Source organism: Falco rusticolus, chromosome 1 (genome assembly GCF_015220075.1).
Source record: "Falco rusticolus isolate bFalRus1 chromosome 1, bFalRus1.pri, whole genome shotgun sequence".
NCBI lineage: Eukaryota > Metazoa > Chordata > Aves > Falconiformes > Falconidae > Falco > Falco rusticolus.
The window spans coordinates 48,935,519-49,070,951 of record NC_051187.1 but is presented as its reverse complement, the minus strand read 5'-3'; the positions used below and the strand labels follow the sequence as shown (position 1 = coordinate 49,070,951).

The 135,433-nt window shown below is 40.0% G+C and overlaps 4 protein-coding genes across 10 annotated transcripts; 3 read left to right on the top strand and 1 right to left on the bottom strand.

Annotated features, from left to right (window-relative positions):
• Positions 1-3,473: 3,473 nt before the first annotated feature.
• On the bottom strand, positions 3,474-9,186 carry FGG (fibrinogen gamma chain). Its single transcript, XM_037378254.1, has 10 exons — positions 9,059-9,186; positions 8,923-8,967; positions 8,308-8,491; positions 8,110-8,203; positions 6,959-7,089; positions 6,132-6,265; positions 5,814-5,998; positions 4,805-5,082; positions 4,290-4,459; positions 3,474-3,770 (listed from the first exon to the last, which is right to left on the bottom strand). The coding sequence occupies exons 1-10, from the start codon at positions 9,131-9,133 to the stop codon at positions 3,756-3,758; spliced, it is 1,311 nt and encodes a 436-aa protein (XP_037234151.1). The 5' UTR covers positions 9,134-9,186; the 3' UTR covers positions 3,474-3,755.
• An 8,747-nt stretch (positions 9,187-17,933) lies between these two features.
• LOC119143680 lies at positions 17,934-83,522 on the top strand. Of its 7 annotated transcripts, none has more exons than XM_037378193.1 (20): positions 17,934-18,114; positions 18,379-18,479; positions 18,849-18,918; positions 19,717-19,847; positions 21,574-21,662; positions 24,290-24,389; positions 25,734-25,777; positions 26,932-27,009; positions 37,443-37,639; positions 39,852-39,916; positions 42,926-43,032; positions 46,278-46,389; positions 52,432-52,531; positions 64,409-64,448; positions 65,432-65,483; positions 68,640-68,751; positions 73,808-73,891; positions 75,426-75,549; positions 80,366-80,456; positions 81,543-83,522. In XM_037378193.1, exons 1-20 carry the CDS (start codon positions 17,949-17,951, stop codon positions 81,615-81,617), a joined length of 1,938 nt encoding a protein of 645 aa, XP_037234090.1. In that variant the 5' UTR covers positions 17,934-17,948; the 3' UTR covers positions 81,618-83,522. The 7 variants fall into 7 exon arrangements, with proteins under 7 accessions (XP_037234090.1, XP_037234083.1, XP_037234099.1 ...); XM_037378186.1 differs by having other exon boundaries at positions 52,429-52,531; XM_037378202.1 differs by lacking the exons at positions 80,366-80,456; positions 81,543-83,522 and adding an exon at positions 75,015-75,076 and having other exon boundaries at positions 52,429-52,531; positions 75,426-75,537.
• A 4,114-nt stretch (positions 83,523-87,636) lies between these two features.
• On the top strand, positions 87,637-92,041 carry LRAT (lecithin retinol acyltransferase). The gene is made up of 2 exons (XM_037378175.1): positions 87,637-88,192; positions 88,706-92,041. Exons 1-2 carry the CDS (start codon positions 87,653-87,655, stop codon positions 88,856-88,858), a joined length of 693 nt encoding a protein of 230 aa, XP_037234072.1. The 5' UTR covers positions 87,637-87,652; the 3' UTR covers positions 88,859-92,041.
• A 14,078-nt stretch (positions 92,042-106,119) lies between these two features.
• RBM46 (RNA binding motif protein 46) lies at positions 106,120-124,044 on the top strand. Its single transcript, XM_037378165.1, has 5 exons — positions 106,120-106,310; positions 107,069-107,230; positions 112,457-112,924; positions 114,330-115,112; positions 122,631-124,044. The coding sequence occupies exons 2-5, from the start codon at positions 107,080-107,082 to the stop codon at positions 122,654-122,656; spliced, it is 1,428 nt and encodes a 475-aa protein (XP_037234062.1). The 5' UTR covers positions 106,120-106,310; positions 107,069-107,079; the 3' UTR covers positions 122,657-124,044.
• Positions 124,045-135,433: the final 11,389 nt, after the last annotated feature.

Sequence of the window (135,433 nt, the reverse complement as noted above, 5' to 3'; positions counted from 1 at the left end):
CTTCATAATTCAGATGGGATGTACATGTCACCTTAGTTCTGGCTTTTCTCATTTTGTAAGCGCTTGATTTTGTGATCTTCAGTGATCTCTGAACATTATTTTTGCAATTCAATAGGCCTTAAAAATCAAGAGCACATCAGGCATTTTTTTTAAATTATTTTTTTATTTTTCTTCTTTTTCTGAAAAGACAGAATTTCTGTCTTTTCAGCCATGCTAACAAAGGGTGAGACAATTTGCTAGGTGATGTCCCAGGTACCGGCTGCCAGGGTAACACTGGACACGGCAGTAGCATGTGCCAGGCCTCCTCTGACCCCAGTGGAGAGCGCAGCTCTCTGGTGACCTTCAAACGCAGAAAATTTAAGCTCTGGTCCAACTAAACTCGGCCACCAAAGCTAGAAGGACTGGAAAAACCTGATAGCTGATCATAAACGCTAGTGAAGCTCCGGGGTTTCCAGCTTCATGCGAAGGGCGTCGCTGGGTGAAGCTGAGGTGAAGGAGGAGCTCCTCAGGCTTTCCAGTTGAGGACTGAATGTGGGGTCTGACCTTCAGCCTGTACCTTTGCTTTCATGTTGCAATCATACAGTCGCTTCTCCCTGTGTTTGTTTGAAAGGCTAAAGGCCAAGAGCTAGATAAACTTTGGATTTAACTTTAATTCATGATCGAAGGACAGAAGTGCAGTTCACTACTTCGGCTGCTCTGCTCTTGGCAGGTTGCCACAGTCATAGTCAGGGAGTCTGGGAATTATCTCTGGGTTGTGTGCCCTAGATGTGAGCCAGCACTGCCCCCGTCCCCTGTCCTACCACCTGTCTCCACAACCAGTTTCCAAGCAGTGCCTTGTCCTCCTCTTACCTGCTCATTCATGTCCCTCCTCTGGATACCTTCTCTTAGACCCCATTCTCCTTCAGATCCAGCTCTCAGCTCCACTTTCTCTTCATATACTCCTTGGACTACTCAACTCTTAAAAGAGTTCATTATGAGCCAGTCCCAGCATCTGGTGCCACATTTTCCCCATGCAATGTCCCAGGGACTGAGGGACCCAGCAAGGCCTCCATTCCGTCCACCTCGTTTGCCTTTTCCTACCTCTATCCCTTCCTTGTCCACATTTTCTGTTTGGGTTTGGGTGGGTTTTTTTCCTGCTTTGGGGTGAGCATGCAAAAGAAAAAAATATTGCTGTTCCCAAATCCTCTGTTCTGTGCTACAGGGGTCTTTGGAAGAGTGACTGCAAGCACAAGGTGTGGAAGAAACGCAAAACTCATTGCAGCCACCAAATCCTATAACAAAATTTTATAAACTCAGAAGGGGACAGGCTTGCCTAAATACAGACAACTTCCACTGTAGGCTGCGGTCTGACAGTCATGTACGATAAAGACTAACTCAGAAAAGAGAAATATGACCTCTCAGTATACAAAATAGGGGCATTAAGTCAAATCGCAATGTATTTGCTTGCAAAAAATACTACTGAGAGTATCATTCTCTCTCTATGAGTCAGGCAAAACAGGAGATCTTCTCAGGCCTCTTTCTGACAGTTAGAGGGTTGGAAACAGTAGAAAGGAGCTCTGAAAGGCATGAGTCTTGCCAGTCCTTCTTTCAGGGCCCAGGGCATGTAACTGCAGGCTGGGATCCTGCAGACTGCCTGATGAACTCTGGCACAGGGCTTCTTTGAAAAAATCAAGCTTCTTGGATTCAACAGCTGCGACCCTCCTGACCACCCAGAGCAAACGGTCCTCTTCAAAGAGGTTAAAATTATTTGTAAAAACTTAGGACACCAATGAAGAAACCGACCGGAAGAATAAGCCGGTCTTAGCTCTGGTGAGCAACACATAAAATGCCAGTTCCCACTAGTCGAACATGTGTATTTACACCAGACTGTCGTCAAAGAAATCATTGCAGCCAAAACCTAGACCAGGAGAAGCAAATGATAGTGCAGACCTAGCGAAGTGTGGATACAGAGGTCAAAGTGACAGAGGGGAAAGGAATACTTTTTTAATTCCATGTTGCAAACTTACAAATAGTAACAACCTTAAAGTCATGTCGTAGGTGGGATAAACTGAAAACAGAAAGTGGAAGGGACTTGGCCAATGCCACTCAAGTGGCTGCTTGCAGAACCAGGATCAGACTGAACTTGGCCAACCCTCAGCCCTCTCTAGAAATACTGCTTCAGCTACAAGGAACCACAGGACAGGCCTCATGACACAAAGCATTCAAGAAAACTGCTCTGCTCGGCAAGAAACGGGGTGTCAAGGCTGGTGGTGAGCCCCACAGCATGGCTGGTTGCATGGGTGCAACAGGGCCACGCGCATATGCTGGTTTAGTGGTGTGGAGGGGTTGTCCCTCAACTCAAAAGCTCGTTAACCCCATGCTGACCCTATGCTAATGAGGGCTCCTTCTTACCTACTCCTTCCTCTTAGATTTTGGCCCATGGGTAGAACTTGAACTAAGTCAAAGCAACTTCAGTAAAAAAGACAGGGGGACAGCAGCTTATCATGCTGTGGAGACTCAGATGCAGGCGAAAAGGCTGAGCAGCAGCGGCACTGGGGACCTGGGCACCAAAGCTGGAAAAGTGTTGAGGCGGCATAAACCACCCTTGAGATCTGTTTAATTAGTGTAATGTCTCCCTGTCCTTAAAACGAAGCATTCAAATGTGCTATTCAGATACCAGGTGAACTTCTGGCCTCTTGCTAGTAGAAATAAAGACCAGGATACACTTCATATTTCAGTTCTTAATATATCAAGTTGATATAGATATATAGATATCTATTGTAGCTCTGAGTGTATTTTTTTGTTGAGGAATTTATCCACAAATCTAATCTGATTTGCTAATGCACTCCTCAAATGCACTCATCAGATATTCTGGGTAAGTACATTCAAACAGTATCACAGACTTTGCTGTTCTTGATCTGTGCTGTGAGTTTTCTTATGTGGATCACTTAGAAAACTATTACCAGATCTAGAAAAAAGAAAACGCAAGTATAATACAATTAATTTCTGCTACAAATTTTAACGTCTTTGGTTGGATAATGGCACTAGATACATTAGATTAATTTTTAAATATTTATTAATAAAAAGGAGATATTCAAGAATAATGGCTGTACAGTGCAATACTACGTGCTACATAGCAAATTAAACTTTTATTTTGAGTAGTATTTGAAAAACTTGTTAATATACATGCTCTGGAGTAAAATATCTGTTCTTGGTCATTGACAGTATACTTCCTAATGCATTCTGATACAAAATGTATTCGTTACTTTTTGGTAAGTTCAGTTAAGTAGCCTTCAGCAGTAATCTAGGCCTCTTTCAAGTTGCTATGTATTTTGATCTATGTCACAAAGCAATTTCATCAGAAAACAAAATGAAACTTTTGGAAACAAGCCACATTCTATGGACAAATAGCTCCAACACTCGCCTCTAAATGAAGAGCAGAAACTACTGGCACGCAATTCAGGAATGACTGAATCAAAAAAGTTTGGTCAGAGTAACCTTCCAATCATCACAAAGTTTATTTTGCTTGGTTTGGCCAACAGCAGAGCACAGATAACAAGTTCAGAGTTTTTGTAATAATCAAAAATTTATTGGGAATTTGTACAGAAAAAAAACCAACCCATGTACAGAGGTAAGCACTGCTCAAGCTTGGGCATTTTACAGTCAACGGCATTTTATAGTCAAAACTGAACTGTGTAACCTTAGGTAAGTTTGGTGTCTTAAGAGATAAAAGATGTGTTTTCTCTGTTCAGACCAGTCTTTGTGAAATTCTCCCTCTACGAGTCTCCAACCTACAACAGAAAAAAAAGAAAGCATTACTAGCATAATGTACTTCTAAAGAAAGAAGAACATAAGGCTACGATGACATGTTGATAGTGTTCATACATAGTTATACTAGTTGGCAATTAAAAATGTAGCATTTAAAATACATGAGGGCAAGGGATTATTTCTGATCACGAGACTATCCATTTTTCTATCTGTTAAAAGAAACAGTAATGGGAAGGTATACTAAAATCAAAGTACAAATATTTCTTTTTTTTGTTGTTTTCTCTTTTTTTGTAATTTTTTACGATTTTTGTAATTACAATTTTATTTTTTGTAATTTAATTGTAATGTAAATTAAAAAAAAATACCCCCAAAAATTGTAATGTAAAAATTGTAATATTATGTACAAAATACAAATATGGTAGACAAAGTCAACTTCTCTAAGGTGCAATGGGCTGAACATTTCAGGTGTCCATGCTCAGTGTTTGAAACTGTAACTATGTTCTGTTGTCATTTTAAATATCTCCTTGGCCCTGTGGTCGAACCTGTTTGGCACTGCCTAAGTTGTGTTGCTGTCCATCCACTAACAGTCTGTTGAATGGGATGATTTTCATTGCAGTTTTCTTCATGGAGTACCACCGGTCACGCCAGGTTACCCAGGTGATGCCATTGTCATATCCAGCTGGACCAGCCTCTTTCGATGTGTACACACCACCTAAAAAATATCATTTGGAGCAAAACAGTTAGTTGCTTTCTACAACAGTTAACGTGCCCATAGATTTTTTTGGTAGTAACACCTCCATGGCATTCCTGGGCATACTAACAGGCCACATTCACTACTCTTCTTCCCTTAGGTTGCCTCTCTCAGGACCAGGACTGATTCTCCCAATTTGGGCTGGCGAGTGGCCACTAGTTCCTACTGCTGGTGTTAACAGTTATTGCAAAGAATGGGCTATGCCAGCTTTGAGAAATCCAGATGGCAAAACATAATGAAAGTGGCCCATTCCTCTTTGTCACTGAAACAGTGTCCTGGGTTATAGGTATTTAGAAGATACTTTACCTATATAGTATTTGCCATTGAGGTGGCCAGCATGACATCTATTCATCCACCATCCAGACCCATCTTCCTCAGCACAGTTGCCCTCAAACTTATCATTGTCATCATCATAGGTGCTGAACCGCATGCCGTTATGAGAGGTTAAAGATTTGTCACTTGCATCATCTCCAAAAGCAAAGCCATCAAAGGCATCCCCAGCTTCACCACCAATAAAGTAGGCATAAGTCAGTCGATACTTGTCTTCTTCACTTCCCACTTTGAATACGGCGTAGTCAGCAGTGCTGTTAACAAAGGAGAATGGTGAATGTGAGCATGCTGTATTCCCCGTACATGCATGAAATGAAAAATTCATAGGAGTTCAAACCGCAGAAAAGGCATTGATGGCATCCTAGCATTTGGAAAGGAATTGGTTTTGCAGGATTGTGCCTCAGTATATGACATATATCCAACCAACTTTTGTGCTCCGGTATCAGATGTGTTTTCTGACTACTGGTCTTCAGTGATGTAGGAAAGATCTATATTATATAAACACACACACACACACGTGTATCTCCCAGGTTCATAATGCTGAGGCTTATGTAGGTCATGAGGAAATCTTTCATGGGTGGGAGGAAGGAGTGGATGTCTCAAGAAATAGCAAGGATAGTAAGCCCTTCTGGAAAATGGAATACATAGAACAGGAAAGAATAGAATAGAATAGTTCAGTTGGAAGGGGCCTACAATAATCATCTAGTCCATAAGATGCATAAGATATGAAGAAACGTGAAGAGAAGAAACAGATTCCTTCTGCCAAATAAACTAGAGCTGCCAGCACGTGGCCTTCAGACACGCAAGTGCAACAAGTCACATACAGTCACTGCTGCCACAGCTGTGAGTTCAGGAGCCAAAGCAGTGTCCTGTGCATGCTAGCAGGTCTAAGGGCTCATCATTTTTTCAGATGATGTACAAACTGATGCAGCAGTGGGAGCAGAGGTTTTGAGCTGTCACTTTCAGAAGCATTATGAGCAAATACCCTTTTTTGCCACTCCAGTCCTCCAGTTCTATTCGTAAGGTGTATGGCAGAGTGGACTGCGTAGTTATCAAATGAATCTTCTCATTGCCCAGCCAGAATTCAGTGGTGTCATCAGGAGACAGATGCCCAAATCCTTCCTTGTACTGAACCCAATTTTTCTTGAAGTCCTCACTCCCATCCAGTCTCTGGGGAAAAAAAAAAGGGAAAAAACCCAAAATCAAAAACCTCAATCAAAAAGATAGGTATTTTATGGAGGTAAATAAAAACCAGTGCTGATGCAATAAGCTTGCTCATGGAAATAATACATAAGTGGCATACCCTCTGTAATACTGTCCAGCCGTTGCCATATGAGTCAATCTCACAGTAGACGAGGAATGACTCCTGGGCTCTTTGAGGCTTGATGAAGTAAAGACCACTTTTTCTGGCACCTTTATTTGCAATGTCTTGACAATCTGAAGTAAAGATATCCAAAGGATTATTTTATCCAGCTACAGTGCTATCCTCACATTTATTTGATATTGTAACTTTCTTAGTGCAAGAAACACAATTCATCTAAATGTCACTGTTGCAAAGTTAGCTATTTAGTCCGCACATCTTAATGTCATTGCTATAAAAAATACTACTGAAGGTCACAGGACTTGTGTAAGATGAGGAAGAATCTGTTCTCACATAGACTTTAAGCAAAAATGTAAAATATAGTTGTCGCATTGATTTCTACAGCAACAAAAAAGCACATTTGAAGCCAATGGGATAATTAAATTTTTTTTCAGATGACTTAGTAGAAATGTGATAATGAGTTATCTGCTGTTTGTGCTGAGTCTGTGGAAACTCATGTCCCTCGTGTTTATCATGCATTTTGGCCATAATAATATTTGGCTGTAACAATAATCATATTTTGGCCAAAAAGGCCAAAGGAGCAAGTGAGACTTCTGTTCCATCTGAATGCCTTGTTTGCAGAGCATTCTACCCGGTACTTACTGTGATCAAGGCACTGGTTTCATCTTGCAATTCATCAACTTGCAATCTACTATATTTTTGCAGGCGGCTACGGCCCGTAAGATTACAAACAACCCATTGCTGTGATGCCAGCTGGTGATACTTGTAACTGAATTAACCCTCCACCATACAAGAAGCACTTTTTGCACCTCTTCCAGTTGTCTCATGTATTTCAGCTGTGTCTCTGCATGGCTCCTGACAGTGTGACTCCAGCTGGGCAATCTTCTCTTTCAGCTGTGCGATCCTGTTGCTGTTCAATATATGTGTATCTGTCAGCTGTCTGGACAGAGAGACATAAAAATGGCTTGTTGTTCCAGCTGTTCCTGAATATGCATTTCCCTGCACACATGCCTCACCTCTGCAGCATGCTGCCACACACACCTCTGTAAAGGGCTGTGCCTCTATTAGCACTGATGTTTAAAGTTGAGGAAACTAGTCAAAATAGGAAAGCACACGCTTAACCTTATGCAAAACTTGACTAGCCAAATATGGAAGCACACCCTTATGCAAAACTTGACTTGACTCTAATCAGCAAAACTCAAACCAGTATGGATTTATCTCTATGGAAAGTTTTTCTTTGTTCTCTTAAAGTAAATGATAAATTACTCCTCTTTGATTATGGATGCACGTGTAAAACATAAATGCTGTAAATAAACTGCTGCAAGTGGCAGAATGCTTAAATTGTTTTTGATGTAATGTTACAGAAGTGGAATTTTTTCTACATTCAGGTCAAAAAACATACCCTTAAGATTTAGAAAGTTAACGATTTTCTAATGTTAACGATTAACTTTTCAATTTTATTTTCAACATCAATTTACAAAAAGCTACCAGTGAGTTTATAGTTACTTATATCAATGTAACTAAGCTGATTTTAAGGGATAGATGCAGCAAATTTAGTCAGGGTGGATGGCTGCACAAATATTCCACACATTGCCTTACAGCACAAATTCATATAAATAAAATCTCCAAAAGTCATGAAAAAAATTGTAGGAGTAACTGGCACAGGAAAAAAAAAAAAAAGAAAAAAAAAGAAGCATAAATAAAAATATTGCTAGGCTTCCTGACATTCTTGTCTTGCTCTTCCTGCACAGCTAATGGCTTATGCAGATGAGCAGAGAATGAATATCAGGCCCTCAGGATCCTTCTGTGTCTTGCTAGGCAGCTACTAATGACAGTGTGGGCACAACGGTCCACATGAGCACAAAAAACCTTTCTGAGGGAGCCTTAGCTGCACTTGATAAAAGCACAGAAAGAAAACAATTTGGACTGTCAAGTGATATAAAAGGTGGAAGATACCTACTGTATAGTACTTTCATGAGACAAAATAGTGTTTTCATATCTGATAATTTCTTCAATTATTTTCTTTGACTTTTGAGTGAAATCATCAATTGAATCTGTAAAACAGACAAAGGTATAAAATTATTGCAATTAGGCAAATTAAAAAACAGAACTACATAAATTATATTTGTCAGTTGTGTACTTGTTTTTATATTCTTACTTGGTAGTGTCTGCTTCTCTGGAGGATAGAGGCTTTGGATGTGTTGAATCAGATGTTCTACTGTTCCTGTGGAGTTAGTAACTTGCTGTAAAATTCTCTCCATTTCCTTCAGTTCATTATCCATAGTGAGATGGTATTTATTAAAGAAATCTGCAATGCCACAGGTTGTTGGGCAGTAGCTACCCTAAAGAGGAAAGAATAATAATCAGCAATTGTTTCACGAGCAAATAAAGACAAGCAGAATATTTGGTCAGGGAACTTTGAGGTGCCACTTCTATAAGCGATTGTGGATGAAAAAGGGCAGGCATCCACCGCTTCGTCTGTGTTCGAATTTCCAGAGGCAGTTTACTTTCACACTGTGTGCACACACAGCAAGAAAACAGTGCATGCTGTTACTCGGAACATCTTCTGTATATACGCTTTCATCAGCAGTGCAGTCTCCCATACGCTTTTACCAAGTGTATACCGCTATTAATAAATAACGGGTTGAAGGACAGGATATTTAGTCAGTATGGAAAGTAACAATGAGGATCAAGTGATACTGGTGGTTAATGATCAGCGTAGAAAAGCTTTAATTAGACTCTTAAGATAAAAGAAAATGGTTTAGGTACTTACAAATCGTTCATCTAATATGCAGCAGTTTTCTCTGGTAGCAATGTACTGAAGAGAAGAAAGAAGACCATTTTCAGTGAATTTTCTCTGATAGCACTTTCGGTGCCGACACGTTTTCTAACACTGTGTATTCACTCACCGCCATGCTGGTAGAAAAGAGGAGGGAGAGGAGAGGCCCCAGGGGAGCCCAGCTGCACCACCTCAGCACCATCATGCCTGTCCCAGCGGGTGCAGCTGTGCCCTCAGCAGCCGAAAATGTTGAGCCCAGCACTGGGCGGCTGCGGTTTAAGGCAAGAGGCTGAAACTGGGGGCGGGCACTGGGAGGTGGCGGGAAGAGGTGGGGTAAGGGGTTGAGGTGGATTCCCAGAATTTGCACACCTCTCTTCCCATTTTCAGAACCTGTTTCCCACTTAGCCGCTTGATCTCTGCTCCAGCCAGGAGGTCCTGGGAGGCAGGGGCGTGAGCAAAGGCATGGAGGTGCTGCTTCCAGCAGCACGAGTGTAAGGAAACTCACACACAGCTTTGGAACGGGGGCTGGCAGACATTTCACTCAAACAGCCCAAGGAAAAGCCACAATAGCTATATCTGAGTTATCTGTAACAACTACCAATACCCTAACAATAAATATTATTTTGCAGTTACGTAGCACTTTCCTGCCACAGATCTCAGTGTACTTTGCAAAAAGAACCATCATCATTTTCCCTAGTCTGCAGATGACAAAAGTAAGGCAGAGAAAAGTATGAAGTTATGTTGGGCAGTGGCATATCTGGAAAAGAAGCCTGTGGTATTGCTCACAGGCAATGAAAGCATGGATCTTCTCTAACCTTCAGCTCAAGGAGTCCATTTGAATGACTTTGGTCAAAGTTTCCTAGCTGGAGAACTAAGGCTGTCATATCTGCCTTATTCAATATGCCCACAAGATGAGTGACACGCTTCCTCTTCTGCTACCGGCTTTATCCCAGCCAAATTATTTTAGGTATGTGCTTCTGCTTGCTATCTGTATGTATAGCCTTAATAGCTTTCTACTCATGCCCTGCACCTGATCTTTAGGCTGTGGCTTCTCCAGAGAAAGCCCGATTTTTTGTCTGTGCGGTATCAGGTGTGGTGAGACACTGTTGAAGAAGCTTTTGACTTCAATACACGTTTGACCAAATGATAAAAAGAACAGAGGGGCCGAGGCTCATTGCTAGATCTGTCACTGGCTTTGTGATTTCAGGCAAACGACTTCACCTCCGTCCAGCAGGATCAGTGTTTCAAGTCTGCTTCATAGCAAAAGCACTCTGTAGGAGCTGGATTGTTACAAAATTAGATATATGGTTTCAAGTTGCACCAGAGGACATTTAGTTCGGGTATCAGGAAAAATTTCTTTATTGGAAGGGTGGTCAAGTACTGGAACTGGCTGCCCCTGGATGTGGTGGAATCACCGTCCCTGGAAGTGTTTGAAAAAAGCATAAATGTGATGCTTAGGGACATGGTTTAGCAGTGAACTTGGCAGTCCTGGGTTAACAGCTGGCCTTGATGACCTTAAAAGTCTTTCCCAACCTAAATGATTCTATGATTCTGTAATTATGCCATGAAACATGGAGAGTCCCTGACCTGTATATTCTCTTTTCATCTGGTCACATCTGGTCAACCAGATTCCCATCATGTCCGACGATGCAGCCACATATTGCCAGATGGAAGTCTGAGCATTTATGATGCTAAAAATCAAATTTATGGCATTATGTGAAGCTGAAGCACTGTTCATGGGAAAGCCAGCTTTCCAGTAACTGTACTGATGACCAGTGAGTTAGCTGCCAGGCTGCCAAAAGTCCTTTCCAAAGGATGTCAGGTGCTAGAAGTTTGCCCTTCCAAACCTGGTATTAATTACATTCAAGGATCATGTGCAGAATGTGCTTCTGTTGTCCTTACTGATATAAATAGAACATGGCTCCACCTTCTACATGGTTAGTTCTGTTTCCTAAAGAGTGAAAATAAAGTAAATAAAGCTCAGTAAAAGTCTACTTGCTCTTGTGTTTTCTGTTATTGCTTCATTAGCACTGTTAACATAGACTCAGGAAACTACCAGCGAATCTCCTTGCCACTGCGGCTCACACATGGAGCTTGCTTTGCTGCTTTGTTGGCTGCAGGTCATGACATGGGGTCCAGAGGATCCTGGAGGTACAATTGCAGTGGCTGTACACCACTAGGATTCCCTTAGATATGACAATATAGAATGAGTAGGTTGCTAGTATGAACTTTGTAAAACGACTGGCCCAGAATCAGCCACAGCTGTACACTAGAGTGCAGATGGGCACGTGATGTTCATGTCACAACAGGTGAATCATATAATGCAGTCCAGGTATCCCGCATTCTTTAACAGAGTAAAGAACATCCCCCTCCCTTTTGTCATTAATAGTAATACATATAGGCTTGAAACTCTTTCAGAAGAGTATTTGGTAACAAAATACAGAAAAATGCGTCTTGTGTTCCCATGCAAGAATGTAGTGGTTCAGAAAAGATGACAACAGCCAACACTGGCAGTAATAGCTTAGCTAACCCTGAGATAAAATGCCTAACATTTTAGAATTAAAACATAAGAATGGCTGTAATGAAATAATGTCTTTGTATAACTAGAGATTCATTGTTTTAGATAATTGGCTAGTTGGGTGGGTAAAACAAAAGGTCATTATGCCTGCAAATGGTTTAGGAATAGGAAAACTGAATTTTCAGTGAGGTGCTTGTGTTACACAAAATTATCACTGTATATATTTACATCCATGAAGGAACCTATTTTAAACATTGCCCTAATGATTACAAAATATCTGTACAATGCATTTGTAAGTGTTGCCTATTTGTATTTCTGGTTGCAACTGCTTGTACTTCTTAGCAGAAGATGTAAATATGCAAGCTTCAGGAAATTTTTGTTTGCTTTACTTGATTACATGGTCATGATTTAGCCTTCAATAATTAATGCTTTCATATATTTGCTTCCTTTACTTTTCTTCTATGGTTTCACCTTGCATGACTTAGAAATAACTTATTCCTGCTTTTCATTAAGTTGAAAACAACATGTATTCTTAGTGGAATGGCTATGTAATATTTTTCCTCCCTTATCACATACCATTTTGTCTTGGTTTGTCCTGGCTGCAAAACAGCTGACCCACTTACCAAACAAACGTGCCAGAGACCTCGTTGTACCTGAGATGTGTCCAACATAATTTGACTGTGTTGATTTAATGGCCATTTTTTTTCTTTCCAGGAAGTCTATTTGCTGATTTGGTAACAAATGAGGAACGATTCATGTAGCAGTCACAAAGAAGAGTTCTCAAAGTCAGTTTACTTTTTTCTTGCTATTTATTTTTGAGTAGATAGTAAAGATGAATCATTATTTGTTTAAAAGAGCTTTCTTCAACTCATTTTTATCAGCATTTTTGTCAAACAGCCACTGCGAGACTATCCAACATCTTCCCATTATTCCTAGTAAATCTTCCCTCAGAAATGCAAATCAGAGGAAATATGCTTGTATATGTAAATCAGTTCCTGGATATCTGAGTATTCTTATGGCTGTCTTGGACAAACAACTGTTTATGGCTTATACCTACATGCCTTAAGAATCTAACTTGAAAAATCAGTCTACAACATTTCAGAAATGCTTCAGTAATCTATTTTAACGTTTCTATTGGAGTAATATTATTTTTTTAACTGAAAGCGTTTGGTGGACATGACATAAACGGGCATTTTTTTCAGATGCTCCAGAAGTTAATTTTCATATGTGAAAATAAATACCAACAATAAATGTTGAAAAATCCCGAATAGTAATACTGAAAAAAATTGCCTACTTTGCAATCCATCACCAGTATGCATTACCCTGCTTGTACTACTAACAAGATACACAGCTTAGTGGGTAAAAGCTAGGTCAATCAATGAGTGATAATTAGGATGAGAAATAGAGATGACTAAAAAGCTGTCTACTATTGAAGTTAGGCCGCTGGTGTGTTACAAAACCAACTGCAGAAAAGTGAAAATGAAAAAAAAAACAACTTTTGTAACTCCTCTTTCTCTTTCAATACTCAAAACTTGGGCAAAAGGTAAATCACAACATTTTTGCCAACTGGGTAGTCCACTCTGTGCAACAGACTTCTTCACCTTTCCTGAAGTGAAATGCCTGGAGGATTCGTGAGTCAGCAAAAACCAGTTGCTGTGCATGGCAGAGGCTTGAATTTCTTCTCACTTATGACACCAGTGCAGATATCCACTATGCTTCGGTTCAAATACAGGCTGGAAACAGTCGCTGCTTTGAAAACTGAGTGAGGAAAAGAAAGAAATGTGTATATTTCACATCAGCCCGAGCTTTCCATTTTGGAAAGAGTTCATGAGCTGTTTTGCTGCATGCCTACCATGAATGCAGAAGAGATACTTTCACTCACCTGAGAGTGTATTCTTACATCATTATGGGATATTATATTTTCTTAAATCTAAGCATGGAAATCACACTGATGCATGACTGCTTTAAGTCATTTGGTTTTTTACTCACATACATTCTTGCAGTCATTTTTTCCAGCATTTTTGTACATAATATAGCAATGTAAAAGACCCATGGATTTCTGCAAAGAATAACCAAGGGGTTTTTTATATACCTAATGCATCATTGCTTTAATACATAGTTCTTATTTTTTGTCTTTGCTTATTATTACAGACGTATTTTCAAAAATATTTAACAATTAGAAAGGCCAAAAATCATGGCACCTCACCATTAAAGTACTTCTAAAAATACCTCATGTCCCTAAGCCAGATGTTTGATGGTTTGAGTGAGCTATTACCTTATTTTTGAAAAGTCCTATAGTGTTTCTGTTTCGTGCTTGCTTACTTTCGTATGTTAAGGGTTTTATTTAAACTTCATTCAAATCTTGAGGAATTAAAAGTGAACATATCTCTAGAAAACAATATGAATGTGATATAAAGGAACAAAATCAATATAGTTCAGAAGATTACATATTTTTGTGTTTTGTCATGGCTGAGGTTTTTCTGAGTCCCAGAGCATAGGTTGTTATACTTCAACATGCTAAAAATCTACTAAAATACTACAAACCCCCAAACCACGTGCTGGGATCAGTTAAACATCATTACTGAGCTTTGAGTTGTTTGTGCCTTATATAGGGGTGTTAGATGCAACATGGCAAATTCTCTCCCTTTACTGATTTACAGAGCTCATTTTCAACTGTTGATTCACTTTGAAAAGGTTGGTTTTCAGACTGTCTGCAAAAGAGAGATTGCAATGTATACTTTACCTTGAGGGCAAGAGCAGTGAACTCCATTTGTTAAACAAAGAGATGCACTAATTTGTGGGAATGAGATAAGTAATAAATTCAAATATTTGCTAAATATTTTGTAATTAGTTGAGAGGACAGAGCCTCAAGAAACTAAAATATTTGTCGGTATCTGCTGATGCTATTGCTGATACTATTTGTACAGGAACTTATTTACAGTGACATTAAAGGAAACACAACAAAAATGTAATATATTTCACAATAAAACCCTGGCTTGTGAAATACTTTGCTCCTTTAAGCAATCAGAGGAAGTTTGACTGTCAGAAAAATCCTAGAAAAATAATGGAAAGTGTATTTGCTTTGGGAAAATGTATGCTGCCTTGTCCTCCCTGGCTTCCAGGATTAGCTCTGAACCCCATTAATTCAGGACAGTGGTAGCAGAAGAATGCGTTTCACCTTTCTTTCACACATCATATGTACTCCATGCTGGTGCACAAGTCTGTTTACAGGGAGGGAAGCGCAGGCCTATGTTTGAAACATTAATGGCACTAGCATAATAAAAGTAAATCTAAGTATTTAGGGTCACTGAAGGGAACTGAATCTCAGACTGACCTACATTTGAACCATACACAGGAAAAATTTGTATTCTTTATTTTTTTTTAACTCTGTGGCCTTTTTCTTTCTCCAGCATAAAAATTAAAGACAGAAGATTTTTTCCCCCTTCCTTCTCACAACTTATGAGAGTAATTCAGAATCATGCTACCTCTTAAAAGCTGTACATTAAATAATGAATTCCTATCATGTGACAGAGTTATGGCATCTATTAATGTTGACTCTTATCCCCTACATAGGCCACAAAGACATTCACATTTTTTACTAGCAGCTCCGTGTATGAATTTCACATAGGCTTGTTACTGACTGTGGCTTCTTCTGGGTTTTACCGACAACCACACAGTGCCATCTGATGTCCTCAAAGAGCAATAAACTGTTTCTAAAATTGGTTAAATCACATAAAGCCCAAAATCTCAAAATTAAGACTTGACCATCACAGAACATTGCTTCCCAAGCCTACCTGGAAAAAAAGCCTCTAAATAATTTGCCTCTGTTTTTTTCAAAACCATCCTAACCTCATATATGAAATTACAAGCCCTGAGCTATTACTGTTCATGCTGGAATGATGATGATGATGATGATGATGAAAACTCACAGCCTTTATTTTAGGAAAATAATTAGTCTAGTCAAATGGAAGTAATAGAGTATGTGTATAAATTACTCTTGTCAATAAAATGGATGATTTTTTTGAAGCCTCAACAAGCTTATTAAATAGCCTACTTACTAACGGACAAGTCTAAATTGAGTAAGAAACAAGTTTGCTGGGGGAACCAACAGAATACAGGCAATTTGATCCCTTCATCTCTTCAACGCACTGTTGCAAATAACGGAAGCAATCCTAAATCTTTTCCTCATGTTTTTGGCAGATCAACTAATAGGTGTGCCTTCATCTTTTATACACATTGGATTTTAATTCTCTCACACACATGTAAACATCCATGTACAAATTTGCTAAAATTGTATTTAAGGCCCCATAAAGGTCTTAAAATGGTTTCTGACAAAGCAAGATCCAGCCCTTCACATAACCACGAGCACCTGCTGCCAAAATCCACGCTATGAATATATTTGAAAGAAGTTAAAAGAATAAAGTACCTTCTAGTTTCCAAGACATTTCTACCAATGTACACATGCGCATGTGAATATTTGCATCTCAATATAGAGAAAACTTATTTGTTCATCCAGGGCGAATTTTGCTTCTCTGTGTAGTGTAGACAGCACAGGGGATGCTGGTGGGAATAGACACCACTTTTGGGGGCCGGTGGTTGTTTTGCAGGTGAGGCAGGTGCGGATGGCGGTGAAACACAGCCATCTACCGGCCTCTGCTTTGCTTTGCTTGAGTGGCCTGCTCTCCTCTCACATCCAAAAATTCAGTTTTGCAGCACAAAATCTTGACCCAAGCCCTATCAGCATGAGTTTTACTTATATTCATGGGTCGTAAATGGTTGTTAAGTGATCGGCATTTATTCTGGGTATGTTTAAGCACAGAAGTGAGCGAGTATGCAATCAATGCAGCACTTTGATTACGGAATCTCAGACAAGGTAAACTGCATTTGAATTTTGCCACGGGATTTGAGACCGTTGCAAGACTTGCTGAGGATTAGCCATGCTTCCTGCTATGTTACAGTATATTGGAATGGTACCGCAATGTATTCCATATTGAAACACACGTGGAAAACACTTTAAAATTTCATTACAGAAAGCATTTGCCTCTATGGCTATACTAATTAGCTGTGTATTTTGTACCAGACAGTGGTCTTTCTGGTTCTTGTTTCAAAGTTTACTTTACGGAGCTACAATAAGTACATATTTAGGACAAAGCTAATCTGGAGTCAGCTATGAATATATAATGTGGTTTTCTTTCCCACTGTGATTATTTGGATGTTTACTAGTTTATAGGGACTTAAAACCTGCAAGCTTTCAATGCAATAATTAAATACTCCAACAATTTAATAATCCCAAGTTAAGTCCTCTCCATATGTAGGGAAACAGCTTTCCCTTCTCTGTGACCCCCTTGGTTCTGCCTGTTTAATAACTTAGGACAGTAATTGTTCATCACTTATTAGGCACTGAGGGGATGGTGCTTTATGGCCTTTTTGCAGTAGGAAAACATTGCACCTCCCTAAATAAAGCAGCAAAATCTAAGATCACAGCATGACTATTTTCTATCCTCTCTCAGCTGCAATATTTCTAACTGTAATTAGAAATTAGTCTAACTGGACACTTTCTCAATCATTTTCAAAAGTACTTACATATTTTGAACATGGCTACTTTTTACATCAGTAAAACCTCTCGTCATATGCTTACGTTGCACTGAACGTTGTGTTTCTCAGTGTGCTTGCAAATTGTAGCATTTCTTGATTTGCAAGAGAAAATTCAAACCCACTCAGAATCAAAGCGTACACGTGTTAAGGGAGCCCTGGCGGCTGCTGCATGGGATGCATACAAGACTGATTCAGTCACAGCCCTTGTCACATCAGGCGAAGGATGTGGATCTTCTGTAGGCAGCAGCTGGACGTGACCAGCACCCTGTGGAGACCTCCACGGACCTCCAACGCAGGCTGCAGGATTGTGAAATTTTGATTTTGCCACCTTACACACCAAGGAATTTGCCGGTGTGGCGACATTTACCTCAGCCGGGGACCTGAGAAACCCTCCCTGTCACAACCCAGACACCTACTCCCACAGCAGGCCTTGCTTTTTAATAAACACCTGTTTTATTTAGGGGAGGAGGAGGAGGAAACAGTTTCACCAAACTTTCAGAACCAGACCACCTCACACGCATTTGACGTCCCCACAGCCCTGAGCAGGGCTCCCACCTTTCAGGCGGCCCGGGGAGCCCGTGCCGGCCCCTCAGGGCCGCGGCAGCCGCACACCCGCGGCTGGGCCAGCACCAAGGCCGAACCCAGCCGGGCGCCCTGTGTCGGCACGTCCCGCCGCGGGGCCGTCACAGCCCTAGTGCCACTGCCCGGCACTACGTGCGGACCAAGGCGGGCCGGCCGGCCCCAGCGAGCCTCCCCCCGCCCCGGCCACCCGCGGCCATCTCCCCCCGCCAGCCCGCGCTTCCCAGCCCCCGCTCCCCGGCCCCCCGCAGCTGCCGCGGGCGGGGCGGGACGGGGCGGGCCCGGGCCTCAGCCAGGGGCGGCGCCCACGAGCCCGCCCGCCGCCACCATGAGCTGGGCCGCGCTGCTGGGGCTCCGGGGGCCGCGGCTGCTGGGGGCCGCCGCCCGCCCGGCCCGCCGGGGCCGGTGGCGCAGCACCGGTTGCGAGCCCCCGGCGGGCGCCGCGGTGCGCATCGGCTGCGCATCGGGCTTCTGGGGGGACACGGCCACCGCAGGTAGGCGTGCGGCGCGGGGCCGGCGGCGGCGGCTGCCCGTGGGGGCGGCGGGGAGACCCGGCCGGGCGGCGGGGGCGGTCGCTGGGGTATCGAGGCCTGGCGGGGCGGGCGGCGGCTGCTGCCGGCGCCGCGAACGGCTCCGTTGCGTAAGCGGCAATGGCAGGGGCGGGACGGCCCGGCTCGGCTCAGCCCTGCCCCGCGGCTGCGGCCGGGCCGGACGGGGGTGCCGCGGTACTAACGGCGCGGTCTTCCCTGCCCCGGCAGTGCCTCAGCTGCTGTACGGAGGGAAGCTGGATTTCCTCGTCTTCGATTATCTCTCCGAGATCACCATGTCATTGCTGACGGCTGCCAAAGCCCGGTCTCCCGTAAGTAGCCGTCGGCAGCCGAGGCCGGGCTGGGTGGGGGCGGGGCCGAGGCGGGCGGGGGCGGGGCCGAGGCGGGGCCGAGGCGGGGCGGCGGCCCCCAGCTCTCCCGCCCCCACCGTCTCTTCAGGACTCCTTAAGTCTCTCTCAGACGTGTCAGGCTGTGGGGGTGTTTTTGCATTTTTTTTTTACTCGCACGTATTTATTCGATTTTATATATTGTTTCCTCTAGTCAGACCCTTCACGTCCGTTTCTAATAGCGTTATCCAAACCCTTTGAGTGCTCCTTGTTCTTCCTTCGTCTTGGTTAACTAAGCAAGGGGGTAGCATTGACTGAAGTGTAACGAACGGTTACAGCTTTTAATTATTTCAGGGTTTGGGTTACACTCCGGATTTTGTCTCCGCTGCCATGGCTCCCTATATAAAAGATATTCACAGGAAAGGTATGCCAGTCTGCATGTGTTTGTGTGTTAATGAAGTTAGCTGCTCTGATATGTTTTGTGGGGCTTCTGTTACTGTAAACAGCTGCTTTTCCCCCAGCATCAGCACAAATCCCATTGTAATAGGTGTGAAGTGCAGCTCTGATGGTGACATTTAAATCAGGTTTTATGTATGTGTATCCCTGTGTATTTATTATTGTAGCTTGAATTTGTGAATGGAGCATCACTTTGCACATCTTTGTTAAAACATGAGAGCTAGACTTTTTCAAGGCAATCTGGAAGTTTTTCAACAATCCCATATAGCTTTAGAATATCGCTTATTTGATCGTTTTTCTGTTTACATTAACATAGCTTCACAGGTTTCTTATTTTGAGAGGTGAAAGGGAATTACTTCTAAGTACTCAATACTTTGCGGTCTGGAATCTATAGAGACAGATGCATATTTCTGCTGAAATCCAGTTGTTTGGAGAGCATGGATGCTTGAGTGACTGCTGTCAAATACTGTTCCTGTAGGAGTTGTCCTGATACAGTCTCTCTGCCTTATCATGTACGTCTGTTCGGTCCCTTTCTCCTTCCACATGTAAAAGAAAGATGAGAAGTATCTGTAACAATTCTTTTTCTGTAAACAATTTTGCTTTGGCTTATTCTGATCCTTTCACAGATTAAATGAGGTTCATATTTTAACATGAGTTTAGTACTTTACTTGATTAGATGTCTGACACCTTGCAAAGATGATACCTTTCTTATATATATATAAGTGATTGTTGCTGCTGCTGAACTTAATTTGTCTTTTTTGTTCAGGTGTTCGTGTCATCAGTAATGCTGGTGGAATTAATCCACTTGCTTGTGCAGCTGCCCTTGGGGAGGTGGCAAAGAAGGCAGATGTTGATTTGAAAATAGCTGTTGTTGCTGGAGATGACCTAATGAGTGAGGTATTTTACTTTGTCTTAAGGCTTAGTAGCATGGTGGAAATTATTTTAATCTATATAGCGTGAAGGTGGCATTTACTGTCCTACTGGTATAGGAACTTACTTTGTGTATTTTTATGCAGAAGCCTTCTGTTAGAAGCAACATTTTTAAGATGCTTTTCTTTCTTTCTTTTTTGATGCATGAAAACAATTCCTGGCATCTCTTGTGTTTGGTGTGTGATGGGACTGTGTTTTTTATAAGGCTGTAGATCTGCTGTTTATCTTTGCATTCACAGTTTGCTTCGAAATCTAAGGTCTGCTTGCTCTTCAGGATAAGCTAGGATGTGCTGTTACTTATTGTTTCTGTCTAAACTAAATAAACCTGAATTTTAAAAATCTTAAATTTAAATGTGGTGTAGTTGCCACGTGTTCAAATGTTCCTCTCTTCTAGCTGTTTTTAGTAGTTTACAGGCATTTCCTGTAATTTTGTTTACCAGTACTTGTTTTTCTGGTTTTATATGATTAGTTTATGGCCAGTAAGGTTATGTTAAGTAGGAGGTTCAAAGTTTTAATGTTAAAAAAAAAAAAGAGAAAGATGAGATACATGGCTTTTTTTAATTTAAAGGATGATGCTTTATGTACGAAGTCAGGTTCTGCAAAAAAGTGTTGGCTGTACCTGAAAAGATACTGTGAAAACAGTTTATATACTGGTAGTAGTTAGGAGGGGATGGGTTTGCGCTATGGTTAAATCTCTGCCTGTAACTTGGAAAATTATTTATCTGTGTAGGCTTTGTTACTCCTTGCATGCTATTGAATGTGGAAGATGGTCAAGTAAGATTCTTTATTTGCAAATTACGTGCAGTGCTTGGACTTCCTTTCGAGAAACTTTTGCCGTACTGAAATTACTTTAGCATCAGTGGTCCAGAATTTCATCACTGGTCCGACAGTGAAATAGTCATTGTTTAAGCTTGGCTTGGATGTTTCTGATCTGAAATAGATTATTTTCTATGCTGTTGTCAGTACGTAACTTCCAGGAATCAAAACCAGACAGCTTTTACAGAAAACTTTTACTGTTGATACCAAACATCATAAATAATGCTAGGATATGTTATTTGTGGTTTGGGGGATTACAATCCCTAACACAGAATATTAAATAAATTCAAAGTGGAAGATGTTGGGTTTTTTCCCCACACTATAGATCCCTGCCCTGTAGCTAGTACTAGACATTGAGTCTATGCAGTCACTAGCATCTGGATCCACTGGTTTCCCAAGCTGCTAATTAATGGTCAAAACCACCTTCCCACCCCCCACCCCCCTCACTGTATCTCGCTGGGAACACAAAGTATTTTAGATATCACCTGGAACCGCAGAATTATACTTATTTTCTGGCCACTCCACCACTGCCATTATGGCAGACACATTTCTCTCCGTAGGGTTTGATTTATCCAATCTTACAGCAATTAAAGACAGTTTAAAAGCCTAGGGAATATGTCAGTGCACTGTAGTTGATAGTCTGTGGCTGACCTAGCATTCTTTAAAGACTGACTAACTCTTTTGTGTGCTGGAAAACTATGGTTAAAAGTGTATGAAGGGCTTTTAGCCATTCAACTGGTTTGTATTGGTGCTAACTAATGATTCTACGTTGCTTAGAGTTGCTATGAGGTGTATCTATTGTTTGATACTAATAAAAGGCTTACAGTAGATACTACAAAATGCTTACAGATTTGGTGTTTTGTTTCTTTTCTAACAGAAAGAGAACCTCAAAGGAGCTGGTATCACTGATACAGAGAGTGGCAAACCATTTCCAGAGAGTGTTCATAGCATGAATGTGTATCTTGGGTGAGTTATTTGAGCAAGTTGGTTTTATTATGCAAAAAATAATTTTAACACATTGACAACATGAAATTGTTTTGTTTTGCAAGTAGAACCACCTGGTTTGTGAGATTCACCTTTGTGTAACTCGGGCAACCAGAAAAAAAATTTGTTTGTAACTTGTAAATAAACTTTCAATGTAGAACCTTGCCAGTTGTGACTCCTTAGCATTAAATCTTCTGTGAATCCTCAGGTTTTAGTTCAAGCCAAAATAGTTCTAGTTTAATTATAACAATAGTAAAAATACTTTTTCATATTTGGAGTATCCTGTTGCTGTGTGGAGCAGTTGTTTAGGGTGTTGTCACTAGAGGAGTGTACCTGAGTACTGGGACATGCTCTGCGCACTGTAGGAGGTTCCATTAGGCTGCACTGAATTGTGTGTCAGGCTGGCTTTCCAGGACAGATCACAGTTTTGAAAGATCTCCTTTATGATACCAAAAGCCTCCCATGAAATCTTTAAATGCAAGTGTTCTAGCGGCCTGTTTGTGAAGAGTCACATTTTCATTGTCACTATGAACTTCTGCAGATGAATCGATGTCAATCAGGTCGCTCAAAGGGGCAGGACTGAGAAATGGGAAAGTAGTCAGGTGTTACCAAAAGCCAGCATCTCTTTCAGTTGGTGATCCCAGTGATCCTGGTTTTGCTTTTCCTTTCTCAGTGTTGTACATACCATCCCTCCTGTATTCCTGTTCAGTGTTTCTCTAAAGCCCGTGAGCCCAGTTCCCCCCTTTCTTATACAAATCTTTATGGGAAAACTACTGTGCTCTCTCTTTTATCATTCTCATTGCACTTTCCAAAAATGCATCACTGACAGGTAGCAGGGTATGGCTGTACCTAACACAGCATGTCTTTTTTTTTTTTTTTTTTTTTTCATCTGTACAGTAAGAGCCTTTAATAAACGAGTCTTTTTAAATTCCTTTTTAGTGTTTTCTGTTGTTGCTGGATTTTCTGTTTGTTGAATTTTGACTTGCAACATTTGCAGACCATGAGTTTAACTGTAGATGAAATCTAAGAAATAACATTCAAGATTTGTAATTATGAGAAAGTGTTCATTGCCATTCTGGTGATTCATGAATTAAAGCAATGCATATCAAAGCAGAGAGGACAAAAGCAGCCTAGTATGAGACATTTTAAAAATCTGTTACATCTGTCTCAGCTTCATTAACAGATGCTAGAACAGCAGTCTCTTGGTTTTCTGATAAAAGTGGTATTTCTTTATGGGCCCCTTAATCTTAGTTGCATTGAAATGTGATGCTATTATCAATTTCTAAAATTAGTCATTTTTTGTGAGTTATTTGGCAACATCAGCAGTGGATGCTTATTTATGAAGCAAATGATAAATTGATATATACTTGTAAAACAAGTCAACATTGGAGTGTATTGGGTAAAATCTGCAAGTTCTGTAGACAGTTTACTTTTAATTCCCTAAATTGATGTTTGCAGTTTGATTCTTGCTTCAAAGGTGTAAACTCCATCTGAAAAATGTGCACTGGGGTATCAATACTGAATTTCTTCTGTCCTTCCTGATTTGGGCTGTTAGTTCTGTGGACTGAACTCATGTGTGTTTGCAAGTGCCAAATGACTTTACTGGTTTTTTAAAGGTCATTAAACAGTTTTTCTATCAGTGCCCTGTATGTATGCAGAAACCCCATTTATGCTTTTTACTCATCACTCTTGTTACTCGACGCTATGCGCAGAGGTGTAAAATATTTCTGTATATTTGCTTGTTGTTCTAGCTACTATCCTTTGGTTCATGTAGCACTGGGGGGGGGGGAACGACCCACATACGTATATTTTATGTTTACATTGCGAAGAGAACTTTGTGTCTTCTAACTTGCCTCGGACAAAAACAGGGCTAGGTCTATAGAAACTAGAAAACCACTGCTCTTGGTTTTGTTTTTCAAGACACGTTGTTTACATGGCTTGTGTTCTCACACTGCCTATTTCAAGAAGAATAAAAGGATCCAGCACACAGCATGGGTTTAGAAGCCGGGAGCCATGCCCTCTGGTCAGAGCTTGAGTGGTTCACCAGGGTGAATCTTTTCAAGCCGAACTAATTTGGACTGGGCAGACTCTTAAACTGACCAAATCTGAAAAATCTATTGCTTTGAAAATAATGACTGCACAGTGCTCCTCTTGAAGTTGGTTGATGCTGGAAGTTCTAAAACCACATAAATTGACCTGAAAGGTTTTAAATTGGAGGGCAGTGTCCCTAAGCTTTCTCTGTGAAGAATGTTGGTCTTTATACACTCATCTACAAACGAAACAAGAGTAATGAATCTCTGAAAAACACTTATTATTTTCTGTTACTGGTAACAGAAGTGACCCTCTGCGTATTGTGGCCAAGACGGTTTCTATGAGTATCAAGACAAGTGTTTCAATTATGTCATTTGGATACCCAAATATGAACGGGTGTTGTGATGATTGCTTTTTAAAATATTCTTGTTGTATATACAAAATGACAAACTGGTTGTTAAAGTTGATATTATTTCCTATGGGATTTTTAAGTGATTTTTATCCTGGGTGTAGCAAGAACTGATTTTTTTTTAATGATGCTGTGAAAAGTACTTACTGTTGTGTTTTGTGTTCTTCAGTGCAAGACCAATAAGCAGGGCTCTCGACCTTGGCGCCGATATTGTTGTGACGGGTAGATGTGTTGACAGTGGGATTGTATTAGGACCACTCATTCATTCTGTAAGTACAAGTTAATTTCCATATGATAATGAACCTATGTGAATGAATATTCGGTATTCATTGTCAGACAATTTTTGTTCCTTACAAAAATGTAGATACTACATAAAAAATAATGAGCATTTTTATTATTTTTGTCCTTGCATGCATGAAAAATTGCCAGCTTTCACTTCTCCTAAACGTATAGCAGGGATATTTACAAACTTGTGTATCATGAAGCTGGAAGGCGTTTTGGTGAAATTAAGGAAGCCTTACCATGTTTCGCCACTCCTTCCGCCCCCTACCTTTTTAAAATACAAGAAAATTTAAAATTTAAGAAACAGGTATATTTTTCTTTACCACAAGGTGGCGATAGTAGAGCTCCCTTTGGTTTTGCCGGGGGCGGGGGGGGGGGGGGATGCACATGAGGGGGTCTAAACCACTGGTCTTTTTCAATGGGTAAGCAGTTTTTCTTTGAGTTTCATTGCAACATTTCTCAAATTCCTTGATTTTCAACAAGGTGTACAAGCAGGATATGTGGTTTTCTGAAGTATTTTGAATAGGTTATACATTTTTGTGAATGACCACACACTGAAATATGTAAGCTTTCTTTTGGTGTGTATTTTTTTTTAAAAAAAAGAGGGTATGTGTTAGTGTCCAATTACGAACATCCTTTCTAAAACTTCATACTTTTCTGACTTCATGTATATTATAGTCTAATACAGAATTAAATTTTCCCATTTATAAGTGCCATTATGACTTGCTGTTTTATTCCTAGCTGTTTAAATTTTCAAAATAGTTGCCAGTATGTATGAATGACTGCAGAGAGGCTTTACTGAAAGGTTTTAGGGAGATTTGTGCTAAGTTCTAAATAAGAAACAACGAATATATTGCTTGCACTGTGTTGGACTTGGGGGGGAAAAATATGTTCTAGTTTAAACAGAAAGCATACTCCCAGATCTTAAGGATGACTGGTGGTACTCCAGGAACTGATAATTTTCAAAAGTTGGAAAAAGATAGCGGTTTGTTTACATGACACAAAATAGATGCTAGATTTTTATGCAAATTTTGGATAACATGGATATAGCACTTCCAGGTTTTTTGAAGAGGGGTGTGACTTGGAGAACTTATATTTGTTTGCGTGTATTGATAAGAGGAAAACTGAAATACATCAGAGCACTTTTACTAGTTTACTGTATAGCAACTCAAATCCACATACAGTGTCTGCCAGTAATTGTTCTTTAGATTTCTGCAGTTAAGGAAAAATATATCCAATGCGTTATTACTCAAAGCAGTGAACGTATAATGTGCACTTTTCTGTACTGTATGGAATTTTTATATATTTAACGTATTTGTATTTTCTTCTAGTTTGGCTGGAATAGGGATGAATTTGACTTGCTAGCTGCGGGAAGGTAAATGATATAAGAAGAAATGGGTAAATTTGTATTTCATATCATAATGTCAGGGTAACAGAACTCTTTAAGCATTTCGTGATTTTGCATTTTATTATTGAATTAATTTATTTGAATGTTTCTGTTAGGTTTTGGGTTCTTCTTTAAGGCTTGCTTAATACTCTCATTTGGAATTGAAATGATAGAAACTTCATTCTGGAACCAACTTGAAGTAACAAAATGAGGAAAGGAGTGTGAATGATTTTATTTAACAGCTTAACTTTCTCTTCCTGTCATTTTGTGTCACGAGGTGAAATCTTACAGTACAGACCGGGGATATGCAGCTCTTTCTGTTTGGCCATCACTGTTGATAGTTGAGATGGCAGCAGGTCTTACCCTCAAGGATGCACAGAAGGAGATTCAGTCAGAGGTCAGCATCCTTGTATGGTTTTGCAGAAGCGCAGTGTCAGTACTACCACGTGCAAACCCTAGTTGTAAGTCCTACGGTTAGGGATCTGATGCTGAAGGCATAGGGTAAGATTCTGTCACCTAATTTAACATTCTGCATCACCTGACTGCATTGAAGTCCATAAAAATGAATGCTTACTAGGGTGACCTGAGTACACCTAGTAGTAGTCTGCTTGGACCTCCTGTTGCTTGAGAATAAATGTGGAGATAAGGATCTACCCTGTAATTCTGTTGAGTGTTTTATGGGTTTTCACAATCAAAGACTTGAAAATCATAATACATAATCGTAACACATTCTGTCCTTCACATTGGAAGTGAGATGTTATATCTCTTGATTTTAAAAATGGGGTTTGCATATTCAGTTCCACACAGTGCAAACTGCTAAAATACTGCACTTAGGTCAAGACTTAATAAATGACCAATGAAACTTGGTTCATGGTGTTAGATAATCTCTCAGGTGTTCTCTTTTTTTCAGGAAATTAATTTGATTCTTCATGTAAAAGTTAGTTCTTTTAACTCTTATACTCATCTTTCAGAATCCCTTATTATGTTTAATGTGAAATTTACAAATACATTAGATGCCTATAGAGGAAAAATAGCATTTTCTGTTACATAGCTTTATTTCCATTGTACTTTTCTATTTTAAAGTTGGATATGTGAAACTTAATTTTACAGAATATTTAACTACTTGAATGCTATCTTCCCAGCCTTGCAGGTCATCTCATTGAATGTGGTGCTCAGTGTACAGGTGGAATATTCACTGACTGGCATGCGGTACCCGACTGGTAGGTAATTGTGACATCAGCATGTATGTTTACAGTGGGCCAAAGATGAAATTTCCTACCATCTGTGTTGTGAAAACTGCTTCTACTTTACTCTTTTGAGGGAGGCAGTATGGGCCTCTTGGTATTTTTCCACTGTAATGTTACTCTTCTGTGATCTGTTCTCCCTGTTGCAGTTTTCCTTTCTGGTCAGTTGGGGACTTGCTTTGTTAACTTGAGAAGCAGATGGTTTGAAAAAAATTTTGGCCTTTTTTTTTTTTCTTTTTAGATATTTTTTTCTGTTTCCTTTTTCATCATCTGCTTTTTGGAAAGATTTGCTGCTGGTTTTCATGTATGATTGTAATGGAAAAGACAATGTGCATATTTTGGATGCTGTTTCGTCAGTCTTAGTTAAATCAGAGTTACCTACTGTTCAGTCACAATTTTTTATTTTTTTTTTTTTGGTAGAATCGTGGTTTAACCCCAGCCGATAATTAGTGCCATGTAGCCACTCACTCACTCTCCCCTTACCCAGAGGCGTGGGGAGGAGAATTGGACAGGAATGTAAAACTTGAGGATTGAGATAATAACATTTTAATAAACGTCATAAAATAAAAGAACCATAATAAGAATAATAATAACAACAGTTACAATGAAAAGGAGGGAGAAGGGGAGAGAGGAATGCAATCCAAAGGGAGGGGAGAGAGGAATGCAATCCAATGGGAAGGGAGAGAGGAAGGCAGGGATGAATGTATGGCACAGTCCTTTCCTGCTCTATGATCTATCTCATAAATGCGTTGAGCTGGCAGTCCTTTCAAAAAGTTACATGTGTGTCTTGTGTTCAGACCTACTGAATAAGACTTTCACATAGGTAGATCCGTCTGCCTATCAAGGAAGGACTATTATAGCCGCCTTTTGACCAACTTACTTTTAAGGGTAGTTTAAAAGTAGTCAGGGAATGTGCTTTGCATAGGGTGGGCAATTCTGGCTGCAGTTGATTCCTATTTGCCTTGGGATGAGAGGAAGGAATCTTGTTCTGTGCTGTATCAGAAAGGTTAATCATAGCTTATGTCAATGTAACGTTATTTTGTCATCTGCGTTACGATCATCTGGCAAGAAGGCCTTCTAATTTGGGAATGAATATTCTCATATCTAGGAATCGTAAAATGTAATATGGCTTTTGATGCAGCAGGAGCACTAACACCCTCGTAAAAAAAAAACCAACTACTTATGTTTGAATTTGAACAGGGTATTACAATGATTTAAAGGGCACGAGTCAGAAGTATGCCAAAATTAGGGGCCTCCTATTGGTCTTAATCTTGTTCCCTTACCATTTTCAAAGATATATTAATAGCCTCAATTTTTAATTTGAATTTTCCTTTCCTGTAAGGTATCATTAAGTTGAAAGGTGCAAATGAATGACACTGGTAATTTGGTCTGCTTGAATGTTTGTGCCTAGTATCAGAGGGTCAGAGGTTTCCAAGTTGCTTCCCCATGTGGACATCAGTTACAGAGTAGATTGTGCCCTGTACCTCCAGGGGTGTGGAGAAGACAGTGCCCGTAAGTCACCTTAAACTTTCTAGGCTTTCTCTTTCTATGTTATTTCAGGGCTGGAACATCCCCCTATTACTTTTGTTGACTTTCTTTTGTGCATGTTTCAGGAGACAGCAACACACTTGCTGGTTACGGCCCCTTGGTGTGAGTGCGGGTCACAGGACGGGTCCCCGGTTTGCAGAATGAGGCCACCCATCATAAGCATGGGCATACAGAAGGGTTGGCTAATACTTTTCTGCAAAAGTTCCTTTATGTGATGAAGGGGAGGGCTGAAGAGTGGTGGGAGAGATGCAGGAGGGAAGGGTGGCTTCCATCAGCTGCGTTCCTGCTCCCAGGTTGACCCTGGCAAGGAGGCTGCTGGGGGCAGCCTGTGGTCCAGGTGGATGAGTCAGCAGGGCACTGTGCCCTGCATCCTGAGAGGTGCTCTCCAGACCTAGTTCCCGGGGCTGCCAAGCTTTTTTCTCCTCCTTGTAGTGACTGTGATCCGGAGTGTCATCCTGAAAGATGTATTCTGCTTCTCTGAGTTCCTGAAAACTGCTGATTTACAGGTGAAGGCACACAGGGCCTCGACAGAAACAGGGTCAGATGTTTCTTTTCACCTATTGGAAGGCTACTAGCCCTGAGCAAACTACATGTGTTCTTCACTGTTGTGTTCAATAGGAAGTCAGATGAGGGGTATATAGTAACAGGACACTGTTCAGTTTTGAAATTTATAACTGCTAATCTTACTCTTGATGTATCTCCTGTTGATTTTATTGTGCTGTATCATGAAAGTTCTTAGATTCTCCTGTAACTGTGACTCTGAAAGGCCTCGCTTTATAAAAGAGTGAAAGAAAAAACCAGAATATTACTTTTCTTACTAAAATGCTTGGTAATTATTTTTAAGGACTTTGCTGTGAGAAATGGCAGTCTGGTTTTAAAAAAAGGGAAGCTTGAGTGTGTTAAGCTATGAGCTACTGGAGTGAGAGTAGCTAATTTTACAGACAGATATACATACATTGCATATGTACATAGCTAATACTCATGTTTGTGTACATGTAAAAGTCATGTGACTTGTCTAAAATCATAGTCGTCTTGTGGCTTGGAAGGGACTGGTGCTGTCTTGAATTGCACCCAGTGCTGCTCTTCTGCCTTGTCCTCATACAGCCGCGTGCACAATTCTGAACCATGCATGGAGGTATTTGTGCTAATGTAAAGTAATTTGTTTACCTTTAGGTTAAGTCTATAAAGAATTAATCATAGACTAGTGGTTTTGTTTGCCAATTTGGAAAGTTTTAGGCATTTAATTGGTGAAATTATTGAACATATTACATGTCAGCTTGTATGATAAACTACTAAAAGTAGTCAAAACCAAAATAACATGTGAGCTTTAATTTTTCACGTAGAGAGGCAGAGTAAAAGACTGACTAAAGTGGACTTGTGGTCTAGCATACCCATTTAGGATACAGGGGGAAGAAAGGAAGGAGGGGAGGAGATTCTTAGAGAGCCTTGCAGGTGGTGTCCCCGCCCCCCGCCCCCTGATAGGTTTTTTACTATATTTAGTCCCAAATGCATGAGGGAGGAATATTACAAAAGCTTTTAGGCTGCAGAAAAATGCATGTTCTATTTGATAGCTTAGTAGTAAACTGACTCCTTAAGTTAAAGCAACTTGATGACATGAAGTTCTTGTATTTAGACAGTCTAAATCTGTTTTCAATTCATGCTGATGATGCATTGTATAATAATGCACAAAAATAATGTGATGATTCATTATTTCAGTAGCAACCAAAACATGCAATACCTGCTGCCACTAGCATTGCTTATATTGCCAATAGGTCAGCAGAGCTCTGGCAGAATTTACAGAGGTTAGTTGTCTATAGTGTATTAATGATTTCTTCCTAATTTAGGAAAAGCTATGTTTTCAGCTGTCTCCTGAAGATAAGTGTGTGTAACTTCAATCTCAGTAAATCATAGTGTCTGTGATCATCATGTTAAATCTAGACCAGGCCAGCAAAGGCAGTAAATGTGGGAGGAAGAAGCCAGGTCAAATCTCTGTGTTTGTCATTAAAGTGCCTTTCAGGTACGAATTTCCCACTGCCATGAGTGCGTTTCTGCAGCTGAGACCACTCACCATTCAGTTCTGCAAGCCTGTACTGGACCTTCAGGCTAGAGTTTACGGAAGCCTGTCGCAGCATTTATGCTGTCCCTGGTGACTAAACACTAGATGGCAATCTCTCTTTTCCTCGCATCTTATTGCAGAAGGTCGATTTGGTTATAATTAGACTTGGTTGTTGTTTTTTTTTTACTGTCTTTGAGGTGTTTTTCTCCCTAGGAACAGTAGTGTGGGTTGCCCTTCTGTCTGGCTGCTGAAAAGGGTGTAAGTGTACTGCTAAGAAGGACAAGGTTTTTTTGAACCTGTAAACAAAAAAAGAAGAATTTGCCAAGCTTTAGGCTTACACACCTTATCTGTCTATTGCTTATACATAATCAAAAATAATTAACCGTGTAAACGAGCACTTTTAAGTAAAGCCGGGCAAGTCAGAGTCAGATCTCACATTCCGTGCATATGTTGTTATGTGTCTGAGTACTGAGGTACTGGATTGGACCCACTTCATTCATCTCACATAGTTTTTTAGGTTGGTTTGGTTTTGGTTGTTTGGTTTTTAATTTTCTTGAGGTGCTTGATGCAGACCACTTCTAGGAGCTTGGTTCCCCTGCAAAAGAGTGCTTTAAGGCTCAGGAATGTTCATGTGTGTAGATTGTGGCTATTGAATGGTTAGCTGTTAAAGTCTAATCTATTCTTTCTTTGTCTTTGTTGTCTCGGTAAAGTAAGTTTTTAATGTAAAACAAGTAAAGTGCATGTTCCAACTCGTGACTCTCGAGTTACTTCAGTTGATAGAAGCTTGGCTTAGCTGATTTCTGTTGGCTGATCTAAGGCACCGGGATTTCTTTAATGGTGCTGGGTGTATCTCCTTAATGTATTTGACTTAAAGGTAGGAATCTTGAAGCTGTAAAGTTTTGTCCAGTTTTCATGAAAATGGGCAGACAGACGGGATAGATGCTGTTTACTTTCGCAGTAAGAGGAAGGCTGCTTGACTCACCTCTTGTGTGGACGCAGATGTTTAGCAGAGAAAATGCAAGAAACCACTAGTTCACGGTTTGTAGAAAACTAATGTGTGTTCTTAAATGACTGATTCTAAGTAAATAACATCAAAAAAGGCATTCACTACTTCTGTGTTATTTGTGTAGTAATACATGTCAGCAGATGGTCAGAGGAAGTGATAATACATCACTGCTCCCTATTCACTGTGTAGTGCACAGCACTCAATAGGAAATTCATGCAATGTTTGAAAATGAACTGTGATATCAGAACTGTATTGATAATGCACAGCTCTGTAGTTAATTTAACACCAGACATCGCTGTCTCTTACTGTTATTTAGTGCTAATGGGTGATTAGTACGTTGTTTTGTTTTGTTTTGAAATGCAGGAGAGAATAAACTAATGCTGATCAGTAGAGTAATCATTTTGAGGAGATGATAAACACTGACATTTTGCCCTAAGCCAAGAGTGTGCAATGGTTGAGACTGCATAATCCTCTGGCCTGGGATGACCAAAAGGGTAAGTCAATAGTTGTAGTCTCTTAAGGGCTGGATCCAGATTGCTTAATTTGGGACTTGGAACAGAATCCAGTATGCGAGTCCCAACCAGCATTGTGGAGTGCCTTTTTCTTCTGTAGCACCATCTATTCCAGGCAGCAAAAACCAGCAGGCAGCAAAAAACAGCAGGCAGCCTGTCTGATTAGCCTGAAATTGCCTAGGTCTTAAGAGTTCACATAAAATGCATACTCTGAAATGCCCTATAGTCCGAGGAGATAAGCAAAACATTAATTGCATCACTGAAATTGGAATTGCAGCAGAAGTTAGGAAATCTGTTGGTACCTACATGTAAAGATGCGTAAACCTTGCACGATCAGCACAAACTTACAGGTCTGACACATGTTAGGAGGGCTGAATTGGTTCTAAAAAGACTGTGGAAGTGGTAGCAGTTTCTGTGTTTTGCAATAGCATTGCAGTTGAGATACATGCCCAGGGAGTCGGGAAGCTTGGCTTGGAACTCTCCTCAGTGTGACACTCATGGGTCACATCCCAGGAAGCTGCGTTAGCTGTAAAGCTAAAAGTTCATACCACAGCCTACTTGGACCCGGGTTCACTTCCATGTCACATGCATTTCTGTGGCTTTTTTGGGGGTTGTTTTCTTTCTTGCAGCAGCTTTCCCTGCAAGTAAATGTACTATGCTAATTTTCCCATCTTTTGTTGTCAGTAGTCTCCTCAGTCTGCCAGTAGTGGCCAGAATGAGGTACTTGAGGAGTTTGGCACCTTAGGAGAGAAGAAATACCATTTTATCTCAGGCAGTGTCTTTCTCCCTGAGCCAAACAAGACCCAGTTCACAGGTTTTACTTTTTTTTTCTTTTTTTTTTTTAAATGCAAATGGCGTAAGATGTGTGGCAAAACAAGAAGGAAGGGTGTCTTCATAGCCACACAGAGGTTGACTAGTGCATTGTCCCAGAGCAGACGGAGAGGAGACCTCTGCTTAGACATTACCTGTGACATGCCCATAAACTGTACCATGTCTGAGAGCCAAAAACTGAAGAAGAACCAGCATTTTACGTGGTAAAAATTGATCTGCAGAAAACTGACAGGAGACTCAATTTCAGAGCCCTGGTTTCTGTCAGGGTAGGGGAGCAGCTGTAGGTGGCTGGTGAGAAGGTGGCTGCAGCAGCAAAACCAGTTTGGGAATTTCATTACCCCTGTGCTGTAGTCAGTGAGGACCTGCTTTAAATGGTAACTCCTCCCCTAGCCCCAACTTGGAGGCACTTTCTGAGATTTAATCTTGGATTTATTGGGATTTATTCAGTGCTCTGCTTTACTAATGCAAATAATTTGTTTAATTGTTAAATACCAAACATGCAACCAAAACCAGACATTTTGTATAAAAGAATAGTAGTTATCTCCTGTCACAAACTGATGTAGGTCTCTTCTGTGTTGTAATTCTGTGTTAAAAGAATTGCTTGAAATGTTTTAAAGTAGTATTTCATATTTATTTTCAGTATTGTATTCTATTAATTAAAAATAGTCATATAATTTAATTTCATTTCAGTAGTTTCCTTTCTGAATTGTTCACATTGCTTAATATTGCCCCATCCTACTAGGGGATTTTTATCGCTAAATCGATGCAATTCTTTTATTACTGAATGGTCCTACTTGGCCACTGTGCCGCATTGGATGCCGTGGCTGTAGTTGCTGCTGAAGTTCATAGTTCTGTGGTTTAACTCCCTTGCTGCACTGTACAAAGTTACTATTTGGCTGTGGATTATGGCCAGCATGAAGTTGGTGTGTTGCAGACCCGAGGTCGTTATGGTGGGCAGCCATGAATTGGGCAAATAGAAGTGCTGATCGGGGAGATGCTGTGTTCATCGTACCTGTGGTATGTACTAGAATATTGCATCCAGGTAGTTACTGCTACTAGTGAGCTCTAATACCCAGGTTAAGTAGCTGTCACTTGACTGAATAGTGCCACACGAGTGACTTAGTCCCAGTTTGTTTCCAAGCTGAAAATTAGTTTTAAGTAACAACTTCTAGCAATATAAAAAACAAATTTTTCTCTTAAGCATGCATATGTTAATGTAGGTTATTAACATATATATATCTGTTACGAGGTAGTATATAGGATGTATGTACTTTCGCAGTCAACCAGTTACAATACAGGTGGAATGCAGCAGCTTCTTGCTCAATTCCTTGCATATGTACAGTTGACCTTCATCTTAAAGGTCTTCCAATAGAAATTATTCTGAATTGATTTGAATTGTTAAAAAGTGAGGGAGGCTTTCAGAGCTGGCGTGACTTGGGAGAACACACATCTTATGCAACTAAGTGAGCATTCAGGAAGGTTCCTTGGGTGGTGGTGTACTTTGAGAAGGAAACAGCCCTCACGCTTATCTCGGATGAAGGCAAAAAGTCTTCCTTGATACCTTTGTTAACTGTTGAAACAGATGAGAAGTGAAAGAGATGACCAAAGAGTAAGTCACTGATGGTGGTGTTCTTTTCATCCAACTTCTTTCTGGGTTGTGGATCTCAGGATGGTTTAAACATGGCTAAAAAGTCTTGGCTTGCTAGGACATGCTAGTGTCTTCTTAGGAAGACTTTTGGCTTTCCCCTTTGTTCTTTGTTCAGTTTTGTGGTGGTTAGTGGGTTGGTTTTTTTTGGGGAGGGTGGGTGGGTAACAGGTGTTTGGGTTTTTTTGTGTTACATGTCTTCTTCATACAGTTTTCTTGCAAGCTTTGGGTCAATGCTTTGCTGCAAGTGGTACCAGCTGAGTGTCTTTTTTTATATAGCAAATATGCCTCGACCTTAAGAGGGTATTTAGAAGCTGTTCCAGAAAATGTATTTGTACCTGTATGGCCTCCTTCCAGCTACTTGGCAGTGTAAAAAATTGCACCATAAAGATCCTCTGACTTTAGCTTTAAGATAACAGGAAAATCAGTGTCTGTCCTTCCTTCTGCGTACTAAGGGACCTGAGTAAGTGTTGTTTATGCTGATACTGTTTATCCGCTGTCTTCCATAATTGGTCTAATTGTTGTTAGATTTTGGGTTTGAATGATTTGGGTCTTTTGAGAGTGGAGCTGGGCAAACAGGTTTAATCGATGTTAGCAGACTCAGTGGTGCGTAGTAGAAAGTTGAGTGTCTATGGTTTACCCCTTTGTCCTTCAAAACAAAGATCCCTGGGGCTGGGTGCAGGAACGTGGTGTCAGAGTTGCATGTGCTGCTGATGATCACAGTGGGCTGCAGCAAGGATGCCAGTTGTCCCTCCGGTGGGATAGGCTGCACTTCGTAGTCTGTCTTGATGTGAAGGTGATTTCACTTAGGGGTGGGTGATTGAATAAGCTGCAGTGAGCCTGCTAGCAATGCACATGGTGCTGTTGCCTTGGGACGAGACAGACGAGTGGGAGGGTCAGAGCACACAAACCCTGGCTCCGAAAAGTGGCACCAAAAGGGTAAAAGTTTCTTAATTTGTTCAGTCACTGGTCCTGCTGTGTGACGCTGGGCGGGTTGTGGTGTTTCCTTATCTGTAAAATTGGGATAATTGTTTGTGTTAGTCCGTTACCCTGCATTAATGTGCAAGACCAAGAATTGAAAAGGTTTTTTGGGTGGTGGTTTTTTTCCATGTCATGCTTTAATAAAATGTTGAATTACATACTTCTTACTGCCATCTTTTCTCCCTTCTCTTCCCCTCAAAAAAACCCCACGATAACTTCTATAAAAAATTGTTGATTCCATTCAATTCTATGTATTCACCAGGATAGGGTTTTTTGTTTCCTTTTATCTGTTTAGCAGTTTAAATGGTTTCAAGGACCAACTGGTATATTATGAAGTATAATCCTTACTGATTTGACATGGACTTTTCTAGGTGTCCTACAGCTACCGTACTTCTTAAGTTGTGTATGTTGTCAGTATTAGTTGCTGATCTCTGGTAACAGAGCTTGTCTCTTAATCCTTGTTTTAAATAACAGGGTTATGTTTGAAGCTCCCCAATGATAAGGAATCTGCTCAAACTCCCATGAACTTTTACAAATGTCACTTAAAAGTTCACTGGTTTCTTTGCTTACTTCCTTCGAAACTTTGTGGATTTATGTTACACAAACTATGCTCATCTAACCTTTGCTGATAACCAATTGAGTTGTATGTTCAGCACATTGTTGCCATTAGCACCCAAAATTAATTATTTTCAGGAATGGACTGATTTTAAGTATGTACAAAGGACCTGAAGGTCATTGACTTTAATTAGAATGGTGATGTTCACCACCTTTCATCATTAGGACCTTTTTAGAACAGTTTTGCTTTTGCAAGGGGCTGTGTCTCCTTAATTCATTCTGTGTCTCTGGGACACATTACTTGTACAAATTTCCATCTTCCTGTGAGAGCGGAGTGAGCCACGTAGCCTTTTAAGAAGAATATTAATGGTCTGCTGTAATTTTCAAGTACTTTCTGATTTTTTTTATTGTTATTACTTTTGCTCAAATTCTCTGTAAATAAAATAAAAGCGTTTTAGCTGGGAAAAGAGATCCAGTTTTTGTCCTTGTAACCTTGAAAATTCTGCCCTGCTACCGTAATGACCAGCATATGCCTCTCTCAATAAGAGGTACTTGGTCACTTTCTCTATGTAACTCTTGTGAGAATGTCAAATATTTTCATTTACAAACATGTCTATAATTTTCTGGTTTACTACTTTTCTTTTTTGCTATGCCTCATAGTTCTCTATTCATTTGGTCTTTTATTACTGTTCTGGCCTGGAAATCTTAACTTTCATGTATCTTTGTTTTCTGGTAAGGTCTGTCTATAGTTTGTTACTAGCATGTGAAATTGTCCTTAATAGGTGTGAACAGTCTGTTCTTCGTGCTTTGGCTATCTTTTTACAAATCCAGAGTGCAGGATGTATTTACATGTCTTCACCTTTTGTCTTGTGTGTGGTGTTGTAGCCCAACTAGAGTAGAATTAGCAATGATGGTTTTTCTTCTGAATTTACTTCTTTAGCCGTAGTCCTCTAATTCTTTTGGCTTCTTGTTATTTTAACCATTTCTGTTAGTGTCCTTCTCCATTCCTTTCCCCTTTTCTACCTGTTCGCTGTTGGTATCTATTGTTACATCTGCACTCCTTTGCCAGGCAAGAAAATGCATCCTCTTACTATTTTGATCCGTTTGTTCAGTGCTTTTTCTTGTGTTTCTGCAGAAACGACCAGATATGTTACAACTCTTGATCAGTTTTATTTAATTAGCCGTTACCATAAAATTCTGGTATGTTGTTACTCATTTTTCTTGTCACTTTCCCTATGTATTTATAGAGGTTTTTCAATGTTTTTTATATTCTAGGCACAACATAGGCTTTCCCATTGTAGAATGTTCCTCTGAAGGAGACTTTATTCTTTCCAAACCACCAGACACAGGGGGACTAGTATCGTTTGGCACTGTAGCTGAGCAGTTGGTGTATGAATTGGGCAATCCTCAGCACTATCTTTTACCAGATGTCACATGTGACTTTTCCGAAGTTTCCATCACTGAAATTCCAGGTTAGTCCCCTTACATGTCAGTGAACTGGTTTATCGAGCTAAAGCAGTTACTTTAATTTACATGTTTTCTCTGTGTATTTCTTGTTAAATCAGTTCCTTGGAGTATGATACTATACCAAACTGACTTTTTCGAGGACTTTTGCTAGAAATGCCTTTAGAAATTTTAACCATACTCTTATTTATCTTCCTGGCTGACTAACTCACATCTTTGATCGCTGCTCCTTTTGCTTTACTTCTAAATGAATGCCTTGCACCTACCAAGTCTTTAAACTATGTATTCTGTGTGAGCAACATTGAGACAGCTCCACTATGATCTCGGAATTTTTTAAACTGCAGGTCAGTTTCTTTGCTCAAAAAAAAGTATGTTTTGTACATGTTGTCTTATATGGCATTTGAAATGTTAGTAACAGTGGAAAGCTGTGTCTTTCAAAGCACTGCTTGGTAATGGTGTTTTTCTTAGACATTTGGGTGGATCAGCTTAATGGTAGAAGCATGCTTAGGTACTGGGTTTCCAACAGACCATCTCTGTTTGAAAAAGTCCATTTGCTAGCCTCAAAAATCTCAACAGCCAGTAGACTAAAGATGAGGATAATGTATGTTCTGGATTTAGTTTTGAAAGCAAAACAGACAAAAAGACTTAGGCTTAACAGATTTGAAGATCTGTAGGTTGGATAAGACTGCTTGAAAAAAAAAATCATTTGAACAACAGTCATTTGAAGTTTGGTTTTTACAGCATCCGTATTATATGTCCTTTTTCATTCTAATAGAACTTAGCTGTGACAGTATGACGAGTGTCTCTCTAAAACTTAAGACAATTGAAATCTCAAATTAAAAACTTACTGTGATAAAACTCAAAACACTGTAGTGTCAAAAATATTTTGCTTCAATAATAAAGGCACTGTAAAGTTGTGCAGTGAACCTTTTGCACATGCAACATAACCAAATGGCAGTCCGATAAGGCCAGCTTGCTGCTCTTAGCCACCAGTCTTTTTTTACAAAAAAAAAAAAAGACACTCTAACCTTCCTATGAACTTTTAGCTTGCAAATGACCCGATATGACATGTTTGAACTTAAAATGAACTTTCACATGAACTTTCAGTTAGCCTTCTTAGAAATACAACAGATGGAAAATGGGCAGATTTCTTAAATATTTTTAGTTTGAAGTGCTTTGACACGTACCCCAGTAAAAACAGGCAAGCTATCTATTTTTTTCTGTTTACATTGCTGATTTTATTGTCCTGCTGGATTACTTGCAGTGTTTGAACTGAGAGGTGCTTCTGTTTTCTTTTTGTCAATGAATACTATGCATTTTGTTTTGTGGGGGTTTTAGTTTGTGTTACTCCTTCACCTGGAACACGAAACTCTTCCAGATCTTCACCCTGACTGTAGGGATATTACTCTGTATCGAGAGAGTTACATTAACCTGATGCCAGTCTTGTGGAGAGAGGGATGTTATTTGAGTGATACGTAACATTTCTGCTAGTCACATTCACTTTTTCAGATACGTTCTGATTTGATCTCTTAGAGTATTTGTTTAAAGCTTTGAACTGCTTCCTAAATATTTGCAAGCAGAGGTTAGGTGCAGGTGAGCTCCAGTACTGCTGGCTGGCTGTCATAAGGTGCTGATCCTGCACTCTAATTTTCACCGCACCTATTGATTTTCTCCTGTTCAAGCCTGAATGTGATGCCATGACAGCAATTTTCTCCAGTTTCTTTTTGGCGTTAGTATTCCTAATACTGACAAGAAGGCTAAAGTGAAATTATCCCTTCACTTACTAAGCTACCAGCAAATAAGCTTTTGCTCTTTTCTCATCTGCCTTGTTTTGTTTCTTTACCAAGTGGACTGCAGTCTACAAAGGCAGCTGCAGTGAATTGTGTGCTCTGTGTGCGTGTGTGCAATAAATGGCTGTTAAGTGGGAAATAACTATTGGGTCTGAAGTCCTAAGGCTGCTTTCTGCCTTAAGATATATTTATTTTTTTTAAGTACAGGAATAAACATTTCAAGCATTCTGTTAAAAGGCTCATTTGCTGTTCGTGTTTCTAAGGCAGGGGAGGACTGTTGCATGAAGGGTTCTCTCTTCTGTGGCAGTATAGCTATCAATGCTTTGCTTTTTAATTAAGTGCATTTGATTAATATGTATCACAAAAGAATGTCTTTGAAGTTACGTTGAAGAAGCTTAAATACTGATATTTTTTTTTTTAATTACTACAGGTTTTGACGGTGGGGCAGTGAAAGTTCATGGAGCAAAAGGATCGCCTCCTTCAACGTTTTATAAGGTATTATCTCTTTCTGTGAAGTTGTAAGGTATTTTTGATTTCAAAAAAATCTTGTATTTTGGAGAAAATATTAAATAGTTTTTGCCAAAAACTGTTGTCACTGAAATTGTCATCCTCCCTTCTCCAGGAGTAAAAGAAGGTGGGGGAGACAAACTTTGATACATAAAACCATGTTAATTTGTATAACAGGCTTATCCACAAACCTCCAGAGAAGACTGGATGGAATTCATTTATAGTAATAATGATAATTTTTAGAACATGTTAGCCCAATAACACCTCTATACTTTTTGATTTTTATAAAGGTATGTTAATTTTGTTCTATTTCATTGTGAAATTTATCTGTGGCAAGTGGTTTTCAAAAGGGGAGTAATGAGTAATCACATCTGTCAAAGACAGCAGCTAAGAATGGGACAGGTGAAAGAAGCCTTTCTTGCATTTCTTGTAAAACTGTGAATTTTTTAATTTGTTACTGTGGTCTTCCAGTGATCTCCATTTCCTGAATGAATGCTAATACGGTTCTGTTGGAGTATCAGTGAGGCTGGATCCTTTTCTTGTTTAAACTAGTGGCAAAACTGACTTTTACAGAAGCAAGATCAAGATCAGAAACTAACTGCTTAGCAGAGCCGTATCAGAAGAGAGTTAACCTAAGCAGGGAATTGTGCTAGTATTTCTGTTTAAATAATATAACCTATGTCTGAATATCATTTTTCTGCAAAACTCTTTACTGCATTTTTGAAACATTTCTGATGCTTTTAATATATTCAGTTTTATATAAGATAGGGTTTCGGTATTTAACAGACAGGGTATTTCAGAGGTAGTTAATATCACCAAAGCAGGTTTGGGTTTGGTGGGTTGTGAAGTCAGAATAAAGAGCTCGCTAAAGGTTCCAGAGTTGAACCATACTGACAAAGCCTTTTTAGAATTCAGTGTACCACAGGTCACTTTGCTCATGCCCTTAGTTTTTCACTTCAGTCAGCCTACTTTCTAGTAATCACTTTTGAATCAGCTTTATGGAAGAGGGGTTGATATTTTGAAAGTATTGTGGGAGTGCAATCTGAACATGAGTTTTTTCTAAACTTTCCCCTATTATAACGAAGCACTAATTTATTTATTTATTTTTTGATAGGCAGCCTACAATTTCAGTACAATAATAGTCTTGCCAGCTTTTGCATTTCTTCAGGATTTTAATTACTAGTGCAATAATTTTAGTTACAGAAGCTGGAACAACAGATTTTCTTTCCATGAGTGATCTGTGTCTGCGTTATCTGCATCTTGAAATAACTGTCTTTTTAATCTGAAAATAAGTTTTTGTTGCATTTGAAATGGCAACAAAATAGCCTTAAAACAAATTAAAAGCACATTTTTTAAAGATGTTTAGTTTACAGTGTCACCGTATAACTGACAGAGAAGTGAATTTAGAAGTAATTCCTAAAAATGACATAGAATGAGGAGTATACTTCTGTACAAAACATCAGATTCCATCAGTCAGATGATAGCTATGCTGATGCTCTGCTGATGCTCTTACTCCTGTAATAAATCGTGGAATTTGATCCTGGCAAATATAGAAGGCAGTGAATATATGAAGCAGGAAATACTTTTTTTTTTTTTTTTTTTTTTTTTTTTCCCTTCTTCTTCCTTGGTCAGATTGTGCGGTTTGAAGCAGAATGTTTTGCTGCTTCTCAGCAACTTTTCTGTTCAGCAGCCTTGTCCTCCTGCAGTTTTTGTTCTTGACTTTACATTTCCATACTTCTGTATACCTAAGGGAAATAACTGAGACTTAAGATTTTCAGTTGATGAACCATGAAATGGAGTAAACAAGATAGTATGACAGTTTGTTTTTTACATAGCAGTAAAATTAAAAATAAAATTTAATTTCTTTATTATTATGTCTTAAGCAAGACATTTGAAATGTAAGTTTAGGAATATTTTTAAAATAAATCTTACATTTTGTGTATTAAACAGCGTAATGATACTCTAAAGTGTTAAGTTATACTTTCTGTGAATTATTTATATATATTTTAAAACTGTTTAGTTGGCTTTCAGTAATAAATGTCCATATGCTTTGCACCCCTTTTTTAGAAGTAATTTTTAGGAAATTAATATGTTCAACTTGGCTAGGAAGCGACTGAATAGGCATTATAACAAGGTAGAAGTATTTAAAGGGTGCGTTACATCTCTCGGTAACTGTAGAAGAAAATTATTTAATTGCAGCATTAAAGGTTAAGTTTAGTTAGTAAAACTGTGATAAGAGAAAGGGAGATACAAGGTAGATTTCCAGGATAATAATGAGAAATACATTACCTGTGAAATAGTTTCTCAAAAGTAATGGCTGAAACACCATTTTTTGCAGACATTTAGAAGTAGGCTGGGTAAAGTGTTTGAAAATCTACTGTAGATAAAGCATTTCTGGTTGTAGATATTTATGCTGAATATTTTACCAGGTTCTTCAATTTCTGCTCTTGTTTTTATGTTACCTAACAAATGCTGAAAATGCTCATTATGCTTAGTTTAGATACATCTATTAAAGCTTTTCTACCATTTATGGCCATGCATTATGGTAATCTCTTTCACCGTGCTAGAGCTCTGTTAAGCAGTTATAGTACTGGAAGTCTAGTAAAATGCTTATTAGTTAAATGTTTGCAATATATAGCATATTCTTTTTTGTGTGCGAATGTGAGTGTATGTGATATTTTTTTTTCCCATTCATTTTAATACTTCTGGGAAACTTACGTCTGATCTATTTCACTGTGATGGATATTCAGCTTTTCATCATCAGAATGTGTCCTATGTACTAAAATAGGTAAGTACAGGAGGATTTGAGGATGACAATGAGAAGTGATTCAGGGTTTGTTTTGCATATCTCAATATTCCAGTAGAATTTTGTATTTTGTGATGATAATGGTTTCTTGCTATTCTGCTTTTACTTCATGTATGGATAATGATTGTCAGAGAGCATTTATAGCATATTGGTATTGAATCCCATGTAATGTCATAATCCCTTATCCTTAGGTAAATGCCACTTACCTTGATGGCTTCAGAGCTACTGCTGTCTGTCCGGTGGGAGGTCCAAAGGCAGTAGAAAAAGGAAGACGCACTGCGGAAAGTATTCTGCAAAGGTTAGTATTGGAGTCTTAGAAGGGGGTTTCACGTTTTCTTCTCAGAGGTGATGAAAATTAAAGCTGTGACATACGATGGCAACTGTTTTAACCTTGTAAGAACTCTAGAAGATTAAAATCTTCCAATTGGGAGGACACCTCAAGACTTAAGTAGCCTGTTCAGGAAACCTGTTTTTAATGTGCAACTACACTTCAGCTACATTTGACAGAACAAGAAAGGTCTCAGATACTGTTGAAAATAGATAGCTGGGTAGTGGAGAGAAACTCAAATTAATGAGGGAAAAGCTGTGACTCAGGTTAAAATGTATTAGGTGCCAGAGAAACCCATGTGAAATACTTTTCGCTGACTTTCACAGAACATTTTAACCAAAAATCTTAGTACTATGAAATGTGGGCAGTTTACCAAGTTTGTGTGTTAAACAAAATCATCTTAGTACCTTGTAAAAGTTGGCTAATGATTTTGTTTGCTAGAACAATTTTACAATTGTAAGACAGACTGATAGACCTTTAGACATATTGTCATGCCAGTATATTTGGGTGAGGAGGGATTCCTCTTAAATACAATTCCAATGCACAGAAATATCAGAGCATTTACTCCTGATAACCCCAGTCTTTCTGGTTAGGAGATCTGTCTCTTTGTGCCACGCTTTATATAGAACTTCCCCCCATCCTATTATAGACCTGTGCAGCAAGTACAGCAGGATAGAAGTCTGTCAGAAATGCAAGCTTTTCTGGGGCTGAGAGTGACTCGCTGCTCGTGTGCCCACGTACAGCACTGGTGAAGGAGGAGCTGTGTGACTTCCCTCAAGAGATGTAGCAGATGAGAGCAGGCTGATACGGGATGTCTAATTAAGTTCTGGGATCCCTTTCTTCAGTCGTGTGAATGCTAAAAGTTTGCGTCCAAGAGCTACTGAGGAAAATCAAGAAAAAAAAACCTTCAAAAGCTGTAAAATACAAAGACTTGGAAGTCTCCAAAAAGCAGTCTTTCTGGAAGCTTGGTGATTATTTTGGAGAGAAAAAAGAAATGGTATATTTTCCCTTTCCTGTTCGCTCTTGGACATTATTTCAGACCAGACTACATGAATCTTTCATCTGATTGAAACAGCTTGTGGTGCTGCTGCCTCTGTGACCACCATAAAGTTAATTTGGGCTGCTTACTGTGCTGTCCTGAGTAATCCTTGGAAGAGGGCTGATAAAGGCAGCCAAAAGCTGGTTAACTGGCTTGATAAGTGGCCTCTAGCCCATGAAGCATGCTTGGAGCAGTTGTGGCTTGTTCTGTGGGTTAAAAATATTACCTATCAATATATTCTCCATTTCAAACAGTCTTAAACCAGCTTAATGTGTGGAATCATTTATTCAGCATGTTTGAAAGATTTCTCTGTCAGCCCAGATATAGAATAAGACATTAAGCTATTCTGATCACAGAGAATGCTCTAGCAGCAACTACATCTTTTTAGGAAGCTCCAGCTTCAGTATTTCCACCAGTTCCTGTTGCAGGAGAATGTCTAAGGACATGATCTTTCAGCAAGCCAGCCCCCAGTCCATTCTAGGTTAAATTCTGCCCGGTAGTGTAATGGCAACAAGTACAGAATAAAGTGCACAAATGTAAGGTGCTTCAGTGATACAGGTCAGATTAGCTGGTAGCCTAAGACATGAAGAGTTTTTGCAGCTAGTAATACAACTTTTCTTGCATGCTTCTGCTTTATTTAATTTTTGAAAGCAGGAGAGGTTTGGCAGTATGTGTGTGAAGAAGTCTCTTTGGAGTAGTCTTTGGTGTCCTTTTGTTTTTGATGGTTCTCTATTGCATTACCAATAGGTAATTCTGAAAAGGTTAAAAATCTGAAAGGGCTAAAAATTACCCACAGAATGTATTGTGAACTCCGGTATCTCAAACTGTAATGCTTGTAGATAAGTAACTTAAAATAACTTATTACAGACATAATTTGCAAATTTAGGTACCTTAAATCAAGTATCTATCTTTCTGTGGTCACCGAAATAAAGATGGCCTCATTTGTGGTACATGGACCACCTTCGTGGTTTTACAACAATTAGAAAATTGTATTTTATATTTCAGTCCTGTGTACTGCTTAATTTTTCAGGTACCTTGTTAATATTTACAACACTGATAATATATTAACAGTGTCTTCAAAATGTTCCACTGATGCAAAGTATTCTTCTCATCCTAATTCCAACGTTTCAATTGATACAGCTAGAAGGGTGCCAGAACAAGATTGTTGGGAATCCAGTTTAGCTGCTTCAGAATTTAACTTATTTTTCCAGTCTCCAACATGTTAACAAGTTGGACTTTTTAACAGTTGGATTCTTTTAAAACTTTTTTCTAACTTTTTTACTGTGTTTTCTTTTTTTATTTTATTTTGAACTTCATATGATTATTTTTTTAAAACTACAGCAATCATATTCAGTTTTAGTGGTTGAGATTTGGTCTCCTTTTTCTAAGAGCTGTTGCAAACAGTCTGTTTAATCTAAATTTAATGCTTGTCAAAAGCCAGTATTAATTCCTGGCTCACTTAAAGCAATGTGTCTTTTCATGGCGTATAAAAAGGTAATGTGCATCCCCGTTATTAATTATGGTTGGAGAAACTTGGCATTCTTGACACAATGTGCTTTGGTGCAAATGTCCTGACAGAAAGTTTGAGGGATTTCAGTGCTAGACTGGGAAGGCATGAGTAATGAAGAAACATTCTCTTTAAAAACTTCATCTACTTTTTGGCATTTGAGTTGCATGTTCATTAACCCCAAATAAATACCTTTAAGGTTTGAAAGAAGGTTCCCTCTTCAGTTTGCTTTTTCTTCATTGATGCCTGTGGTTTAATGAGTCAGTCTTATGTATTTGTTGGTAGTCCATAATGCCTTATAGCAGAAACAGAATTAAGAACTGGTTTACCAGTATGAAAACCAGGGAGATTGCATATACTGTAACTACATTTCAAGCTGTCTTTGTTTTAAAGTTGAAAGTCAGAGCTGGAAACTATTTTTGTCTTCCTGTCATCTTTCAAATAATTTGAATAAACGAAAGGCTCAGTTTGAAACCTAGGGATAAATTCAGAGGCATAACTTCCTTGTTAGTAATTGCTTGATCTGTAGTATTCAGATATATTTGTTTAGTGTAAAGTATTCATATTCCAGTTTACATGACAGAGCCTTAGCTCCTGTGGACCACACAGGGCTACTTCAGGTAATTATTTTGAGGCAGTTTACTAATAAAAAACAATCATTTGTTGCAGGACTCGTCTTATTTTCAGTCAGCTTGGGTATGAAGATTACAGTGCAGTTAACATACAGGTTTTAGGGTCCGAAGATACATATGGACCTCATGCTAGAAGGAGTATAGATGGTGTAAGTATTCAGTGGAGCGTTCTTAAACTTTTACTGACCTCTTTTAATCTCTCCATATTGTTATCTTTTCCACAACTTTAAAGGAAGTCACTGTCATCTTGGGAATTTCACCCCATCGTCTTGCAAAGAATTCAGTGTCGCTACTTAGTGTACAAAATTAAAACTGACTAGGTCTTTGCAGTATTGGGTCTTCCAGAAGCGATGATATGAAATACTACAAAAATGTTGGCTTTGTAGTGTGTGTTAATGTTGTTCATTTAAATAAATCTTCTTACAAAGAAGTTCTTGTGACATGGACTAAAATTGCATGAGATTTAACTAAATGACCACATTATAAAGACTGCAGTTAAGAGATGGCAGTGTTAGTGTTGCCTGTGCAACTTTAAAACTGTCTGTGAGTCCTTTGTGAAACAATCTTCAACTTCATAATTCTGTATCCTATTTTTTAACTTACAAAATTTTATATATATTACAAAATTATAAAATACACATAGTGAAGATTATGAATGATGGCCATAGCCACTGCAGTTGTGATATACTTGGTCTGTTTTCCTAATCTAGAATATGAAAGTCCTTCTTAAAGGAAAAAAGACTGTAAATCTTGTCCTCACTTACATGCACTTTAAATATTTAGACAGTTTAGTTTGTTCCAGAGCGGTAGCATTTAATTCTTCTTTGTCAATGGCAGTCTTACAAAACTCTTAAGGTACACGTGGCAAAACTCAGCTCTGAGTTTGATCTTAGGAGTGACAACACTTAAAACAGCTGACAGTTTGTATGTATAGGAAACAAGAATGTGATGTGGAGAAAGACAGCAAACTTTTTACTATAGAAATTAAGTATTTGTAGAAGTTGGGCAAGATTTATCTTGCAGCTGTTCATTTTAGTGCTTGAGCTTCAGTTTCCTTCTGCACAGCAGCAGAAGGTTCTTCCCCTGAGTAACAGGCTTTATAATGTGGTCTTTTTCCTCTTAGGACCATAAAACCTGTCGTGTTAGATGTGTGTTACTGAGATTGCAGGATCAAGATTTTGAAACATAGGAAGATGTTCCAGGTGTTAAACTTGTCTGTATTCTGTTCATACCGGCTGCTTATGGTTATGCATTGTAATACGTTAATTAAATTGTTACATAGGAAGCTTTTGGTCTCATTGTATAGAGCAAATATTTTTTTGAAAAAGAGCAGTTTCTTCTTCCTTATTGCTCAGTTTGCCTTGCTTACGGTACGTTAAATAAATTTTCCAAATTACGTTGAGTATTTGTAGTATTTTCCATATTTCCAGCCTCAACTCCCAGGTCCTATATTAAAAGTAAATAGAGCATTATCTGTATTGTATGTTCTTCCCCATACGTGCCTGAAATAAGATATGAGAGCTAAGGCTGAAATACTGGAAATGGCTCCATTGCCTCCTCCCTTCACTTGGTTCCTCCAGCACTTCAGAAGGAGCTAACCTGACAATTTTTCACCTGGAAAGCAGCTTAGTAGCTTAAGAAAAATGGGTGGGGAGTGAGGTTTGCTTTTCCATTTAAGATATAAAGTCATAGAATCCAAAGGAAAACGTCTGCTTGTTGGGGCTTCAGGTAGGAATAACGTAGTCTCTCAAACCCTCTTTCCTACCACATCTTTCCATACAAAATTAGACATGATTATTTGGGTTGCAAATAACAGTGCTCAAAACCAGAGCCATGTTGTGTTAGGCAGTATATTAACACACAAGGAAAACAGTTTCTGCTTTGAAGATTCTAGCATCTAAATTTAAAGTGGAGAAGCAAATGTATTTATGAATACCGAGACAGGTTAAGTTGCACAATATTTGGAGCTCAGTGAACATGTCTGATGTGCCTTGAATAATTCTCGCATATCCCAGGCTTACGGAGGCCTGTGTTCTGTAGCTGTTCTGACAACAGAAAGGATCCTTGAGAAATCAAGAAACACTTGCCTCCTTTTCTTTCTGTCTTCCCCAGCTGTTTACACGGGGGTTGCTTCCCACTATGATAGCTTGCTTTATCAGCAGCAGCCCAGCATGAGCAAGAATGGGACTTGAGTCAGCCCTGAGTAACCACAGCAGTATTTAATTTTTAATATTGCCTGCTCTTTGGGTTTCTGGTGGGGAGGAAGGTGGCATTTTGTCAGTCACATTGTGACTGTGTCACATTGTCGCTCAGCGCATGGTTTAGAAATACTGGATGTGTTTCATGTACTAATAGTACATCAGGTATTAGTTTGCTATATAAAAACTGTGTGCTGTCTGTAGTAGTTTTCTACTAACCCTTTGTTAACCAATTTACGGCACATTGTTAGGAAATTGTAACTTTGTTTTGCTGTTTTGGGGTTTAGTTACGATACAGTAAGATAAGTGACTCGAAAATAGTCTATATATCTAGTTTTAATACTGAGTGGGATTCACCCACTCAGAACAGGACTCAGCACATTGTCTTTGTAAACCATTGTATATATATGTGCATCTGTGGGCAAGGAAGTAAACCTCAAACCTAAATGGGATGTTGGAGCCATGGTACAGTTTAGAACCAGGAAGCGGTTGTGAATGCATACGTACGTTTTCTGCAAGAATATTTCTCATAAATATTTGTAGTAATTTAATGAATCTCGTGGTAGCTTTAGGAACATCGAATATTTCTTACAAAATGCATTTGAATTTGTGTCATGGCTGCGTATTTTCTGTGTAGAAACAGTTTTTTACAACAATCCAGTGAAGCTTTTTTTTAAACTGGAGAACTGATTGGTTTCGTATTTGTATTGCCTTGATCAGGATATCTGTTTCTGTATTCATAGAGGACTTCTATCCTTTCAGTGACACATGATCTGCTGGAAGAATAGAACCTCTCCTACCTTGGCTGTGCTAAACTTTTATTTTAGGGCTTGCCTACATGACTATGGAGATAAACTAATAAAAATGTGCATCAAGTTTGCATGATTTCCTACGTAATAGTATCGTGGCAGTATTTTCTGGTCTGGGGGTTTGGAGGCTGAGAAACAAGCTGTGTGTGTCTCCCTGTGAGTATGTCTATATGGGGGTACTTAAGAAAGATGAAAGCAATTATATTTATTGTTATGGTACCTCAGAGTACCTCTGTGTGGATGTGCCACTAGAATAGGAAGTAGAGAAAAATTATCTTTCAATATCATGAATATTAAGGACTTATGTTTAAACACACTAAAACAAGAAGACTTTTCCTGGGTTTTCGCTGACCACAGCTATAAAGTCAGGAACTTTTCCTCCCTTAGTGTAAGCTGGCATAAGTGAGCTTGTTCGTGTTGGGGTTTTGTCAGGTATTTTGGTTGGAATAGAGGATTTAGTTGTCTGTTAACATATCCAGTCTCTTTGGGATACACTTACAGTAGCCAGGACGCTTAGTGCAGCGTATTCCAACATTTATGATAAACACCATTTTGGCAGCTGTCACTAGGAAATACATCCATGTTCCTACATTGTTGAAGTTACTTAAATTCCTGAAATTGACTTGAGATTTTCGAATGTTGACATGTTCAACAGCATTGCTTTTGGGAAAAATGTACTGTATAGCCACAGGAAAACGATTCTAATGTACTAGATGTCAGGATTTCAAAAGGTAATACTCAATTTGCTGGTGTAGGTAACGTTTTTAATAACGCAGCTTCACAGAAATGTAGGCAATTAAGTAGCACTGGAGTTAAGAGATGTGGTAAAAAATGAGCAGTTTAGGACTTCAGATCCAGCATGTAGTTTCTCAGGTTATTTTGAAGAGAGAGATTTTTTTAAAGTTTAAAATGTTTAGTCAAGTCCTAAAAATTGGGGTGGGAAGACAATTTATTTTGTGATGATACTGTTAAAAGTTACTAAAGTTCTAATGAATAAGTTTATATTTTGTTAGGCATGTTAGTCTAGCATTTTTCACTGCCAGCTGTGTAAATTGACAATTGATTCAAGTAATTTTTACAATAGTTTTTGACACAACTTGTAGTTCTTGAAATCGGGAATACCCATTCAACTTTGGATAGTGAATAAACATCAAAACATCCAGCAACAAGGATGCAACATGATTTTCTCTGATGGCAATTTTAATTCAGTTCATCTAACAACTGCCTGCATATAGGAACAATTTCAAGGTGTTTATCTTTTCTCTCCTGTTCCTGTGTGTTAGAGGGAAGATGCTGTTAGTGTGAAGAAAGGTTCCTCTGTCTTTCTGTGCCAAGTCACGAAGGATTTGGTGCTGTGTAGGGTGATGCTGTTCCAGCCCAGAGGAGGAAGGACTCCTTTAAGGAGTCATGGCTCCATTCTTTTAATCTCGCCAAAAAAATGTCCCCTCTACTCCACACCTCAACCGCTGCATTTTGCAGTTGGGGCTGTTGAATTCTGGCAGCTTCTGTATCCTTCTTGTCTGCCAAGTTTTTATTCTCTGATGCTTTCAGAAATGTTACGGTTTCTGTATCTGAAAGAAATAGACTTTCTGCTAAAATCTGTTGTGTTATTTTAAAATACTCACGATTTTATGCGCAATTGGGAAGCTATTTAATGTTTCATAAATTATTATATGCAATGAGAGATGTTGGAATAAATTTTAAAATGGCTTATTTTGTCATGCATATTGATTTCCTGGTACAGCAGACGTCTGGCATAGATTCAGAAGGGCTTGGATCTTCCAAAATCCAGTTGTTCCTTGCTTCAGGAAAATGTCCTCTTCAATATCCTAAGTAGATATTTGTTCAACTTTCCTTTACTTTTCTACATTTTTAGAACAGCTACCAAATCTGCAAAAATCTGTAGATGGGGCATTTAGAGAGTTATGAAATGCTCTGAGATCTGTAGAATAACAACTCCCCTGCCCCAGGCAACCCCAGGCACTTTGGTACGTTATTCTTGCTTTCATGAAATACATCCTTTCCTGTTGATGTAAAAAAAAAAAAAAAGACATGAATACTACAAGAAGTCTCCTAGTATCTTGTAGTCAAACTCCTCCTTTTTGAATTTGATGTTAAGTAAGCCAAGAATTTCATGTAAGGTTATGAAAGAACTTCATAGAAAGAAGTTATAGAAAGAAGTTTAGAAACTTTCTTTGTGTTCATTAACAAAGAAATCTGACTTCCAGGGAGAAGAAACACCCTGCTGCAGGACTCCACGCCTGGAGTAGTGCGGTGTGAGAAACTCCTGACCAGTAGATTTTGATACCTTGTGCAGTCCCGTTTCATCTGTATGATGGAAGTGGTTGTGCTTGTGTTTTGGGACAAGACAAGACAGACTTCTGTTGTGAGCAGGCTTCACATTTTTAGAGATTCAAAGGTAGACCAAAAGTGGGTCTTCCTGGTGGATGCAAATTCTTGTATAATGAAGTCTTTGCCCTCAGTGAGACCTAATCTTCACTGTAAGGCTTTGACAGTGTATTGATTCAAATGATAGATCTTGCAGTGACAGAAAAGAGATTATTAGAGAGAGAGTGCTTATCTGCAAGAGCAGGTATGTTAGTTGACTATAGAGTAGGGAGCAGAGTGCTGGCTGGGTTTACCTTTAGAGGAGTATCTGCTCTTCTGTCTGGAAACATGATGGCTTTCACAGGTTCTGTTCTCCCATTTAACTCCCAAGGATTAAGTTTGAATTCTTTTCTGTGCACAGATCTGTTTGCTTCATGATGCTAAGAGAGGTAAACCTGGCTCTTAACTTGACCTCAAAGTATTCTTAGTGCACTTAAAATAAGAGGAAAGGTTGTTTGCCAGTTCCACTGAGAATGAAGTATTTAATTTCTTACAAAATTTCTGTTAGTTATGGTACTTGATTCTTTGAGAACGCTGGAGAAGCAGCACCGTTACCTAGCTTCCACCCAGCAGCAATTTCATGGTAGCAAAATAAAAAAGATAATGAAATTTTAACAGAAAATTATAGTGATGCTGGATGAAAAGTCACAGAATGAAAGCTGTAGTTTGTGGCAGTGAGCACTAAACATTTCCATTAGATTTAACTTGAATGCTGAGCTGCAATTATTTTTCAGTTTGGTAAATTTAACTGATGTTCTGCATCTAAGCTAACTAAATTTCTGCTTTTTTGAAGCAGGGTCCTCGGGAAGCTGTTATTTGGCTTGCTGTACACCATAAACAAAAAGAAGCTGTAGAGATCTTCTCCAGAGAAATTGCACCAGCTGGAACTGGCATGGGTAAATATTTACATCATCTTGTAATAATTTTACAGTGAATTTTTTTTTTTTTTGTCCCTGAGAATGACTAGCACCCAAAGACTTAGTCGTGTTCAGTTTCATTTCTGCTGTGCTTAGTGACATTATAATTGTTTTTAAAGGTATTTATTGGTGTAGAAATGGGACCTGCAGACATTAGCAAAATGATAAAATGAAAGTTCTGGAGGTTTACCTCTGTTCTTTTGAGACTCTTTATCCTTCTATTGCTGCTACTGTCCCTTCCTGCTTTTCCCCCCCCTTTCCTCGTTTGTCTTTTTCCTACCCATGGTTACACTGATGTGCAATAGCGTCTTACTCTGTTTTACCATGTTATTAAACCTCAGTGATGCTATTAGACTTCACTGGCAATAAACATTAAGAATGTTATTCAGCTGGCAAAATTTTACCACAGTGTCCAGCCGGTCTCTTCAGCACTTTATCATCTGATGTTACTGCAAAGGATTTTTATATATACTACTGTACTTCTGTTTAATGTGTAGCTGCTTTTGTAGGTAATTAAAACTTTCAGATATAAACCAAAACTTTTTAATACTGCAGTGATAATGCTAACAACCTGCATCTAATTTTTTATTCACAGGGTATCTTAACTACCAAACTTGAATTCTGATCCTGCACTATTAAGTCTTAACTTCAAACGAAGCTGTCTTTTTAACATTCGATTTTGTATAATTTTGTGATGTACTGCAACTATTGCAAGATGTTGGGGGTTTTTTGTAAGTGACTTGTGAGGTAAAGTGAAAATACTGGGATTTAACCAATTTGTCTTCGTATTGAGTGTGTATTTGAAGTATTTGCATAAGCATCACTTAGTGTGAAATAATCTATGCTGCTGTCATTTACCAAATGTTTGTTCCAAAAAAACCTTTACATTTGCTCTTTGTAGATGTCATTGGATTCTCTTCACTTTCTAGGATGAGTTACCATTCGGTTATTTTGCACAAACTTCTCTTCCCACCCTCCCTACTGCACGCCAGCCCCGTTTTTGTTCTCCTCCCAAGCCACCATTGTATCAGTCTCAGCTGTAGGTGGCACGTTCATATATTGTGATTTGCTGCTTATGCTATGGATACTTGTCCTACCTTTATTATCCATTTAAAATTGGGACACCTTATTTTGAGGACTAGAGCTCAGATACTTTGCAGTGGCTTCTATGTATCTTACTGAAGAATATATCCAGGATTTACATAGATCTTCAAAATCGAACTCCATGAGCTTAATCTGAATCTCTCAACTTCATAGCAAATCTAGAATCCTGATTAATGGAGGGGTGGGTAGGTGTTGCCTTGCAGTTGTGGAACTAATAAACATCTTATTTTCAGTGGATGCAAAATTGTATGGAAGTATGCACATTCTGTGTTGTGGTCTTTACAGTGGTAGCAGAGATACAGTTAATGCAAGGCAGACTTTTTTTTTTTTTAAAAAAAAGTTGTTTTTATAGAGGCAAGGTCAATGCATGGTCTTCCCCCCCCCAAGACAGAACCAAGACAGAATATGATCATGTAGAACTAATTGCAACTGTTCATTGAGATAATTTTAAAAGATTCTGCAGTTCTGAAGACTGGTTAGTAGGTCAGCATTTAGCATGGATGTAAGTTGCTTCTAAAGACTTTTTTCTCTAATGAATGAAAGTTGGACCAAACTGCCAGTTCTATAGTTAGTTAACGGTTCATAATTGAAGTAGTTTTTCCTTTTTCATTAACTCAAGTAGACTATGTAACATAACTGAAAGTAAAGATCTATAAGTATTTATTTTATATATGCATAGGAAATCCCCTAGAAAATATCTTTTTGAACAAAGGAAAGCTGGGTAGATTTTAAAATAACTACTTATTTGTAAGATCCAAAGCTAATGGACATGTCTCTCCAATTATTAATCTGTGCCCTTTTTTTTTTTTTTTTTTTTTTTTTTTACAGAGCGATTACTGTGTGTATAAGCCTTGCTTGAAGTCTGAAAGTGCTAGGTTTAATAAGATTTGGGTTTTTTTTTTCTTTCACCATGGTTCTTCACAGAATGAAAAGTTTTAAAAAAAATAAATCCGTGCTACCTGGGTTGGGTGGAGTACGTAGAGGACTGAAATTGAGTTAACATGATATGTGAAGATCTGTGTTTCAGGGTGGCTGGCAAGGGGTCCGTTCACACTATCAGGGCTTCTCACCATGGCAGATTCATTCCTGTGTAGAATCAGGTTAGGCAGTCTGCGTGGATGATGGGGGGGTGTTGGTTTTGTTTCCTAAAGGAACAGTTTAAGCTTTTTAGAACATCCTGTGGCAGCTATTATTAAAAAAAAAAAGATAATTATCCTTTTGAATTCATAGAATAGCTGCTAATGAGCAGTAATGGGAAAGAGCATATTTCTGGAATCATCTGGGGCATCTGGTGATAAATAGCACTTTTGCTTGCCAGGTACAGGACTGCATGCAAGAAGGTTGTTGGTGTGCCTGATATAAATTACTAGTGTCAGAAGGTATGAGAACTGTTTATTGGCATGCTTCAGAGTGCTTGAACAACTGCATAAATAGTTATTTTTTTAATTTGTTGAAGAGATATTGCTTCATGCAATCACTTTCATTTGCTGTCATGTGGTAGGTTTCCATTTTACCTGTACAGATAAATTCAGTGTGTGCAGAGAAGGGTCAGAATTGGGATCTAAATGCTCAGTAGGCTGGTTATTGATGTGGAATACTTTTAAGTTAGTGGTTCTGAAGAGTCTTTTTTTCTTTTCTTGTTTTCTTCAATGAGACTTAAGGGGAAAAAAAAAATTGTGCAACATTGCCAAACAATAATTAGCGGTGTACTAATAACTGAATCAGCTTAATGATGTTTAGTTTCTGACAGCGGGGTAGGCTGCCAGAACTTGCTGTGAAGAGCAGAACAAGGAGTACCTGCTGCTTAATTGCCTTAAAACAGGCAGCTCCATAGGCAACACTTGCATAAATGGGTGAGTGATCTTGGGAACAGAAGCCAGAACCAAGATTGTTGTTGTCCAGCGTGAATTCTCTAGTAACAGCACTTGATACTCCTTTCCGAGCCTCTTCTCCCTCGGCTTATTTGCCCTCTTTGTTTCACTAGGCCATTTTTGCAGATGGTTACAATTCTCCAAATTGTCACAGCATCGGCAAGAAACAGCGCATGCCCCGTGGCAGTTCGGTCAGTCTTTCAGGAGGGTGGGACTATCCACGGGCAGAGAAGAACCCAGAACTGGAACCTCCCATACCCCAAGTGCTCTGGGCAGTGAGCACCTGGGGTCCCCTTTAGTACAGTGCTGCACCACTTCTTGCCACGCAGCACTGAAGGAGCACAGCTGCGGCTGACGCGGCTGGCGTGGGTGGAGTGTGCCTGTAGATGTGGGTTTGCACAGCCCGCGTGGATCTGTGTGTGATGTAACCCCGTGTGGCTTCGTTCTGCCAGAAGGGTGGCAGTGGTGGGGATGCACACCACGTGAGGCTTTGAGCATGTGTAGCTTTTCCCAATGAAGACAGAAGCACCCTTTAAGCAACAAGTCCTGCATCCCAAGGATTGCCAGCCTGGTCATGTCCCCTCGCCAGCTCTCCTGTGTTAGCCCTCTTCCAGGAGGAGAGCTGGTAGACTATTCTCACAGTAGACTGAGAACGATAGCAAGTAACTCTTCTTTCTTATTTTGTATGTTTTCTTAATGAAAAACTGAGGAAAAGCAGGAACAAATTATAAGTCCTTTGTAATGAGCAGCAAGGAGGGAGGTGTTGACTTGCAGAGTGATGTCACCTGAACTGGAACACTTCATTATTTTTGGGGTATTTAACAGTGCCCTCCAAAAAATAAAGAACACTTATTCAGTCTGTACCAGACAAAAAGGTAAAAAGGATAAGTTTTGTTCTTCTGCTTGGACTATAGAGACTGTGGAGTATTGTTCTCAACTATATTCTTCTTTCATCCCAATAGCAGGTTGGTGTTTGTTACTCTGTGATGTGTGGACAGTTGTACAGATAATAGTTTTCAGATATATAGCACCTTTCATCCAAGAATTTTTAGCAAGCTATGTAAACGCCGTTGACTAAGCTTTCTAACATTTAGCAACATTGGGAAGTAATCTCTCTGCTGTACAAATGGTTTCCTGAGATAGTGGAAGGAAGCATAACCGCAAAAGAATTTGAATTAGAGTCCTTTTCTGCTTTTCCTTTAAGAAATGCTAGAGAGGAGCTCCACCAATATTTAAGGGGACCGGGCTAGCTAAAATTTAGGAACGGGAAGAATAAAGAGAGAGAGAGAGCGAGGGGAAGAATAAAGAGAGAGAGAGAGAGCGAGAGAAAGAAAGGAGACTTGATGATTCAGAATAAGGGTGAGGAGTCCTAAGAGCTCCTTCTCTGCTCCACAGGATTTTCTAGTACTCATACATCTGAGAGGGAAGCAGCACCCAGCCTAGGCTATTAGATTTACCTGTGTTTATCAGCTTCATCTTTTGAGATGGAATCGGGGAGCACTGTCACTCTGGGGGTTTTGTCAGGTTGTCTCAGCCTGCTAGTCACTACTTGTGGAGCCCTGAGCTGGGTTTGGTAGGCAGGGCTGGCAATACTGTCATCATATGAGAACTACAAGTTGTAGGTAAAAGAGGTATACATTTATTTAATAGCCAGTACTAAAAGCCGAGTTTTGAGGGCTTTTACTTAGGCTACACCCGCATCACTTGAATCAGAAGTTTTCTGAGCTATTTGCCTGATAAACTTCGGGAGGGAGTCCAGTTACAGTTTTTCAAATGTGTGGGGAACAACAGTAAGATGAAAAGAAATTATTTTTCTTCCTGTGATTAAAAAGCATATTACAATTTTGTTGAGGAATTGTCTTCCTGATGCTTCACAGCAGGACTTAAAACTTACAATGTTAGGTCTTGAGTGTCAGAGATGTACTTTTTAAATTCACTAGAAGAGCTAAAGTCTTAATGTCAGTATTTCTTAACTTTTGACTGATTTTGCAGCTTTGATTGTATCCAAAAATGTTTTGAAATAATACATATTTTGTGTATTTGTGTATGTAAAGGATAATAAAACTTGGGCCTCATAAAAGGAGAGTGCTCCATAACTTCTGATCAACTGGAGAGTGCCAGCTCCCCCCACCCCATTTGTGGTAGATCTTTCCTTCTGATAATCAGCAGAAAGACAACTGTCTCAAGGTGCCGTGCTGATTTGAAATTCCGGATTTCTTATGAAATCTCATCCTCTGTGCCAGAAAGAAAAGATAAAGGGATTCTACCTATATGTTGAAATGAGCTGAAGCAACCAAGTGTGTGGGCTCTGCCATACAGACCAGGAGTTGAGACCTGCGAGTCTGGGGAGGTGGCAGCTTTTTTAAAAAGCCTCCGTAATCAGGAGTGAAAGGCTGAGATTTTCATAGCTATTCCCTAACATTTTTTTTTCTAATGCTTTTTTAATTCCCGTTGTTTTTGTTTAAGATTAGTGAGGTACATGAGTGTACTTGCACAGAAGTTTTTCGAAGTATTATTAAAAACCACGGATGAGATTCTTAAGCCTGAAGAAGAATTTAAAGTTACTGTATATAGACATGCCATACGTTAGAGAGTGATTTGCTGTTTATTTTCTGTTTGGAATGGAAGGCTTTTACTGTAAACTTCTGTTGAGCATGGTATTTAGTTTGCCAGTTTGAACACTTAATCAGTTTTCATTTGGATTATGCTCTTCTGATGAGCTTAAAGGGATACAAGTTTTTTAAAAAAAGAATAAAGTCAAGGATACAAGCTATTAAAAAAAGTCACAAAACCTAATCCAATCTTCTGATTGTTTTACTGTTAACACCTGAGTTAAACTTTCAATTGGTAAAAGTATGCTTTCTGTTTATTTCACAGTACTTTGAACCTTGATAAGAGCCAATTTTTAACAGCAGCTGGCAAGCTTGCTTGGCTTTATGCACGTATGGTCTCCTGAAAAAAATAAAAACTTCAAATGTGTCTGTAAAATGTTCAGCCTTAATAGTGAACTCTTTGCACCTATTTTCCTGTTCCATAAAGTGAGCTTTTCTGTACTTGGCAGCGAAGAATCCTAGGCACGTAGATTCCGATTTTTACATCGGTGGTAGCCTGTGGGAGTTCAGCGAAGCTCTGCGTTTCCCAGTCTGTAGCAATTCACCCTCAATTCGTAAAAGCTAGCAATCACAGAGCAGGTTTGTACTGCTCTGTGCAAATGTCTTCGTCATGTACGGTCTGGTCAGCAATAGGATTAACATTTAAATAATTTGGATGTAGTGTATTTATTTTTTCAACTTTAATTCAGATGTTTTATTCTGAATAAAGTGCAGTGTGGAAGAGGCTCAAGAGGAGCCTTGCTGTGGGAAATTGGCATTTATAGTTTAATAGGGGTTCGGTAGCTAAGAAATGTTTTACTAATAGCTGAAATCATGTGCTGACCCTTATTTCACATCTAAATGACCGGAGTTTGACACTAAGATGACAGCTGGTTAGTACAACTTGAGATTTTAAAGTGCTTGAGTATATGTAAATATTATGATTGATCTCCTAAGCATGTTGGAAGATACTTCCAGAAATGTTCTCATTCTAACAGTTTAGCGCAGTCCTCAGTTTTTGAGACTAATACTGCAGAAGATAGTTTATCTGCTGTATTCGGAGGACGTAGATAGAATAATTAAGGACATATGATTGACCCCTGTAAAAAAGATTGGATGCATTTTGTACTTCTGCTCAACTATATTGTAGGAACTGTTGAATATAAACCCTGTGATTTTAGATTTGTCTAGTTCGATCATTTAAAAAGAAATGCTTGAAAAGTAGACTTCTTTTGATGTCTGTTTTTTGTATATAAATATATATATCATTCCTTAAAGTACGTAGTAAATAAATTAATGTTTTGGTTGAGCTCATTCATTCACCAGAAATATAAAGGACAAACCCTTTAGGGTTAAAATCTGTTAAGTTGGTAAGCAAGAGACATTGTATTTTGGATCTCTGTGAAGTTCCAAAGAAAGAAGTGTCACCTGTTAAATTTAAAGCATTTAAAGCTTTTCAGATTTCCACTAGTCAGAGCATTTTCATGCTTTTTTCACTCCAAAACATTTTATGAAAAGTTTGGTTCAGTGTAGTATCTTTGCTTCAGATACGGCATAATGTTTTATTCTGTTGAAAAATACACCGATTTCTATGGAAATATTTATTATTTTTTGGCAGAAGTAGGTTTAAAGAGCGAGAAGAATAAGCCAAAATTGGGTGTGGCCATTAAAGTAGGATTTGAGTAGGCTAAGAGGAACTATTGAGGAGGCAAAACATAAGGCTCTTCGCCATCAGAAGATCCAGTGGGGAGTTACGAGAGCTGGAAGGAATGAAGCTTGTTTTGCTGGGAATTTGCATCTCATAGATAGGTTGATTGCAGGTTCCGACTGGAGCTGCTCCTGCCGCAGGGCATTTTGCAGGGTGTCATACCTATGGCATAGATGGCAGTGTATTAGAATATGGTGGTTCTGCATATTGAAATAGGTGCTTGTTTGGGCTGATCTTGGGCATCTTTTTGCCAGGGCTGGTTTTCAGTGGATTCCACTCCCTGAAATGCTTGTATGAGCATTGGAGCTGGTGCAGGGGAGGAGAGAAGAATGAGACAAAGGATGAACCGAGAGCAACATTGGTTTTTCTAGCACTCTCTTGTTTGCCTGCTACCACTGTGCATGAAATTTATCAGAAACTTGCTGTCTTTTCCAGCATAGCATATATGATTTTTAAAAGTATTAGTACTTGCATGTCCATCCTCGGATGAGTTTTGTAGGGCGAGAGAATAAAGAAGATTTAAGGGGCAGCTGGATAAGGAAAACATCTATGGGGATTCAGAAACAATGGAACTGCTGTATCAAGGAGTATATCGAGTGGGCTTCATCTTGTATTATCCACATGCACAGCTGTCGCTACACTGCTGCCAGATCATAGGGTTGTGGTGATCATGGGGTGTTAATGTGCTTTGATGTTCTTGAGATTCCTCTCCATCCTTCAGATTTGGATGAAACATGCCATTGGACCCAAAATCTGGGGTCTTGCAGGTATGCTGGAAGAGTCATGGACACAGAGGGAAAAAAATGACAAATATAAACATACATACATACACGCGCAGAGGGTGATGGTTTGTTTTTCCTAAGGTAATTAGGCTGAGAATGGCTAAGATAAAGTAGGCTAGAGGGAGGAGTCATAAAATGAAAAGACAGGATGACACTGGTATGAAGAATTGCGCAGATTAACCAAAGAGCAGCACTTGCTAACGAATAATTGATTCTTTATTTTGTAGATTGAGACCTTTAAGCACAGAATCCTAAGAAAGGGTCCTATACCAGTGCTTAATCACCTAGAAAGAAGTAAATTTAATGGACTTAGTGTCTGACATTTCTCTTACCGTGCCATATACTTGGGAGTTAATGAAGGTGGTGGAACTGGAGTGGTGTAATACCCGGTACTGACTCACTGCTTTTAAGTGCCCAGCCACCCTGGGAATCGGTAGTTACCAGGCTAGATCCTAAACTACAGTGAGGGAAAACGTTCTCAGAAATGGTGGGGTCAAACACTTGAAGCAAAATAAATATCACGCTACTTAGTTTGATTACACCAGACAACTACTGTACCTACAGATGTACAGAATATAAACTGATCGAAAGGAAGGTCTCCAACTTAAATGCAGTCGGCCTATTTTGCAATACATCAGTTTTGTGCCGTTCTGAGGCACAGAAGCTGGCAGGTAGCAGTGGTGAGTTGTTCGTGAACTTGAAGTGAAGCAACTTGTTCAGGAGGGTGACTGGTATGACAGGAGGGCAGATGGGATGACACCGTGTTTAGGGATGCTTTTGTCTGCCTTGAGGAAGTAATAAATGGAGCTCTGCTAACTAAAAAGTGGTCTTGTAAAGTTTCTGGGAAGGGAGATCAACAGCTTCAGTTTAGCTGATAATCTTCCCAACTTTATATATAACCTTATCAACAGTACTGCAGCCTGATTGATACTTTCTACAAGTATGACCAATTGTTGGTGTCACTGTAGGTAAACATAGGTATTGCAGGAGGGAGGGAGGCAGAGCATCTACAGAGATACTTAAGCAAGCAATGCAAAGTAAAGTACAGCACGAGAAGATCTTGTTAAAGGAAGTGTCATGGGACAACAGTTGCTCTAAGGAGACGACAGTTAATTTGGCAGAAGTAGGTCTGGCCACAGCGACAAGGCTGCTGTTACCTGGTTGTGCTTCACCTTCCGTTCCTTCTTTCAGTTTAACTGGAGAGATGTAATGGAGATCTGAGCGCTGGGTTGAGGTGTGGTGGTGTGCTCCAGGGGTGTTTACACAAATAACAAATCACTGATTCTAAGCCATAATCAATTTAAGATTTGCTTCACCTTCTCTGCCTGAAGCCTAAAGGAGAACTGCATATAGATAAAATTAAATTGTACTTGCAAGTGCTCCCATCTTGCTTATGTTCGCATAAACAATGGATTGGATGATCCTAATAACGTTGCAACTGGAATATTGGTGTAGCTTTGCTCTGCGCTTGCGTTCATGTGCAGAGGTAGCTGTAGTATCTCCAGAGGCAGATGTGCTGTTACAGTAGCTTGTGCTGGAGAACTTTGGAAGACTAGCAGTAGCAAGCAGCAGGAGGAGGTTGTGGTAGCCTCAAGGTGTGAGCAGTGGTTGCTCTTGGATGGATTGTTTTCTTGTCAGTGTTTAGAGAACTGCTTTGTTGTAGGAGCCAAGTTCCGTTGTGTGAGAGCAGGCAAGTGAAGAGCTTTCTTCCAGAGCTTTCAGGAAGTTGAAATTATGTTGGAGTAAAATCTGGTACCCTTAATGAGCAGTACGGCTGCCTAGCAGGAAGCGAGCCTTGTGACAATCCGCAGATAATTTAAATTAACTAGCTTTATGAACTTACATTTTCAACCTGACCTTACCATACCCAGCCTCCTCCCCCAGCAACTTAAATAAACAAACTAGGCACATAATTCAGTAAAATAACTTCAGTTGGTTTTAATGTTGAATGGCAGATTTCTGCTTGAAGGAGTGCCCAGGTAATACGTATAGGGCTGACTCTTCACTGGATCACTGTAGGTTGTGTAACACTAATGTAAGGGATTCTTTCACATTCTGTCCGCTACCACATTTTTTTGCAGCAGAACTTATTAGGTAAGGAGGTGGTAGTTCATGGCATTTTTTTGGTTGAAGTAATTATTTTTTCCCTATACTAAAAAACATCTTATGTTTTGGGGGAAAGAGGGGAAGTTAGTGCTAACACACTTGATCCCTTCCCATTGTTCTCAACTGTAGCAGCTTGTAAAGGCTGCTAAAAGTAAAAGTCAGAATTTTGGGGTTGGTTTGGTTTTTCAGCCTCTGGCCCCGTGAATGAGTTAAAACATGCAAGTACTGCACTAGCACACTGGCCCAGGTGGCAGAGCATGATGGACTAGCCTCAGGCAAAAGACCTCTTCCGTACCTTTTAGGTTTATTCACTGTAGTTACCATCTCTGAATCATTCAGATGTGCACTGGATTTTAGTTTTGTTGATTCCAGATGTGTCTCCAGTTGGAGCAGTGTGATCAAGATACGTATCTCGATCGTACTACTGTGTAACCTCGAGTTAACAGCCTTCCTCTTCAAAAACTCCATTAAACCACCTTGCTAACCACTATTGCAGGGAGCTCACCTCCCGTGCGCATGAATGTGTCAAGAGTGTAATCTGTGCTCTGGTGTACCCTCTGTGCTGCCGCTGGTATGTGGCCACGGTAGCAAGGCACTGAATCCAAGTCAAAACAAAGTAGAGGTTATTAGTGTGAACTTGGTACTACAGCAGCACAGTTACATGGCTTTTAGTCTGTGTGGAGCACAGAGAGAATTCACACCTGGAGGAAGCATGAAGCCCATTTTAGCCGGGATTAATTTGGGTAAATACACCATACGGGCAGCTTTCCACAGCATTTGTGTTTAAAGGACTGCTTAACACACTTTGTTAATTCCTAGACTCATTTAATGTATGCGCTTTATGATTTCTTTCCCCTGAGGAACTCTGTGGAGCTGTGATGTATTGTGCATGCATGCTGTCCATGCCAGAAAGAAGGGTGAGAAGCTGTGCTCAGGATGAGGAGAGCAGAACTGTTTCTTTCAGAAGTACTGAGCTGGTAGATGGGTTTCATGGTAGCAAAGCCTGGCAACCTAATATATGTCTTTAGGTCATGTGTGTATTGCATTTGTCAGTTTTATGTATATAAGATACATGTATTAGGTCATATGGCAACCTAATACACAGGAGTCTAACTGCAGTGCTGACTTCTGCAAATCTGGTATGCTAGTGACTTAAGGCCCTAAATTACTTATGTATCAAAGAGAGAGAATGAGATCTGCAGTACCCAGCACCTTAAAAAAGCAAAGTTAGCCAGTGAAAATGCTGAAGAGGAAGATGCAAGTTAATCTGAAACAGTTAATCCAATAAGCAAAGTCATATTAAACAGGTATTAAACCATGGTTCAGGTCAGAATTGTTTCTCTGCTCTTTTTAAAAGTAAGTAAAAGAACAGCAGTAAAAAACCCCAAAGCTAAGTTCTTTTTCTATCAAGTGTATTGCCTGACTGGCATTGGAATACAAAACGTTTGGAAGAAGAACCTACGAATTTAGTTTATACTTCACACATTTTGAAACTAATTCATTTTTTGTCAGAAGTCACAGTGCCTTTTACATGTTTTGCCTTTTTAACTGCTGCATAAAATACTCAGTTTTATTCATTTATGAGAACATACGTAATTTCCTAGGGATTTCCCAGTATTTATTAAATGTGCATTATAGGAGCATTTCAAGACGGCTTTAACAGTAATTTTTGTGAATTTGATTTCCATTTGCAGCACCTGGCCTCACTGGCATTGTTGGAGGGCGCCCCAGAGTGTAAGTTAACTCCCCATCGTTACCTTGTTGTAATGTGTGATGGTAGCGTTCCTGCCACTCACCATCACAAGCTTCCCCACCTTGAAAGAGCAGCCACAGAAGCAACTGAAGTTTCCTGTTGCACGCTGTGCTTAATAACTAATGACAAGGTAATAGTGAGTGCTACAAGATATGTAGGCAGATAGTAACATTCTTTATTGAATTATTTAATATGAGTCATGTAAGTCTATGATCAACTCATAACAATGTCTTTGCTTAATGAGCTGTAGGAAGAACTTTAGATGTGACTTTATGGCAGGGCAGAAGCTCAAGCATGTGCAAGGACCTGCAGGTTGCTGGACCAGGTTTCTCTTGTACTGCTTAGTTTGGAATATGGGCACAGCAAATCTATGTTTGTGCCAACCCACTTACCCTAGAAATGTGAGGTCGAATGTCCCAGAACATCCCACAAAATGTTAACATGAACCCATTATGTGAGCGATCTGAACAGAATACTGTTGAGAATATTAAAAAAAAACTAGTTTGATTCAGTATTTTTCTAGATATGGCTAATATCTGCCATACTCGAGAGAGCGTCTAAAACTTTCCTGTCACTAAGCAAATACTTCAGTATTTGTCTGTCTTGCACGTGGAGGTGGGGGAAGAACCTGTAGATATCTTGCTAGTATCTCTCTGCAACTAGCCTACGTGTCAACATGGGGCTAATGCATTGTCAATTTTTTTTTTCATTTTAGCTACTCCCCCTGGTAAAATTTTCTTTTTTTTTTTAAACAAAATCTTACTTTCTTCATAATGAAATCAAAGGAATTTCTACACTTCTCAGGCTTTCTAAGATGTTTGGAAAACTATTGCTAATCGTGGCTAAATAGCTTTTAATTTCCGAAGTGTTTGTGTGGTGTATGGATATTCTAAAGATGTATGATCTGACATTTTCATTAATTTCTGGTTAAATGCATTTATCCTTGTTGGTTTTGTATGTCTAGGTCTCCAGTTTTGAAGCCATTTTTCTTCTATTATCCCAAAAGCAATGTTCAGGTAAGACTTACTGCTTAAAACCTGCTCTGTTCTCTTTGAAGTCGCTTGAAAAATCTGCTGACTCTGGCATTTTTCAGTGACTTTGAGTCCTAAAACTGCGAAGTATTCTGGTAACTTTGATTAAAAAATATTTTCTCGGACACTGGTGTTACTCCCGCAGCATGTTTTACAGCGGTTGAACTTGCCAACCTTGCATTTTAATTGCTGCAGATTTTGAAATATCTTGCATCAAAACTGAACTTCTCTTTTTCAGGTTCCTGGAACTGTAGGTTTGAATTACTTCTACTGCATCTGCAGAGTGGTTATGAAAATCATGTATTTTGAGAGTTAACGGTCCCTCTTTAAAGAGAAGGCAGTTGGGTGTTCAGAGTTGAACATCAATCTTGTGAACTTGGACAAGTCTTCTGACTTTTTGGGGCATCTATATTTTGTATATACTACTGTAAATAAGTATTAACATCAGTTAAATTTCCCCAGATGCACACAGGTTTTGGTCTTTTCCTTCCAAATACTCTGCCTATAAAAATAGGAATAGTAATTTCTGCTCTTGCCTATATTGCAAAAACTGTAGGATTATGAAAGCCTGTGCAACTGTTGTGATGAGTGTCCCGGAGGAGCCCATGAGTGAGATCTCTCTCTGTGGCCCTACTCGGTTGGTAACGATAGTTTCTTTCAGTCTGAGAAGTTACGGGTCAGGTGACGGGGTGGCCCTAGGTGGGAAATTACAGCGTAAGATGAAACATTGAGCTAGAGCCCTACTTTCCTGTTATGCGTGTATGTCTGTCTAGATCGAAGTCTTCAAGACAAACTTGAAGAAACTGGTTGTCCTGTGAACTAGAATGTTTGGATTTATAAATGTTGGTCTCTGTTTTCTGAATGGAGACTGCAGACAAAACTGCACACACGCCCTTCTTTTTGCAAGGCCTTCAACTGACTTGAAGCTATTGCAGGCATCTCGTGCCAAGGCATCCTAATGATGATGCTTCTCACTTAGTTAGAGCTTTCTCACTCATTCACCATCGAGGAAGCAGCCAAAGGCCAGAATGTTGGTCCGTGTTGGACCACAGGTGCTGTGACAGGGTTCTGCGTAGGGTAGTGGAGGGGAGCAGGAGGAGCACAGGCGGCAAGTGAAAAGATGGGGAGGAGCGAGGGGGATGGACACAAACAAAACCCAATTGATCTAAACCCCAATGTTGTAAAACTGTTATCAGCCAGCAATGTAAGTGTTCTAAGCATTTCAGAAAAGGACTATTTACTTTTTTCACATGCGTGCAGTGTTTGGCACAGGCAAGCCCACATGTTATACTTTTCTTTGAGTGATACTCTGCATTAATGGGAAATAATTTAAGATTGATTTTACAGAGGAGATGCTATTTAGTTATTAAAACTAAGTTTATAAACTGTGTGTAGAGGAAAAGCATTAGAAAAAACCCCTACCTTTCCTGTCATTTAAAGAAGTTCAGCTACTTATTTTTACAGTCAATTACATTTTGCTTTATGCAAATGGCTTTTCTTTGCCAAGTTCAATATGAAATTATTATCTTTATGGGAGTTTAGCCTCCCACTGTTTTGTAAACATGCTAATTAGCGCTGTGTTCCAGACTTCGTAAAATGCTGTTGAGATTAAATAGTAACCTAATTCAGCAGGGAAAACAAGCTGTGTCTCGTGTGCTCTTTTCAATACAGAAAATCAAACCCCTTGCTCTGTGTAACTAATCTAAGTGCGCTGATACACTATTAGCAACATGCCACGTGACCTATCACTGCTGGACTGCAGTAATACTAAAGGTTATGTAAAAGTGTGGTGGAAGTGATTCAAGTCCTTGATTCAGCATTTTGTCCATGTATTAACGACGGTGGTCTAGGTAGAGATTACAGAGTAAGTAAGGGATAAATTAACTGCTTTTCTGGGTTGGAAGTGCAGTTACAAAGAGTCTAGCTGCCCTAGTTCAGCATTTGACCTAAAACCAAAAAAACGCCGTAAGGAGATTTTCAGATATGTTAACATTGCCACAGTGGGTTCTTTTGTTTTGTGTTTGATAACACCTTTCTGGATGTCAGCTTGGGTCCAGTATTGCGTGCGTTGTTTCCACTGCTCTTATGCAATTGTCCTAGTTTATCATCTATCACCGGTGGTGTTAGTGCGGACAGTAGTTACTTTCCGTGTGTGCTTTTCCATGTTTAAAAACATGTTTTAAAAACCTAAAACTCTTCCCTAGGGAGAAAAATTCCAGCCAACGCTACTGAAGGCAAAAACAGGTTTTTCTGAAATACATATTTATTTTTTTTTAGTCTTCCCCTTGCATAAGCATTGGAGACCTGTGTCGCTGTTGGCTATGATCTAAGAACGATCTTAAGAAAGAGGGCTGAGTAGATTTACCTTGCGTTTGTTGACAGCTGGGCACTGATAACTGCTGCAGCTGAGTTGGTGTATATTGTTTTGTTGTGGCAGCGTGACCTGATTGTACGTCTGAGTCTTCAGTACTGGGAGTCCTCCAACGTAGATGAAATGGACGGAGTTAATTTTTCAGCGTGATTGTGCTGTATGATTTAATTGGAGAAACCTTTGCTTAATCTTAAGTGAACAGGCCAACCAGCTGATGAGTTGGCACACTTCACTATATCTATTTTTTCCGATTTCTTTGAGGGCAGGGGTAGGGAGAGCATATCATACAAGGTGAACAGCATGGCATTCTGCAATTTCATATTTTCATCTCAACATAGATGCAAAATATCCAGTATAATTTTATTTTGTTCTAAGTTGCTTTCACAAAATTTATTTGAAGATGACGACAGGATCCAAAGGGAGGTTTTTCATTAATATGGACAGGGACATTAAGAAGAAAAGAGGTTGGTTATATCATGGAAGAGCTGGAAGAGGAGATGGAAAGAGAGAGATTGGTCTTGCTTTGAAACAGACCCAACTAGATAGATCACTTATTTGATTTTTATGCTCTTTTCCCTACACAAAGATTTCTTTTAGATTTATAATAGATAATTATTGTGACTTTCTAAAAGGGAGTGACAGAACCTTATCCATAAAGCTATTACTGAAAATGTGCCAGGTCAGTACTTAATTAGAAATATATTTTATTTATTGACTTTGCACTGGATTTCTAATTTTACAGTTTGAAATTTGGTATCTTTTTCTTCCAGATCAACCTGTTTTTAAATGGTCAGCATGTGGAGACATTTGAGGAGGATCTCACATTTACGTCAGATGAGGTTGTTTCCTCTGATCCACCTAAGAGGAGCAGTGAATTGAAAGGTCTGTTCATCTTTTATTTGTGAATGCATCATTTGCTATCTATCAGCCTGGAAAATCATGTTAGATTTTGTCTGTGAAATATACTTTTGCCTCTTTTTATTTTTAAGTCTGTTGCAAAACACGTAAGCTACTTTTATTGGAAGGAAGGAGGTTAGCATCACACAGTATAAAACATGTTTTGAAACTAACAAGTATGTAAGTAAATTGTCCAGAAAGCTTAAGCCTTAGACACAAATGAAGACAGTTGAATGCTGCCTTGAAATGAAAATGTGGTTTTGACATTTACTGCAGTATATGTATATATAAAATATATTATATATATGATATGTATAATATATCACATATAATATATATATTATATATATTAAATATAATGTTAAGCCTGGAAATATTTGGGTTCTTACATTGAAATAGCTGTTGAGAATGGAGAACAGACTTACAGAATGCTTAGCTTTTAGGGAATTAAAATTTGGCCCTATTCTATACGATAGCCTCTACAAAGTGAACAAGAATGGGATCAACCCGGAACTGGTGACTTTTAAAGAAAACATACTGGGCTAATGAGATCCAACACGATAATTCCTGTGTTGCTGGTAGACTTGTCTAACCAAATTCTGTGCAGAAGGAAAAAAGAAAATTTGAGAAGGGCAAACCCATGAGCTGGGTAAAATGGGTCAGGATGCCTGCAACAGAAGGGAAGTGTTCAATCACAGCTGCCCTTACAAGTTCGGTCCTAGATTATGGATTATTCAAAGTGCTAGGCACTCAAAAATGTTTACATTTTTTTCTAATGGCAGAACTATATACAGTGTTTCTTAACATATAGCACACTTCATAATTCCCTTTTGGTCCAAACAGAATCTTTATTACCTTATTCCTGCTTACCAGAGAACTGAGAGAACTGATTTAAAGCTGTGAATAGGTAATTTCAAACCTAAATTGGGTAACTGTACCTAAAGATTACTTGTTAGAAATATTTCTAAAAGTAATACTAATGCTGAAAGCGTAATTCAGGTACTTAAGTCTGTGTATGCTCAAAAAATTAATGCTATGAAGGCACCAATATGTTAAGGTTTATTCTGGATTCCAGATACAGGCAAGTAGTATTTCTAAAAACTGGTAATAGAATAGTGTAACAACTAATTGTAAGTTTGTAGGGAATGTTCTGTATCATGTAGAGAAACACTGAAATACACGTAGACTGTGTTTAATGCCATTTGAAAGTCACCAACAGTGGATGCCTGATTGCCATGCCTGAGTTAATTTTCCCCATCTATTCAGACATCTCTTCAATGACATGATTTATGCGTCATGCAGAAACAACTTAAACTCTTAAATACGTTTGCAGCTCTTGTATCTGTTGCAAATCTAACATCACACCAGAACCTCTGTGATACCTGGGAGTTACCAGGAGGGCAGCAGGAGATTTGGACCATCAAACTGGGGGAGTTAATGAATAGGGAATCATTGTTCCATTTAATAAAAGGGTTAGCAAAGGTCCTGGTATATTATTTTTTTTCCCCAAGGTGACTACAGTGCTAACTATTGGAGAAACAAAAAGCTATTGGGACTCCCGATTGCCACCTTATAATTTGAGAAAACTTCGACGTGTCTGACGTGAGCATTTAAGTACTGAATTCTTCAGGCTTTATTCAGGCGAAACCCCACTTTTGAGGGACAGCAGAGCTCCTCTGGTTGTTTCCCCTGAGAAGCATCTCTTAAACTTTTGCCCTTAGTTGTAAATATAAATGTTTTCTGTATGTCACTAAATACTTCCCTACTTCTGTGGCTTAACCCACAGACAGCGTGGATGAGAAATAGATGAATAGGTTAGACTGTAAAAGAAGTAACTTCTGCTAAAAGACTTTCTGTCAGCATTTAGTAAGGAGGGAAGTATTTTTCTTAGTTTCATGGTTATCTCAAGTGTGAGGGACTGTTAGTTGTCTTTGAATAGATAAGAGAAATATGTGAAAATGGGTTTCAGAAATGCTGCTAGATGTGGTTCTGGGAGGGTGGAATTTGAATTTACCATTTGCCCTAGCAAAATTCTTCTGTAGATTTAAGTTGTTTATTAAATGAAACTAATTTCCTGATAAACAGATCGCGAAAGATAAATCAATGAGAGTAATAAGTAGAGAACACCAGAACACTGTCTTGAACTGGTTTTGTTTAAAGGAAAACTCTCAAAGACTGCCTGTGTAAAATGTCTGATGGAGAAGACTTCTACAGCTTATACAATTTTAACATAGTCATACTTCAGCCTTTGAAGAAGCACTACTTTTATTTTTCTTCTTGGAATTGTGTATTGAATGAAATTATTAAAAATAATGTGATTTCTGTGGCGCATGAAGTGCGGTAGTCTTACCCAGAATGAACAATGAGCTGGACTTTTTCAGATCCTTTCTCAATGGAGATGTTTAATCAAAAATAGTATTCCTAATAAATAGACCCTTCAGTATTTTCTGCCGAGTTTCATGGCACATTTCTGTTTGCATTTTTCATGGAACTGATCGTGGAAAAGACTGAGCATCAAGCTCAAAACAACTCCTTCACTGTGTGCTTCCACTGTTTCAGATATCATGCTATGGTGACTTAATACCAACGAATAACCCTTCTGCCAGACTAAACTGGAATCACTTGCAGTTCATTTTTGACAGTAACCCAACGTATGTTGTAAAACTTCAGTTAAAGCAGTTGTTTGTAGACGTTCCCTTTCTGATCCTGCTGTGCCATAGAAGAGGTTGGTGGGATGAGCCCCCAGCTGTTTTTTACTGTTTTCCCCATTATTGCCACTCAGATGTGCCAGCAGGTTAACTCCTGTAAGTGCTGCCAGATCTGTTTCAACCAAGTACGTGCCATACACTAAAATATATATCATACAAATTATGTGTGAAGTTGTAGCAAGGCATTTTTGTCATCCACAGTATCTCCCCCTCCATACTAAAATGAACTCTGGGGATCTGTCCAGCTACCGTAGACTGCCTCCCTTTCTGACAGGGACAGTGAAAATGGCAGCCAGTAGGATTTGGAAGTAGTTTCTTTCATACCCAGCTTTGCTAAAGCTTTTCAGGTCAGCCTGGCTCATGTCTGAGAAGTCAGCAGTTTTTTGTGGGCAGGAAGGAGTTAAAGGTAATGATGATTTAGCTGGGGCTGGGTTGACCTGATCACCTGATGCCGTTCACCAGTTGGTATCTACCCATGCCTTAATAGTTGGTGTACTTTAAATCATACTTGAACTTGCCACAGTGTTAACTTGGCTTTAAAGTGTAGTTCAAACATTCATGTGAACCTTGAGGGTGAATTTAGATCAGTATATTTACACTTCTTAATATAGCCTGCCTTTGGTCAGCATTTAGAACGTAGCATCTTTAGTATTGGATCTCTTATTCCCTAAAATAAATTTTAAAAAAAGGAAAACCAAAACAAAACCAGCACAATAGTTTGATATCCTCAGCAGAAGCAATAACAATACAAAAAAGATACTGATGCATTTTCAAATTGCATTGTCTTGCAGTGTGGTTTCTCCAGCATAATTGCTTGACAAGACCTTTTCTTCAATTCCTTTAAATTTGACAGTTTTTAACATGTTAGACTGAAATTTGCTGTGACAAGCATGTGCCTGGGACTGAACTGTTTGGTGTTTTGCAGAAGTGAAAAAAAAAAACCAAAACCAAAAAACAAAAAAAACCCAAACAGTGTTTTGGACGCGTTTCAGTTGCTTCCTGTGTGGCTGCCACCAGCAGCTGTGGCAGAAGGCAGGAGGGGCCGTTGCTTCCCTGCTCTGAATGTTCCCTCTGCTGGTGTCCGAGGAGCAGGGAGAGGGGGTGGCTGCCTCTCCTGTGCAGGGTGACAAAACAGCAGCAAGGGGAGAAGGGCGGCTGAGGGGTGACAAGTCTAGGTGAGTGAGGAGCATCAACGTGTCCGTTAGAGGTGCTGGGACTGAAAAGCCAGGGAGGCCAGGAGAGCTGATGTGGCTGTAGGGTTGGATCAGAAGCAAAACTGGCTGGAAACTCCTGGATTCTCACTGCCTAAAAACTGGGGTATAACCTGTGCTTCAAGTTCCAGTGTTGGGCTGCTGTCAGTGTCTAACTGAAACTCGGTGACAAGCGTGTGCTTCATCTCTTGCTTTGGGGAACAGAAACTATATGGTGATAGCTTACTACCCTTAGTAATCAAGGATTGCAAGATGTCTGTGCTGTGTAACTTAACCATCAAACCTAGTGGATAAACTGTGTGGATCCCACAAGACTGAGTTTTTGGATTTGGGCAGGAGTGGGTTTGTGGTTTTTTGATGTGCAAATGGGTAAAAATAGTAAGAACTTAGTTCAGTGAGTTTAGTTCCTAAACGCTTGGAAGTCCAGTACTCAGACATCAACAAGTAAAAAAAAAAATTGATTGGCTTCCTACTGAGCATGCATTTATGACCTTGTCTTATATAATGCTGAGATATTTACAAAATTTCTAATTTGAAAATGAAATCTCTGGTTTCTTCTATGTAGCTGAATAAATACCTGTTATAATGGCATATGAAAGTGAGAGGCACGTGTTGGCCTGAAATGGAATTTTAAATTGTGACTGTTTTCTACAAACATCATCAGAATAAACAGACATTACAGAATTATCAGGACAGTAGCAACTACATTTTTTTCCGCCTGCACTGGAAGCAGAGACTTGTGTGTGTTAAGGGGACAAAAGTTGTCAGCTAGTCAAGAAATGACAAGTAGCTGCTATGGCTTCTTCAGAGGTACCACATGGCGAAGACCAGGATGAATTTTTATATTCAAGGGTGGTGGAAGAGGGGATTCCTGGCACAGTATTTGGCTGTAAAAAGGTAAAAGGGATTTGTGAAACTGAGCAGGAAGGATCAGTTTTGTAATTTTGGTCCCCAGCCTTGCCTCTGTTCTGTGCGTGTTCCTGTGGGAAGAAAGCTTTGGAAGGTTTTCAGGAGTACTACAGAACAAGGCAGAGGGTATACACTTAAAATGACAGTTACTTCTTCAAAATGTACTATTAATTGTAGCTGTCATTAACATGTATTCATTTTTATGTTGTCTAGACCTGCCAAGCGGTCCACATACTTACCGCTTAGAAGATCTTGCCTATACTAGAAGTGGAGATAAAGGCAATTCTGCGAACATAGGTATCTTTCTTTTTCTTGCTTTCTGAAGTGATGCAAGATTTTTCACGTAAGATCTACGTATCAAGAGCTCTTAATGTTTTTTTTTTAGATGTCTCACATTACTTGGTTTTTATTTTTTTTAATTGTGGCTGTGCTAAAACAAGTATATTACTAGTGAAATATCTGTAGTTTTCTGTTTAGCAGCAGTCGAAATCTGACGTACTAAGAAAAAAAATTGCATGTCATACTGCAAAGAAAGGTCTTTGTTTAGGGTAGCAAAGTCAAGCTCCCCAAAGTTAAGAAATGCCTTTTTAAGGTTTCCTTTACATGTCAGTTGCTCCTCCTTCGTGTCTGTGTGTTATGTAATACAATCTTTTGCTTGTCTGATCATGTATAATATTCCCGTACATCTAATTTTAACATGCATATGGCTAAAACATTGACAGTGTTAGGAGATGCTGAAGTTGTTCTTGCATGTAAGAGGATGTTTTTATTATATTGTTAATCCAAATGGTGTATTTCACTGTGCAGTCTCTTTACATGGATTGTGCTGCTGCTTGCATTGTTTAATAATTCCTTCTATTCCTTACTTCTGCATGCAACAATTGGCTCTCTTACTTGTTGGAGGATTGAGAGCGTGTGGTGTTCAAAGCTCAGTATGAATTAAAGGTGCGTTTGGGATTTGATTTGCTATTAGCTGTCATGCTAAAATTGATTAATTCTGTTCATTTTATGTTTAGGGTTATCGTTTACTTGTCCTTGTTTGTGAAACTGTTTTTTGGGTTGAAGAATGAAAGAATGTTGATTTTTATTTATTTTTTATTATTATTTTTTTATTCTTTTTCTTTCCCCATGGATGACCACTGTTGCAATGTAGCATTGCCAAACCATCAGTGATGCATCACTGACAGACTTCCTCAGATACAGACACTACTGCTTTATTAAGGAACAATAACAAGAACAAACTTGACCTCTAAGATTAATTTGGCTTTGAAGTCCACAGATAGAAAGATCCCCGTGACACAAATCTGCTTTCCTGATTCTGCTGTGGAACCTCTCAACTTCAGGATAAAGTTACCTGAAGCTTGTGAAAGCATATTTACAGCAATAAAAATGTAATTGTGATTTCTCATGCTTACGTCAGGATCTCACGCAAGAAGTAGGGCAAGGACCGAACCTTCAGTCATTGATCATGCTGTGTTATCGGTAATTGCAATTACTTATCTAAGTCTTGGAAACCATTTAGGGGAAGACACGTGCCTGTGGGTTGTTTGTTGTGGTGGTGATGTTGTTCTTTAGGTGTCTTTCAGTGGCAAGGGACTGTTTGCAGCCAGAAAAATAATTAGTCTGGGAGCATTCTTTCATGTCATTCTCCACACTAAGTCTCTACTGACAGAAGGAAAGCTGTCATACTATTGGTTTTTATTCAGGAGCTCATTAAACAGGATCCATATACATGGTTTCAGTTAGGATCTCAAATCAGTTTTGAAAGGGTGAATACAGATCAGTTTTAACAGCTGCTGTTCCAACTAACACAAAGTTATACACCTAACAGGTGTGATAGCACGGCATCCCCTCTACTATCCGTACCTAAAGAAAACTTTAACAGCCGAAGCCCTGGAGAATTACTTCAAACACCTTTTAAAGCAAGAAGAACCTGTAAAAGAGCTGGTAACAAGGTGAGTCGCTTGCTGTTTGGTCCTCAGTTGTACAGTAGATACATGATGGTGTCGGAAGTTATCTTAAAGTATGTTAACATAAATATTACAAACCTGTGTGTATTGTTTTCAGTACATTTTTATGTATCTTTCTTTCCCTTTTTAAGTAACAGCTTGAGCAGTATTAATTGAAAAAGAATAATAACTTGGGCCTCTCCTGCAACTGGACAAAGGTAGTGAATCCATTTAGTGAAGGCACTTAAAATCCCAGAATTAGCACATTAGCGTTAGGGCTATTTCTTTGTTTTGTTCGGTACAGAATGTTTCTGCAAAATAGAAGTAACTTCTAATGTCCCTTGGGAAAAATATCTTCCCACTGTTCTTTGAACCATTTGGAGCCTCTTACCCACTTTTCTGACACATATACCAAGCCAGAATTGAAAGAAAAAAAACTCAGCTAATTTCCATTTTTAATATATTAAACGGAATACATCCTGAAGAGGACGCTTTTACCTGGTATTCATCTACAAAAGAATGTCCTCTGCCAGCGGATGGCTTTATGTAGTATTTTTGTTTTCATGGTGGTTTTGGCTGATGCTCGGGGTCCTTCCTGGGGACTGGCACATGAGACACCCACTGTTCCTGTAGCACGAGGTAATAGGGCTGATTCTCCTAAGGATGTCCAATAAAACAGTCAACAGAATTCAAACCTTTTTCTCTCTTCAAAAACAAACAAAAGCTTAATATTGCACAAACCATTGAGTCTTCTAAAACCTGCTTTCATACAACGTCAATTATTCTGCAGATCTGGAGATTCTGCCAAACCCATTATGTATTTCCATGAGTAATGGATAAACCCTTAAGTGTCTTTTTGCTTGTTGAAACAGCTTGAGTCAGAAAGGTGCAGCTCGAAGTTCAGAGAGAGCTTGGAGTTACTTTAACCCCTGATCTTTGAGTTGTAAGTGCCATTCTTTGTCTTCATAAGCGGCTCAGTGCAGGTCTCACCCACTGAGTTTCACAAGTGCTAACCAATCTATCTAATAAACTGATACCAAGAAATGTGATTGAGTTTCCTTTGAAACGTAAAGAAGGGAAGAAATGCAAAATGTCATGCCTCTTAATGGTACTTCTAGAAATTGATTCATTGTCGTCCCTTAATGCTGTTTATGTTCATAAAAAAAAAAAAAAAGCTAGAATTTGCTGTGTCTGGGTGAAGGCAATTTATTGTGGTTAATTAGATTATCTGTTTCTGGGTTTGGCTTTCTTTAATGATGTGATAATGGAGCTTTGTGAGTGAATTGAAAAGCTACTGGGGCAAAAGAATAAATCCTTTTGTGGAAATATTTAGGATTATAAGGAATAAAGAATTATAAGCTCATGTGCTTCAGATTGTATAGTTTGTTTTTACATTACTTGTTTATTTTTTCGTTGTAACTGTCATAAAAAGAGCTACCTTACTCTTTCATTTTCCTTAGTTTCCTTTATTTAAATTGCGAGTGGTTAAGAAACATGCCAGCCATGGCTCTGGCTCACTACAGAGCAGAGAAATTCAGCCAGTTGTCTTTCATTCTTTTTCATTAAAGCTATTAAATAGGTGTACTAAACAGGGAAAAGGTGGGATTATCCTGATGGAGAACACTGAAAATTTATAAACTTCCACATTTTCAGGTAACATAGTGACAAAAGGTGGTCTTTCAAACCCTGCGTCCCAAAACCCCAAACCTATGCCATTGCTTCTTCCCCTTATGTAGAGTACATTCTTAATAGATCTGATAATCGTAAGATATGGAATAACAGACTTCTAATTTAGTGGTATTAGGTCAGTCATTTAAGAAGGATAGTCAGATTATCCTGTGAGAATTTGCTGGCTTCATCTTCTGAAATATGGTTGTTACCTTTGTATTATGAGAGCATCCCAGTGCTCAAAAATAAAAAAAAAAATAACACCTGATTTCTCCTTCTGGGGTATTTTTACTGAGAGCTGAAGAACACAGAGTGTGCGTCCTGATGATTCTAGATTGCTTTTTTTGTAGGTACATTTGTTATGGGGGGTGGGGTGGCTGGAATACTTCTCTATAGTATAGCTCATATGTAAATGCCTCTTTTAGCCTATGGACTCGGTTCTTGATTTCCTCTGATGTGAGGAATCCTATCTCTTCCTTGATTTAAATGCATTAGATAATTTCTGTTACCATTATTAGTTCCATGCATTTTAACAGGAAATTCAGAGGGAAACCTGCCTTTGAGCCAGCATGGGCAGCACTGGGAGGGAAGTAGTTAGGCAGGCACCCCATTGTGCGTAAGCATAGCAGTTCAGCTACAACAGTGAATTTTCCTTGTTTTACTGGTTTCTGTCACAGACTTAATATTCTTGGAAGGATTTATTTGTTCTCTGTGCTTTTTAAAAGCAGCTCTTAAAACTTTTGATTGATTTGTACAATTAGGTAACATTTTCTTCCTTTAGATCTCAGTTAATTAAACTTAAATGGTTTAATTATGCTGGATAAAAGCATGCCAGCATTTTGGTTAGTGTGTTGTTGCTGCTTAAGACTATTACGATGGTTGTAGTGGTTTTTCTTTTTTTATTGTGGGAGTGTATTTTTTTGTGCGGAAATATATTGGATGCTCAAATGCTTCAAACTTCAAACAGACTTTAAAATATTGAACATGCTGACCTTTGTGTATTATATTGTAAACCTAGTTTTAGCTAGAGTATCTCACTGTAAATATTTCCTCAAAGTACTTGAAGGGAATTCACCATTCTGTAACGTTCCAAATTAAGATCTGTTGCTAGTATTACATACTCCCTCTGCCAGAATTACTGCAGAAAGTAAAACTAAATTCTTCCACTGCTTTTACTGTTTGCTTCTGCTTTTATAAGCTCTTCAGTTTCTTTCCTGATTTGTCTACGCGACTGATTTTCATGAAACGTTTTTTCAGACCTGGGATATTAGCTCCTGGAATACATATCCCATTAGTCTAGTCCTTGCGGAGAGATCGGCCAGTTGTGAAATTGCTTGATGCCTGGAAGTCTTTGCCAGTTCTTCAGAGTAACATTTGCAGTGTAGTGTTTTGGTAGACCTCTAGCTTTCATGGTATATTCTTATTGGAAATAAGTCTTGAGTTTTTTAGTTGAAAATTTTGTGGGGTCCTCTGATCCTGCTATGTAGTGGATTATGCTATTAGATTTACTAAATTAGGTAGATGACTTACTGTGGAAATGGCTTTATTCTTCGTATTCCTGTTGTCTAGTAGAGCACTGTTGAATTAATTGAACTTTCCTGCCTTCCCAATGGATTTGCCTTTGAGCATGATAATGTTGCCTGGCAACAAGTTTTCAAGGGAGGTCAACGGAATGCTAACGCCAGGGTTTTTCCTAATAACAACTAATAACGTTAATACTGAAGCAGAGTGTGGCAATGAAAGGGTAGAAGCAACAGTGAAAAGCCCTCGCCTGGCACACAGGCACAGAGACTCCGTGACTACTGCTTGCAAGAGCATAACAAGAACCGAAGTGTTTGCCAGGCTGCTCAGCAGGCTCATCTCCTTCCGTGAAAGGTTTGCATCCTATGCCCAAGATACAGGGGCATATACAGAGCTGGGAACAGCAGCAATGACTGCAGTTTTCAAAATGCTAAAAAGGAGCTGAAAAAGATAAACCTCACAGTGACAAAGTCAGCAGTGTAAGAGCACTGCAAGAAATTCCAGCTACTTAAGGGGACAGATTTGAAGAATCTGCCCCAAACAGATGAAGATCAGGTAGGTGGGTAAAGAAAAATAGGTGGTGTTGGAGGAAACGTGATTTAAGTTGCAGCAGTAAAACATCTGGAGGCAGAGCAAGAATTGGATACCATCTTTCTTTGCTATTCCTCATCTTGCTGATGTTCTGATTAAATCCTTTCTTATATAAAAAAGGAAAGCTATTGAGTCCTTAGACAAAGAAAATATTGGAGAAAAGCAAAAGCAAAGAAAAGCAAGACTAGAAGAAAGGTGACAAAATGCTGAAAAATTGTGCAAGGAGAAGCAAATGGAAATACGCTGTAGACCTATTTATGGAATTTGAAACAACTTTGTTAGGAAACCACAGAGCCATTTGCCAAACTTCCACAAAAGTTTCCAGATTGGAACTGCACCAGTCAAAAGCAAGGATGGAAAAATCCTTACAGTGGCAATGGAACAGAAAAATAGGTCTGTCACAGTAAAATGAAATTTCATCTGAACAAAGTACGTGGCTCCAAGAAAGCATTGAAATGTAGCTCTACTTTCCACTTGTTATAAAATTATCTGTAGTTGGTCGTAGGAGTTTAATCTAGTGACTCGTAGTTGTATCTCAGTAATAAGGAGGATGCCTTCCCAGTTAGCTGGTAGCCTTTGTTAGCAACAGTGAATTCCAGGAATTAAGCGACGGTATTTTTCAGTATTAGAACTAGGAAGTATTAAAATTACTTCCCTCTGCCCACTGTGTTCTCAGAGTTCATATTAGATCTTGAACTTCTTGTCTACAGAGCCTTCTGTATGGGCTTTAACTCTTAGGGGGAAAAAAAAAAAAGTAGAAAACAACCTCATTAGAAATGAATGAGTCATGAAGTTGAATAGGAGAATGATTACTTTATGATCCTACTTTAAAACTGTTAAGGGCTGTTGATTTGGGGTAAGGCAAAGGAACAAGAAGGTAGGGAAGGCCATGGGTTAATCTTCAGTTAACTTTTAGGCTTGACTCAGCAGTGGTATGCCATCACAAGCGTGGAATTTTTGCATGCTGTCTTTTGCTTGACGTTCTGTACAAGCCTTTTGTACAAATTCTCCTGAGAAATAATGTTCAGATTTTACCTTGCAGATACGAGTTGCCAGGAATCCATGGATTAAACTTTGTTCTGAAGAATTCCCTTGGTGGTGGTGGCATAGCATCCCTAAGAAGTGACCCACAGGCATGTATCGAAGCATGTGTTTTAATGCAAATCCTTTATAACTCTGTATTACACAGTCTCCTTATAACCAGCTTTGGGGCTGGAACTGTAAGCTTTTAGTTTTGACTCTTCGGTTCCTTTTACTTTCCTGTTAATATACATTATCTACCTAATTGTTTTAAGTTTTAAGATTTGTAAACAACACAGGGAGGTAGAAGGTTTATTTAGAGTATTGGGTGAAAAAGATATGTACAAGGAACTACTAAGAGAGTCTTCCAATCAGTTGCACTCATTATGATGCGCTACCTGTGGTTTTAGATGCACCAACAAAATTAGCATCTCAAAAATTTTTGGAGTTGTACTAGACAATTCTGATCGTTTCCTAGTACGTACAGGAACTGTTAACTGTATAACAGCTCCTCTAGCTTAGCCTATGACTCCTACAGCTAAAATGTTAATAATATAAATCTCAAAGTGCAAACTAGATGGACAGAAGACCTTTTGTGTTGACGTTATGTGAATCTGAAACTAACTTTTTTAAAAATTTGAAACATCTAAACCTGAAGATGAGATCCCATAATGTGGCAATGCTGTGGCTACGGCAGAGCACAGTTCTGCCAGCATAGGGTGACAAATGCTTATGTGTACAAATAATCTCAGCGTGGTCAGGAGGACTGTTCACAAAACAAGGTCATGCTATGTATGAATCGGCTAGCAGAACTGACCCCAAATAAATTGATTTTAGCACTAGGTAAGAAGTAAATTGAAGAAACTATTCAATCTGTTCAGGTTGAGATGCTTGAAAACTAAACTGTACATTGTTTTCCTACGTCATTACATTTATTCACAAGTGAGGAAGCCAAATAAATGAACAGGGTAAATATAACTCTGGATAACTTACAATCCAGGGCTTGATATAAAATTCACCCAAAATGTGTCTATGTAAGTATATGTTGAGATAAATACTCATAAAACTTAAAAAACACACTGCATTCTTACACTGATTATAGGAAAAATGCCTTATGAACCCATTTATAAAACTTATTTTACAAAGGTGGTATATTTAGATGGCAAACTGTAATGTTGATTTGGGTGTTTTTCTTACAGGGCAAAGCACTTGGACAGATGCTGTTGGATTTCCAGATTAAAAATGTTCCCGATTTAAAATCCCTGATAGAGTAACAGGTGTTTAATACATATGCTTTTAACACTGAGTGGTATAAAAACACGTTATAAACAAGAACGGGCTTCTTGAGTGAGATATATTTTAGTGTGGGGTTGGTTGTTGGGGGTTTTTTTAAGTCAAAGAGTAGCAATTAGTGACAGTTATCTCTCAGAGGCTTAGCTATATGGCACAGATTAGAAAATGTTTTGAGTAATACCAGACTAATGGCTTTGTCTGTGACTGATAACATTTCCTGTGTGGATAATACATTGGATGAAGAATTAATTTATTTCCTGTAAAATAGAATTAATCACATTGCAACATAACATTTAATTATGAGACGAGATAATCTTTGGTCCAAGATGGAAATTGTCTCCTGTTCAGTCCGTCTCGCTTTCCCTTCTCTCAATCTTTATTGGAAAATTAAATGGACCAGCGTCGTTGAGCTCGTGGCAGCTGCGTTTGTCCTGCACGCAGAGTGTGTCTGGGCAACCTGCTGTGCATCGTGGCGGAGTCAGCACCGTCTGGTACTGGGTGACAGCCTTCCCCAGCGGGCAGTAAGGAAAAGTTGGCGTTGTTACTGTTCCAGAGTGACTGGTAGTAAATGCTGACCTTTGGTGGTAATCCACCGAGCTTCTAGCACTTTGCCCAATTAAAGGCAGGCTTTATTATTACAGCTCCTAACATCTCTTACTGATTAATCTATCAGTTTCAATTTACAACTTTCAACTGATAGATTAATCAGTAAGAGATTGCAGATCTCTGTGGGAATAAATCTGGAGAGGAGGAGAGTGCAGTGAGCTAGTCCGCCTGCTCGTGCTCTCTCGTGGTGGTGCATTCCTGGCAGGGAGGCGGTGCGCCTGGTGGTGGAGGGATACCTCGTTTTGTTTCAGGGCTGTTAAGTCCTCGTTTGCTGCAGCAGAGTTCCACCTGGATTGAATTCTGGACTGTCATTTGCATTGCCCTTCCCACAGAAGGGTCCACAAACTTTCCACAGAAAGGTCTGTCTCCTGCTGCAAAGGAATACCCTGTTTGAACGCAGCGTGCTCCATCCCTTTCCGGATTGCGCCATCACCTCCCCGGCTCCCCTCCTGCACAACATGACTGGCATGTTCAAATTCGGGTACTCCTGAACCTCTTGACCTGATTAGGCAGAAACTTAAAAATCTGTATCATACCTCCTGGGACAACATTGTGGTGGAAATTCTGGCCCAATGACTAACTGTATTTCTTCTGCAGAAGCCGTAGAAATATTACTCCACAGGTTCAGGCATTTTATATTCCCAAGCTAATATTTTCATTTATTTTGGGGGGACTGTATTAATTGTTTAGTGCTGACAAAATGAGACTACTCATATCAGATAAAATCAGGAAAATGAGTATTTTTTTGTCACCAAAATTGTTAGTTGTTCCTAAATCTCAATCTGTGCTATCACTACTATTAATTTGCTAGTCTCTTGCTTGCTAATGAGGACTATAAAGTTAATTGTTCCCACCTTTTCTGTGGTTTTGCTCATTTGAATGGAAGGTATCGTAAGTGAACACTTTACCCATCTAAGTATATTACTCTCTTAGCGAGTCCTAAGTGCTGTGTATACAGCATGATTCAGTCTAGTTGTAAAAAATGAGTCATTACTTCATTGCAGAAAAATAACTTAACTTCAAAGGGAAAATGGCATGCTGGCTTTATTATGTTTACAGTTATTGATTGTTAGAAAACTCTTGTTAATAACTTGGAAGCCTGTTAGTTTAGCAAGACACAGAGGTATTGAAAGGAAACAAAGTGGGAGACCCAAGTAGCAAACCTACAAGGATAAAAAGGCTACAGTAAATATTTGCAGTTCACTCGATAAGCTGTTTAAGTGACTGTAACTGTGTATACAATTATTTTTGAATAAAAGTGAACATTTATGAAGTATAAATTTGCTTTAGTCATTGATGTTGTTTCTTTGACTGGAGGAGAGCAATACTTAGTTCAAAGGTTCTTTGATTTGGGGTTGTTTCACTTGCCTGCAGTTTCATGCATTGTCTTGCTGGTCCCCTTCTTCCTTCAGATTTTGTCTGTTCAGTCCCCAGTCTTTGTTAAATACAAAAACTGAAGAAGTAAATGATACTATTTTCTAGAGAGCTGGTCATTTACAGCTCTACAAAGGAAGCTGTAATTTGCTGAGAAGAATGGTACAGTGTTCAGATGGATTGGGTATGGCAATACAAAGGCGTTATTTCTCTCTGGAGTTGCCCTTTTGGATGCTGTGAAACCATCCTTCAAACAGGCTTTCTGTCCATTATGCGGTTCAGCGTACCAGCTGAAACCAAGTGGTACTGCTTTTCAGATACTTTTCTCACAAATTACAGCCTGTAAAAATCCCTATCCAAAGATTTTATTCTCCTTGACCTCCTTAACAGGTTTTGAATTCATGAACCTGTACTGCTGGAAGCGGTCGCAGCTGACCTGAAAGCTTGGTAAAGCTGCATTTGTTTCTTAATGTACAGTAGAGGTTGAGTAATTGAGAGAGCTTTGGTAAAACATAAATTGTACTTGAAGGTGAGCGTGTATGCAGTCAGCGCTGGTTTAACTTCAATTTAAAAAAAAAAAAAAAAAGGCATTTTGGCATTTTGCCTGCTTGTTAAACCAGGGCTGTTCCTCCTGCGGGCAAGAATTTAAGCTTCCAGTTGCCTTTCTTTCCCCGATTTGTGTTAGCTGTGTGGGCAGGATGGAAGTAGTAGTGCCTAGTGTAAGAAATAAGGTTCCATCTAATATACAAGTTTCGGTGTAATGGAAACTGGCTCACACCTCTTGCCTGGGAAGTTTTTGTGCTTGTGGCTCATCTGCATTGCAAAACAAGGGCTGCGTTCTCTTACCTGTCACAGCCTCCTTGCCACAGCTCACCTAACTCTCAAAAACAAATAGTTTTATCATTAAATTATTCTATAGCAGCTAGAAGTCCAAAAAAAATACTTTGTCAGTGTTTGTTGTTTAATATTTCAAAGTAATTTTCCCACTGAAATTTGTGTGTTAAAGGTACAAAAGTTATTATGCAGAAGCGATCCAAGATAAAGGATGTGCCAGAGTGCTCGAGGCATAGAGCATATTCTCAGTTTAGCCATCTTCCATGAAGCCATTTTTCCACTAAAATACAGGGGTGATTTTCCCCTTTAGAGGAGAGGAAAAATAATTGTAAGTATACCTTTTAAATTTTGTTTTGCATCATGGCCCTTTGAAAGTTAAATAGGAGTGCTGCCCTTAACATGTTAAAAGCAGGAAATGCCGGGTGCAGGTTGTCTTTCTAGAATATGGAAGGCTTCATGCAGCAATTACTTTGCTATGTTGTGTGAAGTGTTCTGCAGACAGCAGCGCTTGCAACAGTTGCAAGGTGGTGGCTGAGCATTACCTGGGTGGATTTCACCTGCTGCAGCCGGGTGCCTGTTTTGGCTGGGGGCGCAAAGCAGTTTCCCAGACCTGCCTGCTGTGTAATGCAGTTGGGGTTGTTCCGTTGGGGAGGGAGGGGGGAGGCTCGTGGGTGCCTCAGGTACGAGGAAATTGCACTGCAGAAATGTCGCACCTCTGCCCTGACTTCTTTGAAACCCTCCCATGGAGTAAGACTTCGTGACTATTCATCTTCAGTTTCATCCTGGTTTCCTTTTCGGATTTACCTGAAATGGACCCTGGTGATTTTGGGATTAAAGCTAACTAGCATTAAGGAAGCAAACAAAGGATGCCTCCAAGTAAACCATTCTGCTGGGAAATGGCTGTTTCTACCAGGGCGTTCGGCTGAGTTCCTCAGCCTTCCTTCGGGCAGGAGAGAGAAACCTGCACTGTGGGACATGAAGCGTCTCTAACACCTATTTCAACAGGGACCATCCAGACGCTCCCTTGGCAGCTTTGGGAAGGGTCTGGGGGTGGGGGGTGGGGGTGGGGTGGGGGGAAGCTCTGAAGATGGCAGCACAGGGCAGAACCAGGGCTTGCCCTTGCAGGAGGGAGATGGAAACCTTACTGTGCCAGGACTCAGTGGAGTCTTTGGTAACCTCCCAGCAGTGACACAATGCTCCAGCTCTGGACCAGGTGCTGTGGCTGTCACCAGACAGGTGAGACCCTTTATCCCGAGGAGGGAGTTTAATATTTTTTCCCCCCCCGTCCATTAAAAATAACGTACTAGTTAAAAATGAGAAAAGCTCCCCCTCCTCTCCCTGTTTTTATTTACTAGTAGCAAAAGCTTCAAACCTTCTAAATCCATTTAAATGTGGATTTGAAAATATGCTGGTTTAATTATGTAATTGCGTGGGGGTGGTGGCTAATTCACAGGTTCGTACCAGCATCACAAACCACATCTATAAGGTATTTTCTCTTTTGTAAGTGATCCCATTTGAAGGGGGGTGGGGGGGGGGGTGGGAAAGCTTGAGAGGACTAAGCCTCTGTTGCATAAAAATTTGGCTGAGACTCTCCAAAGAAAATCCCAAATGCCTGATCGCTCTGGTCAGAAGTGTGTGATCTGACCACACGAGGTTATGGTATGGCCCTCTGTGCAGATGAAGCAAGGTGAGGATAATCTTCAGTTCCCCAGGAAGCTGGGCTGTGCTCCAGCAGGAGGAAGCAGGAGGGCAACGCCAGCCATCACTTTTTGCTGGCAAGCAGTGAGGTTACCCACTTGCCTGAAATATTTTCTTCACTGAGGAGTGGAAAACTGGCTTAGGGTCATTGATAAGCCTCATCTTTCCTGTGCAGAAGATCCTGCCTGGGCCTTGGTTCTGTATCCGTGGCGGTAGGAGGCTCTCACCTGCTGGATCATTCACATCCCCTTTGCCTTTCTATTCATACTAGAGCTGTTTCCCTGCTGGAAAGAAAAGGGATGGGGAATCTTTTTGCTTTTTTGCTCGTGTGACTAAAGAGGTTCTGCAGCTCGAGGACGGTCTAGGGATTTCATTCTTGACCCACAGGCTCTCAGGTTTAAAGTGACTAAGGAGAGGGGAAAAAACCTCGGTGTTCCAACACGGTTTGCCTGTGGAGAGGCGCCAAGCAGTTGCACGCCAGCGCTGCTCTCCCTGCTTTCCGGGTTTGTACCTGGCGCCGTGTTACAGTGAGCAGCCACAGCCTGCAGGAGGATGGCTGAGGCGAGCCGGCAGCTCCGGAGCCGGGGCTGGGGGAAGATGCTCTGACAAACTCACTCATCCCCCCGCGCACCCCGAGTCTCACCGAGGGCAGCGCTTGCCCCGCAGCTGGAGCCGGGGCCGGGCGGCGGGGGCTGGGGAAGGGATGTAGGCTCGGGGGGCGGCCGGGCCGCCCCTCCCGGGGCCCTGTCACCTCCCAGGTAAGATGAATGTCCCATCCATCATCCCGCAGTCCCCGAGGGGGCGGGAATTTGCTGGGCTACTGCAATTTAACTGGCCTCAGCCGGAGCGGCTTTGTTGAGCCGAGCGGGCTGCGCTGCTGCGGGCTCCGTTGCCAGGACCTGTCATTTACATACGGGATGAGCAGGGACAACTGCCTCGGGGATGCCTCCCGGCTTCTCCCGCTCTTTCTTTTCGGGCGAGTTACATTATAAAGGGGATCGCTGCCCCCCTCGGATGCCCGTTTTCCTCTGAGCCCCAGTGACACGGCTGCGCTCCCCTCTCCCACCGCCGGGCGACACCGCGGCAGCCCCCTGCCCTGCCTCCGAGCCTGTGTCCCTCCGTGTGTCCCCGTCCTGCCCCGTCCCCGCCCGCGGGCGCCCGCGGCCCCGCAGGTCCCATCGCCGGGAGAAGGAGGACGAATGGCCGCGGCGCCGGGAGCCGGTCGCACGAAGGGCTCCGGACGCGCTTTTTCCTGCCATCCCACCCGGGCAGCGCAGGGGGAGGCGGAGGGCAGCTGGCGGGGCCGGCCGGCCCCTGGGTGCGGGCTGCTCGGCCCGGGCCGCCGGCCGCCCCGCCATAAATCGCGGCGCTGCCCGGGGCGGGCGCTGCCGCTCGCCGCAGCCGGTGGGCTGGCCCGGGCCGCCCCGCCCCGCCCCGCAGCCTAGAAAAGCGGGGCCGGGCGGCGGGCGCTGCTCGGCGGCAGCGAGGGCTCCCCCCGCCGACCATGAAGAACCCGGTGCCGCAGGCGGCCTCGCTGCTGCTGGAGAAGCTGCTGCTCCTCGTCCACGTCCGCCCGCTGCCGGCGGGCTCCGGCGGAGAACCGCCGCCGGCCCCCAGCTACTACGACACCAGCTGCTTCAAGCGGGGCGACCTGCTGGAGGTGCCCCGCACCCTCTTCGTCCACTTCGGCATCTACCTGGGCGAGAACCGCGTCGCCCACCTGATGCCCGACATCCTGCCCGTCCTCACCGGCGACCGGCGGCAGATCCAGCAGGTGGTGACCAACAAGCGGCTCATCCTGGGCGTCATCGCCAGGACGGCCAGCATCCGCGTGGACACGGTGGAGGACTTCGCCTACGGCGGCAGCATCCTGGTCAACCACATGGACCGGCTCTTCGAGGACCAGGTGCTGGCCAGCGAGGAGGCGGCGCGCCGGGCCGAGAAGCTGGTGGGCGCCACGGCCTACAGCTTGCTCTGGAACAACTGCGAGCACTTCGTCACCTACTGCCGCTACGGAGCCCCGGTCAGCTTCCAGACGGACAAGGTACGGCGCCGGGGAGCCCGGGAGCCGCTCCGCCGGGGGGGCGCGGGGCTGCCGGGAGGGGCGGTGGGCGGTGCCGGGGGCGGGGCTGCCCTTCCCGGGGGGCCCCGCTCCGCTCCCCGAAACGGGGTCAGCCGGCACCGCGCCCCCGGGGCCGCCGCCCGCCGGAGCTGACGGGCCCCCTGCCCGCAGCGGTGCGGAGCCGCTCGGGAGGGCGGGTGACCTGGCCTCCGCTGGCTTCCAGCGGCGAGAAGAGCGACGCTGAATTCGCGGGACGATTAACAGGCGCTTAAAAAGCAGCTCCGGAGCTACCGGAGCCCGCTGGAGCCGCGGCCGGTACCGGGGCCAAGCGGGGCCGTGAGCCAGCCCCACTCGCCCTGTGCTGCGCACTGGGGAGCCCGCTGAGGGCTGGGGTGCTCTGGAACGGAGGGACTGGGCAGCTCCAGCTTGCCCCGTTAGAGCTTTCCTCTTTAATCCTGATCTTTTGCTTTTTTTTTTTTTTCTTCCCCCCTCCAGTTCTGTGAGACTGTGAAGATGATTATTCGGGACCAGAGGAGTGTACTTGCTTCGGTGCTTGTGGGACTAGCATCAATAGTCTGCCTGGGTTTGGCACCCTCCACCACGCTCCCCACTATCTTCATTCCCTTCATTCTGTGGATGGCTGGCTAACGGCCTGCTCGGAAGCTCGCAGCCACTGTCTGTATATAGGATGTATGCTACTGTATTTATGAAAGCATCAGTGTCACGTAAAGTTTCTTAACCTTGTGTGCTGTTTTTAAATACAGCTTTGTCTAGAACGCAGTGCACAAGGCATAGCTTACTGTGTAAGCCGAATAATAGATTTCCTGAATCTCTGTTGGTACATTTTAACACACCTTGAAATCATGAAAAAGTAGGGTTGCGATGCAGTTCTGCTCCTTGCCATTAGCCATAAGTGATTCTGGTAATGCTTTCACATTCTTCAGTTTCTTGGTTGCATATCCAGGGGCCATAACTATTAATAAAAATGGATGGTGGTGTTCCACAAAGTGAAGGATGTGGAGAACAAACTACTTGCCTTTTCCTTAGATACAGCGTATATTCAGAAGTCACTGTCTTCATTCACTAGAATATCCATTAGTGGAGATACAAGTAAGTAAACTGCCTCGATTTGATAGCAAAGAAGAAAAAACAGCTCTAGGCTGGGTGCTGCGGGAACACATCTGGCCGGATCAGCTGTAGTCATTTCCCTTCTGGGAAGTTTTCACAAATCTCTCATTTGTATGACTTGTATAAACACTTGCTATGGTGTTGAACAACTTTTTAACTGGATTAGTGGTAAGGAAAGACAGCAATTCCTCAGCGTTTTCCTTGCTACTGGTAGTGGTTAGTATGGCTAATACAAATGGCTACAGAGGGGTTTTTTGAGATGCAGGAAGAAACAAGCTTGCTGTATGACAACTAGTGACATACAAATGTTGGAAGTTTCCAGCGTGCCAGGGCACATGGCAGGGAGGTGGAGGACAGATGCTCATTCTAGTTCCTGCCTTCCCTCAGCGCTGGGACCGATGTGGATGCCATAAAGCATCAGGGATCACTGGAGCAGTTTCTGTGCTGGCTGTATTGTCATTTTGGATATTGCCTTAAAACAACATGCTGTCACGTGAAAGATGACGTGTCTTTCTGCACTCGTCCCTTGTGAATAAGTATTCACTCGCCAGCAGTTGGTGCTAAAAACGTTTTCGTCTTCTGTTGAGGCCTTTCCATTTATCAATAACTTGTAAAGTTGGACTTGAAATCAAGTTCATCTAGCCAATTGTTTGAGCGCTAAAAACCTTTGCTATTTTTTTTCTTAGCAATGTCTTGATGTATGCAGAGAAATTGTTCAGCAGCTGGAATGCCTTGCCTGCGATACACGCACTTACACATTCACGCGCTATGCTTGCCTTCCTTTCTGGTCAGAGGCAAATACGGTGGTGTCTTCAGCGAGGACTTCTGTGAGTGGTGTTCAGTATCCCGTCATCAGCACTGCTACTGAAGCGGCCACTTTCCCTGGTTTTAGATTCGTTTAACCATGCTGTATAAACCCATCCTCCTTGCCCTAGACCTTACAGCTGCTTGAAGATTGGATTCTTGAACTGTCAGTCTATCTGGCCACTCTCTAATCATCTTCTTCTGGCTGCTCCACTCTAACCGACGAAGAATGTAAAGACTGGGGTGAAATTCCAGGCTGTTAGGAGACGGCAGCATGACTGCTGCTGCCATCAACCAAGGGAGGATTTCAGCCCAGCTTTCAGTACGCATTCAATCTGCAGCCCAGCTCCAAGCAGCTGGATATCAATTACTGCTGGATCCTTGCAAACAACTTCTGTTCCGCTTTCAAAGATTGCCATGTGTAGTGTAACTGTTTCTGGTAAACTTTTCAAATTAAGGTGTTTTTTAATTAACATGAATTGCTTTTTCATCGTGTATGTGTTAGTAATATTGACATAAATACTAGTGTGTTTTTTTTACTTGCTGTGTGTAAGGTATGAACTGTAGTCATTACTGTAATTATATAAATAGAATTTATTCATTTAAAAATGTCTACCGGTCTCTTGAAATGGAGTGTAATGCTATAGCATTACTCTTAACGTACCCCAGTAGGGCACTGAACAGTCCATTAACATGCAGTTACATGGTGTCTGATTACAGGTAGGCTTTTCTTTTCCCCTTTATTTACTTGGGATTTATAAGCATTCCAGTAATTCTTACAATTCACTTATGCAATAAACAACGGGGTCATGACCAGTATCCAAATCATAAGTGGGATTGTTGGAAGGCAGGGAAATGTTCCTGCTCCAGCTTCACTATCAAAGGACCAGTGCTCCTGCTTTGCTAATGCTATTGAGCAAGAAGAATCCAGATTAGACTGGGGGGGCTAAAGAGGGATTTTCATGGGTGTCCATGAAAGAAATGAAAGCAGTTCCTTGCAGACTTCCACCTCTATTAGTAGAATTTCCTTCAAAGAAAAAGTAAAGTTTTAACATTATGAAATACTATGAAATGGTCTAGAATGTCTCCTTGTATCCTTTCATCAAACAGAAGTAATAATATGGGCATAGGAACAGAAATTCAGCTGTGTGTTTGGGAGCTTTTTCCTACCAGCTCTAATTCTAGCAGAGATCTGGAAATTGTGTTAGAAGTCAGGCATGAGTCAAATTCGTCATACTCTGGGAGGAAAAACAAGGCTAGCAGGCATGAATTCTCATGTTCAGCTCAGCCGGTGGTGTTTGTGCTCTGAAATATTTTGGTCAATGTCAGCGTCAACTTTTTTTCTGTAATTACTTGAGTAAAAATAAGCACATGCCCTAGGTGGAGCATTGCATTTCAGACTTGAGCTCAACTGTGATGCTGTTGAAGTGAAGGAGCTAGTTATAATAAGAAAAACACAGAAAACTGTGGAGCGGTTCAGCTGTTTGGAAATGTGTGTGCTTAGAAGTGAAATTGTTCATTGGTAACTAAGTGATGGTGACGGGGAGTGTAAATCTAGAGTTGCAGCTCATTTTAGTAGTGGGGCTGTTTTGAAAAGCTGTGTGGTTAAACCAGAAGATGTAATGGAGGAGTATAACCATCACCCCTGTGCCACTGGGAAAGGCAAGTAGTGAAGACATCAAGTCAAAAAGATAGATGTTGCACTTCAGGCTTTCCAAAGAAAACAAAAATAAAATGATCATTCACAAGGCTTGAAATGTTTTTACAAACCCTGCATTTAAAAGGAAAAAAAAAAAGTTGCTAAATGAAGGCATTAGAACAGTGAGCTTTCTGTTTGTATTTATTTTAGCTCGGAACATAAATGATTACTCATTTTGTGGTGAACAGTCATCTGCTGCTTGATTTCACCTTTGGGTCCTCCTGTGCTGAAAGAGAATGCTACATATAAATACCATTGAGGCTTTTAATGAAAACAAAATCATAGCAATACTTGTTGAAAGTCTGAGGGGGTGGGGAAGAGCGCATTAAACTTGTGTGTGACTTGACATCGTCCAGACAGGTTTTAGAAAGCAAGCTGCAGCAACAAGAAATATTAGAACTGTGATCTCTAGAAATGATACGGGTTTGTATTATTTATTGCATGCTCTCACATTAAAGCAGCACATACCACTAAATGATACAGGCCTGTGTTAGACAGTCATTAGTTAGCATCTCCTTTATACGTGGAAACAAAAAAAGAAAATGTCTCAGGTGAGACTTCGGAGCCATTTGCTCCTTATGCTTTGTAATAGCTTAGGACCCAATTCCTCTGAGTGCTGAACTGTCATGAACGGGCTTACTGACGGGAGATGAAGATACAAAAGCTTAGCTTTGAGGCTCTGGTGTAGTGCATTGCACTGCTGTAAGCGTTGCAGAAATCCTTCTAAACACTGCGCTGGTAAAATAAAACTATCTCCTCTGCTGTAGGAACAGATCACTAAAAGGGTTTGAGGGATGTTTTTGGCATAATTTCTTACAAATCAATTGTGTGCTGTGTTTTGTGGCTTAGCTTTGCTTCCAAAGTCAAGGGAACATTTAGGATATGGTCCTGAGCACTCAGACTAGGGAGGAGCGGGGTGATCTTTAGGAGACTTAAATTAGAATTATGTTGATTGCAGTACTGCAGTTGTGTCTGTGACAAAACTGCTGGTTTGGTTACTGTTTCTGTGTCTCAGGGTAAAAAGCTTTCTGTAAGATGTTCTGTAGCTTTTTAATGTTTTCCCTGTTTTTATTAGGGAACTTTAGCCCTGTGGCCTTGTTTTAGTAGTTGCCTCTTCTCTATAGCATATCTGTGAATTGGAAAACAGTCGGCAGCTCTGTGAATGAACAATTTGAGGCTAATCAGCTGCATAGTCCCCTGCAACTACATCACGACACCTACAACTAGGTGCTTGGTCTGAACAAGGCCATGAAAGCGCAGGAGGCAGGTAATGTAGGTTTATTTTATTTGTGAGGGCAGGTCATACTGAGTGTGCTGAAGCACCAGTCAATGAAGGCAGAGGCGTGTGCCTGTGAAGACTCACGCTGCTTAGCTGGGCACGCTGGGAACAGTGATGTCTCTGCTGTCCTGTCCCCAGCTGGAATTTAGTGGGATTGAGATGGGGTTGTATGTTAGGGCTGAGATTAAATGGATTAACTTGCCTTCCCTTAAATTGAGAGGTATGCCATCAATGCCACAGACTTTAATCTAATCTAGCAAAGAAAATGGGCTGTGGTCCATCTTCTGACTACACGGTGGTACACTGTGACTCAGATCCATATAGCTAACCTCCCTCACCACTACAGTGTAGCTTCACTTCTAGTAACTATAGGTAGTGCTCCCTGATCTGCCTTGTCCCAAGGCACACTCCAAGAGTGCACTAGTTACCAGGGGCTGCAACTGGCATCATGCAAAGAGCATCCATGCAAACATAGATGTGACCTTGTTTAGCTGATTAACCTGCCCAGAATTTTAAGGTAGACATCCCCATTTGTTACCTAAAACCTTGAGTCCCTTCCTGATCGAGCAGCACTTTGAATGGAAACAGCAATGCCGTTTTATAAAGAGTGCAAAAATGTGATGGTTACAGCATTTGTGGGGATCTGGGGGACCTGTTCCTAGGACCTTCTCAGTCCATCCTGCAGGAGACTTGCCAGACTTTGGACAAGGCTATGAGGTAGTTACCATTCACCTTTTCTAGTTTTATCTCATGGTTAGGACAGTGTTTACTGTTTTGTTTGGGATTTTTAAAATCAAGTTAGGCAACACCTTTGGCTTTGAATTAGAAAGAGAAAGTGGCTCTCCAGCCACTCGGTGTTGGAACAGGCTCTGTTCGGGCTCTGTGTATTTGCCCCCTCTAAGAGGGGTGTTGCTTCTTATGATCTATGGACCCCAGTGAGGTTTTGAGTGGGAACCAGATCCCTAGATACAGCCAGGAACTAAAAGTGCTGACTGGGACATTTCTGACTCTGACACAACAAAACCCGCAGCCATTCAGAGAACTTTCAGGTAAAAATAAGTGAGAAACTATCAGGTTAAATCAAAAGTTTGCTGCTTTGCTGCAGCATTGCTTTAGTTAAAGCACTTTTAGTTAAAGCAGCTACCTGCCATAACTGTTTCCTTTGGTTTCTTTCTTAAAATTCTTCCCTATTTCTGTAACTGGAACAGTAATTCGCTCTCTCTTTTCTGGCCAGCTGCAAGACTTGGTTAATATCTCCATAAGGTTGTGGGTTCCTTGCATTGGATGTATTTATTCATCAAATAAATGAAATCCATGGTTCCTTACCAGAAGGCAATTTCCCTGCCTGTGAAACCAGTTTTCTGTGAGGCTAAGGAGGTATGCTATTTAATATAATTAAGAATACACGCAAATGAAGGGTTATGCTCTGCTAAACTTGCCAAGCCACCTTATCTTCTGCTTCTGCATAGTTTAAGACCCGACTCAGATTTGCACCTGTGTTCCTTGCAGTTTCGCAGAAAATACCTGCACATTTCCAATTAGCACCGCACACAAACACGGGGAGGGGTGGGTCTGCTACTGCCCCACAGTAGGCAGAAGGTTAGTAACTAAATCTAACCAAAAGCGAAGAAATGGGGCGGTGAAGATAATGAGAGCCCTCCTGCACTCCTGGTGGAAAGATCAGAATTAGCTATTAAACGGAGTAACTTTTGCTATTTCTGTTTGTAGACGGGATCGGACATAGCTCCAAGTGGATGCTCAGGAGGAGGGAGGCACCTGGTTTCAACCATATTCATTTTGAGTCTGTCCAGACGATGCGGTAGTGCACTGTGTAAGCAGGCTGGAGCCAGCGATGACTCGGTTGCCTCCAGAACCAGCATAGCTGTGCAAACACAGAAGTGCGTTTAGCCCTCGGGGAAGAAGGCTGTTTGATTCAGCATCACACCATCCCAGCTCTGTCACGTTTGGGGCCTGAACAGGTAGCACCTCACGATCCTGTCCCGTTTTGCAGTCATACCAACCCGCCTGAAACAAGACCTCTAAATCATGCAGTTATGCCCCAGACAGTTTAAATTCCATCTCAAGCCTTGTTTTATTAATGGGTTACTTTACACAGGTTTCAGCTCTGTCAATTCCCGCGAAGTCTTTCTCGAAGTATCTAACCCTTCCCAAGCTTTGGAAGAGGAGCCTGAAGGCCTTGCTCAGGACTGAGAATTACCTCAGATGGGCAAGTATGTAAGGCTGCAATGCCTAAAGTATGTGTGAAGATGTAGCCTGTGATATCCAGTCATGTTGCCATGTCCCATTCCCCAGTCTTTCATCAAGCTCAGGACATGCACAAAACCCAGCTTCTCTGGAAATTCAAATGTGTAATGACATGTAATGTGACATGTCCTGGACAAAGAGGTGAAAGTTAACATCTCTTCATCCAGTATATCTGCCATTTAGCACTGACAATGGCATGGTAAAGACAGCTTTTTATTTTCCTTTAGGTAGTACTCCCAGTTTCTGACAGCAAGTAGGTTTGGTCATATTGTAGGTAAGAAAGAACAACTCTGTTGTACAAGTAACTATTTTAGAATGACGATTAGATCATATATTGACAGACAGGGTATAGACTGGGAATAACGTCTTTTCAAAAACTTGCCTGGAGAAAGCAGTAATTCTGCTTGGCCAGTGAACTGAAATTCCAGTGAGGAACGGAGCGTTTCTATTTCTGATGTCTTTGAGCAATTCCAGTAACTCTAGTAGTTAAAGCACTGAGAATTGCACAGGCAGTAGACCTGATGTATAGTCATGAAATTTGTTTCAAAATTATAATGAGGTTTTTATGACTTGCAAAGAGGTTTTTTTTTAACAAGCGAACTGAAAACCCAAGACAGTTACAGAAATTACTTTTCCTCTGTAACTTTCTAGTTTGCATTTTTCAGTTTGGGGAATGTTTGTATTAAAAGCTCTCTAACAGATAGTACTCAGTCCTGCAATTAAATACAAATTTGTGCTTGCAACAACAAGTCTCTTCTTATGGGAAGGACGCTGGATTTGTGACATTAATTGTGAGCTCACTGTATAATTAAGCAGGAAGGGAACATGGGATGTGAGCAAGACATCTGTTTATATAAAGACCATTTGATCCTAAGAAAAAGAATAGTAAGAGAAGTTACTTTAAAATAAAAAAAAAAATCACTTTACTAGCACTGTGTATTTTAAAATTACCCCATTAGGACAGGTTGTCAGTGATTCACTAGGTCTGCCACTACATAGTACATAGTGCTCCAGGCTCCTTTATTACAACAGCATCACTGAGTATGTTTCTTCCAGCTAAAATCATCAGGAGCTTTGTCCTTGTCTTCACAGAGAGCAAGATTAAGTATGAAGTTTTCCTACCCATTCCCTGACCTCCCCAAAATCTTGTACCTGTGGAAATTTAATAACGATGTTCAGAAATGAACCCCCAGTGACTATGAACTTCACACTGAATTACGATCTGAAGAATCTTACAGGTCATAAACTGTGCAGGTTTTTTTGTTGTAGTTTTTCAAATCTATTCAGACAGCTGCCTATGGTTGCTTTTGTGCTGCCACTAGTGTTTCTGCCTAGTTTTTTTTACTGGTCTAGGCAATGTACTCTTCAGCTGGCTTCTGAGGTATTTTTCTGTGAGCACAACTAGTGCCATTAATCTTTAGGAAAACTGGACTCTCAATCCAGAGCTGCAGCAAGACAACCAGACACCGTTAACAATTTAACTACCTCTGAGATCCTTGAGCTTATAGATGAGGGCCAAATTTTTCAGCATCACAGGGACACAGGAATGAACTTGGCAATATCTGAAGGTCAGTTTAGCCCTGTATCATTCTCCACTGGTGAGCAACAGTGAGTGCTTGTGGACAGGCTATGGGTGCAGACAGTCTTGATACTGTCTCAAAAATTTCCGTAAGCAACAATTCACAAACTTCCAGCTTTAAAGCTTGCATTCATTTCATCATGTTTAATACTCTTATGCTCTGTGAACTTGCTTACTCCTTTTTTAGTTTATCTGTCTGGTCTCCAAAAGGTTTTATGGCAAGATTAATTACAACATATGAAGAAGCACTTTATTTTAAATTGGCTGCCTGATGACTACCTTAGCTGTTCCTCCCCTTCTTGTACTACAGGGAACAATGATTATTTTGTATTCATTTTTTTCCACTTACAGTCTTACAACTCAGATATTCCTGATGTGGAAGTCAAAGTCTTTGCCGTTTCCATAAATGTGTATTCAAATTCTTTAGAAAGCAGCTCATTTGGCACCATCCTTCTAGGACCATGGCTGTCTTCAGAAATTTATTACACATTACACCTCTCAGTCCAATAATGCCATCCTGGAGTTTCTTTAGACTTGAATACACCCAGCCTTGTTAATCTGTTACTTTGATTTTACTCATCTGTCCTAAAATGCCTTTTATTGATCCCTCAGTTTAGTACTAATATGAAGCTCTATTACCTGTAAAAAAGAACCAGCTTACTCTGAAAACTTCTCTATCACTTTTGTGTTGAGTATCACTACAAAAAACTGTTTTTTTTCCTATAGCCTAATTCTTCAAAAGGCCCATTCTATATCATCTGCCAGTTCTCCCTCTGCCAAACGCCGGGCTTCTGAAATACTTTACTAAGTTGTTTGTTGTTTGCTTTTTTTTAATTATTAGCTTTTATGTTAGCAACGTGATCCACTGATTCTGTTTTAGCCTGGTTCCTTGGGCTTTCTACGTAACTAGCTTATGCAGAGCGCTTGTACTCCTTGTTAGGGTAAGAGATCTGCTTTTTGAAGGGTGACACTTCTGCTGAGCCTTTGCCGTTGCTTGCCCCAGCTCGACTCCTGCTGGGCTGAAGGAGGAGCAAGGCAAGCAGCATCTCCCCAGTGCGCAGTGTGGCCACCAGCGTTGAAAAATCCCAACTCGACCACCAGCTGGCCAGGGTGTGGGCAGTGCTGCAGCACCTCGCGGAGTTGGCAATCCTTGTTTTAAGAGGACATACTCCCACCTAGTGGCTTTCTTACGTTCAGGAAAATGCACTGGCTGCAGCAAAACGGGAGGTTAGCTAAACTTGCATTTAAAGAACAGCTAGGTCAGCAGCTCTTTATTAAAGTCGACGTAACTGCTCAGTAGGTTTAGAAATGCTGATCTTTAATTTCTGTTTCACTGTTGTAACATCTAACCAGAAATCACAAAGGAACAGTTAATCTGTGTTACACCAATTTTGTTTCTAGTTGCCCACAATGTAGTGGTTCTTGGTTTAGTTTTTCATTGCGGTTTTGGTTGTGTCACTAGGTTTTGTAGGAAAGACAAGAGCTAGATACAGAAAAGCATTTAAAAATCTTTCAGTTAAAACCGTCAAAGGTAAGTCATGGGATTCTATGTGTGTACAAGATACAAATATATATAAATATGTGTATATATATGTAAGTGAAAGAAATCCACAGAAACACCTTATATAGCTTCAGACTTAAATAGTGTCTCCAAGCATAGCACTATATGCTTAAAGCCTGAGGAAAAATGTAAAGTAAAATCACACAGAAGCATCTTAAGTTGTTTAACTATAATTGGCATTGACAGTCCAGAGTTTCCTGACTTAAAAGCTAGTTAGCAGCTCACAGCAGCTGGATTATAAATTAAAAGGATGTGAGCTTGAAAATCAATGTCTTTTAGGTTTCTCAGAATAAGCTGGAATTCAAAGCCAAGTATGCACAGCCTGAAGAAAGAGGGGCTTCTTTCCACTTTTCAAACTACAGTTAAGGTATTTTAAATATTTGAATTTAGGAAAAGTAAAAATCTTGTTCTCCACTGTTGCACTCAATGTAATTTGTTTCCAGAATAATTAAATATTCAGAAGGTAATGTGATATAAAAATTTTATAGTCTCCCTGGTAAACTTCCAGTTAATGCCTAGATCAGATCAGGTATGACCAGAGACTTTGCAGTTTGATGTCTGATGCCTGTTTGGTTCCATTGCTGAAACACGCTCTAAGATTTTCACAGAAGCTACCATAAATTCAAGTATTTTCTGACAATATTTGCAGAGAAAAAAAAACCCAAAACTTTACAGTGACTGAGAGGGGACTGTCTCCAATCTTTCTGAGCCCTCAGATGAGGACTGAGACACTAGCGGTGCGACGAAAAGGTGCTTCACATTCTTGTGGAAAGAAAACTTTGGTTTCAAGGTTGTTGGGGCTGTAGCCACTTTCAGAAGCACTAAAAATACCAAACCTCTTTAACTGGTGCTGTACAGCCATGTGGAGGATATACTACCATTTTAGAATTCATTTAAGTTGCCTGCCTAAAAAGCAGATGAGAAAGCATTCTGTAATGGTGGAGCATCAAAAGGCTGCAGGGCAGGATTCTCCATCTCCCTCGGCCCTTCCATCCTTCCCTCCATCTCCCTCGGCCCTTCCATCCTTCCCTCCCTCCTATTTCCTGACATTTACCTCTTCTTCCCCTTGCAGCGTTACTGTTTTCATCAGTTCCCATCTGCTCCTTCCCTCTGGGGGTTAGCTGTATTGCCAGAAACCAGCCGGTTTGTTCAGCGATTAAAGGTATGGCTTTGTCACACAGGGTCCAGGTTTAGAGTGAGATGGCGGGCTGGAGCATCTCTGCTACGAAGATGAAGACGGGCTGAGAGAGCTGGGGGGGTCAGCCTGGAGGAGAAGGCTCCAGGGAGACCTTCTAGCAGCTGCCAGTGCCTGAAGGGGCTACAGGAAAGCTGGGGAGGGACGTTGTACAGGGGCCTGCAGTGATGGGACAAGGGGGAGCGGCTTTAAACTGAAAGAGAGGAGATTTAGGTTAGATATTAGGAAAAAATTCTTTCTGTGAGGGTGGTGAGGCACTGGCACAGGTTGCCCAGAGCAGCTGTGGCTGCCCCATCCCTGGCAGTGCTCAAGGCCAGGCTGGATGGGGCTGGGAGCAACCTGGTCTGGTGGAAGGTGTCCCTGCCCATGGCGGGGGGGGGGTGGGTGGGTGGAACTAGATGTTCTTTAGGGTTCTTTCCAGTTCAAACCATTCCACAATTCCATGAGATACGGAGGAAGAGCAGCAAACAATAGTTCTGGAAGTAGTAAGAGGAAAAACAAAGAGATTTTATACATTTTATGTGCATTTTACATCACTCTGCAGTCAACGCCATTGGCTTAAAGTTTATTTAATTCAATTTACATCAGTGAAATTGTTGATGCCCATGTTAGTGAAGGCAGAACATGCTTCAGTATCCATTTTTTCATATTCATTGCATATCTGCATGTTAAAATCATGTGGCATGTGTGTCTTGAAGTGGTTTACAAAAAAGGGAAAACAATTCTATATTATGTTTTCTCTAAAATTAATATTCTGTTCCCCCAAATGCTTGTTCCAGCAATATCAGATTTTGTAATTTTATAATTAAAAAACATTCCAAGTCTTTTAGGGCAGAAAGCTGAATGATGAGAAACAGCACCTTTCAAGAAAAAAGACCCTTTAGGCACTAGGGTGCCTTGTCAGGAGGATCCTACTTAACAGCCATTGCAGCTACTTGATAAAATGAAACCCAAAATGAAGTCTTTCTAGACAGCTTACTATAGTTAGATTTACAATCATATTATGTCTAGGTTTTCTACAGAGACCTTTGTCTAAACTTCAAAGAATGTCTGCTTCCTTTTAAAGTATTTCCACCACCTACATATCAAACCTGTCAGAGTGGAGAAATACTACATACCCTCTTTTCCTGCTCCAGGCCATAGTAAAATTTACACTGATAAAAAAAAAGTTTATGCTTCTATTAAAGCATATTACAACTGCAGTAATAGCCCACTCCAGGAATATATATGCTGGGGCTTGCTAGCATTCCAATGAAACAGAAGTTAAAAAACATCAAGGACTTCTGTGTTACAGCTACCTAAAATAACTTGAAAGGAAAAGAAAAGCAACTGTCTGGTGCAGTCCTATAAAATAAAATGTGCAAGAAAAAGACCTCTTTCACATCTTCAAATTTAGCCAAAGGAATAAATGTCATAATCTTGGCAGGACTCTGCCCTCATTCCTCATCCATCAGAGCTGGGACAGTTTCAAAAAGACATTCGTGAGGAAACTAACTTAGTGTTAATAGGAACAGTATAAAGCTTCAGGGCAAATAGCATATTATTTGCAATTTAAAGTAATTTTCTAATCAGAATTTGTGCCAAGTGCTTTTTGTAAAGCATGCTGTAATGCTTGTAAAATAATCCTGAAATAAGTTTCTGTTCATTGGGGTTAAAAGTTAAACATCAATGTACTAAGGTACTGATTCAATAAAGCAGTAAAAAACTAAACACTCTGATAAATAACAAACATTGTTCTGGGCCTGGCCTTTCTTCCCATCCTTTTGTTTATCTTCAGTAAAAAATCAGCAAATTAAAATATGGCATAAATTTGGATAAGTGGTACTCATACATGTATGGAGAAAGAGAAATTACAACTGTGAGAAACTGTCCCTTTGCTGTGAATGGCTGTCACTCTTAGAAAAGGGAATTAAAATGTTAATTGTCCTTCTCCTGCCTTCTCCAACTGATGGCTACTGATAAATGGGCCAGACGCGTCTTTTGAATGCACAATGCAATCAAGTACTGTGTGGGCAAAAGGGAAAGAAATTAAAATAAGGTGGAATTCCCTGGGGGCAGCGCCTATCTGGAGGATGAGAGAGACAGTTTATTCCCTACAACTGTTTTCTGATTTGACAGAATTACACACTGTTAAAAGTAACTAAACCTAACTTTTTACAATAGGAGATTGACTGAAGGGCTTGCTTGGTGAGGATTCTGCTCCTAATACGAAGAAAAGCAGCACTTCAGGGTGCTGGAGTAAATAACTTGTTTGATTTAGCCGTGAGCTTTCAGGTGTGCAAACTCTTTTTTGAAGACCTTAAGTTATCAGATATACTGCTTGATTTAACAAAAACATGGTACTCCCATGTAAATTTTGTCTTAGAAAATAAATAAAAATATTCCATGCAGATTTCATCGTTGAGTCACAGCAAAATCCAAAACAAATACAGGTCAGAAACAGTTGTTCTTACGAAAAACTAATTATACTGAACAATCAGACTGTCAGAGAGAAAAAAAACAGCTAGTACCTGTGGGCAAGGGGGTAGTGAGAACTCTGATACCCAATTAGCATGTGGGGAACAAGGGGAAAAAAAGGATCACTAATTTCTTTTAGAGAGGCAGGTGTCAGCAAGAAAGTCTTTAGTCCCTATGACTTTGATGTTTGATAAGAGATTATAATGTAGACATTGAATACTTTTAGGTTATTTTGCTTTTCTCTTTGATTCATGTCATAAACTGAAAAACGTGGTGGCAATTTTGTAGGTTTTCCTTGAGACGTTCTGCTGTGAAGTGCTGGAACAGGTCAACATTTCCAGCTGCCCAGCTCCTCTGTCCTAGAACAGCAGTTGTCGTACTCCAGCGGTAAGTAAGTGGTAACCCATGCAGTAAGATGTCACTTAGATGAAATACAAAGAAAATGCTGAGGAGTTGCGGGGTCGGTGGGGTTTTTTTTGGTTTTGGGGTGGTTTTTTTGTTTGTTTGGGGTTTTTTTCTTTCTTTTTTTTTCCTCCCCGTTTTCATTCAGAAGAGGTTGTCTGCATTCTTTCATTACTTCCCACCAACAATAACAACTGAGACATACAGAGTTTTCTGCCAGGGACCGAGCAGTCTCCAAGGTAACAGGGACACTAAGCTGCAGTCAAAGTGCCCCAAACTTTATTTAACTTAATATACCCCAAATTCGTTCCTATTAGAGGTTTTGTGGCCCATTTAAATGTGGTCAAAAAACAAGCAGACACCTGAAATCTTGAAGGCAATAGCTTTGGTACATCAGCTGTTCAGAACTTTTAAATGGAGGCACATCATTTGTAAAATATGATTAGTGTATCGCGCCATTATTAGTAAGAGGATAATAAGCTTTATCTTTGAAAAATAAGCAGACTCAAATAGGTAAATGGGTAATATGATGTAACAAATTTATGGCAGTATGTATTTAAAACTAGATTGGCAAAAGCTCTGGAACATACTCATAATGAAGATGAATTTGCATGTCCCGAAGTTAAAATTCCTGGGGTCCTCTGCCTTATTAATAGTTAAGCATTTAAATGTTAGGAAAGGGGAGGGGGAAGGAGTCGTTAGTGAAATTATTTTGGCTTTGGGAGACTTTCATTTGCTAGATGAAGAAAACATGCCAGAGGTTCCTAAGAACAAATTGAAGAACTCACAAACAAACTCATACTCTTTATTGACCTGGGTGTATCCGATGTGTGCCCATCAGTGCCACAGTGTGCCTGCACAGCTGTGACCCCTGAGGAGTTTTAATGGGGAGTTCAAGAGCAGCACTGAACCTGCAAGGCCTCCAGCCCCACTGGCTTGAGAAGTGTCGGTAGCCCTTAAGCTAATTAGCTTTGTTTGCAAGAGACCGAAGTATTAATTAAAAAAAATAGGGATTGAAACCAGACTTATTTCACTTCAGTATTACTGGTCGACATGGACCTGCACAACACTAAATGCCTCCTAAAGCACAAGGGCACACCAGCACCCAAACACACCTTTTAAAAGCAGGTTTAAACCAAAAGAGACACCGGGTAACAGCCAAGTTAACCAAGGCTGAACAACTCCCCTCTCGGGATGGAGGGAGGGAGGGGTGAGGCGGCTCCCCTCACGCCGGGGCTCCCCTCAGGCGGCTGACCCGCCTTCAGGCGGTCACGCGACGCCCAACCGTCTTCCGCGGGCGCCGGCCGCACCCTCCTCGTTTAACGGTCGCCTGTTTTAAAAGAGCTCGCGTGCCGGGCATCGCCCTTTGCCTTGTTTTGATTGGCTGCTGTCGCCTCTCAATTATACCCGTGCCCACCCTGGCTGCCTGCTGATTGGCTAGGCGGGCGCAGAGCGAGGGAAAGCCGTGGCGGCGGGGCAGCGGGTGAGGTGCCTGGCGGCGGCGGCGGCGGCGGGGGGGCGGGGGGGCAGGCTGTGTCCTGCCGCGCGCTCGGCCGGTGAGGCGTGGGGCTCGCAGCGGGGCGGCGGGTGTCGTGCCGCGGCCTCGCCTCCTTGGGGACAGCGGCGGCTTCGGGCTCTCGCTGTGCTGTGGGGAAGGGTGGCGGCGGCGTGAGGGACGAGGGTGTGTGGAGAAGGGGCCGCCGGCGGCCGCCCTCTACGTGCAAGTCGGCGAGAGGAGCGCAGGGTATTTCTGGGGCAGCTGGTTTTCCCTCTCTGTCCATGTCCCCCATGCCCTCCTCCTGCCTCAAGTGCTGGTTTCGTCCTCGGGCCCCCTCCGTGGACCCCTTGTTTCCTCCTTTGGTCTTTTATCTGAATTCTTAACTGCCTCCTCACCTCTGTGGGAGCGCTGTGGACATTTTTATTAATTCCCGTTATCTTAATCTGGTGTCCCCTTGCTGCTCTTAGGGATAGCGTTCTTTCTGGCTGCACATTTGAACTAACTGAGATGAAGGGAAAATTAGTCTACCTTTCCCTCGCCCCACCTTTGTTGTCTTTTTTTCTGTACCTTGCTAGGCCTGAAACTGCTGAGAGACTCCCTGATGATGGAATCTCCATGCAGATTGTAGGCTGTGAAACACAGTAAATGTAATTAACTTGCTGGAAGGACGTGGGACACCAAACGGGAGCTGTGGTGTTACATGCCTGCAACGTGCTGGTGCCTGTCGGGGGATTTTTTATGCTCTACCCTCCTTTTCTGGAATCTCATTTTGATGAAGCCATGAGCTTGGGGTTTGGCTTTTATAATGGCTGGTGGTGGGTGTCAGAAACTTCTCCAGAGTGGTTGCTTACATGGATACCTGCCCCAAAATTAATACCAGCTTGGTAGAAAAAAAAAAATACCACAAAAAGTTGTCTTTTTTCTGGGATGGAAAAAAATAGCAGTTGTGTTTTTTCTGTCGCCATTCTTGTTAAGGAAAGTGTAGAATCTCTTACAATGTCATACGAAGGCAGTTGTGGAAAGAATGCATTGAAGAATGGTTTCATTATTACTTTGATTCAAAGCACATTTGAAATGACTTAAGCCTTGGGGGAGGTGGAGAGGGGGGAAGTCCACCTCTGGACAATAATATTGCATAACATGCATAAGTGTGGCAGTGGAAGGGGCTTGATCATTCCATAAATACAAGGTACAATCTTTTAAAAAACTTAAATTTATGCAAAATGATTTTAATTTGAGGTAATGGGGTAGTTTTCAGTGGAATCTTTTAAGAATAAAAAGACTAGCAGCCATGGGTATGGTTAATCTTTTGAGTATGGAGGCAACTGCTTGCGTAGGGTGAGAGCAATCATTTGAAAACCTTTATGTGTAAAGATGTGTGGGGTAACATTTGGGACGTTAGCAAATATATACGGCTTTATTGTTACTAATTCGAGTTACATAGCTGTTAGGTAATCTGTGTAGACAGTGCTGCTCATTTGGATAATCAACTTAAAAGTAATGGTTTAGTTAGTACAGAAACACCAGAAGTGATAAGCTGAAGAGAAGAAGGTGGCTTGAGCTTCAGACTGTAGAAAAAGGATGCAGTTGTAACCGTTCTGAACCCTTCTTCCCTCCCTTTTGAAGTGTTAGTTCAGTGACACAACTTTCCAGTTCACTGCAGTGCTTGCAGTAACTGGTTTCTTGGGGCCTTAAGTAGTGGAAGCGTAATGAAGAGATAGGCACGTGAATGCTTGTGTGCTCTTCACTGCCCTTGATTTAGTTGCCTTTATTCTCTGTTTTCCAGATACTTTGTTAATCGAGGCCTTAATTAGGAAGCCTTGTTGTTCATCAGACAATAGTGGGTTGACAGGAAACGTTTATGTGAAATTTAAGCTGGTTTTGACTTTTTCTTTTAAAAAAAATCAACTGCTGATGTGTCGGGACATGATTTATTTGTGTCTGATCCTAGAGACAAAGCAAGCTGAAAATACAAGGGAAGTTAAATGACAAACAGAAGTTGTAGCTTATTTTTTTGGTGGTGTTTTTTTTTGGCAGCATTTGTTTTGGAGAATGAGTGGCATAGCACTTGGATATACCATTTACACAAAGGATTGAAGTGGTGAAGAAGATTGCTTGTCCAAGTATTGCAGACCTTAACGCAGAAAATCTTGGGAAAAGAAGAGATCAGTTGGGGAAAAAAAAATATCTGACTTGAAAGTTAATTTTTTTTGGAGGCTTGACTAGCAAAGTTGTAAGTACCAAACAGGTTCCTTGGTGTCATTGTTTCCTGTCACCTGGATGACAGAAACATAAAGCAGCCGAACTAGATCATGGCATGCCAGAGAAATAGTGGATACAACAGCAACAACTATATTGATAAACTTTTTTAGTTCTGGAAATAGTGAAAATGAATAAAGTAATGAAAACAAGAATCCCAGAGGTGGGTTTAATTAAGCCCCTTAGTTTTACCAGACAGTTCTGCCTGGTTTTGTTGTGTATTGGTTTAAATTAAATTATTTTGTTCATTCTTTGAATTCTTTGTATTAAATAGGCATGGACTTAATGTATTTCTTAAGTATTTTTGTACTAAAATAGTTGAAAAATCATTGGTTTTTCTATAAAATACAGCAATAAAAAAGTGGAACTTGTCACATTGAGTAGCATATAGGTCGCTACGCAACTGTAATAATGTGATGTATGAAAGAGTTCGTTATTCTACTTGAAGGGCAGCATACTTAGAAAATAGTTGTGATACCACTTAACAAAAGTTAGCATATAGACTATGTAGTTGCTGGTTAAGGTTCAAGATTATCATAGCTACAGAACAATGTTTTGAAAGCATTATATAGATGATAGTAGTTGGATATAGGACTGAAGCCTTATGCTAAACAAAGTCACAGTAAACAGGCAAGTATAGCGTAAGTTGTTTTCCTGTGTTTTGGTAGCTTCTCTGTACATCTAACAATTCAGAATTATCTGAACTGAAATAGTGGAAATGTTCTGTTGAAGCTATTGCAGATATGCATGAGGAAAGTAAAGCTGCAGCAAATGGATGTGGCAAAATCCGAAGTGGCACTCAGAATGAGGCTGCTTTACTTGCCCTGATGGAGAAGACTGGATACAGCATGGTTCAGGAAAATGGGCAAAGAAAATTCGGTGGTCCTCCACCAGGTAGGTGTTTCTTTTCAGATTACAAAGTTGAAGTTCATTTTTTTCCAGTGAGAGCTATACTTAATCAGGCTGAAAAGTTGCATAGCCCTGTATCTTGACAGTGACCACTAGTAGGTGCTTATGGGAGGAGTGTAAGAAACACAAGGTGCTCAGCGTCTTGATGTGCTTTACAGTTTCTAGCAGTTTTGAGATCTCTTGTCCTAGACTATGTTGAACATTTGCTCTCGTTGGATTTAAGAAGTCACCGATTTAAGAACAGCTAAAATTGACAGGTAGCAAAAGGAATGTGGAGCTGAAAATACTGAGTGTGTTCCATATTACTGAGAACATGCTTGAAAATACTTAGACGCACAGAAGGGGAAAAACAAGTTGATGAAACCAAGCATAACCTACTTTTATTTATTGTCTTTCCACTTGCACTGGCCAAAGCATTTGTGTGTGTGTGTGTATATATATATATGTATATATTTGTTGTTAACAAACTCTGAAGTGGTACCAGTGAATATAATATAACTCATTTTGTTTTCAGAGTTGACTAATCTGTTCTCCATATCTAACATAACTACCCCCACACCCCTTCATTCTGAGAAGAAAAATTGATAGCTGAACTTCTGGAGCTTTTATCTTTCGTTGGATGTGTTTTTAACAATGAAGTACAACAGTTTATTATTCCTGTGTTACTGTTCTTTCACTTAATACAATGGAAGACAGAAATTGTTGAGTATGTATCCATATGTAAAAAGAAAATAACAGTTGATAAAAATCTCAGAGGATAACAGAGATTGTTATAAAAACTACAGTCCTCTTGGTGAGTGTATGGTGATTTGGGATTTATTGTCATGATGCAGAAAGGAGACCTACATGCTTGAACTGGGAAGTTACTGCTGCAGTGAAAACAAACTTTTCCACTGAATTGTTTTTGTGTATGCCCAATTATATTTCCAGTAAAGTCAGTGGAAAAAAAAAGAAGAATTAAATCCTGCACTATATGGAATGTGTATATTGCAATTTTGAAACAGTGGCTATTTGATTTAGTAAACATTTCAGGATGTTACTGTGTTGGAAGACTTGATTTTTTTCTTGTATATTAAATGCTGTTTTAAAAACATGTCTGATACTGTGATTAAGTAACTTGGCAATAATAAATCTCTTGAAATAGCCCTATTCCCTGCTAAAATACTTTTGCTGAAAACTGCTGCGGCAGATTTAATTTACAGAAAGCAAGTAATGCTCACAGGTAGTGCAAGGAAAAGCTTTTGTTTAGTTTTAAGTAGGACTGTTAAAGGGTGTTTTTGTTTGAAGATGTTGCAGGATCATTCAGCTTTAATCCGTGCTTATACGAATGCTGGAAACTAGTGGGTTTATCTCGTGATGCAAAGGCTGAAAGTTTGTTAAATAAATTAATAAAACCCAAATGATTGAATTTATTATTGTTTTGAATGAAGGCACTTGAACAGCGGAGGAGGAATATTTCAGTAGATACATTTTGGGGTTTTTTTTCATTTTGTTTTTTTTATTTTTTTGTTCTTCTGTTCAAGCGTTTAAATTTATGTTTGGTTTTTTTCCCTACCAAAATGTCATTTTTTCCGTTTCAGGAATACGTTAAGAAATTAAGTTGCTTCTATATCATTTAGTCTGAACTTCTATATGTCTTACACATTTACTTTCTGCAGTTGTTACGGTGCTGAGCCTGATGACTATTTTTGGCTAAGACACATGTTCAGATTAGTATCTAGCTTTGGTTTTGAGAGCTCTGAAAGGTGGGATTATCTCCTCCTACACTTACCTTGTTAAAATGGTTAGTGTCATTGCTGCTGAATTTGGGCTTTATTTCTAGTCTGAGATAGTTTTTTTGAAATTTCCTTATGAAATACTTAGTACCTGTAATTCTGTGTAATAATACTGTGTCATTTCCCTTTATCTTAACATTGCTTGTTATTCTGATGAAATATGTCAAATGCCTTAAATCTTTATGAAGCATTTTTTCTATTTTGAATAGTTTTCCTAGTTGTTGACATCAACTGTGTAGAAGAATTTTGCCATTAGTCTTGGTTGTATCCCATGGAGCACAGTAACGCATCTTTTTGAGTCAGATTATGCACTTACACAAGCAGAAAGAAGGAAAATTCTTTGTACTGCTGTTTCAGTTAGTTCTCAGTTGTGGCCTGTAATCCATTATCTTTGTAAGTCATGCTTGTAAGCATGAACTGTATTGCTCATTGCTATACGTAGTTTAAGATAACAGCTGCATCAAAATTATTTTTTTCTGGAAGTTGGGAAGTTTTTTCCAAGTCTAAAAGTATGTACATACTTTTACTAGGCTATATAAAATAGCCAAAGGAAGCCTTGTGAAATTATTTTGCAAATGGCACTGGAAAAAGAACTGCAGGGAATCACCGACTACTTTGAGGTCTCAGCCTGTTCTTAAATTATGTAATACATTTGTTACATTATCAATATGATTTTTAATTAGAACATTAGGCAGTATTAAGCATATGTGTTTGGCAAATTTAATTGAATTTCTGTAACTAGATGCGTTTGACAAGGTATATTTTTGTTGCAACTGTTCATTGACATTAATTATATACCTCTCCTTTAAATTTTCGTGAGTTTTTATACTTCCTTAGGCTGAGAATTACCCCAAGTTACTATAAATGGTTTTCCAGGCAGATGAGTCTTGAATGTTTGAGATGGCTTGTAATAAGTTTACAGTAACTGTAAATGAAGAGTTTCACTGTGAATTTTGCTTGTGTAAGATGTGATTTCTATAAACTTGTGTTGCTCTCAAAGGAGATGGTCTCACTGTCAGCTCTGTTTTGCTGTTATCATGTTATTTATGTGACTGGCACATTACCCAGAGCAAGCAACTCTTCTGGCTTAAAATTGCCCTAAAAAATACTATTTCCCCCCCACACACACTTCAATTGGCAGCAGCACAGTTCTTGTTCAGTTTATGCCACGTGTGGAAAATGTACCTGTAGAGTGAGGAAAACCAAATCTTTAAGATTGTGAATTTTCATTGCTTTGTTTGAGTCCTCTGCTTAGATTGTTGCAGGTATAATGCCATTAGGTATGTAAGTCATTAGAATTACATGGAAGAAAAGTTGAGATTACATGGATCTCACTAACAGTGGGAGGATTATTACTATAATGTTCACTGAAGTTTGATCATTTGAACCGCTGCAAAGAAAGGAATCCCATAATGTATCATCTGTGAATGAATCAAATACCCAGTCAAGGAAATGGTCTGGTCAGTTGGGAACTACTTGAGGAACGGTGCTTTTGGGTAGTTCTTTCCATGCTTGCTTTAACTATATGTTGCTCGTTGGCAAATGTGGCACAGACCATGTTTTAAGTCAGGAGTCATAACTTACTCCCAGTTGACCATAATGTGCTGGAATGCTAAGTTAGTATGCAGCTCTAAAATAAGAAGGGTGTCTTTTTGAATGGTAGATGGCTTTTTACTTACTGAAAACTGATGTTTAATCAGTTACCAGGCTGAAGATGATTGTAAAAGTTTGTCTAGTTAGTAAATGAACATTGTTACTGAATTACATTACTTTCCTACACAGCCAAGCGTAGCCTTCTCTTTTCCTCATGAAGGTGTGCAGTTGCTTTTGTCTTTGGAGCTCCTAAATGTACTGTTAGTTTGTGCTTTTTAGGTGGGCAACTGACTGGCATGATGTGAGTGATGGCAGTACTAACTTGCAAACTGGATTACCTGCCATGTCCTGTCAGACCTCAGCTGAAGTGGTCATAAATGTTTATAAAGCTGAACATGATAAAGATGTTGAATGCTGCATGGAACAGGGCCAGACTTTCTCCTGGATAAGCCGTGGCAGCGTGGCTCCAAATGCATATCAGTTCTGATGCCTTGGTAGCTTCCCCGTGTACTATGTAGTTCCTAGTCTACAGTTTATAGATGAAAATTTATTCTGTGAGAAGGCAAAAATTTCTCAATTCTGTTAAAATTTTTTTCACGAGTAAATTATGTGCCCTTTGCTGATACTAATATGAAGGAAAAAGTTTTAAGTTAATTAGAAAATCATCTAAATACAATTTATCCTGAGCTTCAAGCCAAAGTATTTAATTACCTTCTTGTTTTAACTTGTCAACAGTAATTTTTCAATAATTTTTTTCACTTTACCTCCTTATACTTTGTCATTTCATACTAGTACTTAACAAATTTTGTATGAATTGTTTCTGCCAATTTTGTACTTGTTTTCTGTCATGCAGAGAACCTTTCTTGTCAGAGCTTCAGAAAAAGCTGTTAGCTATGGTTTGACTATTTGTCTGCCTTTGAAACTTCTGTTTCGTCTAATTTGTTACAAAAAACTCAAGCTTTTTTTTTTTTTTTGAAATGTGTATTTTGGGAAAGTGGAGTGCCATATTTGCAGACTATAACTCCATGTTTTTAAATGTACCTATGCAGAGATATAAAAGAGTGTATTAAAGTCCTTGGCTTAAGGACAGAGGCATGGATGTTCTTGTAACTTTCAGATGTGAACTAGGGACTGGCTTGTTCTGTGGATTTTTTTTCTTTTCTTTTTTTTTTCCTTTTTCCTACATCCAGCTCCAGCCTGTGAAAAGCATGGTCTGTTTTTAGAGGAAAAGTGTTCAGCCTTTTGGCTGTTGAAGAAAGGATGGCTCTGTATCCTGCCTTCCTTAGGGAGTCCTGTTTTAGTGGATGAATGGAGGAGGTGGAGGCAAAATATTTGGTCCTTCTGAATGATGTCAAGGAAGAAAAAAAATAAATACTGCACTGGGGACCCTGACCAAAATTTCGTAAAATATGGGAAGAAGTACAGAGAAACATTTGCAACTTCTGAATGTTAGAGTAGAAAAAAGAACTTAAGTTGTTTCTCAGTTATCACCTGTTGATTGTATTAATAAACTGACATATAATTCTATAGGACAAAAAATAATTGAAACGTGGACTCTTATAGCAAACCTATCAGTGTTTTAATAATGCTAGGTTCAGTGGGTTGGCATAGAGATTTCAGTGAAAAAAGCAGAAGATGGAATTAGAAGAAATACAGATCATGGGCTTATAGCATTTTTTTATTTAAACATAGCAAAAATAAGAATTAAATAATGGATGAGAACATGCTAGTTCTAAATTGAGACTAAAAATAAGTAAATAACTTCCAATTGCAAATTACGGGGATGAGAAGTGTGCTTATCTGGCGTTTGTACTAAGATTGTTGTTGGATGATTTATTTCAAGGTTGGGAAGGTCCTCCACCACCTCGTGGATGTGAAGTTTTTGTGGGTAAAATTCCTCGTGATATGTATGAAGATGAATTAGTTCCTGTTTTTGAGAAAGCTGGGAAAATCTATGAGTTCAGACTGATGATGGAATTTAGTGGTGAGAATCGAGGCTATGCTTTTGTGATGTATACTACTAAAGAGGACGCCCAGCTAGCCATCAGGATTCTAAATAATTACGAAATTCGTCCAGGGAAATTTATTGGTGTCTGCGTAAGCTTGGATAACTGCCGACTGTTCATTGGAGCAATTCCAAAAGAGAAGAAGAAAGAAGAAATACTGAATGAAATGAGAAAAGTTACAGAAGGAGTGGTGGATGTCATTGTTTATCCAAATGCCACTGACAAAACAAAAAATCGTGGCTTTGCCTTTGTAGAATATGAATCTCACAGAGCAGCTGCAATGGCTAGAAGACGGCTAATCCCAGGTAAACCTATTTGTAATTAAATTTAGTTTTTGTGGGAGTATCTGTCTCCATTTTGTGGGGGGTGTCGGGTGTGGATGATCATCCTTGTTTTCCTTTCTTTAAGGTATTTTGAGAGTTACAAAACTGCAGTGCTGCCTTTCAGCTAAAGAGGTTTCGGTTTTTTTCATTCATAAATCGGGGTTTTTTTGGTTTGTATTTCATAATTTATTTTTTTAGGAAAGAAGCTGGGCTTTTAACATTTAAGCAATTCTGAGAATGAAAGAGCAGCCATTGATTTTATAAGCACAAGTTACTGTAATTTACACCAAGATAGGTATTTGCTTGGGCGTCCATCCAGTTTTCATTTGCATGCTCTAGGCCCTGTACATGAATTCTCTTAAAGCTGAGCCTAAAAAATAAACTACTTGGAATGTGTTCCTTATTACCTTTAAGTGTCACAAATGATGTTACTGCTGTTTCATACTTTAAATATGTTGAAAGTGGGTATTTAATCTTTTACTAGAAAATAATTTTAAGAGTTTTAACAAATAGAAGACAACTTTTTCTTTGCACCTTTATTCATTTTGAGAGGGGGAAATATAAGGGATTAAATATAGTGGAAGAGGAGGGACTAGGTGAAGGTACAGTTAAAAAGGGAAATTGTAGAAGAGAGGAAGAAAAATTAAACAGGAAATGAAACAAAATAGTTTGAGAAGCAAAGTTGTTAAACCAGATAATACAGCATTGGCCTTGCTGAAATGAATGAAAAAACTCTTATGTATTAAGGCAAAGATGTAGGCAAGTTGCACGTTGATTGCTGACAGTGTTAGGAAGAAGTGTTACCTAAGACTTAAATAAGCCTTGTAAAATAATGGGAGAAATATGGCAATATCACTGAATGTAAAATAAACTACTTGTGTGATTATGCAAAGTGGTGGCTTGAAATGAGTAGCAATGTGGGTTTTTTTTTTTTTAGTTCATGGTTTCAGTGTCTGCTGCAACATAGAGTAAGGCTCGTGCTAGTCCATATACATTTAGATTACTTCTTCCAGGTGTTGACCTTAGTTTTTAAAGTAGATATATTACTGAGGAGGCTGTGTTTAATAACTAGCAAAACAGTGTTGCTTATGTTTGCTTTATATATGCATGTATATGCATGCCACTGAATCACAAAATCTGTTATTACAGCTTATGTTGCTGAATGAACCTAAAGGTTACAGATAGAACACTGAATTTTTTCAGTGTCTTACTTTCTTTAATAATTTAAAGTAGCAATATTTTACATATTTTGCTTTAAGTAGATGCAGGCAACAAAAACCAGTTTCATGTGTCATGCATCACGTTTGCTTTTTGTAGAGGTAGTTGATAAGAATGATTTTGTTTTCCTTCGCATATTTCTTATTGATGTAATACTGCTTTGCTGTAGGAACATTCCAGCTCTGGGGCCATGCTATTCAAGTAGACTGGGCAGATCCTGAGAAAGAAGTCGATGAAGAAACAATGCAAAGAGTTAAAGTACTATATGTAAGAAATTTAATGATGTTTACTACAGAGGACACAATTAAAGCTGAATTCAACAAGTTCAAGCCAGGAGTAGTGGAACGTGTAAAGAAGCTGAGAGACTATGCGTTTGTTCATTTTTTCCACCGAGAAGATGCCATTGCTGCAATGTCTGTAATGAATGGGAAGTGCATTGATGGAGCTAGTATTGAGGTGACACTGGCAAAGCCAGTTAACAAAGAAAATACTTGGAAGCAACATTTCAATGGTCAGATAGGTCCTGGTTCAGAAAATCTCTCAGGGTTTCCTAACAAAGAAGATGGTCATCAAAAATCCTTAGGGAAACCAGCAAGTCTTTCAGTTCGTCTTAATGGTCAGCACAGTCCAAGCCCCCCTGAAGTTGAAAGATGTACATACCCTTTTTTTCCAGGAATAAAGCTTACTCCAATTAGCATGTATTCTTTAAAATCCAGTCACTTCAGTTCTGCAGCAATGCACCTGGATTATTTTTGCAATAAAAATAATTGGGCACCGCCAGAATACTACCTGTATTCAACCACAAGTCAGGATGGGAGAATTCTCTTGGTGTACAAGGTGCTTATTCCGAGTATAGCTGATGGTTCCCAGAGTTACTTCATGCCAGACAAACTCTGTACAACAGTAGAAGGTGCAAAGGAATTGGCAGCACAGTTCACACTTCTACATCTAGGTAAGCATAAATGTTGTCAACTAGTTCTTAAGAAACGAAGCTAGAAAAGTTACTTTAATACTGTTCTTTGTCTATGTATCTTGCCTTGGTGTGTATCTTTATATAAAATACAAGTTAGTCCACAGAATAATTATTTCTTACATTGTCAGTTGAGTCTGGACCATCAGGTGAGAGAACTGAAGAAACAGTGTGTAAACATCTGCAGTGCAGTGCTAGGGTCATTTTTGCTTCCTTTTATCTGCTGTAATGACTTACAAAGAAGAACTAGATGACATGCTAAGTGACTTAGGTATAAGGTCTTCTGGGTGATGATTATGATGCCGAAAATTTATTTGAAAGGCTGTGTTCTTAATTTATTACATAAAGGGAAAACAGAAGTGTTAGATCCATATTCAGATAAATAAATAGGTTTGGGAAGCTTTTCTTACTGCTCTTTATAGACGTTCCTAAAGCTATAGCAGAGTATCCAAGTGCTGTCACTTACTGTTCTTTTTTAAATTGTTTTTTTAACCAGAAATGGGATAAAACATGGATACAGTTATTCTTATTTAATTTCTAAGTCTAGTGTCTTCATTTGTATATATTGCATTTCTTAAAATTAGCATGCAGCTGCTAGAAAAGGGAAGTTTTTATATTATAAAAAGCAATGGTAAAATCTCTTCATAACTGAGATGACAGATCATTGGAGTTTTGACAGTGTTATCCGTGGAGCTCTAGGAAATTAATTATGTAAATAATACAAAACAGAACACTTGCCATCTAGTTCCTGCCCAGCATTTTTCAGAACATTCAGCACACAGCATTCAGAACAGAGAACTGATTCCTAGTGCCAGGTTGTTTCATTAGTAATTGCAGCTATCAATTGGAGATCAAACTCCATCCTCAAAGAAAGTGGAATTTTGGCTCTTTGGTACTCAGATTTGAAGGCTGTTACGGAGACTTACTATAATGGTCTGAAAACTCCTCATACTTCCAGACAAAGCTTTGTATAATTTATTCCACTTGTTCTTTTAAACATTTCTTTTCTGCTTAGTTAGCTTGTTTTCTCTTTCTGGCCTTTATATCCTGCTATATTTGAAGATGAAATAGGACTGATCTTTATAAGTTGGCACATATTACAAACCATCACATAATTTCTCTGATTTGCTAAAGTTCTTGTGTTGTTGTTACATGGTTTCTTTCAGCATGACTAGATCAGTAGATGCTGTATCATGAAATGAATTCTTGCTAGTCTTTTTTTTAGAGCAACATAAATATTTTCCTGTTACTACAAAAAAAAAATGTTCCTAATGAATCCCAGAGCCAGAGATTCGGGTTTTTTTTCTTTTTTCTCTTTTTTTTTTTTTTTTTCCTGTCCATGCAGAATTATTTCTGTGAAGAATTACATTGGAGATGATGGGGTTGTTCAGATAATGCAAACTAGTTTCTTGTCTAATTATGCGCAGAAAGTTGGAGGTTTTTTTTAGTTTGTGGGTGGTGGGTTGGGTTTTTTTTGTATGTTGGTGTGTTTGTTTGGTGTTTTTTTAATTTATTTCAGAAATTAAGCAATGTCAGGCTTGTTTGGGAGGGAGTGTTTTGGTTTTCAGAGTGGTGGTAGGCAAGTTCTTCCAAAGTTTCTTCTGTTATCTGGGATGTTCAAGCACATTGTGCTTTAAATACTATTATTTGTGTTTATTAACAGACTGCTGTGTTTTTTTCACATTTTGGTTTAGAATATCAGGCTTCTGAAGCCATGGACTTCCAGGTTTGAAGGGCGGTGGCATTCTCTGTGGATGGTGCCTACTGTGTGTCTGAGGCATCAGACTTGATCCAGTATAGTGCAGCTCTGGATAGAAGCACGATGACATTGTACAGTACAGTAAATAATCCTTTTCTGATTAGCTGTGCATGTGTACAGGGCCCAGGACTACATCCACAGCATTTAAAGCTCAATTCTGCTTTAGGAATGTAAGGAGGACAAATGAGAACAGATAAAGCAGTGTTTATTAAAATGCTTTTACTTTGTAATTTTGGCCCAGTGAAAGTAAATTTTCAGGGAAATGGAAGGAGAAATAGTAACAGAAAGATTAAGTGGAGTCCTGTTTAGTGATGGCTGCTTTTGTTATTGAGAACTTCTTTAAGAAAGGCTTTTCTGTTCCCCTCTATTCCCCTCCCCCCCTTCTTTTTTTTTTTTCTTTCTTCTTTTTTTCTCACCTGTTCTAGTTTTGGTGGATTGAAAAAGCTACTGCTGATAGCAAACTGTTAAAATAGTGTTGCCATCCTTCTTTTCCTCATACTGCTACTTAGCACTTGTTCTGGAAGCCTCTTGATACTTAGGCTGTGGTGAGATTTTTCCTCTGGATGAATTTGTGGCAGACTTCTTTAAGGCTTGACTGTGATGCCTTTTTTTGCAATGCATGACTGAAATGTAAACAAGCTTTTTCTTCTTGCTTAGAATCTTGCTTCTCCTTGGTTTTGATTTTGCATGCCCAAAAGGTCTCAGAGGAAGGACAATCTCCAAAACACAAAGCCTTAATCAGTCTCCACTTTAGCAGTGGTATTTTTGGCTTGCATTAGTAGGTCACCTCCAAAAGGCGTTGCTTTCAGATGGTCAAAGTGATGGGAGTTACTTATTTTTAATAATACAATGGCGAAATATCTGTGCCTGGTTTTGTACACACTGTGGGTGGTGTTACTGGTTGAGCGTCTGTTTCTGGTTTTTTATAGCTATGAAAATTAGGGCCAAAGCTTTTATAACCTGTGTAATCTGAACACGAAAAGGATGCAAAATGTGAAATAGTGATGTGAGACTTTAAAAGAATGAAGACAGCTTCAGGTTCTATGCTTGACCATGCATACCTGCCCATTTTGTGGCTTACAGATGTGTTATCTAAAGATAGTATTTTCTCTCCTGTACTTTTTTGGGAAAGAATCACCAGAACAAAAAACCAGTTAGACTAAGAATGATTATTCACAGCTGTGGTCAAATCCAGAATGCAGACAAGTTTAAAAAAATGAAGAAAGTATGTGTTGAGATTTTTCTCTCTTCAATCATAGCTTCAATCATACAAGTGCTACAGGGAAAGCATGTTAAGGTGAGCTTAAATTAACAGTACTTTGAGTACTTCAGTGTGCTATATGATCACAATTAATGTGAATTCTTACTTAGCAGAATTCCCAGATCCCAGGTTTGGTTTGTAAAAGTTCTCTGTGTAATGGCGTAGTGCTAGTAATGCTGTCTTGTTTTCTTTGAACTATTAAAACTTTTTTCTTTTCATGGCTTCTTGTGCATTCTTGTTTCTGAGGATTTGGCCCTGCATGGAGTATACAGAACCATATTTCAAAGCAAACCTCATGGCAGACTTTGGAAAGATACATCTTTTTCATGTTGATAAAACTCTTTTTGGATGTTGGCATTGTCGTGATACTGAAACATAGCCCTAAGGAGTCTAGAAAGTTTATTTTCCTATCTAATCTACAGAAGTTGTTTTTGTTCCAACTTAATACTTACACTGTGTTGAAAGAGACATCTGCAGCTGAAGAAGAGTTACGAGCTGTGGCACAAGATCCCACCTTCTCACTGAAGAGTCTGTTGTGTGATTTGACATGTTTAATGATGCTGCATTGGATGCATGTGTTGTGGTTTTTCTTTGCGGTGTGTGGGGTTTTTTTTTGTGTTTGGTTTTGTTTTTTCTAATAAGTAGCAATGATTTTGAGGAAAAGTGTAAGTGTGTTTCTTCTTGGAAGCAACTCACTAAAAGCATGAGTATACAAAGAGGACATGGAATAATTCCTTCTGGTAAGTAACTTCTCTTGCAGGAACTTAATTTTTTGGCCCACTTGATTTTTTGATGGTGTGTACAAGTTTTCTTTTTAAAGCATATAAGCAGACTAAGGTAAGTGAATGAGAACGGGCTGCTTTGATAGAATTTTCAAATTGGACTGTTAATAATCTCAAAGCATTCTGTTGGCTTGTTTTTGGTGATAGGTATTTCTGTATTTACTTTGACATAACAGTAGCCCTGAACAGATAGCAGTACAACAGTTAACCACTTGGTGTCACCTGAATATTTTGAAAATGATGCTTGGAGAAAATACAGAAAGTAGCATTTCACTGAAAGATGAATAACCTGTATTTTAATGTTACTGGGTAAATCATGGACAGATCAAGGTAGTGAAAACAGTCAGGCTTGTTTACATACACGGAAATTACATGTCTGGATGTCCATGTGTGAGAAGGGGAGCAGAGCTACATGTTGAAATATCAGAAGATAACTGTTAGGTGGGGTGGCAGTGGGGAACAGAAAAAGAAAAAAACCTGAATGCACCGTAGAAGAAATTAGTACCTTTTTCATTAATTTGAATCTCATTTCAATGCAAATAAATCTGTGTCTTTAGAAGTTATGCAACACCTTAGCGTTTGCAAAACTGTGCTTGGCTGTTGAATGTGTGTCGAGTAAGACTTCCTACTCTTGTCTGCCCTGGAGACTGATTAGATGTGAGGCAGGTCCAAATTGGAGACTGTATAGTTGTGCTAGTTAACACATTCTGTATTCTACCTCTAGTTCAGAAGCAGTGTCAGTGCAGAATCAGTTCCAAACAGGAAGCGTTATTTGTCATTCAGGCCCTTTGCATCAGTAATGTAGCTTTTTAGTTATAGAATCAAGCTAGATTGTCTGGATGACTTTGATGTATAGGCAGAAGAGAACTCGAAGTTGCATAGATGTGCTCTGAATTATAGGAGAGCTTCCACCTCCCTTTCTTTACTAAGAGTAACCATCAGAAGCCATTCTTCTGAGAATGATTGGTTCATGGTGGTTATTTTTGTTTTTTGTTTTCCCTTACTGCTGGTGGAATTCCACTGGTATCAGGAAATACCAGAAGATGTCAGAACCTCTTTCTGGTCCTTAAGATAACACCCTCTGTAGCAAAGACTGAGTCCTGGGGAGTTCTTTTCCTGCTGAGTCTGACTTAAGGGTGATGGGGAAGAAGTTAAGAAGTTGTGGTAGTTTCTTCAGTTTTGGGGATCTGGCAGATCTTAGACATATATTCAACAATAGGATGTTCTTTGATTACTCACACATGCTATCCATGTTGCATCTCACTGAGGCACAATTTAAGAAATTAATTTTTAGGTAGAAGACAGTACTTAAAAGTATTTAACAAAGTATTTAAAAATGTACTGATAAGTCTCTGAAATAAGGAAAAGCATTTTAATAACTATAGCATGTAAATAACTCTTTAATTCCAGTTCACCACATAAAATGTATGTAGTAAACTGTACTGAAACAGATGGAGCAAGCGTTATATCTCACTACTACGAATTCACTTGTTTAATCTTCTTAAATACTGCATGCAGTAGCAATTTACAAGTCAAAGATAAAACTTGTATAAACTAGTTCAAGAGCATGTACTCAGCATCTGGGCCTCGGAACAAATGTATCAATAGATAGCTGCCCTGGATTTTGGACATAAAGTTCAAGTGAAATGTTTTTATTTTACTATAGGGATATCCGTTGTAAGGATTTTCTTCAACACTGGCTTGGTTTGCTTTGTCAAAATTAACTATATTGCTGTTGGAACAAGCAACAGCTGGGTGCAAAATGTAAGATGTTTAAAAAAAAAAAGAAGGCAAAACAGAAATTGCTGGCTTTGTTTAACAAATACAGATTATTAAACAGGTGTTTATTTTCTTAGGGATTTTTAGAAATGCTCAGAATGTAGTATAAGAGGTTCTGAAACAGTATGAATTTAGAAGTCTTAAATACTTACCGGATTACTTACACATAATGGTTTTTATCACAGCCCCTGAGCAAGCATATGTAACTTTTCTGTCCCTGAACGCAATATAGTGGGCTAGTAGAGGTGAGTAAACCTCCCAGGATATTAGATATTAGGAAGAAGTTCTTCCCTGTGAGGGCGGTGAGGCACTGGAACAGGCTGCCCAGAGCAACTGTGGCTGCCCCATCCCTGGACGTGCTCAAGGCCAGGCTGGATGGGGCTGGGAGCAACCTGGTCTGGTGGAAGGTGTCCCTGCCCATGGCAGGGGGGGTGGAACTAGATGCTCTTCAAGGTCCCTTCCAACCCAAACCATGTCATGATTCTGTTTGGTGCAGGTTTTTGTCCCCTTCAGAGACATTGTGTTAGCTGCACTGTTTGGGCTCTTCGTTAGAGAAGTTGGTCTCAAAGTTATTTCCCCAACAGACACATCTCTGAGAAGGCTTGTGGAACTACTTTTGTCCAGTTTTTTGGTTTTTTTTTTCCCAAAACAGAGCATAGCTGTGCTGCTGTGGACCTGCTGATGGATCATCCAGTCTGATGTTCATGTGGATTGTGTAACACAAAGGAAGATTATGGCTTTTACTCCTAAAGTGACTAAGTCATTTTTCACAGTAATTTCTAAATTATTTGGATTTCCAGCTTGGGTTTAAATTTACGTTTGGAAGTGAAGTTACTACACTAGTGACAGACTGTTTCTTTGGGTAGTCAGTTTCACGTGAAAGAAAGAGACTAATGTCTCCTGGTTTGCAGGAAGGGTTTTTTAACGTCCTGCATTCTATGCTACAAGGGTAAATGTTCTCTTTTTTCAAATGCTTTTGTGGATGAATTTAAGTGTGGATGTCTGTCACTTCTGAGGCTTCTTTCATTTTTTAAGATGAGGATTACCATCTTCTCTGAGTGTGAGATTGGTTTTCAAAAGCTTATAAGGCAGTTTGAAAATAGCATTAAATCCATGCTCAGTGTTTACTGCTGGAAGCTTCTAACCTGAGTCACCCAGGGTTTGTCCTGAAGATTCAGTTGTTTTCTGTTGCTGCTGCTTACAGACAGGGAACATAAATTTGTAAATCTGGGCCTGTGTAGGAGAACTTGGGGAAAAAATAAGTAAGAAAGATGCAAAAACATTGGGCTATGTATATCCATGAAATAACTTGACTGATTTCAGTAGTCGCTTCAAAACAGGATTGCATTTAGTGCCTTCTTCTAGTCCATTGATGACCACAGTGAAGTTGGAGTTTATGTAGTCTATGTCTAGCAGGAGTTGGTACATAGTTAATAAGACATTCAGATCTAAAGTGTTAAATATAAAATATGAAATACTGCTGCTGTGATACATAGAAGATGCAACAGATCAATGCAACAGTAGAGTGATTTAATATGCACATTAAAGTTGTCTTTGTTAATATTTTGTGTTCAGTGGAGGTGAAATATTGTGATGTTGCATTAAAAACAAATATATGTAGGCTGAGAAAATACTTCTGTTCAGTATCAAAGAATCTTATTAAGGTTTTTAGGAAAAAAACCTGAGGTTAGTAAGTTCTCATTTTTTCTTTCTCTTTTTTTACTAGGTTCTTTGTGTTGTTGCTTGAACCGTTGACTAAATAATTGAATGATTTGAGTTCATATTAGGGGTGCAGAGGAAAGGGAAGAATGCAGCATTGGTATAAGATTTAAATCCATCTTGGAATAGGTAACGCAGTATGCTTGCTGAAAATAAGTGTCTCTTTCTCTGCCTCCGCCCTTCCCCCTCTTTTTCTGCAGCTAAGTGTACACCCTATTTGGCTTGAATTGTCCAGAAGAAGAAAAGTTCAGAATTTGTTGCTTTGGATCTTGCCACGAAAGAAGAAAAAGAACCACCACACTGATAGATAATTACCAAAAATTCACATTATACGTTTGTTGATGAATAATTCTTCAGAGCATACGTGTGTATTAAACATTTCACTTTAAAGATTAGTGAAATCAAATGTTTAATTGTTTTTGTTAGCTTGATTAAATTTGTTTTGAAAAGATAATTTGTTCAAAAAATTTTAATTACCTGTAATAGTTTATACAACAGTAGCTTATTTTTAGTGTTGAAATAATTTGTTACAATTCCTACTCTTCTGTTTTGAGTTTCATGCAGATTTTTACAGCTTCTGTTGTAAGTAATGAATCCTAAGCAAACATTTAAGAAAAACCAAAACAACAAAAACACACCACCCTGGCAAACTTGGTGCAAAGTTTTATAGGTAGGAAAGTCCAAATACAATCTTTGCTTCTGTGATAGCATTACATCAATGGATGAGTGGTATTTTGAAGGGCTTTATGTCAACATACCATCAGGCTACAGGAGATGTATTTCTATAGTCATAGCAATGAGGTTCAATACCTTAGATAATTCTTTAAAACAAAAATGGACAGAAAAATATAATCTTGACATATACAAATTCCATGTACTTTTCTGTACAGCTCAATAAGTTGTCTCTGCTGTTAGCACCTCTCTGCTGGATGCGTGTGTAAACAGAGGCCTTACTCTTACCTAGGCTATCCCTCTTAACCAGCCCTCCTATTTGCCCGCAGTAGCCATGTTGAACAGCAGCTTGCTCACTTTCTAATCAGGCCGTGTTCTTCTTAAAAAACATTGTTTAGCATTGAACTGAAAATAGTTTTAAATTTTTTAAATCGGGTATATGTAATTCATTCTGAGTGGGCTGTTTTTAATTTTATTGTGACTCTCTAGCATTTCTCAGTGAAGTGTTCTATTTATTGAATGACAAAAAGTACAGGCCTTTTTTTTTTTCTTTTCCTTTTTTTAAAAAATCTGAAACTAATACAGTAGATCGTTTTTGAAATTTAGTATATAGTTTCAGTTCCTGGTCAAGGAATGGGCCGAGTAGCATATGTTAAAGAGTCTAAGGGTCTCACCTATGCAGGTATTGGTTTTAAGTATTGTTTTGTCTGAAATGTGTTTCTCAAAACCAAATATTATGTAGACAGAAAACTATGCAATGGAAAGATTTAAAGTTGAATAAGTTTTCTTATAAGCAGTCAACTATTGTGGTCCATTACTTATTTTGGTTCAACATGTTTCATCACCCTATTAAATTGTCTTTTGATGATAATTTAGGTGCAGTTGTAGCAATTTAATTTTATTTGCATTTGATACTAGCTACGTAGTAGTTGTTTTAAGTGTTGTAATTGTTAATGTTGAAATCATGTGTTTGACTTATGTACTTGAATTAACATTTATATTAAATTTATGTTGTTAGTATTTGGTGTGTGTGAAAAAAAAATATTATTTTATACATCATACCTTCACAAACTTACTTTGCAGGATTCACTTTGCTTTCTCTAGTAGCAAACTTTAGCCAGAGGCTCCAGTGCAGGTGCTTTGCTGAACAAGAGGACGAGTAATTAAGTGGTTTGGTGAAACCTTGAAAAAAGTAATTTTTAGAAAGTGAGTTTGCTTAGTAATTTCCATCACATTTGAAAGTTGTTGAACTGTTACGATTTCCTAAGAAGCTTTGTTGTGGGAGGAAAAGAGGGGACTGTTGCTTTACTTCATGGTTAAACTAAGTGGGTCCCTGAGGCCAAGACAAAAATCAGTGTTTGAGAGAGAATAATACAGTACAGTGCTGATAAGGAGAATAATACAGTACAGTGCTGATAAGATATGGGAGAACTAATTTTAAAGTATTTGTTCCTGGCAGCCTGAGAATTCTAGTCTACATACTACTGAAATTACCTTTATTTTTGTATTTTCAGGTGCCTTGATTAAGACTTGCTTTTTTATTGCAATTTCTTGTTACAGATGCCTTTAATGACACCTTGAAAATACAGTAGACTTTTAGCATGTATAAGAAAGATTGGATAAAACAATATTTGTAATACTTCTAAGGGAAGTCTGGGCCAACCAAACCTAGGTGGAATTGGTATTGTTAGGTACTTTAGGGAACTGTGTGACAGGCTGCACAAAGATTGCATAGCATTAAAATGAATACCTGTAGGAGAGCTGACTAACCCAGCAAACAAAAGGAGGTACTGACTGGTACTGTAGAAAGCCATGGGATTATGTTTTTCAGGTATGTAACATCCTTCTTGTTCACATTTCTAACTGTGCTCGCATCGTTGAAGCAATCTGTGCAAAAGGCCGATTCATTACAAACTAGCAACTCCCATAATTATTAAAGCCAGCGTGTACCTTGGCAGTCATTTTCAGTAGACCCAACAAGTGTGACTGTACAAACCCATGATCAAATGTTTGAGTGTAATGAGTACTGGGTGGAAGACAGAATTTGGTCTTCGTTTTGCAGGTAAGAACAAAGGTGTAAGGAATAAGCAGCTGAAGCAGCAGTAGCACTCTGTAGCTGTAATTCAGGGGTTTTGAAGTTTATTTAGAACAGATAATTAAAAATCTCTTAATCAGTGTGCAAAATCGCAAGCATATTTTTCATATTTATAAAAGTCTCACTGGAGCTTATTAGCCTTTGAAAAAAACCAACCCATGTATTTCTTCTAAAAATGTCGTGACAAAGGGAGAACATAGTGTTGCATCTCTTTTTACGGTACTGTTGTATAACTGATAAAAGTGAAACTGTACACCATCCTGTTTTATAATTGGTGTAGAAACCAGAAGTCCCTCTGAAACTAGAGGTTACTGACTTCAGTGAAACAAAGTTTGTTCCTTTGCGCTAAACCCACTGTATTAAAAAGTTGCCCTAAATAAGAAAAGGTAGTCCTTATTTTTACAATTACCTTTTCATCTGCTTGCTTGCCCTCTTTTTTTTTTTAATATTATTATTACTACCTTGTAATGTAACAGGTGAGAGATGGCAAAGCCAATGTTATGAAGCAAGCGTGTTGTGGCAGCAGCCTCTCTCTTCCAACCTGTTTTTGACATGGGGAAAAAAACCCAGTAGATGGGGTGGGGGGAACTAAGACTATTTGTTACTGAGAACTAGTGTCCTGTATAATAACACAAACCAGAATTACTAAATTAATGGGAACTTCTTTTAAATAGGAAACAGTATTAAAGAGCAAGTAGCTGGGAGTTACTAGGTTAACCCACGCTCTTGAGGTAAAAGCAAACCCCAAGAAGTCAGTTATCAAAAGTCTTTCAGTGAATTTGTTATCACAGTTGCTGCGCCTAACAAAGGATGACCAGTTTAGCATCTCTTCGCAATATTTAGTGTTCAAGTTAACGGACAACCAGAGAAAGGCAAACAGGTAATGATCCAGCAGTCTTAAATACCACTTCCCTGCAGTTAGAAGGAGCTCGTTTGGGCCCCAAAACAGCCAAGGAAAGGGAAGGTTTAAAGCCGTGATTTGGAGCTCCATCCTTGACCCCTCACTAGTGTCTCACTGTGCTAAGGAGGCTGTTAAAAGCCTTGAAATTGTTCCAAGTTGTCTGTGGCTGAACCATTTGGTTTAAGAGTCAGAAAAAGTAAAAAGGCTTGCTGTCCCCGCTGCATTGCAGGCTGCATCAGTGATAACAGCCTCTTCAGGCCACAGAGCCCATGTTGCCTTGTGAAAGCAGTGCTCGAGCCCCCAGAATGGCACCGGGTATCAGGACTGGCATCAGGCATATGGGATCAGGTTGAGGGCTGGCCTTTTCCAAGGTACAGGCACTGCAAAACTACCATGGAGGAGCATTAGCAAGAATTAGATCTAAGTATACCCCAGCTGTTCCATTCAACTGACAAAGCTTTGGCCTTACTGCAGAAGGGCTCAATTTCTCTACCCCTGGCCCTTGTTTTGAAAAGCTTTTCAGTCCCTAGAAATGTAAACTGCAGCCATAGAACAATTAACCACCACAACCACTGTCAACTCAGGTGGAATATGTAGGACTCTAGAATGCAAATATCTGCTTGTGGGAATTGAAAGAAAGTCTTACATACTGCTTGAAGGCCGGTGAAATTTGAAGTATAAGGACACTTAATCTTCAAAAAGAAGCCTGCAAAACCAAGATTGTTCCAGTCTTAACATTTTGAGAATGCAACAATGCTCTTTAAGCCATCAGATAAAGTTTTAGACTTGAAAGAGGTGAGTAACCCAGGGTCGTAACTTCAAGTGCAGTACTGGCTTGTAAGTCAAGCACTAGCGATTTTACTCTGCATTTTAAAACCTGTGATGCTTCAGAAAGAAGGCGTAAAATTGCAGTTTTTAGGTGGGAGGAGGGAAGTGTTGAGGTAGAGAAGTTTTACTGTCACAAAGTAATTGACACAATCAGAAACTGAAATGAAGCAGTGCAGGAACCAGAAGCATCTACCACGCCAGGCTGTAGCTCCCAGGGGCTGGTCTGTTCGCTCCAGTTCAGTTTAGGTAGGAAGTCGGGTTCCTTTAGAAAGCCATGGCAGCGTGTGCCTGGCTAAACTCTGCGCCCCTCAACACAAAACGTCTTCCTTTCCTCTGCCGTCTGGCTTACTGTGCGGTGTGTTTGTCCTCCAGTTGAGCACAAGCATCACCAGCTCCGGCTCATTCTCTTATTGTCAGCAGATTAGCATGGGGCATTTACCTGCTCAGCTGTCCCACCTTGTGATGCTGTTGAGATTGTAGAATTCGGTATCCGCAGCTGACATGGAACTGCAGTGTTTCTGAACGTACTCCTCTGCATGTTGATCTCGGCACGGTTGTTACGTTGTCTTCCTACTTGGGAGGCGTTTGGGTGGAGTTACCTGCATGATCTTGCAGTCCTTCAGGACTTCCTTAGGGTTGTGGCTTGCTTATTTAAGTTTCACTCCTGGGGAAGAGGCCGAGGTAACTGAACTGTAACTGAAAAGTGACTCCGCTTTATTACCAGTGTTAGTGAAAACTTCATAAACAAGATTTTTGAGACAGGAGGTGAAATTTTTCCTTCTGCTTATTCAGTCTATAAATTGAGTCACAAATTCTTTACAATTTGAGCCAGACCTCTTCAATGGGATCGATGCGAATCTCTTTCCTTTATCCTCCCACTATGAATGTGAGGGCTGCAGTTTTCTGGTGATGAGCCTGTTGATGAGTTTTCTGAGCCCCTTCACTATTGTGACTTTAGTAGGGCCTGCAGTGATAGGACAAGGGGTAACTGTTTTAAACTAAAAGAGGATAGATTTAGGTTATGTATTGGGAAGGAATTCTTCCCTGTGAGGGTGCTGAGGCACTGGCACAGGTTGCCCAGAGCAGCTGTGGCTGCCCCATCCCTGGACGTGCTCAAGGCCAGGCTGGACGGGGCTGGGAGCAACCTGGGCTGGTGGAAGGTGTCCCTGCCCATGGCAGGGGGGGTGGAACTAGTGATCTGTAAGGCTTCTTCCAACCCAAACCATTCTATGACATGAAAGATGACCCTCTCTCCTCTGACAGTCCAAGGAGGGTAATGCTTGTAAGCACCAGTGTTAGAATATTCTACATGGATAAAGGCAGATTATTTATGTGCTGTCAGAATCCACTGGGAAAAAATAAATACCTTGATGGAAAACTTAATGTAAAACATTACTGTACCACTAGGGCAGTTCGCCAAGAAACAAGTACCCATTTCAGTTAAATTAACTACATGAGTTACCACTTGAGGCCTCAAACATTTTCTTCCAGTGCCAGAGGCTGTGGCTGCTATTTACTTAGAGCTTCCTGCAGAGGGAAGTGCTCGCTAGTGTATGCAAACCAAAGCAAGTCAAATTATCTTTGTCAAAGCTGGAAATGTCTCTGTAAGCAAACAGTGAAAGACTAGAATGTCAAGAATGGTATTCACAGAGTTACGTGTTTTTTTTAGGAGAAGTCAAAACATTTCAAGGGATAAAATAGCTCTCTAAGCAAAGGAAACTTATCAAACCGACAGGAAATACAAGAGAGGCATCTTAAACCTTACCCCTTTATGATTCAGGGGCCTGCCTCTGGGCTGTGATACTTATGTAGTTACTCTAATGAAGAAAAAAAAAGATATAATTACTGTTTTAAGAAGAATGGCCCTGGAGATTCCTGTTTTTCCCTGGATGTGTACTTCCATCTCGGCTCTGTATTCCTTTCTGCCAAACTATTTCTGTCCCCTGTGTTTGAGGAGAGGATGTAACTCCTGGATCTGGGCTGTCCTCAGGTGGGCAGGCACTCCTGAAGCAGTGTATGTGACATTCCTACCTGTGCTGAGTGCCTTGGCGGGTCCCTGCAGCAACAGGGCCCTTCTGTCCCAGATCCTGGTGTCTCCCTTGCTCTGTCCTGCAGGTACAGCAGCGAGAGAGGGGAAGAACGATTCTTTCCATTTCCCGGTACCTTTTCTCAGACAGAACTCACTATTGGCAGCACACTCCTAGAGAAGACAGAGTAGGAGGTTGGATTCAGACTGATGAGGAAAGAGACCTTTAAGTTTCCATACTAACTGCCCCCCCCCCTCCTTTTTTTTTTAAGTGATAAGGATCATTGTGGTGTTTGTAGGTATATACTTTAATTATGCTAAAGGTGCTTATGTTAATCAGGCTCAGGAAGATTAGGCAGAATAACATCTATAGGGAAGGCTGTCTGGGCTCAGCAGGAAGCTGTCGTGATCTTTCAGGAATTAAGTGATTCTAGCTGAGGAGGAGATGCCTCAAACTTAAATAGCAAAGGAAGGCTTGGGTAAGTGCAAAAAAAAAATAATAATCAAGATGCTACAGGGTGACACAGATTTTGAGGAGCACACAGCAAAGTGTAAGTGCACAATTGCAGTTCTCTCTTGTGGATAGCTATGGCTAAAGCTCAAAATTCTTTATGGAATCCAAGGAGATGTTTGGGGTTTAATACATTATTTTTATACAGGGAATAGAGGTACATCAGAAAATGGCTGACAGCTTGTTTGTAGCACCAGCTTTCTAAGGAGGGGGGAGCAGCTTTCTCACATGAAGGTCTTACAGTGAAAACTGCGGTCATAGGAGCAACGATAAAAGGTTTTGTTGTTTTTTGTGTAAACTAGACAAAAATGTAGAAAAGGCACACACACACACCCCCCATGCCCTGAAAACACTGCCACTACCTAAAGCAACATTCATGAGAGAAAGCTGCCTGAATTCTCTTTACCACCAAGGCATACATTTGATGAAACCTTCACTATGTATTTTTCCTTAAAAAAACCATAGCTACCATGAAATCATACTGATTTTATCCATTCATCCTAATCAAGGATTTAAGCTATGAAAGCGGTGGTGAAGACTAGCGGAAACAGTCACATCACCCAGTTTGCCCAGTAGTCCAAACGCATCACCGAGTTCCATTACATGCTTGTGGTGGTGCATTTCGCCCCCTCCTCTGGCCACTCCACAGCCTCAGGACCCCCCCTTCGGCCTTGGTGGTTGTGTCATGAGTGGGGCAGTCCAGCTCCGCTGAACCGTGCCAGCCACTCCTGTGGGACAGAGGTGGCAGCGACACTGTCTGTGCCAGGAACTGCTGGTGCCTGGCCAAGGTAGAGAACAAGAGCAGGGACCATCAGTCCCTGAGTCCTGTGACATTCCTGATTGGGATCGTAACCAGCCTGAATGGTACCATTGCTACTGGAATTCTGAGAAAAATTACTGACTCATGGCCAGGATGGAGATGCACAGATAGGTAAAGCCAGTCATCTCACAACCTTATAAACAGCAGTCCTGAGTGAGACCCTTGCAGCTCTCCTGGACCACAGTGGGCTGCAACCAGCATCTCCCCAAGCGGGATGCTGCTCAGAGCTTGCAAACTCCCATTTGCAATGCTGGGGGGGACGGGGACACGGGGGACGGCCGTCACCAATAGCTGACAATGGGGCCTGGGCTGATACCCCTGCTCCTCGAGGGTCAACCCTTCGCCTGTTGAGAAATGCCAAGGCATTTCCCGTGAGTATTTTACTGAACCCAAGAGGAACTTGTCACAGGTATACATTTTTTGTACATTTGTCATATATCTCTCTACATCTCTCTTTTTGTACAGGTGTGTGTGAACTGATGGAGGTATCTCATAGTAATATCAGTATTACCATCTGAATCCATAGTAAACCACTTCTGTAATTTAAGTAAACCCTGTTGATTCGTTTTGCAAATGTTTAGCACTGCTTAATCTATGGCTATTTTAAATCTTACAATCAACCTTGAACTGTGACTAAACCTTGGACATCCTTTAGATACAAACTATTCTCCAAGTCTGAGGCTTAGATTGGACCTAGCTGCACCTAAGTTCTATTAAGAGTTTAGAAAGCAAAGGGGTCTGTTAAGCCATGTAAGAAGTAATAAGAGTGAACCTTGCCATCAAGGTTCATGTAGTTGAATTTCCACAAATTCAGATTAAACCTATTTTGCTCATCATATCTGTGATGGTGATTTTTAAGCAACCCGACCTAAACTTCTCATTTAATGACAACGCCTCTAGAGCAAGCCCAACACCAGCTGGTGAAAGCACATCTTCCAGAAAGGCATCAAAATCCACAAGGTGCCAAATCTTGCAACATAAATTGGATCAAGGTTTCCTAAAAGTCACAGTACTTTATTGCAAAAATACTAATTTCTCCCACATACAGAGGGTGTTTCCCAAGCTTTTGGTATCTTCTCTTGCTTTGCGCTCAATATATTTTCAAAGCTACCTACCAGCTCTATGTATTGGTAGCAGCTTGTCTCTATTAATAGCTATCAGCTGTATTTTCCTGCTTCACAACCTCGTGTTAAGCTTGTTTAATATTTCAGCAACTACTGGGTGACCGAATGAGGACTCTAGCGAGCCGTGAAGCATGTGGAGTTCAACTCCTGCTTAGCTTTGGTGAGCCTGCACAACAGCTCACGAGCTGGTCCTGTTCCACAGCTGAACTGGTGAGAACTGTGCGTTAGCAGATCTCACTCCCCCGATTTGGGCTTCTCTGTGGGGCCCCTGGGGCTGAGCTACTGGTGAGCCACAGGTCTCCAGTTTGAGAGGAGCTGGAGCTGGGTGCTCTCACCAGAGAGTTCAGGGGCAATGTGGATACAGGTATTCACAGATGGATAGGATGTCTGTCTGTCAGAGAAAGTCCTTCAGGGATCATTTGGACAAATTATGTACTTAACAGCGTGAAATATTTTCATCCTGAAGTAGAACAAGAATTCTTTAAGAGCATCAGACCTTGTAAATTTTGTAAACAATTCTACTAATGCTTATTTAGGCTCTTAGGCTAGGGGTAAGGGCTGTATAGTGCATGCTGTACCAGTTAGGGCAGGCATTTAGTGAAATCTCAAATGCTTCTGTACAAACCTAGCTAACAGATTAACCCTACAGTCTTCTGGAAGCTCAGCTTTCCTGGTTTGCTCCCCCTATTTCAAACCCATCCCTGCTTTTAGGGCTGATTAAAGGCTAGCACAAGAGTCCTACTGTAGTAGAGTGTCTGCTGAACTACTGCTGTCCTACCCTAGAATTATTTGCCAGAAAAGTCAGTTTTTTCCATTTCATACTGAATTTGTGCTTGTTAAATCCATTTCAACTGCATGACATACCGGCATTTCATAATGGAAAGAAGCTGCTCTTCTGTATAGGTGTGACTTGACTTTTTCTTAGCTATTTTTCCTTAAATTTTCAGCAATCAACTGGGATAGGGAGACTACTGTAGTAAGGGGAAAAAAAAATGAGAAAAAAAAGTTTGCATATTTTGACCGTTCTTATTTAGGTGCTAAGCCTTCTACCTAAATTCCTTGCTCCATTCTAGTTCTGCAGCTTTTCTGCTTCAGGAAGAATTGAATACATATTGAACTTTCAAGTTGTTAGAAAATTCTGGATAGTGATAGGCTTCAGTGCAGAGGAAAACCTGATCAGACACCCCCCCAGGGTTTTAACAGCCTCATTATTACAAGCTAGTCAGCAGTAATTTAAAAGCTGGGGGTTTTTTTGGTTTTTTTTTTTTTACTTTGCAGCCAGAGTAGAGAGATTCCTACTTATGTGCTCCCATCCTAGTGCACTGTTTGTCAAACAGGAGCCAGCAGCGACAGGAGAGGCATCTACACAAGGAAGAATGCACTTGCAGCCTAAAGAAAACCAGCGTAACTCAGGGAAGCTTCATGTCTGTATCTTGTTTGAAAGTTTAAAAAAAGAGTTTATAAAAGATTTTTGGGAAACATTTTTAAAATTCCACTTGATTAAAATTTACTTATACTCCTGGCAGTTTAACAGTTCATAAGAAAAAAAAAAAAAAGCTATTTAATTACTATTGCATGGGAGGGAATTGCAGAGAAGATGAGAAAAGCAGGGATAAAGATCTAAGTTCCAAGTACCAGTAGACATTTTTAATTGCATTACATGGATAACTGTTCCATTACTTTGGATTATTAGAATTCATAATGTTAGGGTAAGCAGATGTTTGACTATAAATGAGAATACCCTATCCAAACAATCTTAGTCAGCGTGGATAAGACTCAGATGTATTACAGCTCCTGCAAGTGAACTACGATTAACTTTTTCACCATAGAGCATGCTTGCCCTTTTTGGTTTAATTTCCAAGACCGTTCAGCAAGCTGTATCTCAAACTGCATTGCCTTTCTCATCAGCTCTCTTTCGATTCTCCGCGCTTCGTTGGTACTTCACCATTTTGTAGACCTTGCTTGGTATTTTTCCATGTCATAGAATCATAGAATCGATTGGGTTGGGAGGGACCTTTAAAGGTCATCGAGTCCAACCCCCCCTATCATCAGCAGGACATCTTCAGCTGGGCCTGGGCTGCTCAGAGCCCCGGCCAACCTGGCCTTAGTCATCAGTTACTCTTCCCCAATAGGCTTCAGTCTACTGCGGCATTTAAGTGAAAACTATTTGCCGCTTTTTCCTTGTAGCTGACACTGTGTTTTCTTGAAAAAGAAATCCAAACCCCAGCACATCCCTCAGGCATATCTATTATGATTCTTTTACTTAAAACAGTGCTGGTTGCTCTTACACTGGTGTCAAAATATTCTCCTCTTCTGCATTTGCAGACTATTTCCAAATAGATTGTGTCCATCTTTAAGGGTCCTTTTGAGATAAGGTACCAGAGTATCCCTTTGAGTATGGATTCAGCATCACTAGCATGCAGGCTCCTGTTAGCTCAGCTGCGTCTGCCGCTGGTTATGTTCTCTCGTCTCCTTAAGTGCTGTTGGAAGCTTACATGGCTGCCTTCGGCTAAGTATCGAACATAATCTCAGTTCTTTTCACAATGAGTGATCTTTTACAGATGTTTGACAAAGGGAGAGCTCGATGCATCGCTAATTCTTTGGCAAGAAGACACCTACTCAGTGGAGAAATGGTCCCCAGAGATCATTACATATATTTTATGTTACTATATCTAACAGATACCGTGGTAGTACAGGATCTTTGTAGAATCATTTCAAGCGTGCAAACACAATTAGCTGAGCACCTGACGAACTTTCAGCGTTCATTGTGTGGTCAGTTCTGGGAGGCACAGGGACTGAAGGGTGTACAAAACAGACTCAGGCCATGGCAGCCAAAATCTCTACTGAAAATGAACTAGAGGGTTGTAAGAGGAAATTAGAAGTGAAGGACAGAGGAAGTATATGGAAGTTCATAGTTAAGTTGGTCTCCAGGTGGCAGAGGTATATGGGGTAAAAAAATCCCCAAAGTGAAGAAGAGCTTTCTGAGATGAGATTTCAAGCTCGGGATGAGGAAGAGGAACTGTGCTGCTAACGCTCCCAGGCTGCATTCCCAGACTTCCACAGCATCCCTGTTAGCTGCTCTGACTGAAAAGCTCTTGCAGCACATTGTAAATCCAGATAACTATTTTTATGAAGGGCCATCCATCCTAACAGAATTTGTAACAGAAAGAAATGGCTGTTTAGTTCTGGTACTGTAATCTTCCTTCCTGTATAATCAGTGTTGTACGTGGTTCTCAGCTGAAGTTTTTCAAAAGCCGATACAGGGTTATGACAGTAAGGCAAGATCTGTAGGGAAGAGGGAGACTTAACGGTGATTTCCCTTCCATCCTGCAGAGTTTCACCTGCCTGAACTGGTCCCACTGCATCCTAAATGCCTCTGCCAGTCTCTTGCTTAGCCTGGGCAAAAGCAGCAGCACTGTCTCCACACTAGTTCATGTACATTCCTGCATGATGTCCAATTTAGAGCTGGATTTTTATTTTTAGTGTGCAAATTAATAAATCAATACCTGGAAACATTCCAGTCATCGGTAAGAAAAATGTACAGTTCCAGGACAGACGGTAGCATGACTTTTTTGGCTTGAAAATACAAAAACTATTACCTTTGGGGAAAAATAATCCAAAAGAAAGACATTAACATGGAGCTCAAAGAAAAGCATCAAAGGGACTGTAGTTCTGGAAGGGCAAATGTTTGAGGAAAGATTTTTAAAGCTAAATATGAATATTTGGCTAAGCACTAATTTAATAAGGGATCGGGAGATAAATCTGTAACTATTTAATTCATAGAATGTTAGCATTATTGGTGAAACAGACTTTTTTTTTAAAGCACAGAGATGTTTGTTTTTCAGTAGATACACATCAAAATTTTGGAGAGCAAAATGAAGAAACTGATTTCTTAAACATCCCATCAAAACATTAAAGCCAGTTCTTAGTCAAATCCTATCTGAATCAGATCTTAGAGTCTTGAGCAATTAAGCTACAACGTGTGGGGGTGTGTGGGGGGAATAGAGGCTTGTTTTTGATTTTTGT

Bases quoted from the DNA above. Each gene is read 5' to 3' on its own strand.
- LOC119143680 (XM_037378186.1), top strand. From the start codon at position 17,949: ATGAGCTGGGCCGCGCTGCTGGGGCTCCGGGGGCCGCGGCTGCTGGGG. The intron at 64,449-65,431 runs GTAAGTTAACTC...TTGTATGTCTAG, and splicing joins GTTGGAGGGCGCCCCAGAGT to GTCTCCAGTTTTGAAGCCAT. The intron at 80,457-81,542 runs GCATGTATCGAA...TTTTTCTTACAG, and splicing joins CCCTAAGAAGTGACCCACAG to GGCAAAGCACTTGGACAGAT.
- RBM46 (XM_037378165.1), top strand. From the start codon at position 107,080: ATGCATGAGGAAAGTAAAGCTGCAGCAAATGGATGTGGCAAAATCCGA. The intron at 107,231-112,456 runs GTAGGTGTTTCT...ATTTATTTCAAG, and splicing joins ATTCGGTGGTCCTCCACCAG to GTTGGGAAGGTCCTCCACCA. The intron at 112,925-114,329 runs GTAAACCTATTT...GCTTTGCTGTAG, and splicing joins TAGAAGACGGCTAATCCCAG to GAACATTCCAGCTCTGGGGC.
- LRAT (XM_037378175.1), top strand. From the start codon at position 87,653: ATGAAGAACCCGGTGCCGCAGGCGGCCTCGCTGCTGCTGGAGAAGCTG. The intron at 88,193-88,705 runs GTACGGCGCCGG...TCCCCCCTCCAG, and splicing joins TCAGCTTCCAGACGGACAAG to TTCTGTGAGACTGTGAAGAT.
- FGG (XM_037378254.1), bottom strand. From the start codon at position 9,133: ATGATGGTGCTGAGGTGGTGCAGCTGGGCTCCCCTGGGGCCTCTCCTC. The intron at 7,090-8,109 runs GTAGGTATCTTC...CTCTCTGTCCAG, and splicing joins TCTCATGAAAGTACTATACA to ACAGCTGACAGATACACATA. The intron at 6,266-6,958 runs GTGCAAAAAGTG...TCTTTACTTCAG, and splicing joins ACATGAGACAACTGGAAGAG to ATTGTCAAGACATTGCAAAT.